Consider the following 143,439-nt stretch of genomic DNA (forward strand, 5'->3'; position numbering starts at 1 on the left):
AAGAGATTGGCAGGCATCGTGTAGTCACTCCTAGCCTATTATTGAGCAAAATCTCAAGTATTTGTCCTGTTTTTGCTCCTAAATCATTTAAGTTTTCTCATCCTTGAACATAGGAAAGCCGTTTTCCTCCTTTCTGCTTAGGAACATCAAAGGTGGAAAGAAACTCATAGTTCACCTGCTCCAGCATATTCCAGGGTGTGTTCTAAGTAAGTTCAGGTCCAATAGGACCTAAGTAAGTTCAGGTCCACTCTATTAAAAAAAAAAGTCATATTTAAATACAGATATTCTAGCACTTTTCTTGGGTTGTAGTTCACACCAGGAACATACTTCCCAGTGGCCTGGTTTGGTTTGTAGGATCTCTGGTCTTCTGCATGGATGGACACCTTGGGTCCTGGATTCTCGAAAGCAAAAGGGAGTTGTAGACCACTCTCAGAGGGGACCAGCCATGGACCCCTTAAAATTGTTTGCAAACTTGAGTCAGTGTTGTGTAGATGTGTGTGTTTTGTATGTGCACCCGTATGTGCACCCATGTGCCCTTGAGCATGTTTCCTGAGACAGTGTCCATAGCTTTCATCTTACATGTGTGACCAAAAATATGGATAAGAACCACTGCTTTGAAGGGACACTAATTGGTGTGCTTTCCTGAGCCAAACTTCTTTTTTTTTTAATTTTTTAATTTTTAATTTTTAATTTTTTTTGAGCCAAACTTCCAACTCGAACATTTTATCTGCCACAATTGATTGCCATCCAGCTAATATGAAAAAACAAGAAGCTTCACAGACGAAGAGTCTTGCTGATTACTTAGGAAGGTCATTTTTTCATTTTCTAGATATGAAAACTCTTACTAAGGACCAGAGAAGGAAAATATAAGTTTGCTTAGATCAGGCAACTGACCGAGAAGCAACTGTGTCTTTCCTGTCTCCCTCCCTCCCTCCCTCCCTCCCTCCCTCCCTCCCTCCCTCCCTTCCTTCCTTCCTTCCTTCCTTCCTTCCTTCCTTCCTTCCTTCCTTCCATACCTCACCAATCCACTTATGATCTATCTCCCTAAACACTGCTACACATTAGTAGAGGACCAAGCATTGTGTTGTTACACATTTCCCCATTAAGTGATGTAGCAACCCGGGTGTTGGATATGACATTCCAAATTTTTTTACCTTCCAGGTAACGAAATTAAGGCTTAGAATTTACGAAACTTGCCCAAGGTTGCCCAGCCGGCTGGTGGCAGAGCTGGGATGGTTAAGACCGCGTTTTCCACCGCTCATCAGTGTGGCTGCTTTGTGTCACCTCTGCCCCAGGTGACAAGCCGGCTGTCTGCGACCGAGCCTCCCCGGCGGCGCCCGGGACCGCGGGGCTCACCTGCGGCTCCGCGGGGGCCCCCGGGCGTCGGACCCCGCCCCCTGGCGGCAGGTGGGCGCGGCGCAGCGCGGCGCATGCTAATGAGCCCGCGGCGCGGCGCGCTGATTGGCTGGCGGGGCCCCGCGGCTTTCCCGGGGCGGGGCGAGGCGGGGCGGGGGCCGGGTCCGGCTGGAGGGGCGCCTCCCGCCTCCCGCCTCCCGCCTCCCGCCTCCCGCCTCCCGCCTCCCGCCTCCCGCCTCCCGCCTCCCGCCTCCCGCCGCCGCCCCGCGCTCCGGGCCGCCCTCCTCCCCCGGGGACGCCGCGGCGCGTGCGGGGCTGGCGGCCGCCTTCGCCGGGGGCTTCCCCTGCTGCCGGCCGCGGGCGTCCTGGCTCCGACTGGGCGCGGGGTCCAGGATGACGATCCGACACCAAGGCCAGCAGTACAGGCCGAGGATGGCATTTCTGCAGAAGGTGAGCGCGGTCGGGGGGCCTGGGCCCGGGGTGCGCGGTGCGCGGTGCGCGGGGCCCCAACTCCGGGAAGTGTGCGCGGAGATGCTGGGGAGGCGCGGGGCGCGGGGCCGGGAGTGGAGGGCACCCCTGGGGGCCGGTAGTGCTGCTCGCTGTCATTAAATGACTTATTTGCTCCGTGTGTGCGTGTGTGCACGCTCGCGTGTGTTGTAAAGACTGATGGTTAGATGTCCACGGCACCTGTTTGTAGCGGAGACTCTGAAGCCAGGGGCGATGGTCCGCTGGCCGCTGCAAGACAACCTGTTACTCTGGAGAGGAGGGCGCCAGAAGGCGGCTCGGCCGAGGCTGTGTCAGGTGTGAGAGAGGATCCTGGCATTACCATAGGGCTCCCAGATGTCGAATTAACATTTTTGCCATTTCTCTAACCCCCAAGAGTGTGTGTGTGTGTGTGTGTGTGTGTGTGTGTGTGGTGTGTACCCAGAGACCGCACAAAGATGGTGTGATTTGTAGGATAAAGGGACACCTTGCTCTCAGCACCCCTAGATGCCTCGTTCAGGTGTGTGTATTGGTGGATCTCGGGTCTGTCTGTGCGGGCAGCAGAACTCAGAGCCTCTCCCTTCCATTGCAAAGGCTTTCTCAGAGCAAGTGGCGCGGCACAGGGTATCCTTCCGGGGGGTGCTTGGGATGTGGCATGTATCTCGTGGGGTGATGCGTTGGGTTCGAACTGGACTTTTGAGATGACTGGTGTCGGGGGGATGGACAAAGGTTAGGTCCCAGATCTCTTGCTCACTCTTCATTCCATCTACAGCCATATTTCACAGTGCAGCGGACGCCTTTTGAGGCTTATCTTGTTGAGTAGAATTAGCTGAATGCTTTGTGACAGTTAAGAGCCCTGCCTTGAGCCCTTGGAGCTTGGCAAACTGCTGTAGTTGGTGACTGTCCTGATTTGGCCAGGGCTTTCAATGCTAAAACCTGCACAGTCCCAGGCACCCCCTGGATGGATACCCTGTGGACACAGTGGGTCACACACGGTCTACCTGCTTCAAGAAGCTTGTGAAGTATTCCAGGTAGTAGAGGTGTGAGGATTGTCCATAAAGCAGAGAGGTGGAGTGTTGTCTCACTCAGAACCCTCTGAGCCTATATTGCAGACCCCTTTATAGTTCCTAAAAGCAGGAGAAACCATCTGTGTCTGTTATCCGAGAGCCATAAATCATCTTCCAGGATCTTTCCAGCACTGCCTTCTTCTCCCAGACAGCGGGGCAGCCCTGGCTTGTGGAGAGGCTCAGAGAGCAAGTCTGGAGACATTCTGTGTTCTGAATCTCGACACTCTTTTCCATCGTGACTGTTATCTGGGAGATTTTCGTCTCTTTACCTGGCCTTCTGACTGGTGTCGTGGTTTCCAGCCTCCCTCCACTACCCACCCCACCCCTAGCCTGCCTACCTCTACAATATGCTTCATAAACACATTGATTTTCTTTCCTAAACGAATGCCGATCTCCTCAACCTAAACCCTTCCACTGGCTTCTCATGTTCGCAGGATAAAGTGTAACCTGCTCAGCTCAGCCACTCGGGATCCTGCTTCCACTCATCTCTCCATCTCTTTACCTTCCACGGGCCTTCTACGCCTGCTCTCCAGGAAAATAAAACAAAGCAGCCACAGTACATGGAATCTGGCCTCGACAGCCTCCCTACCTTTCTAGGAACCCTGTGCCCTTTCATACATACCCAGGCTCCTCTCCTGGGAACACTCTTTTCCCCCTTCTCACCTGCCAACTTCCCACTCCTCCTCTGGGAAGGCTGGTTCTCCCCAGCCCCTGGAGCAGAGCCACTTCCTTCTCTGCCCCACAGACCCTGCCCACACATCCAGGATGGCTTTTTCCCTTTGCCTTGTGGGGAGGGACCTGCCTGTTGTGTATTCTGGGGCCCCCAGTCAGTCACAGAGCTCCTTAGAGCTGTACTCAGGAGCCCTGCTCTGGGAGGCGGGGGTCCTTGACAATGAGCCAGCTGAACTAGATGTCCAGCTTTCTGGAGAAGGACCCAGACCAAAGGAATGTGGACATGGGTGCCAGGTCATTCACCGCTCAAGGAATAGTCATTGAAATATTCAGCGAGTATTTATAAAGTGTGCTGTGTCCCCATAGCGGGGACGTATATGCATTATCCCATCTGGTCCACAAGACAAACATTATCATCACCATTTACAGAAGAGGAAATTAAAGGTCAGAGAGGTGACTTGCCCCAGCCATATAGCCACTAAGTGATGGAACCAGGAAAAATACAGAACTGCTAGTCATCTGTTGCCAAATGTGATACTATGCTATGGGCTTGGGGTGGAGTGGGGCTGTGGGAAAGCCTGATTTAAGTGCATAGGGGATGTGTTGCCGAGAACCCAAGGATAAATGGGGTTTCTAGGCAGAGAAAGAGAAGGATGTTCTAGGCAGAGGGAATGGCATGTACTGTGTGAGAGTGTGTGTGTGTGACACACGATGGGCCACTCCCTATGGCTGTAGCATGCGTGGGCTCCTGTCCTAGTGCTGGCCTGTCCCCTCTGTGATTTCCAGATCACCATCCCAGCCAGTGCCGGTTGCTGCTGCTCTTGGGACACACCATGGCATTGACTCTCTTGGTGCCATGTGGAGAAGAAGCCTTCGGTTAGATGCCATGCTTTCTGGTGTGGCTCCTGACATCTGCCTTTGCTCGGGAAGGGAGTGCGGAAACAGAAATATTAGGATGTGTGGGCAGAGTATGGTATCTTTTTGTTTGTGTCATTTCATTCAACATGTGTACATAATCGTGCACTGATGTGCTAGGCGCTGTGCCAGATGCCAGAGACACTGTAGGGATTAAGACATGGCCCCTTCCTCCCAGAAAGACAGATGCATAAATAAGGAGAGACGTGTTACCAAGGTCATGGTAGACCTTGTGAGAGGAGATATATATATACACACACACACAAAGATATGCATATACGTATCATACAAAGTGGGGGACGGTCAGTTCTGCCTGGGGTGGGGGGGATCAGGACAGGTGTCATGAGGGGGTTGTAACTGAGTTGAGGTATGAGAAAATGAGTTTTCTTTGCCAGGAGGATGGGAAGATGAGCGACTGTTCAAGGAGATACAAAATGCAGATGCGTGAAACAGCACTCTGGTGTGGGAGAGATGTCAGGGCCTGGGGTGGCAAGAGTTGATGGATGTTAGGAGCCCAGACCTGGGAGCTTTGGACGTCGTGCTGAGGAGTTGGATGCTTTCTGCATTTGGGGAGAAGCTGTTTGATGTTTTAAAATGAGTCAGTTTATGTGCTTGAAGGATGATTGTGATTCGAGGGTCCGGGTGCTCCTCTATGCTGGCTGCACTTAACGGTATGTTGATATCAAGTCCCCATCCTTAGGGTTTCTGATTTGCTTACCAGGTAATCGAATAATTAAGCGCAATGGAACCCAACCATTGGAGTTTTTTTTTTTTTTTTTTTTTTTTTTTTTAAAAAAAAAGCTTCCAGGCGATTTGACTGTACAGCCGAAGTGAGAGGTCCTGGGACTGTTTGGCAACATTTGGAGACATTTGGGGTTGTCACATCTGGAGACGAGGGTGCTACTGGCATCCAGTGGGTAAAGGTAGGGGGGCTGCTCGCCGTCCCTCAATGCCCGGGACAGCTGGCACTACAACGAAGAATGGCCTGGACCCCAAATGTCAGTAGTGCTGTGGTTGGGGACCCTGAGCTGGGGGTCACACAGGAGGCTGGAGATGTGCCTGTCGAAAGGCAGAAGCCAGACAGGCAGAGCCTGACGGTCCAGAGGGGAGCTTCGATGGTCCCACGAGGCAGGATTTAGTGGGCAGGTAAGACTCATCTCAGGAAAAAAGCAGAGTCCGTGGAAGTTGGCTGCTATTGTCTGGGGCTATCTAGAATGCTTCCCGGGCCTCGACCAAGATGGGAAGAGGAGGATTTGGGGGACGACCACTGAGTACTGATGAGGGTATGGGGTTCAGGAGGGTGCATGCAACCGCGGGGTGAGGTGGCAGGGGGGCAGCTGTCCTGTGTGTGGCCAGGCTTGTTAGCAGGAGCACCTTCTCTCTGTTAGCAAAACAACTCTGTGGTTCTGGGTCACTCCGCCTATCTTTGTGTAGAGAGAAGGACTGATTATTATCATCCCCCTGGGAGCCTTCTCCGGCTGGAAGGAAAATTCTAGCCCAGAGATCTTGCACAGTGAGTGACAGCTCCTTAATGTGAGGAGCAGCGTGGGCGTGCAGGGTGGGCTGTCGGGGCCATCAGAGCCATCGTGTCTGCTCCTCTGTGATATTGGGGTTCCCTGGCACGCCTGCAGTCACATCGCAGCACGTTGGCTTCTGAGAGAGGAGATGTGGGGCCGGCACCCTCTTCCTGCCACTGTCCCCCAACACGGGGTCATGGGTGGCCTGGTTGTGCGGCATTTATCCGTGCCGGGGAATGAGAGTTGGCTGAGTCTGGTTGGGAGTGGGCTTGACATTTGCGGGTGGGGAAGGCCGGCCTCTTCCTCATCTCCCGGGGACGCCCACGGGACACCAGGGGGAGGTGTGACAGTTGGCAGCTATTTGGAGTAGAAAGGCCATGGCTTCTCGCCGGCTCTCTGGAGAACTTGGAAATGGTTGGGATTCTCTCCTCTCTGCGATGGGCAAAGGGGTTTTTCTCTTGGGCTGGATGATAGAACACAGAGTCTACTCTTTTTTTTCGGGCCACCATGACAAACTATGGGGGGCCCTGTGGCTTAAACAACAGGTATTTCTTTCCTCACAGCTCTGGAGGCTGGAAACCCAACACCAGATGTGGGCAAGGTTGGTTTCCTCTGAGGCCTCTCTCCTTGGCTTGCAGGCAGCCGCCTTCTCCCCGTGTCCTCACCCGACCTTCCCTCCGTGTGCGTCTGCGTCCTAATTTCCTCTTCTCATAAGCACACAGCCCTATTGGATTAGGATCCACCTGATGACCTCATTTTACCTTAATTACCACTCACATTCTGAGGTACTGGGGATTATGGGTTCAACATGTAAGTTTTGAGGGACACAGTTCAGCCCATACCAGTGAGAGGCTCTCACTGTTTCCTTGGGTGACTGGGGAGACCCCTCAGAGGACTTTATGTGAGGAAAGTTCTAAGGAAACTTGAGTGGAATTGCACTGGGCTGAACGCCCTCAAAATGTCCTCGAGGTTCATGTAACGCTCCCTCCTCCCACCGGCCCTTTTTTTCTGTGAAGGGTGACACACCTGCTGCAAAGAAATGTGACTCCCCTCATTGTGTTTTTAAAATAACTCTCATTATTCCTCCCCTGAAGATTATTTTCAAACTCTTTATAACTAGATTTTTAAAAAAATGTGACAAGAAAGAATCCAATCCACTGACTTTCTATCCGAGGAACTCAGATTTCCAACTCATAAGGCAATTTCTATTTCTTCAATATCTGGGCCCCCTGTTTCTATGAAACATTGTTGTTTCATCCAAAAAGTTTTTGAATAAATATGGGATTTCATCTGGCAGCTAATGTGGGAATAGAGGAGGCCTGAGTCCTTGTGTCAGAAAATCGGGCACTTCCTGGAGTGGCCTATACATCCGAGGCTCATGGTTAGTTGAGAACTGCAGAAGGAGTGACCCCCATAACCTGTAGCTCCTCAGGGCCCCATGTCCAGGGAAGTGCTGGCCTTGCCGCTTTGTTCCCTTGCTGTGGCAGGCTCTCCGCTGACCCTGTGGCCAAGACTGTGTCAGGCCCTGGCACTGCAGAAGGCCGAGGATGGCAGCTCTGAATGGACCCGAAATGGATAGTTTCTGTTCCAGAACAATCTGTGAGCCAGGAAAGTGGGCAGATGGACATGCACTCATTCTTGCTCCCCAGCATGACCGTTCCCCTCCACTGCAGCTGGGTCAATCTCTCTATCATTCTTTTTAACATTGTGTTTTATTATGGTAAGAACACTTATTGTGCGAATCTACCCCTTAAATTCTGAAGTGTACAAGCCATATTGCACAGCAGATCTCTAGAGCTTATTCACCTTGGTTAGCTGAAATGTGATGCTTATTGGTTGGCAACTCCCGTTTCCCTTCCCGCAGCCCCTGGCACCACCATCCTACTCTTTGATTCTATGAATTTAGGTGCCCCACGTAAGTGGGATCATGCAGTCCTTCTGTGACTGGCTTATGGCACTTGGCAAAATGTTCTCTGGGTTCATCCTTATTGTCGCACACTTATTGTCACAGAGTTTCCTTCTTTTTAAAAGGCTGACTCGTGTTCCATTGTATGCCTGTGCCACATTTTCCTTATTCATTTGTTGACGGACATTTAGGCCGTTGGCATGCCTTGGCGTTCATGAGCCCTGCTGCCGTCAATACGGCAGTGCTCGTATCTCTCTGAGATCCTGATTTCAAGTCTTTGCCATATACACCCAGAAGTGGGATTGCTGGTAATCCTGTTTTTGATTTTTGGAGGAACCTTCATACTGTTTCCCAAGCAGCTGCACCGTCTTGCGTTGCCACCGACAATGCCTGAGGGTGCCAAGATCAATCTCTTCATTTTTCTGCCTAGAGGACCCCGGGGCCTTCTCAGGCCATCCCTCCCTTGGATAGGAGCCCCTTCCTCACCCCCGAGGGAGATCCTGTTCACCCTCCATGCACATTTTTTGGAGATCTTCTCAGCCATCCTTCTCATCTCTTGGCTTCTATTCCAGTTGGCACCTTCCTGGTGATTCGGTGCCTAATTCAGCCTGCACTTGCTATCTGCTGAATAGTCTGTGCATAGCACCATACTAAGAGCTTTAAAAGCTTCATGTTGGTTAATCTTTAAGACATCCCTCTGATGATAGAGGTACTATTGTCATCCTCTTTACAGAGAAATGAGTCTTAGTGAAATTTCAGTGATTTACCTAGCTTATACCTTGAGTAGGGATTTGAACTAGGCTTTTTCTGCACCCAGATCTCTAGCATTTATCTTAGTTAACTTTTTATTTTCATATAAATGTCCTCCCAGCCCTCTATGGACCTCTTTTACCTTGTTGTATCACCCCCCATAGTGCTGCACACTTAATAAAGCTCAATAAATACCTGTATTTGAATGGCGAGGAGAATAGAGTTTTTGTTCCCAGGCATCTAAAGAGGGAGAAGTGCTTGCTCATGACCTGGTGGGGGGTGGGGGGGTGTGAGGGGGAGGAGGAGAGGCAGAGGGTGAGGGAGAAGCAGACTCCTTGCTGAGCAGGGAGCCCAGTGGATGTGGGGCTCGATCCCAGGACCCCAGGATCATGACCCGAGCAGAAAGCAGAGCGGCAACCGACTGAGCCACCCAGGAGCCTTGATAAAGTATTCATCTTTATGCTCATGTATCTTTATGAGTATAAAACATATCTGTCCCTATAAGGTATTTTTACACAATTAATGGGATTCTAAGAGATTACAAAAGTGTGTCAATTACTTGGGCACAGACTATTGGTGTCCCGTTTTATGGTAGAGAAAGGATATGTAGAGAGGTTAAGTGAAATCCCACAGTTAGTAGAAAAAGGAAACCCTACAGAGCTGTGAGAACCGTGGGTTTCTTTTCTTTGTACCACAGCCCCTGTGCAAAGTCTAAAAGGACTGGTAATTGTAAAGGGCTGTACGGAGTGGGAGAGTCTTATTTCATTTAAAAGCAGGAGAATAATGATGATATAACTGAGTTAGTTACATTGAGGGGAAGCAGGTGAGTCAGTGACCTGTTTTGGTTTGGGTGGAGGCTAGAGAATGGACAGGTTGGGTTTGGGGTACGGCCCTCCGGGTGGATACATCTAGCTGTATGCAGGAGAGGGTTTCTGGATAGAGAAGGACAGGGAAGATTTTCGTTCCTATTTGCCCATTGGTAATCTGTGCTTCTGCTCCTGCTGTCCCCGGAGCCTGGAATGCCCTGGTCCCCCCCCCCCCCCCCCTCCATTCTGGTGCCTGATTCCTATTCATCTTTTGAAGATTTGCTGCTGGAGTCCCCACTCCTGACCCCCCTCCTGGCACTGTAGTGTTCTTCACGATACCATGATCTCACCTTTGTCATTGTACTTCCCATGTTGGTCCATCATCACATCCTCACACCAGACAGTGAGCTCCTTGGGCTTGGGGACTGCATTGCCTTATCTATGGTTTTCCAGAGTCAGTTATGACTGGCTGGTTGTTGAATGACTGGCTGACCATCGCAAGCACCCAGCAGGCTGGGGGAATGTGTGGTTTCTTCACGGGTGAGGGGTTTCCTGGGGGAGTGTGAAGCTTGAAACCTCTGATACATGAGGTCCTGTCAGTGTCCATTGTAAACATTGACAGGAAATACATCTGGGTTTATCTTTTTTTTTTTAAACTGTGCCAACCCAGTCTGTCTTTCTTTCTTTCTTTCTTTCTTTCTTTCTTTCTTTCTTTCTTTCTTTCTTTCTTTCTTTCTTTTTTCTTTCTTTCTGATTTATTCATGAGAGACACACAGAGAGAGGTAGAGACATAGGCAGAGAGAGAAACAGGCTCCTCGCAGGGAACCTGATGCGGGACTCAATCATGCCCTGACCTGAAGGCAGATGCTCAACCACTAAGCAGTTTGTTTTGGCATCCCCCCATCCGGTTTGTTTTAAAATATCCTTCCATTGATTTCACTTCCATTTAATTTTCTCAGGTGGAAAACATTTTTTTTTCTTAATAAAATTAAAAAAAATACAGAGCATCAGGGCCATCCTCGTGGATGTCCTCCTGGAGTTCACTCTTCCTTGGACAGGTCACCGATTCTCTTTGCTTCACCCCTCCCTCTGATACTCATGACTAATCCATAGCTCTGACCCCTGTCTCTTTCCCTTGGGACATTCGGTTTCCTGTCACCTGCCTGACCCGGTGGTGGCTCTCTCAGTCGGCATTCCAAAAGCAGAAGCTTTTGCTTTCAGAAAGTGCTCCTTCCTTTGCACTTCCTACATTTTCTATTTTGGTGACTGGCGGCTCTGATCACAGGAGTGCCACCCTCACTGAACAAGTCAATCACTTGCAAGTACAGTTCACTCGAGTTAACTAGAGCTCCAAGAGCAGTGCCCTCCTATCTCCCCTGCCCTGGCCTTCGTGTATATATTAATTCATGCATCAGCTGCCTAGTGAGTACAACCTACGTGTCCAGCAGTGTGCCAGCACGCACAATAACAGCATCGGACAACAGCAGACAGGACACCTGTTCTTAAAGAGCTTACTTTCTAGGGACAAGGGAGACGCACAGTAAGCAAGGTAATCAGTAGGTAGAGAATTTCCTATGTTAGAAGGTGGGTGCTATGGAGAAAGCGAATAGGGGAACAGGAATACTACAGGTGGAGTTCCAGGTTGTAGCGTTAAGTACGATGGTCAGGGTGTTAGCAGAAGAAGGTGGTGAGTGAGTTAGCTACGTAGGGAAGAATGGTCCAGGCGTAAGGAATAGCCAGAGCAAAGGCCCTGGGGCAGGAGGCTGGGTATGTGCTTGGCATGGTCAGGGAACAGCAAGGTGGCCAGGGTGGCTTGGATCGGAGGGAGCTGGGGTGGGGGGCAGTGGTAGGAGAAGAGTCAGGGAGGAAGAAGTCCCAACCATGCAGACCAGTAGGGGAGCTTTCCCATTGCCTCTGAGTGGAAATGGCCATTGCAAGGTTTCGAGCAGAGGAGTGACACGTTCTAAAATAATTGAAAGACTCTCTTTGGCTGCTCTCCTGAGAAGGGGCAGAGGTGGTGGGGGTGGTTGTGGTGGGGGGAGCCCCACTATTTCTTGCTGGAACCATTGCAGTAGCTTCGCATGGATCTCCCCGCTTTTCTGCACCTTCTTCAAACATCAAACTTCTTCATACTTCAGCAATTCTCTCTGTCTCGGGCCACATTTCCTGAGCATGGGCTGAATTATGCTACTGCCCAGCAGTCGCTGCTGGAGCAAAATTCACGCTCTGGGATGGCATTCGAGGCCCATGGTGATCTGGTCCCTACCTGTTGTTCCTGTTTCGTCTGCCCCTGATGTCTGCGCCGCTCTCTCCCTGGATGTTGGCTCCTGTGTCTTCTCACTTTCTGTCCAGCAAAATCCTCATTGGCTGAGTCTCACTTTCCCCTCTGGGCCCGTGAGTAGCTCTACATTGGAGCACACATCTCTGAGCCCCCCACACCCAGTGAGGGTGTTTGTGTCTGGGAGGCACACGCTGAATCTGGTTGTGTTGTGGTTCCTCAGTGTCCATCTAGGTTGCAAGCTCCTGGTGGTAAGCTCCCTGTATTCATCTTTGCACCTTTTTCTCCCTCCATGCTGCAGAAAGGGGCCTTGCTTGGCTTTTGAAACAGTTCTGGTCAGCCAGTGGTTTTGGTTCTGTTTTGCAGATTGAAGCTTTAGTGAAGGATATGCAGAACCCGGAGACGGGGGTCAGAATGCAGAACCAGAAGGTTCTGGTCACCAGTGTCCCTCACGCCATGACAGGTAATGTATCTTGGGACATAGTCTTGGCCTGGAACTGTCCACATGCAGAGGTTGCCAGTCTATAGCTGGAGGTCCAAGTTTAGCCTATGGCATGCATCTGTACATCAAGTGTTATTGGAACACATCCACATCCTTATTTTTAAAAAGATTTTATTTACTTTGAGAGAGAGAGAGAGAGAGAGAGAGAGCGCGCACAAGTGTGCGTGCATGTGCAGAGGGGAGTGGCAGAGGGAGAAGGAAAAGCAGACTACCTGCTGAGCAGGGATCCCAATGGGGGTCTCCATCCCAGGACCCTGGGATCATGACCTGAGCTGAAGGCAGATGCTTTACCCACTGAGCCACCCAGGTGCCCCCCACATCCCCACATCCCTATTTATATATTATCTTTGGCTGCTTTTGTACTACAATGACAGACTCAGGTAGTTGTGCAGAGACTGAATTGTGGCCCACAGAACTGGAAAAACTTACAGCCTTTTACAGGGTAAGTTTGCTGATTTCTGGACCACAGCCTCCTTCTGGGGAAGGGGTCAAAAGGAAAAGGAGAAAAGGAATCAGGAGGTCACTTTGTGAAGCCATCCCTCCCAGGAGGTCATTTAAAAAGCTTTTACAGTCACTTTCTGTTTGCCCTGTTTTAATTAAATCAGGTGGCGTTTAAAAAAAAAAAAAAAGTACATCTGGCAGAAAAATATTGGTCTCTGCTCTACCCTTTTCTTATTCCTATTGACACCTTTAGCTACCCCATGCTGATGGCACCAGGGTCTCTTTTCTCTGGATGTGGGATAAAGGAACATCATTTGAGGATGTCCACAGAAGGGATCTGAATCGCAGAATAAGAATGAATTTTTATTAATATGTTGTATGTGTTTTATGATTCTGGTTTTTCAGTGGAGAGTATGTTTCCTAATGAGACAGTTGTCCTCAGAAACAGATTTTCAAAGCACCAGCCTGGGACTCGCCACTCTGCACCACTCCTTGTGACCCTGCACTCTCTCCCCTACCATGACCTATTTTTCACTCAGGGTGCCCTGGTCTTGGCAGAGGCAAGCTGGCTAACAGTGTCCCATTTCCTTCTGTCTGCTTGGAAGGAGCGCCCATGCCAGCAAAGTGTTGCTCAGGGTTCCTGGAGTGCAAGCAACAGAAAATCAACCCAGCTGGTTGGAACAAAAGAGCCATTGATGGAATGGGACAGAGTAGCTCACAGAAGGAAAAGGAACTCTGATGAGCCACACTTGGGAAAGGCTAGGAACCAGAGTAGCACATGGTATCCAAAGAGCAGGGATTGATGGGCAGACTTCTCAAGGTGGCTCTGCTTTCCCCCAGCGTTTAAGATGTCCCTGGGGCAGTTCTTCCTAAAGGCATCCCTGCCCCTGCCTCCACTCCGCTCCTGGTTGTCATTCATTCTGGCCTGAATTCTCTGCTGGATTGGGAAGCCCTTCAAGGGGAACTATCTCGTCTTGCTCATCTGGGTAACTCCAGGGCTTAGCATAGCTCTTGGTCAGGGTGGAGGTTTAACAGAAATTTATTTAATGCAGGAGTCAGTGCTCCTCGAGCACTGTGCAATAAGTCCTGGACGTTGAGTCAGGTGCCCTGGGGTTGAACCCTACAGGTACCTTTTTAAAGCTGTGTAGCCTTTGTCTTAATCATCTCACTTTATTTATTATTTTTAAAATATTTTATTTCTTTATTTGAGAGAAAGCTCACGCACACTCCCACACACACAAGCAGGAGAGCAGCAGAGTGAGAGGGAAAAGCAGAATCCTCACTGAGCAGGGAGCCCAATGTGGGGCTCAAATGGTCCCAGGACCCTGGGCTCATGACCTGAGTTGAAGGCAGATGCTTCACAGACTGAGCCACGCAGGTGCCCCTTAATCTTCTCATTTTAAAAGCAGGAATAGCAATCCCTGTCTAAGAGAATGATTGCGGGAATTAAGTGAGGTAGTCCTGTGCACACCGTCGGCCAGCATGGATGCTTGATGTGTGGTGATAGCTAGCAGTTTCCCACACTGTGTCACTTAAGACCCACGATAAAGTTTGGGGTAGATGTGACCATCTGCATTTTGCAGCTGGGGCCATGGACGAGCAGAGGGGTTCAGCAACCTGTCCCTGTCACTAAACTTGCACATGGCTGAGCTTGGATCTGACCCCAGCAATGTGACTCAGGTGTCCATCCCCTTATCCTTGGTCAGCGCACATAAGCTACTTTCTTTCCTTGCACACGGGGCACCCTTGGCTCCTGGGTCTGGGCGAGGTGGCCCACCCTGCTGTGTTTCGTGTGGCTGAATTTCGGCTGCCACTGGAACAGGACTCAGGGAGAAGCCTTGGGTCCTGCGTCAGCATTAATGCACACAAATTGGGTAATCAGCATCTAACTCCTCGGATGGCAGGTGACCCAGACCTCTGGGGATGAAGGTGGCTGACGTGGGAGCCTGCTGCGCTCTTAGCATACACCATGTGGTGCAGATGCTGGTGGCCCTGTAATCTTATTTGGTCTATTTTAGGAAGCAGTCACGTGGATGAGAAAACCCTTGGCTCCTTGGTGGAGAGCGCTAATCAGTCTGCTGTCTGCCTGAGTCTCTCTCTCTCTCAGTCTGCATACCTCTGAGTGGCATTCAAGGAGACCTGGGGTGGAAAGTCTAAAACATCCAGTCCTAGGAGTTTAAGGAGGATTTTAGATGGAGAATTTTGCTTTAGAAAAGCCAACAAGGGGTGAATAAAACAAAAAGCAGCAGAGGAGATCCCACTGAAAGGAATAATGGTGGTAGACAGACAATTTGTGCCTCATGGCACAGAGAGGAAAGTAAGAATCGCATGTTGTTCACCCTTAGCTGTGGGCAGGTAATTAAGCCTGGAGAGTGAGTGGGTCTTATAAGGGCCTTCTCTGGAGGGGCCCAGAAGACATGCCCCTTCATGACCACTGAGGAGAGAAGTATCATTTGGAATAGTCTAGCCACAAGGACAATGGCAATGGTGTCTCAGACCCGGATCCTCCTTCTCAGTATGTTCTGTGGGTCAGTCCCTGTGTAGGCAGGGACCCAATGTGACCTTGTAAAGCAGGCTGAAGTTGCTGGAAAATATAGCCATTGGTATTTGCAAGATGGCATCTGAATTGGGGTAGTTGGTTCCAGGGCATCTTGTCTTTCTTTGGAGATGCTACTGGGCTCCTTCTACAAGGAGCCTGTTCTGCTTATGGGGCTGCAGGGCCCAGGGTGAGGAGGAAGCACATGGTTTCCTTGGGGTCCTATAACAGTTTTAGATTATTGGTGGAACTTGGCTTGCTTTGGCCCTTAGATAAAGCTGAATCCTTGGGGGGCAGGTGGGAGGGGTGCTTGTGTCCTGATCTCTCCTGATCTCATCCCTGTCTGCCTCTCCTGCTTCCCCCATGCCCCCACCAGTCCTCACTCTGCATTGTTCCCAGGCCAGCCTCTAAGACTTGCAGACTCCCAAGTGGAGTCCACATCCCATTGTCCAAAGTTGTAAGTCAACCCATAGTGTTACCAAATATGTCCCATCCTTCTGCTTTGACCAAAATACCTTCACAGTGACCTGACAGGTCAGGTCTGAATTTAGAATGTTCTGACTCCTCAGAGTTCTGCCTGGGAACTTGGGAGCGTAGGAGAACCATCCCCTCACTCTTAGCTCATTCCCACTTTTCCTCCCATCTCTTGCTCTGACTTACCCTTGTGTGACCAGACTCCATCTGGAGCCCCACAGACAGCATGCCTTGGGTCTGTTTTTTTTTCAGTGTTAAGACTTAGGCTATTTACTTTTTATCTGTTGAGTGACAGTCAATGCACCAATTGTAAGGTAAGAAAAGAAGTACTACAAGAGAGGTAAAGATTGAGGGTGTGTGTGGGAGGTTAAACTAGCAGACTGGCTGAAGTCAGATCTTGGATGACCCTGAATCATGGCTGCAGGGTTTGGAGTGAACATAGTAGGGAGCAGTGGAGAGGAGTCCCTGAAAGTTGTAAGCAGAAGAGGGATGAGATCGCAGCTGAGCCCCGCAGAGACTCAGGCAACAGCATGGAGGAGGGTGTAGAGGTCAGGGGATGTGCTCGAAAGCTCTGACGATGGCCAAATACTTCTGGTTTGCAGGAAGTGATGTTCTACAGTGGATCTCCCAGCGGCTTTGGATCTCCAATCTGGGTGAGAGCTCCTCAGGCACTCGGTCAACAAGGATGGCCATGTGTGCAGCGCCACCAATGAATCTCTGGAGGGTAGAGACGAAATGGAGGCTTAACCTTTGTCTCTGAGAAATGGACATTGGAGAGACGAGGCATTCATGTGCAAAACAACCAGATCAAAAGTGAAGGCATGATAATGGGGGTGGAGGGATTGTTGTTTAATACAACAATATTGAGAGCACGTAAATAATAGATAATTGGAGAAGAATCCGCCAAGACAGAATTCTTGGAGGGGGTGATGCACACATATAGCTGATTTCGAAAGAAGGTTATGCTTGGGAATTGCGGAGGGGAGCCCGACGGTCTGTCTTCCCAGAGGGGACACTAGCCAGAGCAGTGGTGTAGAGATGGAATGAATGAGACAGGGAGTGGGAACGAGGGGAAATTGGGAGACATGACTTCAGCTGGGTGTGCAGGGCAGGGGAGGAGTAGGACTATAGCTGGCATGTTTGCAAATTCCAAGTTGTTTTTTTTTTTTTTTTAAAGATTTATTTATATATTTGAGAGAGAGAAAGAGCGTGCGCTCACATGGGCACGGGTGGGGGAAGGGCAGACTGAGAGGGAGAGTCCTAAGCAGAGTCTACACTGAGCCAGATGCGGGGCTCGATCCCAGGACCCCAAGATCCTGACCTGAGCTGAAGTTACAAGTCAGCTGCTTAATCAACTGGGCCCACCCAGGCGCCCCTGCAAATTCCAAGTTTTATCTGGGAGACAAGTCATAGGAAGCCATGGGGGATTTTTGAACATGGCAGTATGTATGATAATCATATGTAAGCGACGATGTCTGCAGCAATTTGAGGGGTGGATTGGAACAGAGAGACTCTAAGGAACAGACTTCCCACTAGAAAAAAGACTTGGTACAACAAGGCATAAAAAAATGAGACTTGTCAATGATAGAGGGAGTGAGACATGATGTAAGAAGGAGGGTTGGGGAGAAAGTCTTCTCAGCTTTGAAGGCTGAGATATGGGATGGGATGTGGGTTGGGTCCTTGGGCCGGAGGACTGGAGGTGGAATTCTTTCTCAGTGATCTATGAAAAGACACCTGCTTCATTGGGGCTTCTGAGAAAGAACCAGGAAGGTTTTCCTTTAACTGACACAAATCCAGAAATAAGACTGTGTTTTCAAGCACACTGGAGGTGGGTGGGAATTAAAGGGAGGTGTAGAGGAGTTGGGGGCAATAGGGGTGGGATCTGGGCCTGGGATGCAAGGAGAATTGAGCTTGGGATAGAAGCTGGCAATAAACATGGCTTCCTCTTTCCTTTTTTCTTTGAGTGAGGAACTTTCTGTTGATCAGAGACGTTCTTTCCCTGCGCCTCGGGACTTCTCTAGACCCAAAGGGCCCAAAGAAGCTTCTCCATATACCTACAGTGGACCACCTGTGACACTGGCTCCCCTAGACTTATGAGTTGTCATTCTGGGGATTGGGCTGAGGAATCTTCTTCTTACCATCCCTCCCCAGCTGATATTTGCCTATGGCCAAGTTCAGGAACCACTGTCCTCACTCCTTGGATGAAGTGCCATTAGGATGGAAGCACCTCTCCTGGAGTTTGGAGAACTGTGTGGGGGTTGGGCAGTGAGCTTCCACCTTCTGTATCTGCTCTTAACTTCCATGTGTCTTCTCAGAGGCACAGAACTTGGGGAACTTTATTGTCAAGTATGGCTACATTTATCCCCTGCAAGATCCCAGAAATCTCGTTCTCAAGCCTGACAACAGCCTCTACCGATTTCAGGTGGGTTTTGGTCTTGACCTTGGTGTTATATGGGAATAACCTTACCTGAGAAGGTAATTGTGTGGTTTCATATCATCACAGATCAGAACTTTAGAAAGAGTGGGAGGGGGCTAAGGTAGTTTCATCTCAAGCCACAGGACTGGGGGCTCAGGGGACAGTCACAGCCTAGTGTTTAAGCATGGTTTCCTGGTTTCTTTTGTAGACACCATATTTCTGGCCCACCCAGCAGTGGCCTGCTGAAGATACAGACTATGGTAAAACTCTACCTCCCCATGCCTTTGGTAGTGCTTAATACGCTACTTATTTACTCACTGCATTTTGGTGACATTTGTCTTGCTGTCATCATGACCTTTATGTCAGTTCACATCTGTATTGGGAGTGTTCCCAGGGAAGGGAGCAGGGGTCTGCTGAGACTTCTCCCCACCAAGCCAACCACAGCAGCCTCATGCAGATGCAGTTTTAAAATATGATGATGATGGAAAATGTCGTTGCTTTCTTTTTCAGCCATCTATCTGGCCAAGCGAAATATAAAAAAGAAAGGGATTTTAGAAGAATATGAAAAGGTACAGAGATGCTTTCAAGTATAAGCTATTATAGTTGGAATAAAGCCTTGAGTTGTTTTTTCCTCTTCCCCCTTTGTGATATCACATATACCCTCATTGTCCATCCATCCATCCATCCATCCATCCATCCATCCATCCACCCTTGATCCATCTGTCCACTCACTGTCTATCCATCCATCATCCATACATTATCTATCCATCCACCATCCACCCATACACCATCCACTATCCATCCACCATCCATCCACCAACTCTCCATCTATCCACCATCCATCCACCATCAGTCCATCCATCTATCCTCCATTCATCCATCCAGTATCCATCAACCCACCATCCATCCATCCATTTGTTTGGAAGCAGCTTGCTGAAGTAAATTCTTCCCCATGTCAAGCTTCAGTTTCTCCTGCTATAACAGAAACCCTTGTCTCAGTGTCTACTGGACACACAATAGCTACTACCTTCCTTTTGCTGTCCTAAAACAATGAGACAATTAATATGCATGATAATGGATAGTATGTGATGAACAGATTTGAACTTGAGTGTGTGATGAGAAAACAATAGTGTAGCTTTTGTTTTAGGCCAGACGAGTTAGATTTCTCAAAGAACACGCCCTTGCCCTCAAAAGGCTAGATTTCTGGGCAGACAGCAACAATATTGCTGTGTTTTTATTCTTTACAAACATGCTTTTAGAAATGCCAGCATCATGCCAATCTTAGGACTTGTCTGTGCATTTGTGATGCTCTGTCATTGAATATTGAGTTTCTGCATTTTCTCCCACTGTATTCTCCCTTTCCTAATAAGATTTGGGATATATTTATTTAAAAAACTTCAAGCCAGGGTTTGGCTTCTGTTGGCAAGGCTTTCTGAGAATTTGGTGCTACCCTTTGAATGAATGCCTTTGCAAAGCCAGGATGGGAGATCATTTGGCTGGGGTGAGGCTGTAGCAGGGCCAGGGGCATGCCATCATTGACTTAAAGCTTTCTACCCTCTGCACACAGCATATGTCATGGGGCTCAGTGTTCTTTTTGTTTCCCATTTCTAGGAAAATTACAATTTCTTGAACAAAAAAATTAACTACAAATGGGATTTTGTCATTATGCAGGCCAAAGAGCAATACAGGTAAGTGAAAGGTCACGTTTGTCCACTAGTCATCCTTCCTTCCTCCCTTCCTTCTTTGTTTCCTTTTGTTAAAATAAATCTTTACTGGGAACTTCTGTGTCAGACTTTAGGCTAGGCATGGGGAACATGGAGGCACAATCTGGGGTCAGGTGGATGAGCAAACAGGCTGCAATGCTACACTAAGATGGGGGCCTCACACTGGGGTTTCCAGAAGGAGCGGGGGAAACCACATCAAAGCAGATGGAAGTCTTCAGAATCTGGAGTCAGGGGAATGGCCACTTGAGGCAGCTCTGCATAGCTGGAGCAGAGAGCCTAGAGCCTGGAACTGACGGATGTGAGACCTGAGATGTCAGCAGGAGCAGCTCGTGGGAGGGTTTTGTGCTAAGGGCCACGGGAAGCCATAAAGAGATTTTAAGTGGATTCGCACGGTAGAACCACCCACTGCTGCTCTCATTTGCCTGCTGTCCACTTCAGAACTGGAGCCGGAAGTCCTTATGAGGGCTTTGCCTTGTCTAGGAGAGCCAGACGTAAATGTTGAAGACAGTGAATCAGGCAGGATGAGATCAGAGGTCAGGCTGTTACAACAAATAGCCCCCAGGTCCCAGGAGCACAAAACCATAGTGCTTGTGTTACATGCCCACTGTGGGTTAGCTGGGGCCCTGACATGCTTTGTGCCCCCTCCAGGACCCATGCTGAAGGAGCAGCACCATCCAGGCTTTGCCTGTTGCTGGAGCAGAGGAGACAGAGCCTGTGTGGGTCACAAGTGATGCATGTCACTTCTGCTCATAATTCCTTAACCAAAGCAGCTCCTATCATTGTGCCCAACCTCAAAGGAGTTTGGATGGGGAGGTACAGTCCTATCGTGTGCCTGTAATACAGAGGAGTCAGGAATATCTGGGGACCAATGCCAGATATTACCAAACTGGATAAGTCAAGCTGGCCTGGCCTCACTCACTCTGGCAAGTCCATTTTCTGGAAAGGTCTACCTTTGCTGGTGCATAGTTGAGCTGGACAGTGGGCTCTCATCAGGCAGCCTTAGTATTGGAGTAGTTGGAGATTAGTTAGGTCTCTCTAGAGAAACAATAGGATATATATGTATGTATGTATATCAAGAGTTGTACGCTAAGGCATTGGCTCACACAATTACAGGGGCTGAGAAGTCGCAAGACCTATGGTTGGCAGGCTGGGGACCCAAAGAGCTGGTGGCGTAGGTTTGTCTGAAGGCTGGCAGCCTGGAGGTCCAGGAGCTGATGTTTTAGTTGAGTCCCAAGGCAGGAACAGACTGCTGTGTCAGCCCAAGGGCATCAGGTGGGAAGAATTCCCTGTCATTTGAGGGAGGATCAACCTCCCCCTTTCATTCCATTCAGGCCTTCAACTTAACATATCCTCACTTGAAAACACCCTCAGGGACACATCCAGAATAATATTTGACCAAATACCTGGGTGTCCCGTGACCTAGTAGTTGACACATAAAATTAGCCATCACAAAAGGTGAGCGCTATTATGCAGGTGTGCCAGTTTGGGAAACACACAAATTCCAATGGCAGATGGCTTTATTGCCTGGAAGGGAAAATATCTGTTTTGAGGCTTTAGATTCAGGTAGAGGAGCATTACTGAGAGACCTGGTGTGGGCCTTTCACCACTGACATGTTTCTGCCTGGGTATGTCTGAGACAGAGCGCTGCAGGGAGTGCTCTAACTTCCCATCACTTGTATTTGTTCCTAAGGCTTCTTTTGGTGAAGTCTGTGTACTGTCTCCTTTGCTGTTGATGAGAGGGAAGTGCTCACAGTAATTCTGGTCATCCTTCACATCCACAAATAGCGAAACTGAGGCTTAGAAAGTTTAAACAGTCCTCGGCAAAGTCACTCTGTGAGGTAATGGTCAAACCTGGGCTAGTATTACTTTGAGTTTCTGCTGGATTCCACACTGGGCTGCAACCCCCTTATTCTTCCCCAGCTCTCTGCTCTAAGTAGGATAGCCCAGGGATCCTGAGTCCTGTAGACCTTGACATATGCCTTTCAGGATACTCTAGCTCTCTGGCAGCTCGGGACTATTCTCAATGGCTCCCACAGGCCCCACCAGTTGGGCCTTGGCCTCAGCCTAGATAAAGCTGTCTTTTCCATGTCACAGGACGTCCCCTCCTCCATCACTTCTAGATGCCTTGGGATGAGCAATTCATAAAAGGCTCTGTCCTTCTGAGATACTGGCTTTCCCCACTAATTCCATTGCTTGACTCAGAGGCTGCCTCCGATTCCAGATTTCGTGTCTCCAGTGGCTAATTTTGTGTGTCAACTTGTCTAGGCCATGGTACCTAGATAGCTGGGCCACCACCAGTCTAAGATGACACTGTGAAAGTATTTTTTTTTTTTTTTTAGATTTTAAAAATTCGTGAGCAATCTTTATACCACTGTAGGGCTCAAATGCACAATGCCGAGATCAGGAGTCTCATACTCCACCTACTGAGCCACACAGGTGTCCTGTCAAGGTATTTTTTAGGTGAGATTAACATTTACATCAGTAGACTTTGAGTAAAGGAGATTACCTCCGTAGTGTGTGTGTGTAGGCCTTATATAATCAGTTGAAGGCCTTAAGAAAAAAAGACAGGTTTTCTGAGGAAGGAGGCGTTCTGCTTCCAGATTGCCTTTGGACTCAAGTTGCAACATCAACCCTTCCCTGCATCCTGCCTGCTGGTGTGTCGTTCATAATTTAGACTTGCCAGCCTCCTCAATAGTGTGCTATTCCTTAAAATAAATTATCTACCTATCTGTCTATCTATCTACTCTCCTACTCTTTCTGTTTTTCTGCAGAAGCCTGATCAATACAAACACAGGGTCTCAATAAAATTAGGTTGGCCATGTAGGTTCACTCCTGAGGTAGCCATTTTGTTATACTGAGCCTTTCCACATAGACCTCTTTTCTGAATCCCGGATTCAGTATCTAGCTACTCACTCAACATCTCATGTTGAAGTCACGGCTCAAACTTAACTTGTTCATATTTGAATATTTCTCTCCCTCATACCCCAAACCTCTTCCTCTGGTGTTACCCACATCAGTGGAAGGAGCCCCATTTACCTCCCGTCCCCAAGGCCCCATAACCAGTGTCTAGTCATCCAGTCCTATTGCCGACTCCTGGCAAAACTTCTGCCCACCTGCTCCCACCTCCCTGCCCTGGTTGAAACAACTTCACCATGAAACAACCAGGCCATGGCCGTGTCTTCCCAACTGGTCTCTCTGCTCCAATTTGCATTTTTGAAACACAAATAGGGTCCTCTTATCCTTCAGAGAGAGATCTCTCAGTTCAAATGTCTACTCAAAAGAGACTTTTCTAATTAGTTGTTAGGGAACACACATCGTCCTAAGACTCAGTGGCTCAAAACAGCAACAATTTCTTTATTATCTAAACAGGTTTCTGTCGATCTGGAATTTGGGAAGAGCTTGGCTGGGCAGGCCTGGGTCTGAGTCTTGTAAGTGGCTGCAGTCCAAGGCTGGAGCTGGAGGCCTGCAGCCACTGGCTGGGCATTTCTTGCCCTCATCTTGGGGCCTCTGGACCTCTCCAGGTGGCTTGGGCTTCCTCCCAGCATGGTGGCACCAGGGAAGTCATGTTGCTTACAGGTGGTTGGAAGCCTCAAGGGCAAGTATTCCAGTGGGAGGATGGCAGCTATCCCGCCCTTTAAGGCCCAGCCCCCCAAATCATAGAGCGCCATTTCTGACATTACTGTGTTGGTTGAACCAGCCACAAAAAACCCACCTGGTTTCCCGGAGGGGAGGACATGAACCCTCCTCTCAAAGGAAGGAACATCAAAGAATTGTAGACATATATATTTTTTAATATTTTATTTATTCATGAAAGACACAGAGAGGCAGAGACATAGGCAGAGGGAAAAGCAGGCTCCCTGCAGGGAGCCTGATGCAGGACCCAACCCTAGGACTCTGGGATCATGCCCTGAGCCAAAGGCAGATGCTCAACCACTGAGCCACCCAGGCACCCTCATCTGATTACCACTCAAAGGCCCCATCTCCAGACACCATCGCATTGGAGGTTAGGGCTTCAATATATGTTCTGAGGGGCACACAAAAATTTAGTCTATAACAGTCTATTTGGTGCACCAATGTACTCTCAGCACTTTTTTAAAAAAGATTTTATTTTATTATTTATTTGACGGCGGGGGCGGGGTCGTGGGGGAAGAGAGAGAGAGCCCAAGCAGAGGGAACAACAGAAGGAGAGGGAGAGGGAGAAGCAGACTCCCCACTGAGCAGGAAGTCTGATGCGGGGCTCAATCCCAGGACCCTGAAATCATGACCTGAGCCAAAGTCAGCCACTTAACCTACTGAGCCACCCAGGCACCCCATACTCTCAGTACTTTGAACATAGGGGGAGATCAGTGAATACATGAACAAATGATTTATTGATTGATTGATTAAGCAATACTGTTGCTAAAAGAAAAAAAAAGATCATAATATGACAACCTAAGATTCTTTCTTGTTTACTGGTTCTTTCGGATTCCATTCATCACGACTCTCCTCCAAGTACATCTGTCCCAGCAGAGCCAAAGAGCAAAGCCAGAAAGGACCATTATTGTCAATTAGCCACTGACTATTTACAAGGCTCTCCAGCATGATGGAAACGCTGCAGTGCCTTAGGCCATCTGTGGCCCATCCTCCTGAGGACGTGGGGTAGTTAACCTGGTGGAAAATCCAGTTAGGTTGGCAAGGGGAAGTTGAAGTGACAGTGTTTATATTTAATTTCCAGAGGAGGTTGGCAAAACACCCCAGTGGAATGGCACTCTCCACCCATCTGGCTCTCTAGATGTGCTGACGTTATTCACAATACATTAGCTGGCAAATAAATCTGCCGTCTTGTGGAGGGCATGTGCGTCATCCCACGTTGCCTGGGAAAGCAAGCCTCACCGTGTGAGTGCAGGTCGCTGTGGAAATGGTGCTGAATGGGACCTGTGGCCCGATAATTACCGTTGCCCGGCTTCCGTGGGAGGAAAGCATGGCATTGTTTCCTCTCCATAATGAGGAGAGGGGGAGATGGAGATAAGGGAAAATAAATAGCCTTTTACAATAATAAGTTGGGTTTGGAAAAACCCTGACTTGTCATGAACTCTTTGAAAGGACAGAGTGGACCCAACAGGGAGGGAGACACACAGATCCCTGAGGCCCAGCATTTTCCCCATCAGCAAGCTCTGGCAATGCCTGCTGCCTGCTTGTCCAGACGTTGACTGTGTTGTCTATCAAGGCAGGGAGAAATTAAGCTGGGTAGTCAGGTGTCAGCCCAGAATGTCATCCACACTCGCCCTGGTGGTGAAGGTGGTGGCGGTCTGACTCTGGGGCCAGTCACCGCGTAGCGTGGCAGCTCTCAGGCAGAGCTGGACTCTGGGACCAGATGCCTGTTCGGATTCCACCCTGCCCCTTGCTGACAGTGTGACCCTCTGCAGGGCATTCAGTGTCCCTTTGCTTCAGTCCTTGGAGCTGCGAAGTCAGGGGGGCAAGGTCACTGGGGGCATTGAGTTAATACTCGTGTGATATTAGTGTTGACGATGATGATGATGATGATGATGATGATGATGGCAAACGCAGATTATTTGGAGAGGTGGGGAGAGTGGACTGGGTCATCAGAAGTGGGGTACCTCACTGAGCAAAAGGTGCAAAGTCTTACTGGCCTGTATGTGGCTTTTGGCTTCTCAGGACTGGAAAGGAAAGAAATAAAGCAGACAGGTATGCGCTGGATTGCCAGGAGAAGGCATATTGGCTGGTCCACCGATGCCCTGTGAGTATTATTATCCTTCCTGGTTTCACCCATTTTATGCCTCCCCATCTCCATCCTGTACTCTCATTATCCCTTTTCTGGCTCATTTCCTGCTGTGGCTGGAACTGAAGGAACAGGAGTGGTTGCTCAGCATTGGGTAAGCGTCTAAGTGCCTCTTGGTGGAAGAGGAAAGACTGCCTGATGGAATGAGCTTGTGGCTCATCTGGTGGTGGTGGGTCTAAACAAAGTTACCTATGGGAGGAACCCAAATGAGCTTGCCTTTTATGAGGGGTAGATTATGATTTTGACTTTTTTTTTTTTTTGCCATGATACCTTGGAAAAGGGACACAAGAAGAAAAAACTAGTACCCAGGTTCTACAGAAAATGCTGTAGAGAACTGGAAGTCTGCATAGCCCAGGCTATGCCTTGCATCTCTTGTTCCCTCTTCCTTTTCCAGATCCATCCCCAGCAGTTGAGATGGGAGGAAGTGTGTGCTGTGCCTCACTGCTCAGAGCACAATGCATCTATAGCTCAGGGACTCTAGGGACCCAGAGAGACAAGCTGGGCATAAGTGATGTAGCTTGCTACGGCTCATTACCGGGAATGGTCACCTGCTGGGGTTACCTCTGCTGTCTCACTTTCCTCCTGTGGCAGATCCAGGTGCTGCCTTTGGGTCACTGGAGGTGGGAGATGTGAAAGGGAATCTGGAAAGTGAAGAGGTCAAAGCAGATGTGCTTCCTCTTCCTCCTTTAGCCTTCCCGCCTGCCTGCTTACCGAATTCTCAGGCCAGAAAGTGAACTGGGTCAGCCATGGTGCCAAAGCTTCTGGAATTTAGAACTTTGACCTCATCACATTTTGGCCATTTTGCTTATTTCCTTTCTACATTCAAAACAGATACACATACACTGTTCCATCTGTGGGGGCATTGGTTTGCACAGCTCGTTGCTGAGGTTAAGGTCCTGGAGTTGGTTGATCCCCAAGAAGCTTGTTTGGTTTTGCTTTGTGTCAGGATTCGTCCTCTAGACAAATCGGTTAGCTGATGCCCGATAGAGGTCACCAGGGCTCGGTGAAGGAGTCCACAGCTGGGATGACAGGGTACTGGAGGAACAACTTACATATACGCCCCTCCCTGTTGTAGCTCAGGAGTGAGATCTTTGTATGAGAAGGGTGCTGTCATTGCTCAGCCTTCTTTCTGTCACCTGTTCCTGAAAGGGGAGCCTGGGTGAGATAGGGGCACATGGCAGGGAAGCCTCTCATTTGGCAAGATGCCCTGGTGCCTGTGGCACTCGTGATGGAGGGGATCCTGCTCCTTGCAGGGTGGAGAACAGATCCCCTATTATGTGCAGAGACTCCATGGGGTGGAAGGGCCAGTGTGACTGTGTCCCTTGCAAAGTGACATAGACCGACTGTGCACAGGACCTGCCTCGGATCTCTCTCCTCCCCTCTGTCCCTGTAGCCAGCCAGGAGGCCTGTAGGGAACAAAGTGAAAAGCAGATGATCTGAGTTCTCCCAATTTCTCCTGGGGCAAGCTCTCAGTGCCCACACCAGGCAAATGGCGCAGAGTGGCCCCTCACAGTATGATGCAGAAGTCCCTAAACTTGACAATGTGACTCTATGGTTACTGCTTCCACTATCACCTGCCTTGTTTCCACCCCCCACCCCCACCACACTGCTCCCACTTTCTCCCACCTCCATCGCCATCACTGTCACTGGTCCATGATTATGATCATCATCACCATCATCACCACAGCAGACCTGAACTGAGCACATAACTATGTGCTGGGCACTGTGCTAGGCTTCACCTGCATTCGTCCTCTTGTTTCATCTTTGCAGCCCCTCATGAAAGGTGATATTAGTCCCATTCTGCTGATAGGGAAGCTGAGGCTCAGGCATATTGCCAGAGTTGCACAGCTACTGAGTGTCCAAGGATCTGAGCCCGCAGACTGCGGAGCACCGTCTCCTGGTCCCTGTGCCCTTTTGCCTCCCACCACAACGTTACATGATGTCTTAGCTCATTGAAGGCCTTTTTGGAACCTTCCCAGTCATTAGAGCATCGTGTGAGTCACTGCTGCTCTAACAAACATGATGCCAGGGTGCAAAGGTGCCCAGTCCGTGCTTGAGAGCACTGGGGAGCCAAGTTCACAGGGAGGTTCTGAAGTACCTGGAGCTGTCGTAAAACCCTGTGGACACAAAACTATTTTCACGTCCAGTCCTTGCCAGGGCTGCACCCCTAAATCAAACTGGACCATCAGCCAGAGATGAGGCTGGGGTGCATCTGGGTCCTGCTTTCCCTGACTTTCTCAGAACACTGTCAGCCTCTTGGTGGAGCGTTCTGCTTGAAGAGCGTCCTGTCTGAAGTCTGTCTCAGCCTAGAAATTGAGCAGTCTCACTGACAAACCCACGAAGCCCAGGAGTTTAGGGGCTGTCAGACTGTCTCCAGGAGACCAAACAAACTGTCAGTTCAGTGGGAAAAAAGCCAGCCAGGCAAACAAAGCTTTTGACTCCGTGGAGTGTAAAGCCGCCAGTATGTGGACCATCTATAACCAACTGTCATAGAATGGGACATGGATTGCTGTGTCTCAGCGGTCCCCCTCTTCACTTGTCTGTTCATTGATCTGTGAAACCTTCATGGGCCCCAACTTGGTGCCAGCTCAGTTTGGTGCTGGGCATAAAACAACAGCTAAATGTCATCGAGCACCTGATACATGCCCGCATTAAGCTCTTGGTGTGGATGATCCCATTTACCTGATGATGCTGCTGTCAAGTAGGGAGTATCCCCATCCCTGCCACTCAGATGGGGGGTGATCCAGGCTCAGAGAGAGTCAGTAGGTTGCACAGCGCTGGGATGTGAATCCACATCTGTCTGATGTGCTGCCGCTGTAGGATGTGAGGTCCACCCCTCCCAGCTTGGGGGGCACAAGATCTAAATTGCCATAGCAGGTGAGCAGCATCTCCTGGAGGTAAGGCCTAAGTGCTGAGGGGGCTCAGCGAGGGGTGCTTGACTCAGGAAGTGCTGGTGGCGGGGTGGTGGTGGTGGTGGTGTGGTGCCGGATGCTGTATCAGAGAGCTCATCATGGGCAGAGACCAAGACCCGATGTGGGTGGTGGTGGCTGAGGATTGTGACCCAACCCCTGCCCTGAGCCCAAATGCTGCCTGTGACTCAGCATCCATATGCTGGGGGCAGGTTAGAAGGGGAGAACAGTGAAGGAAAACGATGTTCCTCTCCCATGTTTTACCCAAAAGAAACAGAGTGCAGATGTAGGCAGGATGCAAACAACAGTTAATTGCGTAAATCAACAGAGGGTGAATGGTTCCTTTAGAGAAGTCATTTTGGGGCCTTCTGTGCATCTTTGCTGCACCATCTGGGACTTCTGGGTCTCCCAAGGATAGGGTCCACTGACGTGCGGACCATGGGTATATGGAGGATGTGGTCCAGGGACAGAGGCAGTGTGTGCTCCAAATGACACGGTCACTTGTCCGAATATCAAGCTAACTGGCCATCACATCAACCACAAACCCCGACACTCACCAGAGCAGAAGGTGTCTGCCTTCCATTTCTTGTCGAGGTTGGGCTGAATGTCCAAAAAAGAGAAACAACAAAATAAATTTGAATAGATAAAAAGACAGATAGAAGCATTTAAATCTTTACATATGAGCTTATATCCACATAAAGGAACATAATGAAGCTATTAAAATTGTATTTTTTAAAATATTTTGTTTTATTTATTCATGAGAAACAGAGAGAGAGAGAGAGAGAGAGAGAGAGAGAGAGAGGCAGAGGGAGAAGCAGGTTCCATGCAGGGAGCCCGATGTGGGACTTGATCCTGGGTCTCCAGAGTCATGCCCTGGGCTGAAGGTGGCGCTAAACCGCTCAGCCACCCGGGCTGCCCTAAAATTGTATTTTTAGAAGGCCAATTATTGATGTAGGAAAATGGTCTGACATTTAATGTTATATCATAAAGGCAGACGGAAAACCCACATACTCTGATTCAAATGAAAAAAAATCCGAAAAAAAAAAAAAAAAAAAAAAAAGAAAAAAAATCCGACATCTATTTTGTGGGTGCCCACGCTGTGCCAGGTGCTCACTCAGCAGTGGGGATACCTGGACACTGAACCACGACAGACGATGAGCCTGTGCCCTCAAGGAGCTTACAGTCTGACGGAGAGCTGGGGACAGAAGCGATTGCACACACGAGTGCATACTATACAGAAGGGCAGGACGCTGGAAGGGGGCAGGGGTCCCGTGTCAGCGCGGGGTCTGGGAGCACCTCTCTAGGGAACTCATGTTCCAGCCAACATCTCCCAGTGCAGCCCCGTCTCTGTCTCTTTCCCCTCCTTCATCTTGTTCATGTAGCTATTTGGTATTTTATCTCTTGCTTTCTGTCCCAGGCACCAGAAGGGGCTGAACTAATATGTTAGGGAAAAGAGTGATGATGGAGAACAGAAGAGGAGAAGGGACAGGAGGGACATGGTGGAGTGTCCCCAAGCAGTGTCCCTCAGCACCAAGCCTGGTGTTGCCCTGGGGATGTCGCCTCCTCATGGAGCAGTTGTTGGGCGTACAGGTTCTTTCCTCACCTGAATTATGATGCATTTAGGAAGTTGCCTCTTTGACTTATGCCCAAGGGACATTCTCAGGGCATCACAGCCTGGCACTCACAGGGAGAGGGGTGGCTGTCTTTGTGGGCTTTCTGCGTGTGGCACTGGGGCTGGATGGGCCTGCTGGCGGCCCACAGCAGGGATTGCTCTGGTCTCCTGCACACCGCAGGCAGCTCTGGCGAGTACCCTCCTGTGTGCCAGAAACTGCAGCGCCAGTGGCTCTGCAAGTGGCAGGGGAACAAAAACTTGATTCTACTTGATGAATAAATGAATGAATCAGTGGAGCCTGGGAGTCTTCCAAACCAGCAAAGGTGGAAAGGCAACCCCCCTGGGGAGTTTTGACGGCAGGGCACCGGGATGGGGCCACAGCTCAGTTGGGAGCAACTGAGATGCTCGAAGGAGGCAGGAGATGGGGAGACGGGCTGCCAGGAGGGCACGTGTGGCCGTCTGCACAGTGCAGGGCAGCCAGGAGGGGCTGGCACTGGACAGGCTGGCAGGATCCTAAAGCCCACGGGGCGGCCACAGCTCTGAGAGTCAAGGCCGTCTGGTCTGCGCGGCGGAGGGCAGCCCTGTGCTGATTACGGTTGTGCAGGTGCACCAGGGAGCACTGGGGCAGCCGAATTTATATCAGAACATGGGGCAAGTTTGAAGGAAAGATTTGGAGAACTAACACAAGACTTGAGCAGACAAGTGCACTGAAGCTGCTGAGGTTGTAGGGGTGCCAGGAGCATGGTGGGCATGTGTGTGTGTGTGTGCGCGTGCGCGTGTGTAAGTGTGTCTTTGGGGGTAGTTCTTTGTACCAGATGGAGAAGACAGTTCCTAGAACTCACTTTAGGGATGTGCACGGATTCTCATGTCCCCCTGCCCCCACCTCCATGCTGGGTTAGATCCTGTTGAAGGCTGGCTTGGACTTCCACATTGTCCCTCATAGCACTTGTCACAGCTGTAATTTATCATTTGTGGGATAAGTTGCCGAGTGGCTGCCTTGCCCACATGACTGGAAGTGCCTCGAGATGCCAGCTGGGGATGCCTTGAAGTGTCACATTCCCCACAAGCTCCCCAGGCTGAGCACAATGTCAGCCATGGGAGTGCCTGATAACATATTTGGTGATGGAGGTCCACATGTGACGACTGAGGTGAGGACAGCCACTCCCTTCCCCTGTCTTTCCCCACCGATTTTTCTACTGCTTTCTTTTGTCTCTTCCTTGCCTTGGCTGTGTGCCCAATATCTGCCCCCTGTGGTAGCCTGCTGAGCTAAGTAGGCGGATTGAGCAAGTAAAATAGAGGATGCCCAGTTAGGTTTGAATTTCAGACAAGCAGCAAATGATTAATGTCGCAATATTTTTATGCTTATTGTATATTTATATTAAAAACATATGGAATGTATTTTTATGTATCAAAATTGTCATTTGTCTGAACTTCAAACTTCTCTGGGCATCCTATATTTTATTTGGCAACCGTACCTCTGAGCTAAACACGTGATTGATGTTATTGAGGTTGAATCTGTTGGGGGGAAAGCTCAGTGGCCTCCTGCCTCTGCGTCAGGGTCATAGGCCGGGTTGATCATATGTGTTGGGAACTTGATGGTTGCCTACATCAAACTAACAGAGAAGGAAGTGAAAGACTCAGCTTGCTAGTCAAGGAATTGGGGAGACCAAGCAAGGTTGGCTGGAAAGTTGGTTGTCTGACAGAGAAGGGGACTGGTAAAGCCTGAGGGGCCCCACTTTGGCCCCGGCCTTTACATACACGATCCTAAAATGAACATAAGCCATTGCTCAGTAATTGCTTAGAGCTTTGCACATCAACTTGTTAAATCCTCAACAAGAACTTGACATGTAGGAGAGATCACCTCCATTTCTCAGGAGGGGTAGCGAATGTAGTGAGAGGTGGTTTCCAAAATCTTCATCACAGCTAGGAAGTGGCAGTTCCAGCATTGGAAACCAAAGGTGCTGACTGAAGCCTGGATTCTCCAAAGCACCGCACTGTAGGGTGGGGAAGGAGCACTTCCAGAGGAGTTGGGAGTCCTTTGTACTAATCCCAGTGAAGTCTTACTGAGTTTGAGTTTTATCCATCCATCCATCCATCCATCCATCCATCCATCCATCCATCTATCCATCCATCCATCCATTCACCCACCCATCCTTTCCATCCATCCATTCATCCATTTATCCATCCATACATCCATCCATTCATCCATTTATCCATCCATACATCCATCCATTCATCCATCCATCCATCCATCCATCCATCCATCCATCCATCCATCCATTCACTCACTCCTACACACACCTATCCATCCCACTGTATTGGGTTTTAGGGATGCCACGGTGGTGGAACAGCCCCATGAAGCTTACTAGCTCATCCAGAGGGTCTTTGAATAACTGTAGTTCCCCATGGGCTAAGCCACAAGCCCTTCTTAGCTCAGGCTTATAATTGGTAGTTTGACCAAGGCCTAGAGTTAATCAGAAACTGGAGAGTCTTCCAGTGGTGGTTCTTACATTGTTTTTCTTCCTTTTAGCCGGGAATGAACAACGTACTAGACTATGGCCTGGACCGAGTGACCAATCCGAATGAAGTTCAGGTAAACCAGGTAGGTCTCTGCTGCAAACTTTGGGCAGGGCCTATGTCACGTTCCTAGGCTGGGAAGGTGTCCACACGATTATTGTCTATTTGTGCCTGTTGGGGCAATGATGTCTCCCCTTTGGGACTGCCAGAAAGATATCTTGTGACACCAAAGTCAGGAAGGGGAAAGGCCATGATAAAAGTCTTGCATGATGAGAGATGAGAGAATGTAGAGTGCAGGTCAGAGCAAATGGGACCTAGGTGGTTGATATTCAGACTTTTTTGAGGCAGTTCCCCCTTTGATGAAATCTGATGTCTGATGAAAGTTATGAACCTGTCTGATGAAAGTTATGAACCCATTCCTCCCAGAGATGCCCAGACAGACGTTTTGCACACAATCTCAGCCAGTTCCCTGACATTCTGGAGACTGTAGGCCCCAGGCTCAAAATCTTATACCGACTTTGGGTTTAAACCTTAATCTACATAACTAGAATGTCACACTTCCTTTTGCATCTCAGTAGGGTGAGGCCTTTGCAAAGATTCTCTTATGCTTTTAGTTTTAAAGGATCCTGTCCCCAAAGAGGCCACTATTTATGATGGATGGCCATTTTCCTATGATAATTTTTTATTTAAAGGAATGCAGTGCATAAGCTGTTGAAACAGTGGGCATCCAGGGTAGGGCTTCTCAATCATGGCACTATTATTTTTGGCTAGATAATTCCTTGGGGAGGGGGTTTCCCTCATGTTGGATGTTTAGCAGCATCGCTGGACTCTACCCACTGGATGCCAGTAACTCTATGCCTTTCCCCACCGGCCTCCTAGTCCTGACAGTCACAAATGTCCCAGACATTGTCCAGTGTGCCCCGAGGACCAAGATTGCCCTGATTGAGAACCATGGAGCCTAAAACTCACTTAAACTAGTCTTAGAAGTTTCATTGTGTTCTGTCTAATATTGTCCATGGGCAGCAAGGGGTCAGGGACATTTTAACCTTGTGTCATCTGTAGCCTAAAGGCTTGAGTGGAAGGTGGGAAGAATATGCCAGAGAGGAGGAAGAAGGAAGTCCACTGGGACCTGGAACTCCAGATGGCTGTGGGGAACCCAACCAGTGCATGAGGCAGAGACATGCTTGGGGTTAGGGATGGAGTCCATGTGGAGAGGAGACATCAAGGCCCTATAGGGCATCCCCTGGGCATTGCTAGGTCTCTTGTCCACAACTCAAAGTGACCCTTCCTTCGATACACATATGGCCCTGTCAGCCTGTCAGTCTTTTCCATGTTCCTGTCGTCAAATGACAGATAATTGCTGAGGCCTTGTAGGCTTGGTTGCTATGGAAACAGAATCATCAAGGAAAATACTGAACCCGGGTAGAAGATCTACTTTTTTTTAAAACGAATAGCTGGCAGTTCTGGAAGCCTCTGTGGTGTGGAGGAGGGGAGGGTACAGGTGGAAAGCACATTACTCCATGCTGACCCTAGCCGACTGGGGATTTGGCTTACCTGTGTATGTGAGAGAGAGAGAGAGAGAGAGAGAGAGAGAGAGTGTGTGTGTGTGTGTGTGTGTGTGTGTGTAGCAGGGAGTTTTAACTCCAGCTCTGGGAGGACAGCTGAGGAGTGGAGACGCTCCATTCTCTGGAGCTCCATTCTCTCCATTCTGTGCTCCTTGGGGTGTAACTTCCAAGGCCAGACCCCTCCTCAGGGAGAGAACATCTTCAGGCTCATGGCAGTCAGGCCCAGAGAAGAGCACACCTCCTGGCTTTCACGGCCCACTTCTTGCCAGATGCTGGTGATGCTGTGAGCTCAGAGTTGGAGCACAGACAGTGTGTGAGGCTGAGGGCTGTCTCTAGCCATGGCCAAGTTTGCCATGGGAGTGTTTTCACTTCATTTACCCTTCTTCTCTCTCTCTCTCTCTCTCTCTCTCCCACCAGCTCTCTTTCTCCCGTCTGCCCTTTGGCTGCTCTGGAGTACTCAGAAGAATAAGGAACCATAATTCTCATGCGAGTGGGGCCTCTCCTGCTCAGTCAGCCCCAGCGTGTGTCAGGCCCAGCCACTGGGGGGATGGAGGCTGGTGCCATGTTTGATCTGTTGGCAACGCTTCCTACCATCTGACTAAGTGTCCCCTGTCTTCCCTGGTTTATCTGCCCTGAGGGGAGAGGGTGGAGGGAATGGGAAGTGTCTCCATGAGGCCTTGGGCATGCAGAGGTTCTGGATTTTTGTCTCATTCCAGAGAGGAGCACTCATTGCTGGTTTGAAGAGAGAGGCCATCTCTGAGAAGTAGTAACTTCTTGAAAAGATGCCTGTTCTCCTTAAAGGGAGGCAGATAACCCAAAATAAGTGAACACCATCAAGCATAAGAAAGACGACTATTAGGTTGACAGGTGTCCTAGGACTTTGGGTGACCCGATTCCTCAGGCTGATGGCCATTGGTTAGTGTGGGAGGAACTGGCCGTGGTCCCAGGGCTGCACCCAGAGAGCATGTCCTCTCTCAGTTCCCATACCCTGGGGGACACTCAGCCCCCCTTCTTCCCTTTATTTCAGTGAAAAGACAGAACAGGGAGGCTGGGCATTAGCCTAGCCATGGGCATTGGTATACCCAGGGCTGGCCCTTCCTCCCCTGACCCTGACAGGGGGACAGTGGTCATTTTGTGATGAGGGCCAGTGTGGTGTGCTGAAGAGAGGTTTGACATCAGGTTAAGTCCCAGCTCAGCCACTCCCTGGACATGTGGTCTTGGACAAGCTCTTGAGTTAGTCAAAGCCTTAAGGTTCCTTGCCCATAAAATGGGAATAACAGTAGCCCCTTCTTCAGAGGATTAAATTAGATCATTTATGTGAAGTGTCTAGAATGGTATCAGACATGTAGAGGCGCTCCACAGGCAGTAGCTGTCATTATCCTAACTGTCGATGTGTGTGAGAGAGGTCATTTATGGGACCTGATTTTGGGGGGCTGTCCTTAGGCCAGTTTCCTCTTCTGTCCTCCCACTGTCTTATATTTCCATTGGGTTGGAAGTGGAGGGAGGAAGATACGCACCAGTTCAGCTTCCCTGTCTAGTCCACAGAACAGCTGCTGAGAACAGACGTGCACGTTAGTCTTTGGATAAAAGATGGAAATATGGCTCCATGGAATTCAATAGTTTGTTCTTTAGAGCCCTCAGCCTGGCTCTCAGTGAGAGAAAGTTCCTCACCACTACCACATACTCTTACCAACTGAGGACAAACAGTTCTCTTCTTGTGACTGGCGCTGGCTGGAAGGGACAGCTCCCACGGCGCCCAGGTCCCCATGTGTGCCCAGCATGGGGCTGAGGGCTTCGCACCTGGTCACAGCTCAGTTCAGACCCACAACTTTCTGAGCGAATGAGTATTACTAGCATCCGGATCTCGCAGTTGAGGAGAGGGCCAAGAGAGGAAGCAACTCATCCAAGACACGCGGCTCAGAGACAGAGAAGCTGGGATTTGCACTTCAGCCTTTCCTGCCTCATGTGTTCTACTGTCCAGTAGGTGGCTTCTGGAAGCTTTGCTGAACATCATTAAATTCTTACAGTGGCTTGGGAAGAGAGGTAGTATTGTTCTGTGTTTCACGTGATGAAATGGAAACAGACAGGTTCCATGTGGGTCTTTCCCAGTTCTGTGGCTCTTCCTCTTCTCTGATCCCACCACTATTCCTCCTCCCCGCCCCCCCCACACCCTTCCAGTCTGCACCCAGGGTCGGTGTCATGAGTGGGTGACCCACGCACTGGGCCGCAGCTCCACACCCTCCACACCCAGGTCAGGTCCTTTATTTGGCTTAATATTTTCTTGTCACCGCCTTGAAGTTCTTTTTTTTTTTTTTTTTTTTTAAGATTTTATTTATTTATTTATTTATTTATTTATTTATTTGAGACAGACACAGAGAGAGAGAGAGAGAGGCAGAAACACAGGCAGAGGGAGAAGCAGGCTCCATGCAGGGAGCCTGATGTGGGACTCGATCCCGGGTCTCCAGGATCACACCCTGGGCTGAAGGCAGGTGCTAAACCGCTGAGCCACCAGGGCTGCCCCGCCTTGAAGTTCTTAATGCTTTCTTTGGACAAGGGGTCCCACATGTGCATTTTGCACGGGGCCCTGCAAATTCTGCAGGCTCTCCTGCCTCCATCTGATCAGGAAGTCCATGGCAGGACAGACTGCTTCAGGTGACTGCGACCTCAAATTCTTGTCTCTTTGGACAGGTCACTGCCTCCAATCTCTTGTCTGCTCTGCATTAATGACTTCAGTTCCCAGACTTCCCGGTTTCTGACTTTTGACCCTCTCTCTGCTCTCAATGCCCTTGTTCCCCGAGTTCCCCTGGTTGTCCCCATCTCCTGTGTCACTCTGTGGCTTGCCTGGCCCCTCACCTCTGTTTCTGTATATATTCCTGCCTGGCTGTCTGATCCCAGGGTCCTTGCTTGTGCCTCCTGCTTGCTTCCATGCTCCTGTCTGCAGTAGCCCCAGGGCCTCTCAGGGCATGTCGTGACTGACTCCTCCTGCCCTGTGACAGCTGTCTGCAGGCCACACCCGGGGTTTGAGGCCTACAAGCCAGCCATAGAGCTGTGTAAACGGGCTCTAGATGTGTCCCTATTTGGGTCACTCCAGAAGAGAAAAAGAACAAGTTAGAATTCCAAGAATGTGTAGCATTCGAAGCTTCCTTAGGCAGAGTATCTTACCGTAGCAAAGTGTGTCACTTGGATGAGGAGTAAAAGAATGAATTCCCTCCAGGAGGGCCAACTGTTGAGAAAGTAAGGGGTTTTGTGCATGGATTACTGGGAAAAAAAATGTTTATTTCTTATGCTGTCATGAAGTGGTTTTCTTTAAATTGCTTAGAAATGTGCATGCATGCACATGTACACGCTTGTGTGCATGTGTATGTATGTATGTGTGTGTGTGTGTGTTTAATAACTTCACTTGAATATTTAGTTTTATGGCCTTTGGCTGAGTAATCATAACATGGACAGGTTTATGAGATTTAGCAAATAAAAATACTGGCTTCTCAGCTGAATTTGAATTTCAGATAAACACCAAATAACTTCTTTGGTATTAAAGTATGTCCCAAATATTGCATAGGCATCCTGTGTTTTATTTTATAATTATGGCCAACACCCCACTGTACCTACTCTCAGCAATAGTGTGTGAACCCTACTCAGTAGCCACTGTAGGTTGAGCCCTTGCTCTATGCTAGTCACCTCTATGTGTTATCTCATTTAATGCCCTCCCCCTTTGCTATCGCCTTTTACAAATAAGGAAAGAGGCTTTGAAAATTTGCAAAACTCATCGAGAGTCAGATAGCTGATAAGTGACAGAACCAGGAATTTGACCTGGGTCCCAGTCTGAAAGTCCATGCTCTTTCCTAAGCCTTACCTCCCTTCCCCAATCACATTCTCTCTCTGTCTTCTAGAAAAGTCCAAGACCCTCTTCTGCACCATCCCAATGTCCATACTCCCTTAACAGGACAGAGATAACCCTGTATGTCCATCTAGAGGAAGCTGATTCCATGGAAAGCTATTTTTAAAGCTAGAAATAACCAGTAAAATGCATGTGGGAAATCCAAGGTAAGGGCAGGGAAGCCTCTGACTCAACCAGACCCATTCCTTTGACTCCCAGAGGGTGGCTGGTAATCGCAGGAATCAGAGAACAGTCAGTGAACCGCACCACCAATGCAGAAGCCCTAACGGGGTAATGCAATCAAATGAAGTGAATTAAAATATGAAATAATGAGATAATGGCCCCAGAAACATATTAGAGCTAAAAGGCAGGCCATGCCAGGTAGAAGAGAGATGGGAGTGTGTGTATGTTATTATGGTTGACTTGCAGGGCCAGCTCCCCACGGAGCCCAGAGAACATCAGGCAGTCTGAGAATCTGGCTCATTTAATCTCTGTTGATCTTCTCAGGAGCCCCCTGCTCTCAGGAGGTTTGATCTTGTGTCCCAGGCCCTTGTTTATGACTCTGGCGGTTGAACACAGGCCTGGTATGATTGTGATCTTTACCATCATTAGTGTTTTTTTCTTCCTTAGCTTTATTGTTGACATACAACATCTATAAATTTAAGGGGTACGATGCGATGATTAAAACTATATATATTGCAAAATGATTACCACAATAAGGTTGGGTAACACGTCCATCCCGTCACATAATTGATTTTTTTTTTTTGAGTATGTGGTGATGGCATCTAAGATCTATTCTCTTCAACAACTGTCAAATATATAAAACAGTATTATCAGAGTCACTGTGCCCCAGATCTTGTTTCTCTGAGAGCTGGGAGTTTGTTTTCCTGTCATTAGTGTTGATTAAAGAGTTTCCTGTCTTTCTGTTTCATCTCGCGATCAGGGCTTTAGCTGTCTTTTTGTTTTAATTTTTAATGAAATTGCTGGACAGAGTCATTCTGTGGTGCAGCCCCCGTGGCTTCAAGGTCAAGAGGAAACTGGTGAAGAGTAGGCTGTTTTCTGAGTCTCATGGATCACTCCTCAGCTTTGTGAAGGGAAGATCTAGGTTTAAATCCTGGCTAAACCCGTTATTGGCCAGGAGGTATTGAGAAAGTCGCCTGTAACATCTCAGCAGCTCAGTATCCTCAGCTGAAAATCAGAATATAAAACCTCCCTCCCTTAAACTTTGTAAGGCGTCGGAGAGGTGTAAATTGCTTTGCACTGTTAAGTGATTACTATTCTAGGCAAAGATCCGGCTTCTGCTTTTTTTTTTTAATAATAAATTTATTTTTTATTGGTGTTTAATTTGCCAACATACAGAATAACACGGCTTCTGCTTTGAACAGAGGGGGAAGACCAGTAGATAGGATTCTTAATCCACTTTAGCACATTCTAACAAGAGAGTCTGAATGTATTAGATTTGAGTGCAAAGCCACTCTGGCCCCTGGGTCCTTTTTTTCCTGAAATGTGTCTTCTAAAACAGTGTCTTGTGTTAAAAGATAATGGGAACAGATAATCAGCAATGATCCATATTTTGGATCCAAAATATGGATCATTGTGGTAGTGTCTTCAACTTTTTAGGTGGAAAAAGTTCAATTCTACTAAGCTTAGACTAATCTCCATTTTTCTAGGCCTCCAAGCACATGGCAGCTGTCATTTATCTGATTTTTTTTTTTTTTTGAGCATCTACTCTGCACCAGAAATTATGCTAGAGGCAGGCATGGTGGCCCTGCTTTTAGTGGTAGCTGGTGGGTGATACATATATGAAACAAAATGACACAAATATTTAATCACAGCTGTGGTAAGGGCTATGCAGGAAGAAGTCAGGGTGTGTGTGAATCCAAAACAGAGAGACCCGCCTTTTAGTTTTCTGAGATAACTTTCCCTACTCCCCCACCCAGGAAAAAGGATTTCCTGTGAAAAGCAATTACATAAAAGCAATCTAATAAAGCAAAATGAAACCCTGCATGGATTAGAAAGGAGAGATACGTATGTGACATTCCAGATTAGACCCTCCTCTATTCCTTGTCAGTGGGCTCATAGGCCAATACTTAACTTTGCTAACTGGCTAAGGGAAATCGTGTCCTCCTCGGGCTTCTGATTCTATTCCCAGCGAAGATCTGGTTGTGTTAAGCTGCTTGGATTCTGGAAGCCAGGAACGAAGATGATCAATTTAAAGTGTAACAGTCAGCACCAAGTAGCCCCTGGACACAACCAAACCTGAAAAAACCAAGACTGGCATCACCAGCTGTGCCCAACTTCCAGGAGTTGCATGAAGCAGAGAAGTGATGCTAAGGACGCATGTCTGATTATAGAGGGATTTAGGAGGAGGCAGGTCTGAGTGGTATCTAGGAGGTTCTAAGAGCCTATACATGGAGTCTCTCTTGGGAGCCAGCCTTTCTCTGCTATATCGCAAAAAAATCCAGAGAGGATGCCCTACAGCTCACTCCAGGCACGAATCTGCTTTGGCTGCTTCAACAAGAGGATGGGGCCCACCTGATATGATCTACATCAAAACAGCTCCACTCTGGGACTTAGCTTTCAGTGGTTGCAGGTCTCAAGTTTTTCAATCGTGTGCTTTATATTTGGCAATGTGGTTGCCTTCTCCCCCCAACACTTGTATTGGTCAAGTTGTTATGAATGCCTGAGGAATGGATCTCTCCTGGGAGAAAAGAAACAAACATTCCAACTGCATACTTGTTTCCCCATATTTATGTCTCATTCCATTTAGGGTAGGCACTGTGGTAGATTGGGACCAATCCCAAACATAGTCTTGAATTCATCTTGGCTTTTGGGAGAACAGCGTGCAGTTATAGTAGTAAATCATATGCGTTCCCTCATCAGAGCCTTGGTCGAACTAATTCTCCAGTGGTTGTCTAGAACAGGGTGAAGGCAGTGGTCATGGGGAAATCCTGTCTTTTAAGTAAGAAAAGGTGAAACCATTTTTTTCATGGGCAAGGATTTTTATTTCTCAAATGGGTATTTGAACCATAATGAATTAATGGCATCTGTTTAATGGTTTTTGCTTCTTTGTTTTACAGAAACAAACAATCACTGCTGTCAGAAAAGAGGTAATTAGTTTCCCAGTCCCAGGGAAGTTTGATTTTCAGTCCTCTAACAAATTATATGTACTTTGGCTTTATGCTCTGCCCTCAGTAGTGAAATGAAAAACCACGTGTAATGTTCAAACAATTATTTCTGGATTAATGAACGGCGCAGAATGACAAAGCATCTTTTGTAAGATCTAAATGGATCAGTGCTGAGGCTCAGGATATGAAACACCATCAGAAGAGCCCAGATCTGAGGGATGTGGGGTAGATGCCACAGGGTCTGCTTGCCCACCCCAGCCCCTCCTCCCACAATTATGGGGCAAGTTTAGAATCTCTCTGAAGAGGCATACTGCTTATTTTGGCAAATTTTGTGTCCAGGGTGCAAGACAGAGCTCTTGAAGGTGTTGGCTATTGAGGTTAGACCTGCTGTGTCAGCCAGAGGCATCTGAGGGAAAAGCCAAGCATCCATCCCCACGTCTCGATTTAATGCTCCTTAGAACCTTTTGTTTTTCCAATTGGTACCTCTTCCTGAACTGATACATGATGGGCTGTGGAGGCTCCTAATTTAGAGTTTGGGGTCACCCCTCTACTGTGGGTCTCTGCCCTGTTAGTACCACCATGAGTGGCTTAAGGGGATGGAAGGGCAGATAAGTGGCTTCTGGTTCTGGGGGCCATGTGTGAGTGCCAGTGCTAGTGACACTCAAGGGTGGGGAAATTGGGCATCCTCTAACCACTGTGTCTCTTCCAGATCATGTATTACCAACAGGCCTTAATGAGGTCCACGGTGAAGTCTTCTGTGTCCCTTGGAGGGTAGGTCCCTAATTTGTTGGTCTTGCTGAGGTTGGAGCACGAGGTGGGCAAGAGGAGAACTTTCTGCTTTAAGGAGAACTTGAGCGGTCATGAGCTGACCTATCCTAAGGAACTCTGAGGGACAAAACCGGTCTTCTCAGGATTACGTTCCTAACTCTCAGTCTTCGTGTGTCCAGGGCTCATCTTGGGTTAGCCAAAGTTAGGGTTGGGTCAGGTTTTGTACAAGACTTATTGTTCTTGGAAGCCACTACTGTGTGGATGAAGAAGGTGGGCAGAATTGAAAGTTCATAGACTGGACCCTCTGGGGGATCCACACTAGCCTGTATTCCTGTCGCTACCCACTCAAATTTATTAGAGATATGTGAGTTATGTTTACTGGTTCAATGTCTACTTAAATGTCCGTTGTTAATTTCTGATTTAAAATCTACTTACGAAAAAAAAAATCTACTTAGGATAAATCAGAAATTTACATTTGACTTATGGAACATCCAGAAGGGGACCTTGAGCCAGTCCCCCAGAGGACATTATTGGGGAGATACAAAAGGGTGTAGTGCCCCCCAGAGGGTTTAGGACCACCTTGCTAACTCAAAGATTTTCCTGCATACATGAAAATGGACTTGACTTCTTTCTGGAGAGGCACAACATGGCTAATGATTGATTTTGATTTTGCGAGACCCAAGCAGTGGTACCAATCAAGATGGAAGATGTTGTATTTTGTCCAGTGCCTTTCTTCCAATGTGGCGAGGGGTCAGGCTCTTATAGAAAAAAACGAACAAATCCTTCACATATCTTCTTACATCTTCCCAAATCCCTGCTTTGTATACATACCACCTGCCTGAGAAAATGTGCCCTGACCCCACCCGCAGATTTCCACAGCTCCTGTCTGCAGCTGCTGAGCTCCATCCGTCACAGATGAGAGTGTACCGGTTTACTCAATAGTCACTCACTTTGGGTCGTAACAATCATCATTGTTTTAGGAGAAAGTAAAAACCCTCTACTGTGATGTACCAGAAACCCACTTTAACGAAACCAAACAGAAAGCACATGGAAGGAGATACAAAGGTTGTTGGATACTTCTGACACCCACTCTCCAATTTCTGTTTGTTTTAGGGACTCATTATGAGGATTTAACATCACTGGTGTTAGGACTTGTGGGCCAGTTTTCTTTTTTCTTCCCTTCTGTTGCCCCACTCTAAAGGCCTTGCTGAGAATTGAGAGGGTCTTGGGAGAAATGAAGCCAAGGGGCCTGAGTTTTGCACAGAACTGTAAACCTAATGTTCTGGGATATCTCCAGGGCATGGGTTCTGTTCTATCAAAATCTCCTGGCTGTGGGCAGATGGCAGAGCAGGTGTCTCATGTGTATACCATGGGTGCAGTCCCCCCACCCAAGGGCCAGAGGCACAGCAGGCTTTTCCACACTGCCCGTGCCCCAGGAATGTGCTGCCTAGGCAGGTCTAACTCACATAGAAGAAATTAGCTCTTGCTCATATTTGTGAATGTGGGATTCACACCTCAGTGAGACCATAGGCTTTGAGTGATGAATCTAGGTTCCCAAATTTAGGCATCATCCTGACCAAGTGGGGAACGTGATGTGGCAACAGAATCTCAGAGAGACCATGGCAACCTCATGCTTCCAAGATGGCACCACTAGGACACTGGTTTGAACACATGCAAACTGACCGGCTTTGAACTTTGAAGACTCATGATAAAATATCAAGAGGCCTTGTTTTAATGACATCAGTACAGTAGAGAAACTGCAAAGGGATTGGACGGGAAGACGATGTGTCATCTCATGAGTAGATCAGGGACAGATCCTGTCAAATACCTGCCAATCCCGAAGGCTATTAGAGCATGTTTCTAAGAAGGCAGCAATAAGTATGCAACTAAATCGATAAAGAGACGGGAGGACAGGCTGGTCAATCAACCTGAGTATTGATTTCGCCTCTTGGGTGTTGAACTTCTAGGAAATCATTTTCCATTTGCTTTTCAGGATTGTCAAATACAGCGAGCAGTTTTTGTCCAATGACGCCATCATGTCAGGCTGCCTCCCTAGCAATCCTTGGATAACAGATGACACCCAGTTCTGGGACTTAAACGCTAAATTGTATGTATTTGATATATTGGTGTTTTGTGTGTGTGTGTGTGTGTTTTTAAAATAGCCTTTTGAGTTATAATTCAAGTGCCATACAATTCATCCAATTGAAAGTGTGCAATTCGGTGGTTTCTACTATATTCCTGGAGTCGTGCCACGATTACCACAGTTAATTTTAAAACATTTTCATCACCCAAATAAGAACCCCCTTCACTTCCCCAAAACCCCTTCAGCCCTAGGCAACCATAAAACTACGTTCTGTTTCTGTGCATTTGATGAGTTTGGACATTTCACATAAATGGAATGATAAACTATGTGGTCTTTTGTGATTAGCTTTTATTTATTTATTTATTTTTTTACTGAAAATAATGCTTTCAGAGTTTATCTGTATGGTGCAGTGTATTAGTACTCCATCCTTATAAATGTGTGAGTGATAGTCACTGTAAGGAGATACACTTTTTTTTTTAAGATCCATTCATCAGTTGGTGGACATCGTCTCTGTCCTTTAGCTATTATGAACAATGCTGCTGCGAACATTTGTGTACAGATTTTTGTGTGGACGTATGTTTTCATTTCTCTTAGGCATGTACCTAGCGGTAGAAATTCTGGGTCAGCTGGTAACTCTCTACTAGTAATATATTGTTTTTGAACAGAAAACGATCATCTTTATGGCTTTGCAGTTTTGATATCTAATTAGAGAAAAAAATAAGTTCCTGGAGGCCAGGGCCCTACACCTGCCTTGGCAATTATACCACTCACTCCTTTGCTCTGTTTGTGGATTATAAAGAATCGTGGCTCCTGACTGGGCCTATGTAAGCCTGTTGTTTGTAGGAGGCAAAAAGGTAGAAATGCAGAAGGAGAAGCATAAGCTGATGAAGGAAGAAGAGAAGGTGTAATAGTCACATCAGAGGGAAAGATAGGGCAGGAGGGGAGGAAGGAAGTGGCTGGTCAGCGTGGGTAAGACAGGTGGGGTGATGCGAAGGATTGAGACCATCAGGTGAATACCACAGTTCAGGTCCCCACCAAGGTCATTACCACGTAAGGCACAAGGAACGTGCAGGTAGCACAGATCCAGCCAGGTGAACAAGCAGAGCTTCCCCGTAGCTTGGGGAATCCTTCCACCTCCTGGCCTGCTGAGGGCAGCTGATGGGTTAAGGAGGGTGCTCATGTGAGTGTGGGGTCTACTAGTGTCACCTGCAGGGCCCAAGATTCTAGAGCCACCTTCCGGAGAGGCCTCCCTCCCACGCTGGGAGCTCTAGTTATTAGGGTGTTCCAGTTCCCAGTGTGTCAGGGAAGAGAAGTGACCGGAATCGCCTTGTGTGCAAGGATGTGCATTATTCAGCTCTCTCTGGAGGAGAAGACAGGGCTGCCTGGCCAGAGAAAGGGTTTTCTTGGGAGAGCTTGGGATGGAGACGCGGTTAGCTGCTGAATTTTAAATGAAATGGAGAATACGGTATTGAAGCTTGAAGCAGAGATGTGCTGGGGAAAAGAACAGGGGTGATGTATTGTGTAGGAGCCATCCATCAGAGGGTTCTAGAGGGGTGATGCCGAATGGAGGCCCCACTGAACAGAGGAAGCCTTGTTCTGAATGGTTTAGATCTTCAAGCCGTATTCAAATCACCTGGGAGGCTTAAAAACAACAAACAAACAAAAATCAACATCCAGCCCTCACCCCCAAAGCCTCTTATTTGGCCCAGGCTCCCTTCTTATCCTCACCAATGGTTTTTAAAAGCTCGCATTGACTTTAATGAATAGCCGGGACTCACAACACTGGTTTAGAGCATTGGCTCCCAGTATGGCCCCTGGACCAGTAGCTGCAGCATCATCAGGGAGCTTGTTAGAAATGCAGATTCTGGGCCCCACCGACCCCTGTGAACCAGAAACTCAAGGGATAGCACCCAGCAGTCTGTGTTATTATGAGCACATGTCTGCTTCTTATGTGAGCCTTGGTCTTCTCAGCAATACATGGGGATGACAATGGACAGCTCACAGGTCATCGCTTAAAGACCTTGCGATGTTTGTAAAACACAGTGCCTCACAGGCGGTGACAGACTGGTGGCTCTTCATGTTAGTACAATATTTGTACTGTTTTCACGTTGCTATAGAAGGCACAAACTTGCTTGGCCGCCTTTAGATCCCATGAGCATGAATTGTAGCCGGTCCCGGCTCTAGCTGCCACCTTAGTGGGAGGTGTGGTGTCGTGGACTTGGAAACCTGTGTTTCCAAGGGGCTCTGTTGGGTTCTGGAGAATTTCATAAGGAATAGGAGAAAAGCTAACTCTTTTTCTCATTTTCTGGAATGTTAGACCTCAGCCAGCTGTGCTCAAATGTCCTACCTGGGAGCAGCAAGACCTTTCCAAATGTGGAAGTGCTGGGGGATTTGTATCTTGGAGGAGGCCCTGGGAGAGGGTGTATCGGTGACAGTAGGGTCTGCCTGGGGTTGGGGGCCTGAGGGCAGGTACAGGACGAATCATTGGCTCCTACTAGATGCCCATGTAGTCCCGTGGTGAAGGGACATGGGGCAGGGTGGCAGTGGCCAGAACACCCATCACCAGTGCTGCTCTGGAATCCTCTTCTGGTCTGATGTGGCAACCGACCCTCCGCTGGCCAGTCTCCATAGGCCTTGGAGGCGGCATCTGTGTTCCTTTGCCCTGAAGTAGAAAGGAGTGGGCCCGAGTGTGAGGCTGTTTGCTGTGGGCATCCTTCTCACCTCCGGGGTACCAGTTTTCCAGATGAGCCCAGGGGACTTACCTGAGGCTGCATTTTCCTAGCAAGTGATTACTTGGATTGTTCATTTGTGCAGGGATTGGGGTGGGGGAGGATTGGGTTGAGCCCCGGGCTGTGGGACTCCTGAGCTTGGTGGGGGCCCCTCCCCTGCATTGAGTGTCTGGTGCATTCATAAATCATCATCCTTGCAGGGTGGAAGTCCCAACCAAGATGCGGGTGGAACGATGGGCTTTCAACTTCAGCGAATTGATCCGAGACCCCAAGGGCCGACAGAGCTTTCAGTACTTTCTCAAGAAAGAATTCAGTGGTGGGTCTTTGATTTTTTTAAATACAATTTTTACTTTTAGAAACACCCCTGCAAGTGTCAGGCATAGGGTTTCGAGGATTTCTCAGTAGAGGCCCCATAGTTGGGGGATGGCGTGGGGCCAGGGTACTGCATCTGCTGACAAAATCCACGTAGCATTACCCACATCTTCGAGGGCTTTGTCCCCTCTGGCTCTTCTCACTTTCTCATGCTGATTCTGGGGTCACCAGTCCAAGAGTCCTGCACCCCCTGCAGCTGAGTACAGCTCCTCAGGGAACCCCCGGCCAGAAGGGAAGCCAAAAAGCAAATTTTCTCTGTCTGGCAGCCTGGTTTCCTTCAGCTCACTGCTTCTCTGACCAGGCTGAGCATTTGAGTCACCTGGGGGTATTTTAAAAACACATCCACCCAGATCCCATCTCCAGATGCCTCTTTTTTATTGGTTTGGGGTGGGAGCTCGGCAGGTTTGAAAACTCCCCAGGTGATTCTAATATGTGGCTGCGCTGGAGAACCACCATCTCAGCTTCCGCTTTGCTTCCTTTGGGGCATCAGGAGCGGGACAGGCGGGGCCCTGTTTTATACTCCATCTCCAAGTGGCTCAGCATGGCAGGGAGGCACTTGCAACTCCTTAAATACACTGCCCCTGAGAAAACATCTGGGAAAATTAAAGGTCAGATTAGGTTCGATTTCAATAGGCCAAGCGTTCAGTTGGGCTTCTCCAGCCTTTGCTGAAAGAAGTGTTTTTATGGGATCCGTTCATTTGCTTACTGGATCCCTGACCCTGCAGAGCATCCTATTTGAACCTCCATTCTCAGCCACTTGCTCCCAGGACCCATTTGTCTATGGGGTTGCGCCTGAAACTAATCCCAGGGGACATGCCATTAGCCTGCTTGACTGTCTGATGCAGCACATTACAATATGGATTCCTGACAATCCTTCTCTCTAATCAAGCCTAATTGCCGTGATAAAATAAAACCCAGACTAGATGATGGGAAAGGCAAGTGCTTTTAGCTGCCCCCCCCCACCCCAAGCAACTGGCGAATAAGAGGATAGAGTGCCATCTAGCGGCAGCATGGCAAACTGCACCCTGAGCTTTCCCACCCTCACTTGGTAATAGTGAGAATCTGTTGAAAAGATTTCCTTGTGTTATTAAAATAGCACTTCTGGTGATCTCCTCAAGAGATTCCCGAGGCTTCAGGGGTAAACAGGGGAGATGAATCGTGAGTTTTCTCATTTAAATCACGTTTTTAAGAAATCGGGATCTACTTCGCATACCATAAATACGCGTACCATGTAATTCACGTGCCATCATCCTTTTAGAGTGTACAGTTCAGTGGGTTTTTATTTATTTTTTAAAAAGGTTTTATTTATATATTTACGAGACACACAGAGAGAGGCAGAGACATAGCAGAGGGAGAAGTAGGCTGCCTGCAGGGAGCTCGATGTGGGGCTCAATCCCAGGACCCCAGGATCACACCCTGGGCTGAAGGCAGACGCTCAAAACACTGAGCCACCCGGAGGTCCCCAGTTCAGTGGTTTTTAGTATAGTCACAAAGTTGCACAACTGTCATCACTATTTATTTGTAGGACATTTTTACCACCTCACAAAGAAACCCCGAACCCGTTAAAAGCCATTCCCATTCCTCTCTCTTCCTCTGCCCCCTCCCTTCTTCCCCCTTCCTCACCATTTAGGTGACCTCGAATTTCCTGTCTATCTTCATGGATATGCCTCTTATGGACATTTCATATAAATGGGATCATACCTTATGTGGCTTTTTGTCTTCTTTCACACAACATAGTGTTTTCAGGGTTCATTCCTGTTACATCATTTAATGGCCCTTCATTCCTTTTTATGACCAAATAATATTCCATAGTATGGAGAGGCCACCTTTCGTTTATCCATTCATCATTTGGTGGCCCTTTGGGCTGTTGTGAATAATGCTGCTATGCACACTCATGCACACGTTTTTCATGTGCTCACTTAATTTTTTATGGTAATAAAATATTCATCACATAAAATTTATCATTCTAACCGTTTTTAAATGTATGGTTCAGTGGCATTCCGCACATTCACGTTGTTGTGTACCCATCACCACCATCTACCTCCAGAACTGTTTATTTTCTCCAACTGAAACTCTGTCCCCGTGAAACACTAGCTCCCCATTCGCTGTCCCCCCCAGCTCCTGGTGACCACTGTTCTACTTTCTGTGTCTATGAATTACTCTATTTTTAGGTACCTCATGTAAGAGGAATCATACTTCTTTTTTGTCCTTTTGTACGGGCTTATTTCACTCATTTCACTAATGTCTTCAAGGGTCATCCCTATTGTAACCTATGTTAGAATTTTATTCCTTTGTAAGGCTGAATCACATCCCATTGTATGGTTTTGGCTATCCATTCATCTGCTGATGGACATTTTTGCTTCCACCTTTGGCTATGGTAAATAATTGCTCATTTAATTTTAACCTTAAGCATTTGCTTTTTTTTTTTTTTTTTTTTTGCCATGAGTAAGGTGGTCTCCATCGCACTTGTTGTGAGAGTGATTGGCTGTCACTTAAAAGCATCACTGGCTTGTCCACTCCTGCCTGTGATCTCAATCCTAAGAGCACCCTGATATTCATGTTGAAGAGGAAGGATCACTATAGTTATGGGACAGACATCAACTAGTTTAGAATTATGCCGCTTTTTCCATTCCGATGCACCTGGGAACTTTCCAGAGAATGGTGTGAATGGAGAGGAGGGGGAGCTCCTGTCTCTTTCCCCACCCCACAGCATACTGTGATTTACACACATGCACGTGCACACACGCACATACAACACACACCTACCCACATGCACACCCATGTGTAATATGCACACACAAGCACACGTGCACACACAGCCACTTGCTGCCCCACTGCTGTGATCATCTGTATTTTCTTAGGCACAGATGATCACCTGGGTTGCTTGGACCCAAGTACTCGCACTCCTTGTGGGTGCCGTGGGGAAGTGAAGGCTCGAGAGGAGACTGGCTTTCCTTCCGGGCCCAGAGGAGCCGAGTCTATGAGGCTCAGGTGAGCCTCCTCTGGGTCCCCCAGTGGCCAGGCCTTCCCTGAGAGTCCATCATTGCTGGAGCAGCCACTCTGTAAGGACCTTTGGCTGGAATATGCCACACGGGGGGGCTGTGAAAGCGGGGGTCTCTACACACAAAGGAAGCAGAAGTCATGTGCAGCTGCTGAGCATGAGCGAGGTGAACGGGGGCTTTATGAAGAAAGCCTGTGGGGGAGCAAGCAGGACGTGGGTACAAGCCTATCCTATGCTAGCTTGTTCAAGCAGTGTTTGCTACAGTCACATTCCAGGACAGTCCTAGGGCGTTGATAGGACCTCTGACCCCAGGAGAGGCCCGCGTGGCTGCAAACGTGGTGGGCGCCAGGCTGGTTCATTTCAGAGACCACGTGCGGGGCAATGGCAGGTGAACAATGTTCTCCCAGGCTCTGGAAGCAAGACTCGGCTCCTCCTCTCAAGGGGTGTTTTGTCCAGACTCGCAGCGTGGCCTGGGCGTGTTCTGCAGAGGGGAGATGCTCCCTGGGGCATGGGGACTGAATCTGCCCCTGCTGACCCATCTCTCTTCTTTCCTCTTTTCTTCTCCCACCTTGGTTCCTGCCTGGCTTTTGTCTGCGTGGACCCCTGCTCCCCGTGCAGGAGAGAATCTGGGATTCTGGGAAGCCTGTGAAGATCTGAAGTACGGAGATCAGTCCAAGGTCAAGGAGAAAGCAGAGGAGATTTACAAGTGAGGACTAGCCAGATTGTTGGGAGAGCCTCCCTGCGCCCCCCCCTCCCCGCCCCGCTGGCCACCCATCACCTCGGGTGGAAGGGGAGGGACCACATTCCTGGTGTGGGCTCAGGCTCTGCAGCTGCCAGTGCTATAGATAGATGCATCCCCACTGAGGCTTGGGGCTTCCTTGGGAGAAAGGCTGGGGAGGTGCGTGGCGTCCCTGCCCCGTTCCCAGGGGAATGTGCTCAGGAGTTAGAGCAAGCTGCCCAGAGTCATAATGCACTGCTTTGTTTTTGACTAAATCCCCTTAGATGTCCTGGGAGGGGTGTGTATGCGCGTGTGTGCGGGTTTGAGAGAGAGGAGAGAGACAACAGGTGGAAGAGGAAAGCCTCCTATCCTCAGCCAGCTTGGAGAAGTGAAGACCATGAGGTCAGGGAATGTCCCCAAGTCTCTGGGATGGGGCCCCCAGCTTGGAGTACAAATGTGGGCTCATCTCTTCTTTTGCATGTAATGGCTCTGGGCCCTGCTAGCTCAGCACAGCAGTGAGTCTGTTCTGCTCCAGGCCTGCTTCTCCCCAAAATTGCCCTCCATGTTACCCAAGAACCCAGGGTTCTAGTTCAGAGGGCCAGGCCCGCCTCTTCTGGAGAGGAAGAGGAGGTGGGCCGAGACCTGGGCCTGCTGAGCTGCAGAGCTGTTGAGATGTGCGCCCACCCCCCCGCGGCCCCCCCCTCCGGCTGAGCTGGGCGGGCCTCTCTGCCAGTCCTTCTCTCTGCCTTGGTCGTAGTGGACACCAGCCTTGGGCTCTGAGTGCCCAGCATGTTCAGTTCATATACACGTAGCAGTGGTTTTCAGAGCCTAAGCGGTGTGCCAGGCTGTGTGCTGGGCTGGGACCGGCCCCCGCCGGCCACCAGACTGTAGCTTCAGTTGGGGCAGCAGGCCAGATGGCCCCTCCGCCCTGAGTACTTGTCCCTTTGGATGTCTGGTGTCCTTCCGACAGGCTCAGAATGGGCTACTGCAACTTCCCGAAAGGTTCCTCATATTTGGGGGCATCTTGCACTTTCTCAGAAATGTCCCCACCTCCTCCCACAGGGGGGACTGTGCACATGGAGAGAAGAGGGAGTGCGGGTGGGATTCTCCTTCCAGGAAGGTCCCCTGATGTCCTTGCTCAGAACAGTGGCACCTGACCGACTCACACCCCACGACACACAACTCCTAACTCCAAAAATCAGCTGTAAAAAACCTTGCTGCCTCCACCTAACAGCTAGCTTCCTTTTTCCCTAGGCTCCTCTATTACAGTGTCTTAGTCTAAATTCCAAAATTTTGATCTCTAGCTTCAGGGTGTGGCAAAACATTCATGGATTTCTAACTCTGAAACAAGTCAAAACTGGAAATGCTGGAGAGCCAGGTGGCTGAGTTTGGGTTCTCGTTGGGGCCATCCGCCCTCTGCTGGGACTGTGGCTGCCTCCTGACTCAGCATAGGAGATCCTTTCCCTTTCCCTTTCCCTTTCCCTTTCCCTTTCCCTTTCCCTTTCCCTTTCCCTTTCCCTTTCCCTTTCCCTTTCCCTTTTCTTTCTTAAGATTTTATTTATTTATTCGTGAGACACACAGAGAGAGGCAGAGACATAGGCAGAGAGAGAGAAGCAGGCTTCATGCAGGGAGCCTGATGTGGGACTCGATCCCAGGACCGTGGGATCATGACCTGAGCTGAAGGAAGACGCTCAGTCACTGAGCCACCCAGGTGTCCCGAGATTCATTTTTAAATACATCTAGAGAGCCTGGCTGGCTCAGCGGAGCATCGGACTCTTGGTCTCAGGGCAGTGAGCTTGAGCCCCATGTTGGGTGTAGAGATGACTTGAAAAAAGGATTTTAAATACTTCTAGACTGGGCCAAAGGAGAGCAGAGGCCCTGGAACCCCTGTTTGGGGAAGTCTCGGCCTGGTTCTAGGTGGGCCCCAAGTCAATAAGGCAAAAGGCATTAAATAGGAAATTGGATTCTGTCTTCCAGTGGCTGGCCTTGCTGCACCAACTGTTTGCTCTCCTAGGGGTTGGGAACACTGAAGTTAAATACGCACCTGCTGAATACTGGTGTTGACATTTTCTTGCTTCTAAGAAATGTCCCTTGACAACCTGTTGAGACTCTTTACTGTCCCCTTAAGAAGGACTGCTGTCATTCCCAGTGACCTGCTTCATTCTGGGTGACCCGAGTCATGTCGATCCTTCCCTCCCAAGCAGCTGTAAACTTTCATTAGCTGACTTGGTTGAGCTACTGGCTAACATATTCCTCCCTGCTCCAGGCTCTTCTTGGCCCCAGGGGCGAGACGGTGGATAAACATAGATGGCAAAACCATGGACATCACAGTCAAGGGGCTGAGGCATCCCCACCGCTACGTGCTAGATGCCGCGCAAACCCACATCTACATGCTCATGAAGAAGGTAGGTGGGGTCTGTGCGGATGGCGATCTGGGGCCAGGATGCCCTTCCCTTCTCAGGTACCTGGAAAAGTCTTTACCTATGGGAGCAAAGGGAGATGCTGTGTGGCTTCTGCTCTGCTGGTGTTGGGGTACAGTGTTGTCAACAGTCTCTTCCACCCATCCACTGGCCCGGAACCTCCCCGAGGCTGCAGTCTTGGTGGCTGGGTGGGAATGGGGGGACACTTACAGATGCTATGTGCATCCTTCTGGGCTGTCACTCTGCGGTAATGGTACAGGCATTCATGCCCTGGTGATGAGAGTGTTGCCACAATAGCTGTTATTTAGTGGGGGCTTGGGAGGTGCTGTCACAGTGCAAAGCATGGAACTTTGTATCAAGGACAACCCATGGGGCAGGACTTGCTTCTCCAAGGCCTAGATAATCCAGGGTCTCCTCAGAGGTGAAGTCAAGAGCCAAACTGTGTCCGCCTGCATCCGAAGGCACCTCTTAGTCTCTAGCATAGAATGGTGGCAGTTCTGGAGGCCCTGACCCTAAGCAAGTATCACAGGTTGGGGGTGGGGAGGAGTTTAGTATCTGAAAGAGACTGATTTGGTGTGATGATGGTAAAACCCTGTGGGAATTCAGGTGGCCTTCCTGGGTTATTTTTTTTAAGATTTTATTTATTTATTCATGAGAGACACACAGAGAGGCAGAGACACAGGGAGAGGGAGAAGCAGGCTCCCTGCAGGGAGCCCCATGTGGGACTTGATCCCAGGACCTGCGATCATGCCCTGAGCTGAAGGCAGACCCTCAACTGTTGAGCCATGCAGGCATCCTGCCTTCCTGGGTTATTAATGAAAAGTGAACATGGTGGGAATTTTTAGGAAACTGTTAAAAAAAAAAAAAAAGAACCTGAGACACATATTAGTCACTTTCTTAAGAAATTAGAATTTGGGGCTTGGTGTTGGCCTAAGAGAGGTTTGTTTCTTACTTGATGTCATAAGAAGACTTTCTTCAGAGGTACCTGGATGGCTCAGTCTATTGGGCAGCTGACTCTTGATTTTGGGTCAGGTCATGACCTTAGGGAAGTGGGAACGAGCCCCCCATCGGGCTCCTTGCTCAGTGGGGCGTCTGCTTGAGATTCTTTCTCCCTGCTTACATGCATACACATACACTCTCTCTCATAAATAAATAAGTCTTAAAAAAATAAGACTTTCTTCACTTGCTTTAACTTCACATTACTGCAGTTATTCTTATGGCAAAGTATCTCTAGAAACTTTCATTTAAAAAAAAAGAAACCTTCATTTATTTATATGATGGTGGTTTGTTTGAGTGGCAAATTTTTATTAGCTTCCCTTAATTATATTTCTTTTTTTTAGTCTTTTATGTATATTGTGTTATAAAGAGATATTTTTACTTTGCTTTTCTTTTTTGAAGATTTTATTTATTTGAGAGAGAGAGAGAGAGAGAACGTGAGCTGGGGGAGGGGTAGAGGAGGAAGAGGGAGAAGCAGATTCCTCACTATGGAGGGAGCCCAACACGGGGCTCCATCCCAGGACCCCAAGATCACAACGTGAGCCAAGGGCAGATGCCTAACCTACTGAGCCACCCAGGCACCCCTTCTTTGCTTCTAAAATATGTAATAGTTTAGAATTTTCATGAAGGTGAACCACTTTTCTCCACTTATTTTCCATCAGTGGGGTTTATCTGTTTAGCTTACAAGAAGACTCTCACTTCCTTAATAATGGTCTTCCTTTGGGTATTTTGACATACATTTTGATTCTTAAAAATGTGGTTTTATACAGCCTTTTTCAGAGACACCCATGGAAGCCAGATTCTAGCCAGAGCAAAACGGAGTCATGCATAACTTAAGAACAACACATACACTTAGTGGACTGTGTGTCCCTATTGGCTGTGTCCTATGGCAATAAACTCAACATGACGCGGTGATCTATAATCTCCACTCCCAGACTCTTTCCTGGTCCTCATAACTTTTACTGCTACCACTTAGTCTTTAAAATGGTACCGTTTGGGATCCCTGGGTGGCACAGTGGTTTGGCGCCTGCCTTTGGCCCAGGGCGCGATCCTGGAGACCCGGGATCGAATCCCACGTCGGGCTCCCGGTGCATGGAGCCTGCTTCTCCCTCTGCCTGTGTCTCTGCTTCTCTCTCTCTCTGTGACTATCATAAATAAATAAAAATTTAAAAAAAAATTTTAAAAAAATGGTATCGTTTTGATAAATTTGAAAAACTCAGTCCCTGGATTATTGCTGTGGGCCTCATCCCATGTTTGTTATAACGAGAGTTTTGAGTTGGTTTGGAAGTGACAAGCATTCATGAAGTGACTTCTCTGATTCTGCCAACGTCCAGGAAATAGCCATACAAGAGAAATCAGACTCTTGGTCTTTTAAAAAAATTATTTTTATTATTTTCTTGCTTTTATATCCAAATTCAGGGCAGAAGGGGGTGTTTGTGGGCTTCGAAGTGGGCTCCATGCTCATGGCTGCTTATTTTCCTTGGAAGGAGATACTGGGTGGGAGAGGTAAGGTACAGGTGGCCTGTCATCTCACGCTTGCCTCCCAGAAGGTGGATGTTAGCACAGGGCGTTACAGACCACAGTGCAGCCAAAGTGTGTCAGAATCGGCGGGAGGCTTGTTTTAAGACTCCAATGGCCCCATCCTTGGGATTTCTGATTTCATAGGATCGGGTGGGCCCAAAGATATGTGCTTCTAGCAAGTTGCCGGGTACAATTGATGCCGCTGGTCCGGGGACCACACTTGAGGACCGTTGCTTTAGACACACGTCTGAATGCCTTTCACACAGGATGCAGATTCCCTTAACTTTGTCATCTCACTGCCCGGGGAGGGCTTGGAAACAGCAAGCATATTCGTTTGATTTGACACTTCCCCTCTCTTAATTACTGTTTTTCTCTTGTTCCCCCTAGGATTCTTATGCTCGCTATTTAAAATCTCCGATCTATAAAGAAATGCTGGCGAAAGCTATTGAACCTCAGGGAACCACCAAAAGAAGGCAAGTAGAGTGGTCTCTAATTGCTGGTTGCCTGCTGTTTTGTTTACAGGGAAGTGAGGGTCTTTTTCAGCCAAATGGCCGTGATTGAGATATTTGCTTGATGAAAATATTGGGGACTGGGAAGGATTTCTTAAGGGTATGATTGCCTTGTTGGCTTCAGAATGCCCTGAAATCATTCTAGCAAGATTTCCTTAGTAATTAACTCCAGTAAATTTGGTTTCCCTGACACTGGTTCGAGAAAGTTCTGATTATCAGACCCATCATTGCCCTTGCACAAATGGAAGCCTCTCATCGGTTTGTTAATTGCTACGCTTGCCCACCTTGAAACTAATTTGTGGGAATTAAGTTAGCCATGTCCTCGGATCCTTGGAAAGTCCCAAGACCTTAGAGAACATAGCCGACTACACCCCCAGAAAAACAGCAGACTAATGGGGGAAATGAACAGGGGCATTCTAAGCATCCTTGTTGACGCCAGGGCCCCCCTTTTTGTGAATCCCCTGTTAACTGGTTCGTGTGCATCTTCCCCATTGGAGAGGTGGGTCATCCCGTCTAGCAGAACCCGTGGGCAAAGGATAAAATGTTCCGAGGGGCAGTTTGAACTCATTCTGGGGAGGGGGAAGGGCGAGAAAACTCTGTAGGGACTGAAGATTCAAAAGAGGAGCCTAGTGACAGCTTGAACAAAGACACGGGACTTTGGCAGAGGCTTTCCCAGAGCCAGCGCGTGGCCTGTCCCCCCATGGTTGGTAAATGTTCCCCTGTTTGCCGGCTCAGCCCACGCTGGGCTCTTTTCCAGCGACTCCAACTCAATTCAAAAGAGGGGTGGTTGGACCGGAGCCTTTATCAAAGGAGCTTAGAAAAAACAACCCAACTTGGTTTCATTCTTGAGGATAATGGCCCTGTTATAAAAAGGAGAGAAAGGAAGTCTCTGTGGTGCTATTCTTCTAGGTTTACAGGGAAGGAAGGGAGTTCAGTGTCCCTGGGGGCTTGAAAGCTTCTCCTTTGAGCCACAGAAGGGAGTATAATCTCTCCAGAAGTTCTGCCAGAAAGTAGTGGGGAAGGGAGGACAATCTCGTATTTCTCTCTCCAGATATTTTGTAAGTTGGGGCAGACCTGATAAATCAGCTGGGATCTTTTCTGGAGCACCCCGAGGTGGGACGGGGGCTTGGGTGCTGGGGTGGCATGAGGGCCTCGGTGCACCACTGGCTTGGGAGTGGGGACTTGTGGGTGTGGTGGTGTCCCTGTGAGTGAGAATACCTGTGTGAAGGCTCCTGTACCGAGGGAAGCTCAGCCTGTACATATGTGGGGGTTGCGGTGGGTGTGAGTTTGTCCCATGGCTCTTGAGCGTCAGACGACGTATGAAACTTAATTTCTCTGGAACCAGTTAAATCGAGCTCCATGCTTCCCCTTGGCAGGGCTGGTGGGAGACCCAAGTTCAGGCCTGACTTACTGGTAGGAGAGCCCTCATCTTCTTCCCTAGGGCAGATACAAGAATCCTCTGGGCCTTTGTAGTCCAGAGATTTGGGGAGGTCTTGGGTTTTAAGTCCGCCCTTGCTGCTGAAATGCTTGTTTTCCAGGCATTGCAGCTCCCCATTACCTTCATCACTCAGACACCCAGAACTTTCACCTGGTCCCCAAGACAATGGTAGACAGAGTTGGGTCCCCGGAACCCATGCTTGACTTCTTTTGAGGTCTTGACTCATCCAGCGCACGCACAGTACCACCAGCCCACCGACCCTCTCCAGGCCTCTTCCCCCTTGCTTTGCTGGCCCAGCCTCTCCCTCTTGGGAGCCCAGCTCTTTTCTTCCTTCCCAGATCCCTGGCTTTTGAAAACAAATGCTCCAACTGCTCCCTGAGGCCAGAACCCTTGGAGCCCCCTTCTTTCAGGAAGAGCCCACTGGGAAGTTCAGCTGACACATTGATTTCTAACCCTTGTAGAAGGCAGGTTATCACCGCCACAGCAGCCCTCCTTGTGCCTAGTGTAAAATCCAAGGGCAGCCGGTACTCATCTGGTCCGTCCAACAATGGGGGAGAAAGAGCTAAGGTGGAACATGACTCTGAGGGCCCCCCTTGGGGCTCACCAGGAAAATGAGGAAAAAGCCCAGATTCTGGTCCTGCAGCTCCGTCTCCCATCAGGTGGTACAGAGGCCCTGCTGGGTGGGCCACTTGCCTTTCCACCAACCGCCACCCTGTCCTTCCTTCTAGCTCCGGCCTCCCATTTATGCGGCGCCACCTGCGTTCCAGCCCGAGCCCCGTCATCCTGAGGCAGCTGGAAGAAGAAGCCAAGGCTCGAGAAGCAGCCAACACAGTGGATATCACCCAGGTCATGAGCAAGCTGGACCGTAGGAGCCAACTCAAAAGAGAGCTACCTCCTAAATAGATCTGTGATCTTGTGGGGGGTGGGGTGGGGGATGGTGTGAGCAAAGAAAGGCAGGATCAGAGCCTAGAGAATGCTGTTCCCCATTAGTGAGGTAGTGGGGCAGCCAGGTTCATCCCATACTCCCCCGACCTCCTTCATGGTGGACTTCCTAATGCCAGGGCAACTAGAGCTAGGCCCCCCAACCCCCCAGCTCCAGTTCACCAAGGGCCAGGATTGCCAGCGGTGGGGTGAGGTCACCTGTCTCACTTGCTGAGGGGGTTCTTGCAGCGGGAGCATAGAGAAAACAGGATGCTTCATGAGCCACCATTTGCTTTGGAAAATGAAGGAGGAGGCCCCTCTACTCCCACAAGGCATAGTGTTTTTTCAGGTACATCGTTTCAGATAGCTTAATGAACCTCCTCACCCCATCTCCCCAATTTAGACTCTGCTTCTAAAGGAGTCTGAGATCCCTCCCAGGGACTAGCTGCAGGGTCCCCAGGACTCCCCTCCTATACCTTCCTGGAAAGGCCCTGCTAAGACATCCCTGGTGAGCTTGCTCTTGGTCACAGTTAGGGAGGGTTGGTGAGCTCTCTCCTTCCTTTTTTTCTACCCGTCCCCTGATACCTACCAGGGGAATATGTAGCTGGTAGGGATGAAGGACTCAGGCTAGAAGCCTCCAGAACAGTCAAGGGGAAACAGCTTTCTGAGGAGCTTCATTGTGGGTAAAGGAAAGGTGCTAGTATCTTCATTCGTGGGAAGAGAGATGGTAAATACCTGGATGTTTTCAAGATGAATTAGGGTCAAAGATAATACTCCTTGGGATATTTTCTTTCTTTCTTTTATTTTTCATTAAAGATTTTATTCATTTGTTCATGAGAGACACAGAGAGAGAGGCAGAGACACAGTCAGAGGGAGAAGCAGGCTCCCCACAGGGAGCCCAATGTGGGACTCGATCCCAAGACCCCGGGATCATGCCCTGAGCCAAAGGCAGATGCTCAACCACTGAGCCACCCAGGTGTCCTTCTTTTGGATATTTTCTAGATGCTGGTGCTTCCGTCCTGTGTAGCTCTAGACTAGGTCAGTCCTTGGTCAGGGTGGAAGGGGAGAACAGATCAAACTCTGACCTCAGGAGGAATACAAGGTAATTCTTGAAGTTAGTTAGCCTCACCTCATACACCTGTGTAAGAACATAAAGGAGATAGAGTAAGTCAGTGAGCCAGGAACCGACATAGCACAGCAAAAAGACTCATATGACACATTTTACTGAGTATCTATTATGTGCCAGGCATTGGTGACTACAGTGGGCATGGTCTCCATCTCATAGAGCTTATAGTCTAGGACTGACAAAAAATAATGAAGCCGACTGTATCACTACCTTTGCTGACAACCACAAAACTAGAGCGGCATCCAGTAGTCAGGGTCTGTTGCTCATAGGTTTAGAGTCATCTGTGCGGCTCTGTTGATCTTGGAGCTCATTCCCATCCCTGGAGGAATGGTCTGTGGTAGCCTAAGCTGGGATGAGTGGAATGATTCTTCTCTACTTCTCATGTCTCTTGTCCTCTGACAGCCTGGCCTCAACATGATCTGGCATGATCGATGCTGATGGTGGAATTGCAAGGGAGTGAGTGGAAATGCATAGAGTCTTGAGGTGTAGGCTTAGAATTGGTGCACAGTCTTCCACCTCATGTTCTTGGCCAAATCAAGTTACAAAGCCAGCCTAGAACCAAGGGGTGAGGAAGTAGACTCTAGGGAGAGTCTTTAGGGAGATAAATTGTAAAGTCTTGTTGCAAAAGACGTGAAGACAGGAAGGATGAAGAATTGAAGCCATCATTGCAATCAACAACAACACACTTATGTGGTCAAACCTGTACAAGGTGTTATAAAGGAAATGGATACGATGCTGTGATAGGAAAAAGGAGGGTTGTGTACACTAAGATGGCCTCTCCAAGGTGGTAACATATAAGAGGGTGAGAAAAAAATGGGCCATAGGAAGCATGTGGGCAGGCAGGGAGAACTTTCCAGGCAGAGGGGACTGTCTGCATGTGTAAAGGCCCATTGTGGGGAAGCAGCTTGGAGTGAATGCAAAGCTAGGCAAAGGGAGCCTCATGGGCAAAGGAGGCATGGCACAGCGTGAGCTTAGAGAGGTGGGCAAGACCAGGTCATTGGGGACTTTTTAGGTCATCACAAGGAGTTTGTGGCTCTTGGTTTTATGTTAGCAAAATGATCCCATTATTCTCTCCATTTTCCCCAGTCGTAGACTAGTTTACACTCTGGAAGAGCAATCAGAGGTATGCTTTGGTCATCTCTCTTTTGAAGAATGTTGGAGTCTTTCAACTCAGGGAGGGCACCCCAAGCAGAAGTTTCTGGTAATGGCCATTGTGTACTGAGTGACGTGAGGCAGGGCCATGTCTCATCGCTTGGAGCCTAACACCTGAGGTAGTGAGTTCTGCAGAAGCGTATATCACGTGAAGGAAGGAAGGAAGGAAGGAAGGGAGGGAGGGAGGGAGGGAGGGAGGGAGGGAAAGGAAAGGAAAGAGCCCTGGATTTGGAGAAGGCTAGTGGTAGGTGGCCTGTGGTCTTCACCAAGTCACTTACTGTCTCTGCTTCCTGATTCATGAAGTGAGGGGTTGAGACCGGATCCATACTTCTTGAAACAGACTTTGTGAATTCCAGGAGGGTACCGAGCCTGGGGCTTCCATTTTACTTGAAGATTTAAAATGAGATGAAACTTAGGTGATTTTAAATTTTCTTGCATTAAAATAATCATGAATGTATTATGAATTAGAATGCAAAATGTACATGAATTTTTTAAGCTAAAAATTGAGACATCAAAGACATTTCGTGCTTGGCTGTGGCAGGTTTAGGCTTTGCCCTCAGACTCCTGGGAGAGTATGTTTACCAGGCTCTCCTGCTGTTTGTCCTACTTTACTGGGGAAGCTAGAGAAGCATGAAATCAGAAGTGCATATTCACTACCCTTTCTAGTTACCTCATAGGAGTGGAGAGCACATGCCCGGTGCAATAGTGGTGAGGATGGCGGGGTATCAAATGCATCGTGAATTCTTCAAGTTACAGACTGCATCAAGTTCATCTTTGACTCAACCATCTGCCATCGGCCTCCTCATGTGTGAGATGTGTCTGCTTGACAGGTCTCTCACCTTCCAGCAGATGACCAGGGGCACATAGGGACACCACACATATCAATGGAAACATTCCCAATGTCAGATACACAAGGATCCCACACTCTAATGAGAGGCACAAGCGTGTAAAGTTGGCTGTCGTGCTTGATGGGATAAATAAGTGTCAATAAGTATTGTGACACTACCCCTCTGAAGGAAGGTGGGAGATGAATGGCTTTAGTCCCGGAGAGTGACATTTATGTCCTCTGAGTGTTCTCTAAACACCTGCTCTGTGCTATGTCCTCTGAGTGTTCCCTAAACACCCAGTGAAGGGTGCCATGGCCGATACAAAAATGGACGAGAGGTTCTTCACCCTCAAGGGGCTGACAAGGGTGCGTGGGTGCAAAGATGCAAGGTGAGACAGAATGGGATGGAGGCTGGGGTGGTGTACAGCACATCAGAAGAGCACAGAGACGGGACAGGATCGTGAGGCCTGGAGGACGGAGGACGAATCCTCCAGAATCTCTCATGTTTGGCAGCAAAGGAGCCACAGGTCCCTACCCAGCTTTGAGGTTTCCTAAGTGTCCGCTGCTGGGCTCCAGCAGGTGGAGGCTGCTCCTGCTAGCTTGCTCTGTGTGGCACACGTAACAGGAGCCCCGCAAGGTCTGTTTGACTCTCAAAGATTCAAACAGTATCTTGGAATCTTTGAGAATCAAACAGTATTTTGAAAATAGTGTTTGTTGGGACAGCATTATTGCTCTATTTAATGATTATGGTATTCTCTGCTGTCTGTGTCCTTAGACACCATCGTAATTCCTTAATGCCAGGTTTTAAACTGCTTGAGTTTCTCTGTTTGTGGTGGGGTATAGATTATGCTAGAATATAAACTATGTGGTAAAGTACCAGGATTTACTCTGTAGAATTTCTTTTTCAAGCTTGACTTTTAGAGAGAGGACTGTTCTTTTTTTTTTTTTTAAGATTTTATTTATTTATTCATGAGAGACACACAGAGAGAGAGAGACAGTGTTAGACATAGGCAGAGGGAGAAGCAGGCTCCACGCAGGGAGCCCGATGTGGGACTCGATCCTGGGACTCCAGGATCATGCCCCGGGCTGAAGGCAGATGCTCAACTGCTGAGCCACCCAGGCGTCCTGAGAAAGGACTGTTCTTGTGAGGATTGTGATAGTATAAAGGCTAGGGACAATAGGTAGAGTACATTGGATAATGTCTGGCATATAATGGTTCAATAAATGCTAGCTACTATTATCAGTGTCATAACCATTATCACTGTCACCGTCCTCATCATCATCACCATCCTCTTCCTCATATCACTGTCATCACCATCACTATCAACATCATCATCACCACCACCACCACCACCACCACCATAACCATCGCTATCACCACCACTACCACCATCATCACCACCTTCATCATCATCATCACTGCCACCATCACTACCATAACCATCATCACCATTGTCATCATCATCACCATAACCATCATCACCACCACCATTACACCATCACCACCATCACCATCACCACCATTACCACCATAATCATCATCACCATCATCACCATCATCACCACCATCCCTAGCAGCATATGGTCTCAGAGTAAGCTTGGGCTTTCTGCATCTGTCAACATCGTCCCATACAGTGATTCATTATTCTTTGTTATTCTTTATTATTTAGGGCATTTCCTGAAGTGTGTTTACAACTTTGTTTCCCTAAACCATCTTACTTCTCTGCTCTCTCAGAGTCTTGCAGTGTGGCCCTCCGCACTCTCCAGAGACCAGGATATATTTGAAGGGAGGAGAGTGGGGCATTGGTGTCATATCTGCTGTCTATGAGAGGGCTGACCAGCAACCGTACAATGACTGGTCCATCCTCTGGTTCCAGCTTCATGGCTACAGTAAGGGGAAGGTCTTGTGTGAGGCTGTGCCAAACCAGATAGTAGGTAGGAGGAATGATGGGTTCACCCTTGTAGATTGTTCTCCATGGAGCCAGTTTGCTTATGGGCTTTTCGAGGCAATGGGGAAAGGGAAAGGAAGGAGGGACCATAGGGACCGCTGTGTACACTGCATGATGAACCTGAACGTGGCTCACAGGATGGGGGAGTCCAGGAGGCCACAAGGTCTCCTTCAAATTCTCAGCCAGTTTCTAGACAAAGTGAATCGCATCTCTTTGCACCACCTGCTTTGCACTCCATTGAAAGGCCTGTGATTGTGTTTTCATGTCACTGTGTACCCACTGCATTTCATGCTCCTCTCCCCGTTCTGTTCGCTCCTTGCATAATAAAACAGCAGCACAAGACCAAACGAACCAAGCTCTCAGAGCTTCACCGTGTCTCTGCGTGTCACATTTCTTTGCCATGTGCCTTGCATGCCACTGCTTCGCTGCCTCACACCAATGGTGGGCATGGCATGTGCTGGAGGGACTAGGTCTCTTTGGGAGGGGCCAGAGTCACGGAGGGATGGGGTAAAAGGTGTCCTGCTACAGGTATCCAGGGCCAATGGCGCTAATGGCTATTTGCCCAGAAGGGACCTTCCCGGACCAGGTAAGTCAAGCAGGACAGTCGCTACTTCCTTACCTGTCTTGTCATTCATCCTGGAAAAGAAGGTGCTGGAGGAGGTGAGGGGTGAGCAGAGGACACAGAATTGGGTGGGTGCGGGGGGCGGTAATGGAGAGGCCCGTCCTGTCATAAACTCTACCATCTTGGTCAAGTTGTCATCTCCACGAACCTCAGTTTTCTTATCCGTAAAGTGGGAGTGATCACGAGTTTATTACAGGTTCTGAGAAAGTAGGATTCATGGTTGGGTGTCCTCAGTCAATTTATTGAGGGAGGAGAGCCTTGATGCCACTCCATCTCTCTTAACAAAGCCTATTTCCTAGTTTTGTTGTTTCAGTCTACTGTGCAGGACCCCAGGTCCTATCTGAGCCCCGCAGGCAATGGGATGGCCATCAGGATCAGTTGACGAAGCAGGGGCTGTGGGGTTACCCACTCCTGGGATTGAATTCTCATCTAGTTGCTGTGTTAGCTGTCTATTGCTGTGTAACAAAGTAGCCCGGACACAGATGCTTGTTAGCTCACAGTTGGCCAGAGGAGGCTGGGCTGGGTCCTCTGCTCATGGTCTCACACTCAAGGTCATGCCAGGCTGCTGTGTTCCTATTGGGGGGCTCTTGGGAAGGGTCTGTTCCAAGCTCATTGAGGTTGATGGTGAGGTTCAGTGTCTCATTGTAAGGCTGAAGGCCCCAGTGTTTTTTTGCTGGCTTTTAGCTGACGGCTGTACTCAGCCCCTAGAAGCCGCCCTAGTCCCTCTCATGTGTCCCCCTTCCACTTTCAAAGCCAGTAACAGAGAATTTCTCCTTCGTTGAATTCCTGTCATGCCTCAGACCTCTCTGACGTCTGTCTCTGGCCTCTAGACTCAGATCTGAAGGGTTCGTGTGATGAGGTCAGGCTCACTCAGATAATCCTTTGTTAATGTCACCTATGCCATATCACGTAGCCTGACTTTGGAGTGACTGTCATGTGACGTTTATGGTCTGCACCCACACTGGAAGACAGGGACGGGAATGTAGGGACCACCTTAGCATCCTACATAGCACAGTCCCTGTTGGTTGTGAGAGCCTCGGGAGGGTGATGAACCCCTCTGGACCTCAATTTTCTGTTCTCTAAAATGAGGGCATTACAGACACATACATCTACTAGCACATCGTAGATGCTTCCTGTGTTATAGGGCCGGACTCTTTTCACCAAACCATCGTCTCCTGACCCCTTAATTAGAGCAAGCTTTTATCATTATTCTCTCTCTCTCTTTTTTAAGATGTTATTTATTTTAGGCAGAGATGAGAGAGTGAGCAGGGGAAGGGCAGAGGGAGAGGGAGAAGCAGACTCCCCACTGAGCGTGGAGTCCAACATGGGGCTCGATCCTAGGACCCTGAGATCATGACCTGAGCTGAAACCGGGAGTTGGATGCTCCACCGACTGCACCACCGACTGCGTCCTTCCCCTTTATGGTCATGCTTGTCTGTGTTATGCAGACTGTGTCCAAGGTGAAGACCCTCATCTCCATAGAAGGACAGTGTTAGAGGCATACTGTGGGGCTCCTCAAACTCATTGGGCAGATAACAAAACCGTGACCTTGGGTGTCTGTTAGAAGATGCCGTCCCTCAGTTGCAGTCCCTGAGTCCCCGTGGGTGGGTCTGACTGGGGCTGGGATCTGCACCTGCAGCAGACACCCGGGGTGATTGTGAGGTGGGCTGAGGTGCAGGCCGCCTTGGGACATGCAGCCCGAGAGCCCGGCTTCAAAGCCTGCCTCGCCGTCCCCAGTGGCCTGTCCTTGGGGCTCACTTTTTGAAGCATTAGTTTCCTCATCTATAAAATGGGGATAATGAGAGTTGGTCACCTTACCAAGTGGCTCTGGGAAGTAAATGCAGTGATCCAAGAAAAGTGCTCAGCCCAGAGCCTCTTATTTGCTGATTCTCACTACATATTAACAACGATGAGTCTGTCAACCCTGGGGCCCCAGGTCTGGGCCTTGGCTCTGGTTTGTTGGCCTGTGGCTGCCAGAGCAGAGGAACAGAATTAGCGGCTCCCAGCTGCTGTTTCAGGATGGGATTGAGCTTGAACTTCGGGGAGCTGGTGGGGGAGAATGGAGACCACCCCCGGTGCCCCGTGGCAAAGCCTTCAGTGGCCTCCTGGCCTTTCTTTTCCTCCAAAAGCTGTCTTTGGATGTGCCTGGCACACTCGGGGTGACCTGGAAATCAGGCCACACCCCAAGGAAACCAGCTGCCTCCAGCTCAGTGCCCTGAGCTGCCCTCCTTTGGCCCCAGGACGATGCCCAGGCCCCAGGGGCAGGCAGGCTTCCCTAAGCGGGGCATCTGTGGGGCTGTGCCAGTTCCGGAGAGGGTTTGTTGTTCCCTGAAGTCCTTTCTGGTTCTCTCTCAGAGACAGCGTTGGCCTAACTGTCCCAGAGGGTCCCCTTCCCCACCAGGACCAGCACATCCTGGCTAGACTTTGGTGTGGGCACAACAAACTGGGCCGATGGGCCCTTAGAGGCCCGTCTGTGGAGGGTAGAGAGGTGGCAGCAGAGAGCCTCCCTGCAAATTCCAATTTTAACTTTGTCGGCTCAGACAAAGCTCTCTCGGGCTTCCTCGCTGAACACCTGCCTGGTCTGGCACTCCGGCCCCTCTGCTCCTTGACTCTGGGGCCTCGGGAGCCGGGGAGGCTGAGATCCCCCCCACTCCACCGACGTGTCCTGGTTCCACACTCAGTCTTTCTGGCCCCCCTGCTTTGCTGTGGGAGGCGTGGAAAGTGCCAGAGCGTGGCCACCCCAAGTGTGGCCAGGTTGACAGGGGTCGGGGCCCAGGACAAGGTGGGCGGTCTCAAGCCAGCGGGGCCCCAGCCGGGGCTCCTCGTACCACCTCCACTGCTCCGTCACAGGGTTTAGATGCCTCCAGTCCCCAGGCTGGGAGCCCAGGATAGGGAAGGGATGGCGTGGGGGGTGGCGGGTGCTGAGCACAGTTCACTGGGGCAGGAGTTGAGGGGAACTGGAGGCCAGCCTGGCCACACCTGGTGCCCCAGGCCCCGAAGACAGTCTGCGATGCGGCCGCCCGACTCCGGGCACCGTGGCGGGGGTCAGGGACGGGCAGCCCCTGGGCAGGAGGCCTCGTGCGGCTGTGCCACCGCGGCGGGTGGCTCTGGGCGCCCTCCCCGGCCCCCCGCTCCGGGCATGGGGAGGAGCTGAGGGAGCAGGGCCCCCGGGCCCACGCCACTCACTCTGGCTCTCTTTCCTCCCTGCAGCCGGGCCAGCACACCGCGCCCAGCCCTCACCTGGCCGTGTACACCGGGACCTGCGTGCCCCCCTCTCCTTCCAGCCCCTTCTCCCCGTCCTGCCGCTCCCCGCGCAGGCCCTTCCCCTCACCCGGCCGCTTCATCCGCAGGCCCAGCAGCGCCATCTGCCCCTCGCCCATCCGGGTGGCCCTGGAGAGCTCGGAGCCCAAGGGGGAGGCCAGCGGGCCGGGGGCCTGCGCGGGGCCAGCCGACGCTGACTCCCGGGGGGCCTCGGCCGAGCGCCCCTGGCCCCGGCCCCAGCCCAAGGCCCCGGCCAAGGCCCGCGCGGCCCTGACCTTCGGCAGGCTGCTGAGACGGGGCTGCTTAGCTTCCCCCGTCTTTGCCAGGCTCTCGCCCAAGTGCCCCCCGGTGTCCCACGGGAAGGTGCAGCCCCTGGGGGATGTGGGCCAGCAGCTGCCACGACAGAAAGCCAGGAGAGTAGCGAAGTAAGAACCAGAAGGGACTGTGCTGTGTGCGCGTGTGTGGGTGTGTGCACGTGTATCTCCGTGCATGGTGCACATACCTGTGCAGTGTGCACATGTGCCTGGAGGTCTATGCACACTTGCCTGCGTGAGCACGCATATGTGTGCATACGCCTGTGTGTGCACATGTGTGCACATGTCTGTGGGGCGGTGTGTTTGCACATTTGCCTGTGTGTGAGCATGCATGCATGTACATATGCCTGGGTATTTGTGTATATGTTTGCACACTTCACTGTGTGTGAACGTGCACAGTGAAGTGCACATATGTCTGTGGGCATGTGAGTGTGCATGTGTATGCATGTATGTTTGTGGCGGGGACCAGGGCTGTGTGGCTTGAACATGGTCTGGAACTGGGGGCTGGTGGGTTGGGTAACAGGGATTCTAGCCTAGTAGACACTAAAACAAGCTGTAAGATAGTTTCTAGGAACTCAGCATTGCCCTCCCCTGCTTCCTGAGAAAGAAGAGGAACAGGTGTCTCTCTTTTTCATCCTGTTCCCCCTTCTGTTCAGCACACACCCTGCCCCATCCCCCAAACGTTACTCTAATGAATCCACCGCACTTCTAAAGGGCAAGAAAGGCCAGTGGCAGCCCTGGGAACCACAGGTGTGGGGGCTCCAGTCCCCTCCCCTGTCTGAGGTGCCCTCGCCTCACCCACCCTCCTCCTGCATGTACCTGCGGACTCCCAGAGGGGCTTGCTGGGATCCCTGGTTCTACAGTCACTCCTGTGAAAACCACAGTGCGTCTCTTCTGAGAGGTGGCCCCTCTCTGCTCCATTGTGGGTGGCGTTGCAAGCCTGATTTCTGAGAACCCCAAGTGCCCTGAGGCAGCTTACCGGATGCAGAAAACTCCCAGGGGTACTCCATAGCTCCTGGACCAGTGACAGAAAGGAAAGTTGTGGACAAGGCAAAACTGTGAATTAGGCCCCACCTATGATGGTTTGGGGAAGACAGTTGGGGGTATCCCGGCACCAATCAACATGCGCCTGTGTTTGGCCTTGGCTGGTGTTGGAGAAAGAAAGCTCCACGCAGAGGTCTCAGGTTGCCATGGATACCGGAGCATCCCTGGCCTCCTCTGCCTGGCCAGTGTGCTTGGGAGACAGCAGGAGGCAGAGGTTATTAGTTCTCTGTTGCCCACGTTGTCAGGAGGAGGAGGGGGGGCAGGAAGGCGGCCAAGGATTGAGGGTGAGCATGTCTATCGATTCTTCCCAACTAACCTTATTCAGGGAATGTTCTAGCTTTGCAGCCGCTGCCATGCCACACACACACACACACACACACACACACACACACACACACATGGGCTTGGGGCTTTTAACAGGTTCTTTGCTCAGGGGTACCACTTCATCAGAAGGCAGTCTAACTAGATTGAGGATTAAACTGCAGGCATGTCCTAATGGGACATCCCGAACTCATTAAAACCATAAAAAATTCAAGCCCCTCAAAAATGAAAATAAAACATCTTTCAAATCAGCCTCAATTCAGCAGAAAAATGTGAGTCCCTTTCTACCACCAATAAAAGAAATCCACCGAGCCATTTGCTGCACACAGAGTTTTTTTGGCAACTACACCTGCATGCCACTCTTCTCCAAGGATGTCAGGGTATGTTGAGGATTTGCTTTCCTTTTGAGCACTTGCTTTCCTTTTGTGCCTGAAGCTTTTTTCAGATCAAAATGGATGTGCCTACGCAGAGTGGGACCTGTCTGATGGACTCAGAGGACACCGGGACAGGAGAATCGGGTGACCAGGGCATAGAAAAGGAGGTCATCTGCCCCTGGGAGAGCCTGGCAGAGGGGAAAGCTAGCTGAGCCAGGGGCCGTGGACCAAGAAGACGCTTCCAGCAGACCCCGCCAGATGGGGCCATGGGCATGCTTGTTCTGGAACCAAAGTGCATTACGATCACCTTTGGGGGCCAGAGAGACAAGATGGGATGGATTATGGGGAAGTGTGTGCTGACTGGGGTCCCAATGGCCAATTCTTACCCTTCCTCCTCACCTTCCCTCCCTTGGGCAGAAGAAAGGCATGCGGACCAGAGGACTCTACTTGCTGCCTTAAAACCGATTAAAAAAAAAAAAAAAGGTTAACTTGTAAGAGTCTTTTGGATTGGAATGTTAGTGTGTGTCTGGTTTTATTAGTTAGTTATGAGCTATTATTTACGAATTAAACTCATTTCTTGTTTGGTTCTAGGGACAAAGGCACACTAAGTCACTTTCAAGAACTCCCTTCCTGTCTAAATTGGTTTGTGCATGTTACTTTTATCAACAGAGCACCCCAGAGTGTGGCATCATTCAGGAAGGGGGTTATGGGGAAAGGCGTCTTTCTAGAATGCCGGGTGTGTTCAGATCCACCAAGAAGTAGAAACAAGATGGGATTAGATGGGCAAGGGATATTTGGGGGGAAGGATAAAGAGTGGGAGCTGGAGCTGGAGGGGGTGAGGGCTGTCAGACCCTGTGCCAGGCTGGCCTCCGGGGAAGGGGCAGCGGGCAAGGGAGAGTCTCAGATGGCAGCACAGTTCCAGGAAAGTTTTGACCAAGCCACTAGGGTGTCCCTGAGGCAAAGTCACCATAGGAGGAGTTCCTATGTCTGGCAAGAATGGTTCTCCCTTAGCACCTCCACCATGCAAGGTCACTGGTTGGGACCCGGGGGGAAGCCTGGCCACCACATGGACACACTGGTGGCCATCAGTCCATATGCTCCCCGAAGCAGGAGATCTGAGCACGCATGTTCATGGCCGCTGCATGCAGTCTGGTAGGTACCTCTGGATGCATCCCCAGATGGGCCTTGGTACATCCCCGCCTCCTCTCCCATACTTCACCGAGCGAGTATTTATTGGGCCCTAATACGTGCCAGGCACTGTGCTAGGCCCTGGGGATGTAGCCGTGGATCAGACTCCTTGCCTCTTGGAATTCGTCTAGAGTGGTGCTTCTCAAGGAGGGGCAACTTTGACATGTTTTTGGGTGTCAGGACTGATGCGGGGAATGCTCCTGACATCCAGGGGGTAAACACCAGGGATGCTGCTAAAATTCTACAAAGCACAGGATAGTCCCCTACCCCGCCACAATGAAATGATCTCGTTCAAAATATCAAGTGCCACTGTTGAGAAGTTACAGGTTCTGCCCATGCTGCTGAGCATGTGCCCCTTGTCGTTGGTTTCTGCCCAAAGCCCTGGAGTGATTGCTACCTGCAGAGGTCCTGCTGGGGTTATAACTGGATGGAACAATGTGTTGAGATTAAGGGCCACGTGGTAAAAAACATTTTTTAAAAATTGCATGGAAAGTTCTCATAGGAAAAGAAAGATTCAGGTGGGTCTCCTGACCACTTATTATGCTCCTCCCCTTAATCCTCAGCTTCATCAGATTTCGTTTAATAGGTAAGAATCCCTCTTATCTTGCTCTTAACGTTGAACAATTTACCTTATTTAGCCCATAAATACTGCAGCTACTGAGTCATCCATCCTGATTCTTCTAGAGATGAATGGTGGCCAGGTGAATGGCCAAAACCTGGGCTTGCTGACCATGCAGGGAAGCACAGATGACTTAATACTGAAAGAGCATCTCATTTTACATCCCACAGAATCCACTCCTTTGGGCTCACAGAGTCACTCATTTAGGGGTAAGGAAACTTCTGGAGAGCGCACAGAATGGGCTGGATCTTTCTTGGAAGGTGATCTTTCTGGATCATTCTTGGTAGGTCAATTCATTTGATTTCTTTATTTACCAAGCTGGTCTAAAATTAGATTACAGGCAAAACAATCCATACCTTAGTCTACCAGTAGCCAGTGAGCCCAGACTTGTACCCTACGGCTATGGGGTTCCACTCTTAAGCCCCCAGGGCCCTAAAGAGAAACCAAGCCCACATGGATCTTCAGCACCAACTACTGCAGGCTGCAGGATTCACTGATTGGGTTCGGTGAGGTCCAGCCTATGGAGCAGTAACCCCAGAAGAGATCCCAGAAGGAAGGATGTGGTTCAGACATGAAGGAGTTTCTGACTTGGTCACATAATTGCCCAAAGGCAGGAGGCAGTCTATGGTGAGTGGATTCCAGGGAAGAGAGGTGATCTAAGGGCCATTTTTTTTTTTTTAAATCTTGTTTCTCCACTCATCCCCTAGTCACTGTCATGATTACTCTCCCCACCTTGTGTGGACATCTGCCAGGACCTTGAAAGATCGTGATGCCCAGGCCATACCCAGTTCAATCAAGTCAGAGTGCTTGGAGGTGAAACCCTGGCATCAAGACTTTTATTTTCTAGTTTTTAAAGATTTTATTTATTTATTTATTCATGAGAGACACACAGAGAGAGGCAGAGACATAGGCAGAGGGAGAAGGAGGCTCCCTGTAGGGAGCCCAATGTGGGACTCGATCCCAGGACCCCAGGATTACAACCTGAGCCAAAGGCAGACACTCAACCACTGAGCCACCCAGGTGCCCCACATCAAGATTTTTAAAGAGACTTTCCCAGATGACTCCGATGTCCAGACAAGGTTGAGAACCACTGGACTGGGGGAGTGATTGAAGCTGCCTCCCCGTCCTCAAGTCCATCCATGTTCACACTCAGAGAGACAACAGGAAAGGAAAAAGCGGTGGGGCCTTTAGTTCACAACCTAGAAGTAGTAGGTGCCATTTCCACTCACATCCCATTGGTCGGTACTTGTTCACATGGCCACACCTAGCCGGAAGGATGCTGGAAGGTGCAGCCTCCGGTTAGGCCAGCTTGTGTGCAGTTAACCTTCTGGAAGTTCCAATAGTAGGAAGGAAGATGGAGATGACGGATGTTGGTCTTTTCCACACTGTAACTATGACACAATCTCGGTGGGGGAAAGAATGGTGGAGAAGAAGAGAATGGGGAAGGTGGGGCAAGAGAAGCTGGGAGTGGCTGATTCGTTTGCGTTTGGCCAAGTATTTGGTCAATATGTATAAAATGCTGCTCTGTGCATTTCCGTGGCCGGGCGGCCTTGCCGTCATTCAGAATGAATACGTGCTGGGTGCCGAACACCGGGAGAGGCGCTAGGCGTGCGGCCGATGCCCTCATGGATCTCTGCCCTTGCTCAGAGGCAAGCTGGGGAAGTCAGATCTGTGGGTCACCAGTAGACACAGGACCATGGGCTACGTGGGTCCTGCAATACCCCTGACCAGTGTGGGGCAGCTCCTTGATTCCTTCATCTGCGAGCTGGGAGCTGATAACTGGACCTTCACAAGGTTATCTGAAGATACATAAAATGAAATGATTCGTGGAAAACGTTTTGCCCGTCCAGAACTTTATAGGGTGCAAGAAGGAACCAGCTTTATGCACCACCCCTCCGCACCCACGTCTCCCTGTAAACATACACCGTGAGTTATTTTGATTTTCCAACCCTGAATGAAAGCTCTGGTGAGTCCCATAACTTTTCTGGTCGCTTTCGGATAATAAATCCTCCAAGCACTATCGGTGATAAGCCCCATCTCAGTAGCTCTGTCCCCCCGCAGTTCAGATGTTAGTGTAATGAGCTCAGAACTTCATCCAAAGCTAAAGCTCCTTCCCTCCTCCGGCTTGGACTGAGGCAGGCTGGGGAAGGGTGTCAGCTTCTCTCTTTCCTACCTACCTCTGCTTCCCCCCCCCCACTCATCATGTGACCTGTGGCTCCTGGAGGGGGAGGGCTGGAGAGCCATGACGTTCTCAACTGATGGACCAAAAGCATCAGTCACGGTGCTTGCTGGGATTCCCCTGCGGGCTCTTCCCTAGCTGGGGTCCTCCTGGATTCTTGGGGTCTTTTGGCCTCAGCCTCCTCAGTCTGAGGGGGACCATGGGGCTCCTCCAGACAGTTGCATGAGGAATTCATCCCATGGTCCACATCTCAGCTGTGGTCACATCCCCAGTTGCTGGGGCAAGGTTCAGATGACCACGCACCAGCTCCCTTCAGACCGGGCACCCTTGCCCCGGCCGGGCAGCCCTGCTCTTTTTCTCTCCTTTTTGTTGCGTGGCATTTCCTGATCTCAGCTTTCTTCTGGTTCTTTCCCTCTTACTCTAGCTGCACAAATCAAGCCCCCCCCCCCCAGCCGAGTGACTTGTAAACCTCCTTTCTTAGCTTAAGAGAGAGCAAAGCACCCTCTGCCCCGGTGAGTGGGTTTGCAAGAATGACTTTCGGATCACCACCTGTGCTGCTCCTGCCCACCTGTCTGGCCCTTCATTCGGACCTGGTTGGCCAGTGGTTGGCACCTATTGTTTTCTTCTTGGCCTTTGGGGCCATGGCAGAAAGGGAGACAGAAAGAATCCTATTTTAATTTTCCATTACAGTTGTCACATTTTCACGAGTGTGCTCATTTTCTTTGTCTTAAAAATCCACGGGTGTGTCTTTGGGAGTCCCAAGGCGGTTGTCCTTTTGCCTTCAGGAGAGGGACCCTTGGTGGCCTATTTGAGGCTGTGAATTCTTTGAAGCTGAGAGGAGATAGTCCTGCCCCTTGCTTCTTTGCTAGGGAGGAAAAGAAGAAGCATCTTTAAGGAGCCTATACCTGGGCGCAGAGAAGGTGAGCGGGGCGGGTGAGAGGACACGGGATCTCCACTCACTTCTGCCTCAGACGCCCGGCCCTCTGCTCTGAGCACCATCTCCTCACACTTCACCAGAAGAGGGAGTCCACGGCTCACAGATCCCCAAAGAGAGGTGGCTGGGATTTCCCCTCAAGAATCCAGAGCCCAGCATTGGAAAAGTGAGAGGGGCCTCAGAGACAGGTACAGATGCGGGGTGCGGCTGGGGTTGGCAAGGGTGGGGTCTGGACCTCCCCTCTCAGCTTTGTCCTCTTGTCCCCAGCCCCAGAGCCCCTAGAGCTAGTGGAGGTGGGGACCTGGCGAGAGAAGCCTCTCACTGCTCTTGGCCGTGGGGCCCCAGCGGGGTTCTCCTGGCTGCTGTGCTCTGGTGGGGACAGGGGCTGTTGCTACTGGCTTAGGGTGAGGGCTGAGACTCTGCAGAAAAACTCCTACAGAAAGAGACTCCCTCTCTTGCCCTCAGACCTCTGATAAAAATTCCACTTTTTTTTTAGTTTTATTTATTCATGAGACACACACACACACACACACACACACACACACACACACACAGAGGCAGAGACACAGGCAGAGGGAGAAGCAGGCTCCATGTAGGGAGCCCGAAGTGGGACTCGATCCCGGGACTCCAGGACCACACCCTCGGCCAAAGGCAGGCGCTGAACCACTGAGCCACCCAGGCATCTCCAAAATTCCCCTTTTTGAGGTCCTTCTGTGTGCAAAGCTCTGGCCCCCAGGACCAGGAGCTGACAGGGCCTCATTCAGGGTCCGTATCCTGGTGCTAAACCCCTCTGTTTAGCAGGTGTGGCTGGAGGCCTGAGGAGTCAGAGGGGCCAGAGCTCAGTGATATTTAGGGCAAATACATGGTATCAGAAAACAAGCTTTTTAACTTCTCTGCTGATGAGAGGGGCCTGCGTGTGGCCTTATGACAGGGGATTGAGTCATCTTGAGCAGGGGTTCATGTGCTTCATCGAGTCATCTCGAGCAGGGGTTCATCTGCTTCTCAAACAGTAGAACAAAGGTATTCAAAGGTGCTTGTGAGTAGGAGGGGTAGAGTAGGGATAGCCGGGCTCAGGTGCAGGTGCTGGTCGGTCAGCGTCATCGTGTCCAAGGAGGGGAGGAATCCTGCCGCGTGCAGAGAGGTGTGTGTGCTCACCTGTGTGGGACCACGTGTGTACCCCCCTGGGCTGTGGGTGCAGGGAGCATCTGTGTGGTGCATGCATGGGATGCTGTGGATGTGGGGCTGCAGAGGCTACACTACACACTCACACTACACTCACCCCAGCACAGAGGTCGCTTGGCGGTGAACTTGGAGACCATGGTACACGTGGAAAGCACCACAGGAATGTCCTCGAGAGCTGGGTGTTCATGAAGGACGCCTCTGTCTCCCTGATACAAACATACAGGGAGATGGGGGCACAGTGTGTTAGACGAGGGGGCTGGGGTGCAGTGAGGTTCAGCCTGACAGGACAGAAGTCATACTCTGGATGATGTGGTCATCCATGTCAATGTGGTCCCAGCACATTGACAGTGGGTCTCTTCTGGGGACCTTCAAAAGAAATCCTTCTTCATTGTCCATCTCCCAGCTGGTCCCAGAAGCCACCAAGCTGTCCTGTCCTGAAGCTTTCCATCTAAGGGAGTCAGGGATCTGTGAGCCCCAGCTCACAGGCTGACATTTAAAGACTCACCCTGTGAGTTCCTGCTTGAATTTAATCCTCACTACAGCGCTGTTGGGGGACAGCCCCACTGCCCTTATTTGGAGATGTGATCTCCCACTAACAACTGGTAGGAACACTTCTATTGCTGTCTAGGGAACTTGATTTTCTCTGTGTGTGAGTCTGTGTATTATATTTACATTTTGGAATTAAAAATATGTCTAGAATGAACTCCTGTTTACATTGTTCCCTAATTACTATTGATGCTTTAAAAAAATCAAGGCATCAGTCAGCAAATATTTTCAGTATTTCAGTTATTAAATATTTTAGACCTTGCAGGTTACCTTTGGTTTCTGTCACATATTCTTCTTTAAAAAAAAAAAAAAACATAAAAAAAGTAAAATCTGGGGCACCTGGATGACTCAGTTGGTTGAGTGTCTGACTTTTGATCTCATTTCAGGGTCTTGATCTCAGTGTCATGAGTTCAGGCCCTGTGTGTTGTGCTCCATACTGGATGTGGAGCCTACTTAAAAAAATTAAAAAAAAAAAAAAAACAACAACCGGGGATCCCTGGGTCGCTCAGCGGTTTGGCGCCTGCCTTTGGCCCAGGGTGTGATCCTGGAGCCCCTGGATCGAGTCCCACGTCGGGCTCCCTGCATGGAGCCTGCTTCTCCCTCTGCCTATGTCTCTGCCTCTCTCTCTCTCTCTATCATGAATAAATAAATAAAATCTTTAAAAAAAAATAAAACTCTTCCTATACCTGACAAAGGGTTAATATCCAGAATGTATAAAGAACTCCTACAGCTCAACAACAAAAATACTTACAAATTGATTAAAATATGAGCAAAGGATTTGAATAGACATTTCTCCAAAGAAGATTTGTAGATACAGATATGAAAAGATGCTTCAATATCACAAATATGTAGGTAAATGAAATTAAGGCCACATTGAGTTACCACTTCACATCATTTAGGATGGCTACTGTTAAATAACTCCCGAAACAACAAATGTTGCAAGGTATGGAGCAACTGGAGCCCTTGTGCACTGCTGGTGGGAACATACAATGGTGCAGCCACTATGGAAAACAGTATGATGGTCCTCAAAAAGTTAAAACCAGAATCACCATATGATCCAGCATCCCCACTTCTGGGTATATACCCCAAAGAACTGAAAGCAGCGACTCCAACATATATTTGCACACTCACGTTCATAGCAGTGTTAGTCACAGTAGCCAAAAGACGGGAGCAATGCAAGTGCCCATCAATAGACGAATGGATGAACAAAATGTATTATATCTACACAATGAAATATTGTTCATCTGTATCAAAGAAGGACATTCTGACGCCTGCTACAACATGAATCGACCTTGAAAACATTGTGCTAAGTGAAATAAGCCAGATTGTATGATTCCACTTATATGAGGTCCCTAGCTAGAGTAGCCAAAGTAAAAAAAAAAAAACCAGAAAGCAGAATGGTGGTTTCCAGGGGATGGAGGAAGAGGGGATGGGAAGCTATTGTATAATAAATAATGTCCCATTACTCAACAATCATGGTTTAGCAGAGCTTTGGTTTGGAAGCTGAGAAAGTTGTAGAGACGGATGGTGGTAACAGGTGCATAACAATGTGAATGTACTTCCGGCCACTAACCCGTACATTTAAGAATGGTTACAGTGGTAAGGTTTATGTCATGTGTATTGTACCACAATAAAAAAATATAAACAGTGTTCCTACCACGAGGGCCATATAAAAACAGGCTGCTGACTGGATTTAGCTCAAGGGTCAAAGCTTGCCAACCTTTGTTCTATGTTATGAGTTTCATTATGGTTTTTTTGGAAAATGAGTCATTGTGATTGTTAGTATTGTGTATTATAGTCAATGCTTACTTATCTTCGGCTCCACGTTTACCCAGCTCTGTGGTCACCTCTGCCCCTAGTACCCTACTTCTTCCTTCCCAGGTCCAGTTTTCTTTGTACTGAAGGGCATCTTTAGTGATTCTCTCATTGACAGCTTGGAGAAACACATGGAGTTTTCTGCTTGAAAATATGCCCTATTATTTTTCTCCTCATTACCATTAAATGATTGTTTGCCCCAATAAAGAAGGATAGGTTGAGGGGGCGCCTGGCTGACTCAGTTAGTGGATCATGTGGTTCTTGGTCTCATGAGTTGAGCCCCACACTGGGCAAAGAGCTTGCTTTAAAAAAATTAACAGAATGACAAGTTAAGAGTAATTTCCCCTCTGCATTTCAGATATTTATGTCATCATCTGCTGCCCTGTCTTGCTGCTGCTGAAACATCCAATTGCTGCCATTTAATAGATTTTCTTTTCTACTTTGCTTCCAAGCAATGGGTCTTTGTCTTGGGCATTCTGCAGATTTCCTGTAGTGCCTCTAGTATGGACGTGCTCTTGGGTATCCTGCTCTGGTGGTGCTTCCTCAGTCTGAGGACTCAGCTCTGGCTTTCAGTCTCAAAATTCTCACCCATTGTCTGTTTGAATGTTTCTCCCTCCTCCCCATTCTCTCAGTCTCTCTTTTGGCAGCTCCTACTCTTTGTTATATGTTGAACAGAAGTCTCTCCTTTTTTCTGAGTCTCCTTTTCCTCTGCTGTGCAGACCTTCTGGGATCCCAGCTTGATGGAGGGGTCTTAGGTTGGGTCCTCCAAGTCTCTGGGCCCCCAGCAGATCCCTGCTGCTCTCTCTCAGAGTTTTTTTTTTTTTTATAATTGCTATCTTCATTTGGTATGATTTCCACATTTTGTAATGGAAGGGAGTCCGTGTTAGCTCAGTTGTCCTGTTGCTGGAACTGGAAGTCCATCCAGTGCCTTCTTTTTGCCACAACACAGCCACACAGCCATCTGTCTCTCTTTTCCTCCTATTATTATACACATATATTTCATATATATACTATTCCAGTTGTCCAATTATAGTATTTCCCTCTTCACTGTATCTCCATTTTAATAGGGACCTCTGGTTCAAGGAAATGGATCTCCAAACCTAGAGTTATAGGCACCAAAATAAGCTGTGGATATAATTTGGGGGCCGGGAGATTTACACTCAGAGAATGCTGATGAGGCTGACTCTGGCTGTGGCCCTGCCATGACCTGTTTCTTCACTCTCCACCGTAAACACACAAATGAGTCAATATTCCATCCATCCATCCATCCATCCATCCATCCATCCATCCATCCATCTGATGGGATCCACTTGGACCTGTTGATGTGGTATGAAGCTTAACTTAAGTTGAAAACATCTAAACAGGGCAGCCCCGGTGGCTCAGAGGTTTAGTGCCACTTTCCGCCTAGGGTGTGATCCTGGGCACCCGGGATGGAGTCCCATGTCAGGCTCCCTGCATGGAGCCTGCTTCTCCCTCTGCCTGTGTCTCTGCCTTTCTCTCTCTGTGTGTCTGTCATGAATAAATAAATAAAATCTTTAAAAAAAGTGAAAACATCTAAACAAATAGCAGACACAGAAGAAAAAAACATACCTAAACTTTTTTTTTCCCCTGACTTAAACGATGACTCTCAAAAACATACCCTCCAAAAATCCTCTCTCTGGGATGTTTACAGTTAGAGGAGAGATGGACCTCTTGCACATGGATGAGAAATCACGTTAAACAAAACCTCATCAAAACTTTCTATTCCTTTCATTCTTTTTGCTGGTTTTCCCTACTTGTCTCATTACTTCCCACCATTTGCTTTTCCTTGAAATCCTAACCCCTCTTACTATGAGGATGATATATAAACCCTCAACTCTAGCTGTTCAAGGAGAACAGAATATTTTTTAAAAATATTTATTTATTTATTTTAGAGAGAGACAGAGAGTGCACACACATGTGAGCCAGTGTTGGGGGAGGGACAGAGAGAAAGAGAGGGAGAAGGAGAGAGGCAGACTCCCAACTGAGCATGGAGCCTGATGTGGGGCTCGATTTTACCACCCTGAGAAGGACATCTTTGTCCTGAGATGGTAGATGGGAAAGTGATGAATATAAGTTGGGGGAAAAGGGGGAAAAGCTTTTTTTCTCCTAACATTTCCATCCATCCATTCTTATATCCATCCACCCATCCATCCATCCATCCATCCATCCATCCATCCATCCATCCAAGTTTCAAGTGTCTACTAGACACTTGGTACATTGTCATGACTAAATCTAGGTCCTGCTCTCAAGGATTCATAGTCAGATTGGGAAGCATACTTTTAAACTAAGAATTAGAGTACACTGAATTGGCAGGGGGTGCAGAGCATGGGAGCTAGGATCACACTGCCTGGTGTACACTGCTCTCATCTGCCTCAGGTCAGATACGGGTTCTACTCTCTCCTAGCCGAGTGATCATAAGCATCTTATTAAAGCCCTCCAAACCTCAGTCCTCTCAACCATAAAATTAAAATCAGGGTAATACCTGCCTTGTACAAGGGTGCGAAGATTATGAGCTAATTTGTGTAAAAAGCTCAGATCAGTGCTTGATGAATATTTGCTATTTTTATATACGAGGTGGTACTGAAGCAAAAAAGAACCTCTAGAAAGTCTTATTGGCCCCAGAATGTGGCTCTGTGTATGTGTTGGGCTAGCTTGTGGAAAGTTTTAGTTCCCGCGAGGAGCATGTAGTAGGAGAGGCCAGGAACGTACAAAAATAATCTCAGAACGCTCACCTCCAATAAAATGCAACAGAACATGGTGGGACGTTATCCATATGAAACAAGAAGGCACAGAATGAAGGAGACATCCCCCTCAGTAAGAGGCCGACATAAAATATCTCCTGGGATCCAGTTCCTGGAGATCCAAGGAGCAAGGAAAGAGCAGAACATATTTCAGCCAGCAGGAGAACACGCCTCCACACCCCAAGAGGACAACAAGCTTTGTACCCAGTAGGGCCCAAGCACCTGACCCACATCAGTAACTTCTAGTGTGTGTGTTAATTAGACATTAGAACAACCTAGATTGCTGAGTTCTCTGCTTTCCTGTAGAACTCCAGCTCTGGTCCTTCCCTCTGCTAATCCTCAATGTTCTCTCATTCTCCTTTGGCTTCAAGGGAAGGAGAGTTTGAAGCGTTGTAGTAACATGGGACTCCTGGGATTTTTGGCTGAGCCTCTGAACTACTGGAGGGCATGCCTCTGTCACTATGTCATGGTTGTCATTGAGTTTTATTTGTACGGCTCATTACTCTCATCCCAATAAATGTCAACAATGGGAACTCTAAAAGGCAAGAGTCATGACCACAGCCTCATCTTTGTCCAGAGCTCAAGGCAGCACCACACTCAGTTTGGGGCGTGGGGTATTGAAGATGTTGGATCATCTATGAAGATAAAATTCTCCTGATTATTCAGCAAATGCCCACATATATCACTCTGTAAATTAAGGCTCATATTGTGAATTGATGGCCTTTTTACTACTTTTTTTTACATCTCTAGTATTTTTGTTGAAACAGGATGAAAAGTCAATGACCTCATAGGAGTTACTGGCCTGAGATTTTTAGTGTCTTTTTCCCCTCCCCAAAAAAATCCCTACTGGTAACTTTACTGAAATATTAGTCATACTGGATTAGGGTGGGCCCTGAAGCCAATGACTGGAATCCTTCTAATAAGAGAAGATGACGCGTGGGGACACAGGCCGCCATGTGAAGTCAGGCACAGATGGGGCTGATGTGGCTCTAAGCCTAGGATTGCTGAGAGTTGCTGGGGCCACCAGAGGCTGGGAGGAGCAAGGAAGGAGGCTCCCTTACATCCTCCAGAGGGGGCTGGGCCCTGCCAACACCTTGGATTCTGGCCTCCAGAACCGGGAGAGAATAAATTCTTTAAGCCACCCAGTTTATGGCACTTTGTTACAGGAGCTCTAGGAAACGAACACATTATGCTTGTAACATGGCTAGATGATTCTATACACGAATACGAAGTTGTTTCCAATTTTTCACAACGACAATGTTGTCACGAATACCGGGTGCATTCCTGTCTGTGTGTATCTCCAACCAAGTACCTCCCCAGAACAGAAATGGAAAAGAGGAAATCGCTTGACTGGAAGTTCAAGTTCTGTGTTACAGACCAACCCACCACATCACCTTGCCTTTTTAGAAGTCTATACTGATTCAGATTTCTACCGACACGAATGTACATGGGCAATCATCTCCTGACAGAGCTGATATTGACCCTGTGATCCTGTCCGTGCTGGTGTTTGCTTGGCCTTGAGGGAATGGGGAGGCGAGCACATTCTTCTCAGCTAGAGCCTGAGAACACCAGGTCCCTGCACCCCCTTAACCCTGAGAGGATGGGACAGTGGGGATGACCACAGAGACCTGGGATGTGTGCCTCCCTGCCTGTCCTTGGGGACATCCCAGCCTTGCTGGGGCCTTGGTGTTTGTTTGATCATCAGTGCCTGGTATGCAGGTTAATGGGACCTTTGTGTTCTTGTGTTCTTTCTTTCTTTCTTTCTTTCTTTCTTTCTTTCTTTCTTTCTTTCTTTCTTTCTTCTTTCTTTCTTTCTTTCTTTCTTTCTTTCTTTCTTTCTGTTTTTGATTTTTAATTTATTTATAAGAGAGAGAGCACAGGCAGGGGGAAATGTAGAGGCAGAGGGAGGAGCAGGGAGCCTGATGTGGGGCTCCATCCTAGGACCCTTGAGATCATGACCTGCGCCAAAGGCAGACACTTGACAGACTGAGCCACCCAGGTGCCCCCTTTGTGTTGTTTCAATATGTGACTTATCTCCCTAAGGGATGGTGACATCTTCAGGGTTCCACTTCAGTCATCTTTGTGTGGATGCGAAAGACAGAGAGGAGCCTGGGGTCCTGGAGGGGAGAGAAGCGAGCAGGTGTCTTCAGCATCCTAGTTAAGGCTGTGTCCTTGAGGCTACCAGTGCCCCCATGTCTTCCCCAGTAAGGTTTATGTCTGGAGACATAAACATGACCAGCCCCTGCCCTCCCCTTATCAGGTCTCAGGATGTCAGCTACCAGGTAGGCTGTCCACGCCATCAGCCCCCTTGCCCCCAAATGACTCAGGTCTCTCAGGCGCACCCTGGACCCTCATTGTTGGGAGTCCCATCCTGGAGAGGCTGGCTCTAGGCTTGTTGAACTAGAAGAGCAGGTTCTGCCGATGACTGCTTAAAATTCACGTTGCCATAGCAGCGTGGCATTAGGCCACGGGTGATCCCGCTGCACAGAGCTTTGATCTCAGGGAAAGCAGAGTTTCTTTTTTGCTCTTAAGCTGGTTCCGAGGGGACATTGCCTTGGGGTCAAGCTTTGGCTTTGCTCCTGGGCCTGGGGATTGTCCCAGAAGCAGAAAGCTGGGGACAGGAAGACAGAGCATGAGGCTCTCAGAAGTCAGCTAAGCTCTGAGACTGAGATTCTGGTCTGGGGGAGTTAGCCCGAAACCCTCAGGGCAAGAGATCTCTGTTCTGAAGAGAGAGCAGCTGGGCAGGTCTGGACTGAGGGGATGCACATGCCTTGCTTGACTTGAGAGGAAAGCACAAAAGTGAATGATTTGCTTGTGTTTTTCATAGCAGAGCTGAGGAATAGATAGATAGATGGGGTTTTCATAGGTGAGTTTAGGAAGGGGACTGCGCTTGGGTGACAGCAATGAGGTTGGAAAGAACAGTCCAAGATGCTGAGCAGACCTGGAGCGTGACATGGGGGAAAGGACAGGGCGAAGTCAGAGATGGCTGAGATGTGGAACCCAGGGCATGAGACAGTGGAGCTGCCATGGGAAGGGACCAGAAAACCAGGTGGGAGAATAGACTCATGACATTTGAAGATGCCGAATGGATTCCTGGGAGAGGAGATAGGGAGGGAGAGGTCGCTTGTGTGACCTCCCTTATAAGACATAATGAAAATACAGAAGGCCTGGGAGTAAGGGGAGGGGATATTGATGAGCAGGGTAGAGAGAGAGAAGAACAAAAACATAAAAGGAGAACCTGGAGGAGTGGGGGTGAGGATGGCAAGAGGCATGGGTAGGGTTGCCCAGCGGCTGTGAGGACCCACTGGAGGCTGCAGAACCTGAGTGTCCCCCGAGGGTGCCCAGGACAGTTGGGATGGTTTGTGACTGTTCCACGTCACAGAGTTTCCATAGGCAGATGGTTCAGCCCCACTTCTAACTTATGTGTCCTTCAGTTTCTTCTCCCTGTAGGCTGACTGTACATATTTGACCTCGTAAGTCACATTTTTGGTGACTTTCAACCCTTTCTCCTTTTTTTCCAAGACATAGTTGAAATTCCCTGGTAATAGCACTCCTCTGTAGTGTGGAGGAAAACATGCTTTATCCTTGAAAAACTTTTTCTTGCACATTTCTCCCTACCTCCTCCACCCATCCCATGTGATGAGGGGCATACAAGGAATAATATTAGTTTTCCATCCCTTGTACATATTTATGATCATTTATGTTCCATCTATATAGCTCAGTGATTCCTAAACTTTGCACCATTAATGGCTTTTTGTTTATATTCCAATCCACGCACATTTTTCAGGTTTGAAGGGAATTAAGAAAGGGTGATGCTTTAGCATTTTTCCATTTTATTGATTAAAAATTACATAGTTCCCAATCAACCTTTCTGATCCTTAGCTCTTCTGATATTTTCAGGTTGCTGCAAGAATTCTCACACTGCTGGAAATTGGTGTGAGAGATGGAAGGACCGGGGATAAAACTAGAGGGTAACCCAGATCGTGAGTACCATTCTAAATATGAGATTTTTCTGTGAATACAGTGGAAAGCCATCAAATCAGGAAGGATAGGGTACAATTTTCATGTTTGAAATTTCTCTCTAGCAGCAATGTGGAAGGAAAATGAACCGAACTGAACTAAGGAAGTGGCAACGAGGACGAAGAAAAACAGAAAGATTTGAGAGATGTGTAGGCGGTAGAATCAACAGGACTTGGGGGATCACTGGGATACCAGGGTAAGGATAAGAAAACAGTGTCTGGTGGAACTGGATTAGGGTCAGAAATGTGACAAAGTAAGGTCACATGGCTTTCCAAAGATGCTGTCTACACAGAGGCAGAGCACTATATGATGGAAGGAATATATGTCTTCAGGGACATTTATTAGCCAGGGTATAAATTCACTTATTCAAGTATCAATGCCATAAACATTGATTGAACATTGGATATATAGGAAACCATCCCTTCCCTTGAGAAATTGAATGTCTCCTTGGGCAGACAGACATATCAATAAACAAATGTCATTACTACCTACTGTAGTAACAAGATCTACAAAGTTCATCTTGGTAGATTTCTCTTAAGTTATATTTGTTGCATATATGACACTTTCTCAAAAACTTTACTAAATATTTCAGCTGTCTCTATGCCAGTATCATGATATTTTACTAATTACGGTAATTTTATATCATCTTAATCATTCTCTTTCTTAAAAAAAAAAAGATTTATTTAGGGATGGTTGGGTGGTTCAGTGGTTGAGCATCTCCCTTGGGCTCAGGGTGTGATCCCTGGTCCAGAGATCGAGTCCCACGTTGGGCTCCCCACAGGGAGCCTGCTTCTCCCTCTTCTATGTCTCTGCCTCTCTCTCTGTATCTCTTATGAATAAATAAATAAAAATTTTAAAAAGATTTATTTATTTATTTTAGAAAGGGAGAGAGTCTGTACAAGCTGGGAGAGGGGCAGAGGGAGAGAGAGAATTTCCCACAGACTCCCTGCTAAGTGCAGAGTTCAACTCGGGGCTCAAACTCAGGACCCTAAGATTATGACCTGAGCCAAAATCAAGAGTTGGATCCTTAACCAACTGAGTTACCCAGGTGCCCCTTATTCTCTTAATTTCTTTTTTTTTTAATGATTGATTTATTTATTTTAGAAAGAGAGCAAAAGGAGAATCTCAAACAGACTTCCTGCTGAGCACGGAGCCCATGTGGGGCTCTATCTTACAACCCTGAGATCATGACCTGAACCGAAATCAAGAGTCGGCTACTTAACCAACTGAGCCTATTTGGTATCTCTGTTCTCTTTGCTAATAATGCAATAAGAGTTGAGACTGGAATTGGAAAAGGAGGAGGGAAAAGTATTGCTTGTAGGAAATACAATTGTAAATACAGAAAACTCAAAAGAATCACCTAAAATTAATTAAATCAATGAAGAATTTAGTAAGAGGATTAGATAAAAGACACTAATTCAAAATTCAGTGACTTTCTGGTTTACTGGTGAGGCAGGTTTATTATTTGTGTAAAATTTTTCTTTCCTTCCCTCTTCTTGCAATGACCTCCCCAGAGTCAGTATATACTTCCTACCCTGTGAACCATGTGATTTGCTTTGACCTATAGGAATGTGGGAGAAAGTGACAACGTGCCAACTCCTAGCTGAGGTCCTAAGGAGTGCAGCAAGTTTCCAACACGCTCTCTGAGATCTTCTGCTCTCTAGTCTGAGAAGAGCATGTCCCAGGTGACCCAGGCTTTTTCGGATCATGTCCAGAAATTAAGACCAGAACTCAGACAAAGCCTAGAGCCCAGTCTAGCTCACCTAATTCTGGAAGAGATCAGATAAACTGCACCTACAGAGTATGAAATACATGTTTGCAGGAGCAAGCATCTGAAACACAATATGTACTAAAACACCCCAAGCACTCTGAGTTATCACACATGGGGAATGGTTAAGTGAATCATGGTACTTCAACGATGCAGCCATTAAAATTATTTTTATGAATGGCATTTAGTGATGTAAGAAAATGCTTATACTATGATAAGGAAAATAGCAGAATATAAAATTGACTATACGATAAGCTTTTAGCAATAGAAAAATGCAATTAAAAGCTAAATTGTGGGGATCCCTGGGTGGCGCAGCGGTTTAGCGTCTGCCTTTGGCCCAGGGCGCGATCCTGGAGACCCAGGATCGAATCCCACGTCAGGCTCCTGGTGCATGTAGCCTGCTTCTCCCTCTGCCCCCCTCTCTCTCTCTCTCTCTCTCTCTCTGTGTGTGACTATCATAAATAAAAAAAACAAATTAAAAAAAAAAAGCTAAATTGTGTGAGGAAGTTTTTTGGAGGCTTATCTGAAAAGCATGCATTATTTTTCCCACTTAGAACAGTGGTTGCCAATTGTCAGTCATGGGTTGATTTTGGTTCACAGTCATATCTGGCACAGTGTTTTAAAAATAAAAATTCATCTTCAATATTTTAAAATTGAGCTATTTTACATATAAATTCCAATTTCCATGTCCCCTGGAAAATAACGTGTCCTCTTGAGGATCTGGAAGCAATATTTTCCCATGGTCACTTCCAATGTGAGCTGAGTAGCTGCTCCCCAGATAGGAAACGTGCTCTCCCATGATTTTTTTCTTACATGGTACCTCGTTTACATTACCCGCTTTGCCCCTGTAGGCGTTTGCTTGTGCAATCGCTCATTACACACTGAATTTAATCCTTGGGTTTTGTCAGAGCATCAAAAGCTATTTCCCTCAACCACACCACTTGGGCTTCTTGCCATCAGCTTATGGAATTCGTTACTATCATCTTCACAGGAAGCCATTGAGGATGTGGTTCTCTACAATCCATAGGAAAAAATCTTGTCTGCACTTAATGCCAGAAAATACTTCTTCTCCCTGGTCATGATTTCTTTTTTTTTAATCTCATAGATGCCCTGAGTCATATGATCAATCATGGCTCTCTCAGTGCTGGCTTCTGGGAAGATTAGAGCCAAATCCTTCATAAAGTACAGTGTATCAGAGCCATATGATACACACTGCATGTATAGAAAAAGAATGGAAGGAGATGCATTAAAGCATCAAGAGCAATGTTGTAGGTGGGTTTCCTAAAAGCAGACCCTGAGATGAGGATTCAAATGCAAATGATTTATTATGGAAGTGCTTCTAGGAGAAACCAGTCAGCCAGTGGGGAAAGCAGGACAGGGAAGGGGAAGAAGTCAAGTAAGGATGGGTTATAGAACAATGGAGAGTAACCTCAGTATCTTCTTGTGGGGGAATTCTGAAACGTAAGCCATGCCTCACAGGATTTCATGCTTCTTTCTATATGGTTTTCCCGGGCACTTCTACCTCTCTGTAAATTTGTCAAAGTCCACCAATTTAAATATTAATTTCATTCAAAAAACATCTTCACAGAAACATGGAGAATAACTGACCAAATATTTAGGCACCATGGCCCAGCTGAGTTGACACATAAAACTAACCACCACACGAGGACAAGTTCTCGTTTCTGACTTGGTGGTTGGCCGATTGCATACTCTTTTCTAGCTGGCACTTTTTGCTTGTGTTTGTCTTCCAATCAGATCACAAGCACTGTAAGGGCTTGATTCCCCACAGCACCAAGCACAGTGACTGCCGTCCATGATAAGAAATACATTTTACATGACACAGCAGACACTGTTGGTGCTCTGTATAGATTTCTTTGGTCTATTCCAAGGTCATCACAGGCAGTTCCTCTGCATTCTGACAGCTGTTCTATCTCTTTGACAGAAGGTGTCCTCTGACCATAAGGTCATACATGGTCTATGTGTGGGGCATCCTGAAAGCGCTACGGAGCTAATGCCCAGGCGAAACCCTAACTGATGGAGGATGGATGTTTGTGGACCAATGCTTCAGCATCCATATCTCAGGGGGATGACTCTGAGGCATTTCCACAGGGTCTCTTAAACATTCCCCAGAAGATTGAGTTCCAGTGGCTCATAGTGGTAGCTCAGTCATTAATGGTGTGCTTCACTGGCTTCTTCTTTCCTATCTCATTTACTCCATCACCTCACAGTACTTTCTGGAATCATACCCTCTTCCCCAAGTAAACTACTTGCCCCAAATCCTTGTCTCAGGCTCTCTTTGGAGGCAAGAAGGTGGTAATGATACACTGTGATCTGGTACACTCATATCTGAAACAAAAGTTTCCAGAAACAATGCTTACCCCAATACATCGAATGACTGTGATATTTTCTTTTCCCCTCTATTGTGCTAGACATGATCCACTAAAGTGACTTGATGACTCACTCATGGGTCTCAGTCTGCAGTTTGAAAACCACCATCCCAGAGGGTGGACATATGAAAGAGAACTGGGTCTTGGTCATAAAGGCAATTTAATAGTCTAACCCTTCCTTGGGGGGTGCACAGGGAGCAGCTGACGTCAGCTTTGGGGGCCTCTCACAGCCTGTGGACGTCTCCTTTTCATTACATTTCAAACCAGTGCTTCTGTCAAGGGGCTACTTCATTGGCCTCTGCTGACCATCCTGGCACACATCCAAATCGAAACAATGTCCCCCTTTTCTCTGAATTGTCCTTCGGGTCACCTCAGAGAAGACCAGAGCTGGGAGTGAGGGTGGGGAGAGCAATCAGGAAGGAGGAGGAGGAGAAAGAGAAGGAAGAGGAGGGGTGGATGTAGATTTTCAAAGGTCAGCTTGAGTATGGTTAGCGAACGCTTGGAGATTTATTCCAAGTGCCTTTCCTGACTGGAAAAACAACAATAAAAGGAAAAAAAAAAAAAAAACCCAAGCCCACAAGTGGGGTAGGAGTTGAAGAACACTTTAATTCATAAGGAAAAGCGCTTGAATAATTGATGCAGCCGCCATGCCAAAGATAATTTCAGCCCTCTCTCTATCTCACAAAGACATTTAGCATTGATTGAGATCAAAGTATCTAGAACCCCCGCTGCTAGGCTGAAAGGCAAAACTCACAGCGGCCTTTCTCCGCTCTGATAATGTCGTCTTTATGTAGTTAATAAACTGCGCACTTCAGTCAAACTATATCATTACAGAAGACTTAGGGAGCTAATAATTTAAAAGCAAAGAATTGCCTCTGTTCTTCACTTTGAACTAAACAACATTCTGTTGAATGAGGAGAACATCAAAGTCTTGTCACTATTACCAGTGTGGATTGAGCAGAAGGCCGCACAGAGTGGGTACTTCAGTCATCAAGAGAAAGAGAGAGAGAGAGAAGAGAGAGAGAGAGAGAGAGAGAAAGATGAAAGATACTGGCTTATCAATCCAAAGGCAGTACCAGGTGTTTTATTATTATATTTTTTTAGTATGTGAGCATCAGGTGGTTTGCTTATTGATGAGCGTCCTTGTTAAATGGATGTACGTGAACCAGCAGACTGTTCATTTTCTTACCTTGGCCCCATTCTGAACCTCGTCTCAGCTACCTTTGTGTCCACCTTCAGCCTGCCTATCCCTCTCGCCACTTCCTGGTCCCCCCAGTTCTGCTTTCCAGCTTTTGTGCTTCATCTTTGTGAAGGGCAGGAAAGTCCTGTCTCCCTCTCTTGCTGGTTTATTGGTCACTGAATGGCTTGCCGGCCTCTACTCTACCTCCAAGACTCCACTGACTTGCTGGAGGAGGGCATCCTTGTGCACATGTATTTGAGGAGATGCAACCATTTGGAGTAGGGGTTTTCTGGGACTGAGAATGCCATTCCACCAGTGCACACACACACACCCTACCTGGTTCTGTTGGCACCTAAGACCTTCCACTTGACCTCCTTCACGCCCACTACTGGAAGAGTGCCTTAGGATGGATTTGAAAGAAGGGGTACTTGTGGAGGTGATTTATTTATTGAAGAGGTTCTTAGGAGAAGTACCTTTGAGGAAGTGATGGAGGCAGGATAGAGGAAGATATAGCTCAGCTGAAGTGTGGTCTTAGCTTGTCCCACAGGGTACTACATGGCTTGAATAACACCACAGGTTGTCCCTCCTTGAGGTGAGGGGCTGGCCTTTGTATCCTAGATCAATCAGCTCGTTGGCTGCAGGCTGCCCCGGGGTGAGGGTGGGGGCAGGTTAACATTCTAGGTACTTTCCAGGGATGGAGCTCCCATAGGCCAAGGGCAAGTCCTCAGATCCCGGTGCAGCTGTGAGCCCTTTGCAGTCAAGATGGACAGCAGCTGGAGGCAGGTGCGTGGCTTGGCAAAGGAGTCCTGGGCAGCGTGTAGGGAAGGTAATTCGGATTAATGTTCAGAAGACTTTAGAAAATGTACATCTCATATAATCTGGCAGTTTATGTCTTGGTTTTAATCCCGAGGAAAATACGGATTTGTAAGAAGCTGTGCTGTTGTCACCACCACCACCTTCATTATCCTTCCTTGAACATGACTTTGCTGGGCGCCTTACATGTTATCTCATTCACTTCTTTCAGTGCTTCCATGAGGTACTGCCAATGATTTCACATCGGGACACGGTGGCTTGGAGAGGTTTTTACTCTCGCCTGGAGAAGGGGGTGTGCCCCTGGGATGTTCACTTTGATGTTACTTACAGTAATAAGAATTTGGAAATAACGTATTTCTCCAACACTGGCAGCAAGGGAGGTGAATAACTATGCCTCCTTACCGTGGCATAGTACGCAATCAAAATGCCATAATGACACAGGGATGGGTCCCTAATGCATTGTTTTGTTTTGTTTTTTTAAATATTATTTATTTATTCATTCATGAGAGACTCAGAGAGAGAAAGAGGCAGAGACACAGGCAGAGGGAGAAACAGGCTCCATGCAGTGAACCTGCTATGGGACTCGATCCCAGGACCGCAGGATCACGACCTGAGCCGAAGGCAGACGCTCAACCACTGAGCCCCCCAGGCATCCCCCTAATGCGTTATTAAGTGGAAAAGCTAGGCCACAACGCAGCATCTTACTGATATGTGTGTGTGTATACAGTATTTTTAAAACATTAAGGGATACTTTTGTATTTGCATTTCCTTTTACCCTTTGCTGAACCTCCTCCCTACCCACTATCCTTGGCATTAAAGTTCAGCCCTTTGGTGCTTATTGCCTCAGGGAAGGGATGTGAATAGAAAGCAGTAGAAGAGGAAAGTCATCAAGGGGCTTTGGCAACAGAGGCAGGGTGGATAAACTTTCCCCTGGCCTCACCCCAGAAAGAGATCCCCTGGGTTTGAGAGGGGTGGGGAGTAGAGGTGAGGGGGAGAAGGATGGCAAGAGTTGCTGAGAGCTTAGATGCTAAAGGATTCCTGAGAAAATGTTGGGAGCCCTGTCTATCACTTGGCTGGGATGCCGGAGGCTGCAAGGAGGTGGAGGATGCTTCAAAGGCTCTGAGAACCAAGAGATCTGAGGCCAATTCCTGAGAGGCCTTTGACCCCTGAGAGGGAGTATTGTGGGGAGAGGGTCCTGTGATGAGACTCCAGGCAGTTTCTGTGACACACCGGGGCTCGTCCCTGCGCTGCAGGGGACCCATGAGGCAGAGGCACTTGACCTGCGGGGCTTGGAGAAGGGAGTGAGGGGCTGTAGGCTGAGAATGGTCTGGATGGACGCCTGGATCCATGGACCGGATCCCCTTACCCCTGACTCTCTCTGCTCTGGATCCTCCTCGCCTTCTTCAGCCACCATGGGAATTTGGAGAAAACTCCAGGGAAAGGAGACAGGTTCAACTAGCAAGACTGAGCTCCTGCCTGCAGTGCAGCTCAGGCTCCTAACAGAAATTAAGTTGAGCTAGAGGAAATAAAGATTTATTTCTTGCCCACCTGAAGCTGTGGGCTGGGATTTATGCTCACTGACACACAGGAAAGGAGTCGAAGAGCACATTGCAAAATTATGATTCAGTGATTATTGTTGAGTGATTTCTGCTTTCTTTTTGGCGCTTTCCTCTGCGTGGGTTTTTTTTTTTTTTTCCATAGAACATTCATTAATTTTGAAATTAGGTGACAAAAAGGGATTTCAGATCCTTCCACGACAACCACAATAGCTCACCTCTACTAAGGAAGGAAGCTCAATATGCTGGGCATTGGGCTGGCCACTTTTCTTTTTTTCAGGAAGTCATTAGTATTTTATTTTTTATTGAGGTATAATTGACATACAACCTTCCAATGAGTTTCAGATGTACAACACAACGATTCGACATCCTTATATGGAAAGAAATGGTCCGACCACCAAGTGGCTGGCCACTTTATGTTATTCCGTTCATTTATTCCGTTCATTTCTTGCGACTGCCCTACGGGGTAGGTACTATGGTGATCACATTTTACAGATAAGAAATTTGAGGCTCTGAGAAGTCAAGCAACTGACTTCAAATGACAGAAATGTGTTAACAGTGCAGGTCTATCTGGCTTCCAAGTCTTGTGCTCTTTCCATCATGCCCCATTGTCTATCAGGGGAACTTTTTCTGCTAAACACGAAATTAGCCAAAGCATCTGGGATGGGTTTAGGGATTCCAAGTGAGCACAGGTGCTGAGCAGAGCTGGCCTTGCCAATAAACAGAAGAGTCCATACAAAGGGCTGACCAGCATGGGGCCCGAGGACACAGCTGTCTGTACAGTGTGAAAGGAAAACTTGCCATGATGAATTATATTGATGTAACAATGAAAGAATCGTTTTTGAAAGAAATGAACTGTTATTAAAACACAAAGGCACATGAATCGCATCAACATTGATCTGCTCAGTGTAATTTCTGAACTAGGCAGTATTTTTTTTAAGATACGTTCTCATTGAAGTTTGACATAAATAGAGAAGCTCACACAGAGACCCGGTATACAGCTTGATGAATTTTCTCAAAGTGAGCATGCCCATGTGGCCAGCTCCCAGATCAAGAAACAAGCATTTCGAGAACCCCAGAAGATCCCCTTCATGCCCTCTGCCAGCTACCTCTCCCCCCCATGAACAACCACCCTGACTTCTAACATTTTAGATTAGTGTTGCCTGTTTTTGAACTTTATGTAGATTGAATTTTCTGAACATTATATAAGTGGATTGTACAGTATATTTGTGAGATTTATCCATAGTGTTTATGTAAAATTTGTGCATGTTATTGACATATAGCATTTCACAGTCCATATTAATTTTGAGTGACTATATTTAATGTATGCAAATAGATCCAGTTGAATTCACCCATTCTTCTGCTGATGGCAGGTGCTTCTGAGGAGCCCCCCTGAGTAGCCAGGAATAATTAAGAAGTTACTCATAAGGGAGGTATAAAGGGTTTGTGGGGAAGGAGGAGCACATGGGGACTCCAAAGAGAATTTGGTCTTCATTCAGGCAGTAATTACTGAGTTCCTTCAAAGTGTCAGGCTCTGGATGTGGTGCTGTGAACACAGGGATAAATAAATATCATTCTTTTCTTTGAAAAACTCAGTCTAGCTGGAAGATAGTTGTGTATATAACTAGCGGTGACAGTGCGTGATAACAGACAAACACCCCTGTTGTTTGCCTACACAACAACTATTTTCCATTACTCCTTTGTTCATAGAGCCATGAGTCTTTTTTTTTTTTTTTTTCATGTCACCACGTTCTGGAGATAGGTATGTCCCTTCCAGTCCCAAGGGATAAACCATGACTGGACCAAGCCAAGTGTAATCCCCACTTCTAGGGACTGTTTAGGGGTCGGCATGTGACTAGATCTGGCCAATGAGATCTGGACTCCTCCCTCCTGACTTGAGAATAGTTGTGCATAGACATGGCATTTGGAAAGGAGGCAGTTATACTGGGACAACACCAAGGATGAAAACCCAAATGCTGAGTTCTGCAATATGAAAAGAGAAAAGTGCCAGATTCCCAGAGATTCTTGTTGAACTGCTGTGCCAACCCCAGAACAGTCCTTGCCCCAGACTTCCTGTTAGGGGAGATAATCAGATCCCTTCAGCCTCTGTCAGGACTCTGTAGCTGGGAGCAGGCTTTTCCCAGGGGATACATGTGTGTAGATTGCTGCAGGAGTGTGGGGGAGAGACGTGGGTGTTGACATGGAAAGCACCATGGAAGGTCTGGGGAGAGCAAATTTCTCCCCAGATGAGTCATGGAGGATAAACAGGCATGTTAGAGAAGGAAGGGGGATGGGAGAGAAACAATCCCACTTAGAGGAAAGGGTCTGAGCAGGATCATAAAAGCCTTTGAGGGACAGGTTAGAAATCTGGCAAAACTCAATCCCAGGATGCACCAAAGACAGGTGGGAGCCTAGAAATTCAGGGTGAGGTGAGGCTGTGTAAGGGTCTTCTGTGCAATTTCACCTTGAGGTGAACTCATTGCCTAAGCCTACTTTCATTTTGGCAGAAGTTCTGGGTTTCTTCAAGCTCTGATTTTAATATTCACTAGTTAAGATTGATTAAGAATCTTCAAACAGGATGCTTATTATTAATGGCAAGGTCTTGTCCTGAGTTAACGTGCCTCTAGAAAGGCAGGTTACAGGTACTGAAAGTTTAACTACTTGGGTAGTGCCTGAGTCAGAATCCATGCCCTGCTCGTAGAGAATCTTCTCTACAGAAAGCTCCAAATGCCTTGTGTGACTTATGTTTGCAATATGGCATGATCTGGGACACACATTTGCATATTTGGAGGTACACGGGAAGTCTAGCAATATGAAATACCTTTTGAGGAGTCACACAGCTAATTAGAAGAACAGACAAGGGGTGCCTGGGTGACTCAGTTGGTTAAGCATCTGCCTCCGGCTCAGGTCATGATCCTGCGGTCCTGGGATCGAGCCCCACGTCAGGCTCCCTGCTCAGGGAGAAGGAGTGTCTGCTTCTCCTTCTCCCTCTGCCCCTCTCTCCTTGTTTGTGCTCTCTCTCTGTCTCTCAAATAAACAAAGAGAATCTTTAAAAGAAGGAAGAGGAGGAGGAGGAGGAGAAGGAGGACAGACCAGACGACTTCCACATCTTCTGGTTCCTCTGCACCAAGTGCCATCTAATTTATCACCATCCCGAGCAGGTGGAAGAGGCTCCAGGAGTGGTGGATACATCATTGACTCAAGGCTTCCAGCCTCCACCCCTTCTACTGGTTATCTATTGCTTTGGAACAAAGTATGGCACAACTTAGTGTCTTAAAACACCAGAATCATCTATTTTGCCTGTAAATGTGCAATTTGGACAGGACTTGGAAGGAATAGCTCATTGTTGCTGCATGCAGCCTCAGCTGGAGTAATGCAATGGGGATGGTGGCTGAAGGGTGCCCTTTAGAAATGGCTCACCCATAGGGCTGGCAAGTTGGTGCTGGCTATTGTTTGGATACTGAGCCTCAGCCATCTCTCTGGGCCTCAGTGCTGTCCATAGGGGCCTCTCCACAGGCTGCTTGGGCTTCCTCATAGTATGGTGGTCATGTTCGAAGACAGAGCATCCCAAAAGAGAAAGGCAGGAATGCATGACATTTTTTTAGGACTTAACCTTGGATGTCACATAGCGTCACTTCTGATGTACTCTATTGGACAGGCAGCCATCAGACCCACCCAGGCTCAGGGAGGAGGGGAAGCACCACGGTCCTAAAAGAGCTTATAGGAAAGAAGATATTATTGCAGCCATTTTTACAAAGTGCAATCTGCCATGATCCTTTACCAGAGGCTCCAGAATTACTCCACAAGTTCATAAACTTTATCTTTCATAAGGATAAAGATGTCCTAGGGAAAAGCGGAGAAAAACATAGCTGTAGCCTGGGGCACAACAGGTAACTCAGCCCAGGGGCCAGATGCCATTTCTGTGTTCTTTGTATCCCTCCTTCCCTCTGGACGTAGAACCCTCCCTGTCCTTTTGCAAACTATCATAATCCTGGCCTGGCCAATCAGAATATTTACCCCATTTTTCTAGCCATAATTATTGGTTCTGGGGTAGTTATCTGACCCAAGCCAGGCCAATGGGAGTGAGCCATGGAACCTCAGCCAAAGCTACTGAGAAGTCATTGGCTCTAAGTACGGGTAAGCTTAGAGCTCCTTCCTGGGCTGCATCTTTTCTAAGGTTCCACGTGTAAGAGACTGTCGAGGAATGAAACCAAAATCCGGAAGGCAAAGCTGAGAGGTGAAGAGTGAGAAGGATTTCTGATCACATTGTTTGCAGACTTGGTTTTGACTATTTGCAATGGCGCATCTGCCTCTGGAGTTTTTGTTTATACAGTTGACCCTTGAACAACACAGATTTGAATTGTGCGAGTCCACTTGTATGTGGATTTTTTTTTCACAGTAAATGTATTTTCTCTTCCTTATGATTTTCTTTCTTTCTTTCTTTTTTTTTAAGATTGTTTATTTATTCCCGAGAGACCACAGAGAGAAGCAGAGGCATAGACAGAGGGAGAAACAGGTTCCCTGCCTGGAGCCTGATGTGGGACTTGATCCCAGGACCCCAGGATCAGGCCCTGAGCCAAAGGCAGACACTCAGCCAGTGAGCCACCCAGGTGCCCCTTTATGATTTTCTTAACATTTTCTTTTTCTAACTTACTATATTGTAAGAATATAGTATATAATACAACAGATGAAATATATACTAACTGACTGTTTACTTTGTTCCTGCCAATAGTAGGTTATTAATAATTAAGTTTTTGGGGAGTCAAAGTTCATACTCAGATTTTTTGACAGTTCAAGGGATTGGGAACCCCTAACTCCCACGTTGTTGAAGGATCACTGTGTACACCAATCAATTTTCTTTGGGGCATAAGCCAGGTTGAATTGAGTTTCTGGCACATGCAGCCAAAAGTGTTCTAATTAATGTAGTGAGCTTCCTACATAAATATTAACACAGAGAAATTGAGTTAGAAGTTTGCAATATTCTCCTTGGAAAAATGATTCAGAGTCCCAAGGACATAAAGTCACCATGTAAAATATACGCTCCTCCAGAATGGACAGATTAGAGGTGAGGCTGACCTCAAAGAAACGGTCTTATGGCTAGGTAAGGCTTGCATGGCTAAGGAAATATCAGACATGCTGGGTTGGTTCTGCTGTGTGTCTGACACCTGCTTCTGGTCGCTGTTAGTGTGATATGGGACTCTGGGCAGGATAGTATATATTCATTAATCTAATAGAGTTCCCATCCATCCATTCATCTATTCATCCATCCCTCTCTACATTTGCCCTTTAATTAAATACATATTGATTGAGTTTAAGTAATTGGCACAAGGCTTTCAGAGAGGGAGGACTTGAAGTGCTCCATCAAGGTCAAATTAGCAAGACTTTCTGTGCCTGGTGGCTGGAGCTCAGCCAGATGCCCTCTTTTTTCATCAGATCAAAATCAGAAAATCTAAGTTAGGTACTTGCTCATTTCCCTTTAGTGCTCCTACTTGATGATTCAAACAACTTTCAAATGGATAACTCAGAATGTGATCTGGTCCAATTCTCACGCCTGGGATGGGAAAACCCAACTTGGGGAGTGAGAGGGATTTATGCCAAGACTTGACATCTACTCCAGGCCGGTGACGCCATCACTCCACGGTGGCTGGAGGGTCAGGAGGGGACTGACCACACAGTTCTGGGGCCCTAGGGCCAGCAGAGAATCAGAGGCAGCTGGTGTGATGGGCACAGTGGATGGGACCCACACGGGCAAGGAGAGTGGGAAAAGAGCTAGGAGCCACAGAAAAGCTGCCCCTGTGGTTTTCCCCCCACAGATTAAGCGTGTCTGCGTAGACTGCCCTGCAGGATGGGATTTCTACACGTTGGCCCCAGGACCATGGGAAGGGCCTGCCCCGGGCGGGCTCACAGAGGGTGCCGGGCTGCTCTGCCCCCCGACTTCTCTCCTCCACAACGGAAATTGCGGACTTGTTCCTGCTTTGCTCTGGACCAGGGATTATGGAGCTTAAACTTGCTCCTTCAAGCCATGTTCAAGTTTTTGACTTAAAAGGGAAATGTTTCATTTTAGGCCAAATGCATCCCCCCCCTTCCCCCTTCTTGGAAAGAGAACAAAGCAATTCAAATCAGAAAACAGAGGGAACTCCGTGCGCACTGTCCACAGGGACCCGGCTCCCAACTGGATCCGACGGAATTTGATTGAAGTACAACTGAACCCCTCTGCGTTTGTTCAAATGTCATTTAAATAGAAACGTTTCAAATCTCTGCCAAGTAACTGCCCAGGGGGTGGCGTGGAACGGAGTCGGGGCCCTCTCGGCTCTGCAGGCTGCTGGGGCAGGAGACCATGGGGCGGGACCCAGGCCAGGGGGGACTCAGCCTTGCTCACAGTGGGGTGGGGGAAGCAGTGGGAAGAGAGAGGAGCTGGGAAGAGGAAGGGGGGAAGGGGGTGGGGGTGGACACCCTGGGCAGTTTTTACTATACAGGTACACAGCACAAATGAGACACCAGATGCCTGCATCTTGGCATCTTATTTATTTATTCATTTATTTATTTATTTTTGAAAGATGTAGACAAATCTAAGGCCTGGAAGGATCTGTGATCAGGAGAGCCTTGAGCCTTCAAGGTTTGGCTGGTCACCCCTTTAGTGTCATGAGGATTTTAATGTCAGTACACCATGCAGGGGCTGTTTTTAGCTGGTCAGTTTGGAAAGGAGACACCATCTCTGGCTTGCCTGGGTTTTGTCAAGGCAAGTGGATAGGATCTGGCTTGGGGGTGGGGGTGGTGCTGAGGGTGTGGGTCTCCATTTCCTGACCCAATGTGGTAAAGGCAGCCAGGGAAGTCAGGGGCTTGATGCTCTTGGTACCCAACCCCAAGAGTCTGTAAGCAGAGTCACAGTGAGCCCTGGTGATGCCCAATAGGGAGGATTCTGGATATCTTATCCTCCCCTCAACTGTAATGGGTACCTTTTTATGTTTTGTATTTTCTAGTTCTGGGTAAAATCTTATGATGGAAGAAATCTGCTACTAATAGCACTGTCTGAGAACCACAGAAGTAGATATTTAGAATGGCCCCTTGTTCTGATAGTCTGATAGTCTATGAGATCAAAACTGGGAAAAGATTAGAGTGGGGTCAATCCTTCACTCCTAGGGACCCATTAACATGGGAAGGAATGAATTTACTCATCGTGACCTTTCTTCCCAGGACAGTAGGCTTACCTGGCTGTTGGTTAAAAAACATTGTTGATATCAGGATAGATAAGCGACTCATTCAACATGTGTGACTCATATCAAATCTTCAAGACACAATTATGTCTGATGCCTGTGTTTTTCCTTCAGTCTTTGTTTATGGAAAGGCTATAAAAGAGGGCTTCCCACATTTCTCAGGATGAGGACAACTTTACATATCAAAAGGCTGCTGCTGACCCTCAACTAGTAGTGGTTGGATTTTCCTTATGTGTAGACAGAAAATATCTAATGAAATAAATCCACTCTAAATTTAATAGTTCTTTGAAATGAGCTTGCATTTTATCACTACATCTACTTATATTTGAAAAGTCATTGCACATATATGTGTTAGACATTATTTATTCATTCTAGATATAATGCTCAGTATCAAGATGATTTGAGAGTATTCACAGTTACTTCAGTGTTCAAGGATTGGTAAACATACATACACACAAACTTGCTGTTGTATATAGATGAAGCATGGCAAATAGTTGAGTCTATGTTTCCTATCACTCCATCATTCCATTTCTTTTTCCTGCTGAATCTGAAATCCAGCCTCAGAACCCTTCTTAACACAGTGCTGTAAGAAATTCCTTTCTATGGAAGTTGGCACATGAGGTCACACATACACTCATTTCCTTCCTCTGAGATAGACTGCAAGGTTTTAGAGGGTAGGGGTCTAGAAAGATGCTTATTTGGCATTGTTCTGAGCCTAAACACAATAATGAAAAACTTCTAGAACTTGGAAAAGATTCACATGGGTCTGGATTAATCAGGCTGGTCAGTGACTTATGCAGATAGATTTAGGGGACTCAGAGAAAGTGCAGTATTGGTGATCCTACAAGATGAGCCTTCCCTCTGAATTGAAATTATTAACTTAAAGATGTATGAGAAGAGCAGTCTAAGAGTCACTAAAGTTAGTTCTCCCTGTCTTATAGACCTTTTTGTTCTCTTATCTTAGAGAACCTCTTAAAGCAGCAGGGTACTCAAAAGGATACATTTCCTTTCATCACTATGTTCAGCAAGAAGTAGCTCTGAGGAGTCCCTTTCTATGAGGATCACCAATGGAGATGGTCGTTCCTGCACTGAGAAAGGACCCCAAGGTATGAAGGAGCTGCTCACTGTAACTCAGCCAAACACAGAAATCACAGACCTTTAGAACTGAAAGAGACCCAAGACTGATCTCTTTATAGATCAGAAAACTGATCCCCACATTGATGGTCCACATATAATTAATTGCAGCCTTAATAAATTAATTATCTAATTGGGCACAATGAGGCTTTTATAACTTTGCTCAAATTTCAGTGACCTCAGTTAAAAATCACAGAAGATATACCATTTAATTTCAAGATGGTCTGCCAAACCCCAAATCAAATTCGTTGTGCATCTCCACATTCTTGGTGATAAATTACACTTGGTAGAAATTAGTTCATTTCTTTGAAGTGGCCATGGAATAATGGATAGGCAGACGTAAAATGCTCCCACATTGGGGTGACTTGGACAGAAACCCTGTGTCATTCAGCTGTTATCACAGAATCATGGCCATATCAGCTTTCATTAGCTTGTGTAGGACCACTACTCTGTAGGACAGATATTGTCCTCTTCCATATATTAAGTAAGTTCCCTTATCTGACCATACCTTTTCTTCCACTCCCTTTTCAGATATTAAAAGCCATGGGATCAAAATCCCAGCTGGCTTTCTTGGAAGAATTGGCTAGCCAATCCTAAAATTCATATAGAAATGAAGGGACCCAGGTGGCGCCCAGGTGGCTCAGTTGGTTAAGCGCCCAACTCTTGATTTTGGCTCAGGTCATGCTCTCAGGGTCCTGGGATGGAGCCCTATGTTGGCCTGTGTGGTCAGCAGGGACTCTGCTTGAGGATTCTATCTGTCGCCCTCCCTCTATCCTCCCCTGCTTGCACGCATGCTCTCTTTCAAATAAATAAATAAATAAATCTTAAAAAAAAAAAAAAGAAAAGAAATGCAAGAGATCCAGAATAGCCAAACAATCTCAAAAAAGAATGAAATTGGGGGACTCTCTCTTGATTTCAAAACATACCACAAAACTATAGTAATCAATCCCGGTGTAAGGATGTACCTATGGATAAATGGAATAGAATTGAGAATCTAGAAATAAACCCATGCATTTGTGATCAGTTGACTTTGAACACACATGGTGAGACAATTCAATGAGGGAAAGAATAATCTTGTCAACAAATGGTTCTGGGACAACTGTGAATCCACATGCAAAAGAATGAAGTTGGGCCCCTACCTCATACCATATACACAAATTGCCTCAGAATAGTCAAAGACCTAAGTGTGAGAGCTAAAACTTTTAGAAGAAAACATCAGTGAAAATCTTCATGACCTTGGATTAGGCAACAGTTTCTTAGATATGACACCAAAGGCACAAGCAACCAAAAAAATGATAAATTGGACTTTATCAACTTTCAGTACTTCAGAAGTGCCTGGCTGGTTCAGTTGGTTAGGTGTCTGACTCATAGTTTCAGCCCAGGTCGTGATCTCAGCATTCTGGGATGGAGCTCCATGTCTGGCTCCATGCTCAGTGTGAAATCTGCTTGAGATTAAAAAAAAAAAAAATTAAATGCTTCAAAGGACACTATCAAAAAAGTGAAAAGACAACCCACAGAATGGGAGAAAGTATTTGCAAATCATATATCTGATACGATCTAGTGTTCAGAGCTCTTGCAACTCCAAAATAAAAAGGCAAATAACTCAATTAAAAAATGGACGAAGGATTTGAATGACCATTTTACCAAAGAAGACACATGAATGGCCAATAAGCAGATAATGCTCAACATCATTAATCATCAGAGAAATGCAAGTAAAAGCCACAATAAGATATGACTTCATACTCACTGGGATGGTTATAATCAAAAAGACAGACAATAGCAAATGTTGGTGAAGATGTGGAGAGATGTTGCTGGTGGGAATGTAAAGTGGTGCAGCCACTTTGGAAAAGTTTGGTAATTCCCCCAAAAGTCCAATATGGAGTTACCATAAGATTCAGCAATTCACTTTTAAGTATACACCCAAGAGACTTGAAAACAAATATCTACACAAAAATTGATGTGTGAATGTCTACAGCAGGATTATTCATAAATGCCAAAAGGTGCAAACATCCCAAATACCCATCAACTGATGAAAAATATTCCTATGCAGAAATATTTTTCTACCGTAAAATGAAACAAAGTGCTGATGTATATGTTACAACATGGAGGAATTTTGAAAACATTATGCTGAGTGAAACAAGCCAGACACACAGGCCACATATTATATGATTCCATTTATATGAATGTCCAAAATAGGCAATCCATAGAGACAGAAAATATATTAGTGGTTTTTGAAGGCTGAGAGTTGGGGATGGGGAGGGAGTGACTGGTAATGGGTACAGGATTTCTTCTAGAGGTGATGAAAATATTCTGGAATTACATAGTGGTGAAGGTTGGAGAACTTTGGGAATACACCAAATCCCACAGAACTGTGTGCTTTTAATGAGTGAGTTTAATAGTATGTGAATTATATTTCAGTTTTTAAAAAAAGGCCATGGGGATGAATTTGGGAAATGGATTAGGAGAGTCAAGGGGGAAAGCAAGAGCTAAGTGGCATCAAGACTCATTTCTCTTGTCCATGCTAGCATTTTTCATGATCATCAAATGTGAGTGGGGCATGGAAGAGGTCACTTGTGTGTAGTGACAGTGGCCCAAACTAGGTGACCAGGATGTGCATATTTTGGTCTTGTTTCTTCCATTGCTTAGTGATTTTAATCTGGTCATTGGATATTTGCTGATTTTCTCTTATGCATGTTGGTGGTTTGGCACAGAAGAAAGAACATGAGACTCATAGCCAGAGAATCTTGGTTCTTCCCTTAGCTCACTGAAGGATCCTGGGCAGGTTATTTGGCCCACCATCAACCTGAATTTCCTCATCTACAACATGGTTTGATGGGAAGACTCATTGTCAAGTTCCAGGCACCTGGTCTATATCCATTCAAAATTAGTGCCTTGCTTTCCCTTCTCATCTTCCCAGAGTGGTGAGACCTTGTATCTATACATGAGAGAATAGGAGTAGGGGAAGGATGGGTGAAGAGGAAAATTGTACCCTCATGTGCCCTCACTGAGGCTCTAACAGGGAAAGAATCTGTTCACAGCCAAACCTGTCAGGTCTAGATTTCATCTGAGGGCAACTTCCCAGGAGCTCTATGAGAATTCAGCTGAACCAAAAGGCTCAGGGCTGGATGAATTTCCCAACCAGCAAACCACCATAAACCAGGTTAACTATGATGAGTTTCTGGAAACCTGAGCCTCTGTTGCTTCCTCTCCTCTCCACTGGAAAAATTCAGATTGCTTACCAGGTTCCTAGATACTTGCCCCACTGTACTGGCTGCTGTGATGTCACTGGGCTTCCTTAGTGACGTCCCTGCCACCCCCTCCTTACCATCAGAGAGAGCCCTCAGCAGAGGCGGAAACTGAGTCAGAGGGTCCTTTCCAGAAGTCAACCCCTTCTCTTCACCCTCCTTCCATAAACTCTGACCCGCAGCTGGTTTTCGTTCTCCTTCTCTCTCAAGCTGTGAAGAATATCTCTTCCTAACACTTGTCAAAAATTAGAGCGAGACCTGCTTTCAAATGTTCTGTCTGTACTTGCCGGCCAGGAAGGCAGGTTTGTCTCTAAAGAATTTGCATTTACAATTCCAAATATGCACTTGTGCTAAGACGAAAGAATGTCTCCTCGCTTTCAAGCTGGGTTTGGCGTGACCTCTAGGTTTTAATATTTTCAACAAAGTGTCGTTTGACAATCCAGTCTTCTCCAGAGGAGAAGAGTGAATGTCCCTTCATACACACATACCGACTGGATTGAGAGGCAGATGGGAAGCCTTCGCCCAGAGCCATCTACTTTATTTTAGCATTTGCTGTCACTCTTTATTTAATTTTTGAAAATCTCTGCAGAAACATTGTTGTTTTCATTTCTCAGTTTTAGCTTCTTTTTTGGTTAAGACGGTCAACACAAGCTTTCTTAAGAAGACACAAAAGCATCCAGCCAGGTGGGGTTTCCCATCTGTCTCTCCATCTCTCCCATCCAACCCAGCACCCCATGTGGTCTCTTCCCAGCTCCAACAGGGGGGAACCTGGTGACATCCTCCAGGTCTTAATTGTGTCTGAGGGCAGCATCCTGGGAATCCTGCAAGAACCCCACAGACTGTACTCTTCTAGGGCTGCGCCCAAAGGGTGATAAGCAGTCCTGCACCAAAGGCCAGCTCAGAGTGTGTGCTTCTGGGACAGGTGCAGCTGGGCAGGAGGCCAGGAAGAAGTTGTCTCATGCTTCAGAAGTCCTCTTTATGGGTCCTGGTCTTTAGCTTTGTACCCCTTCTCCCCTCTAAGCCCCAAAGGCCCCATCTTGACAAATACGTGGTAGCCACTCCATGGCTCAGCCCGTAGATCAACTTGTCACAATAATCAGTGCTAACCCAGGCCACGTCACCTTGCCCTGTTTTGCTTAGAAGTCGGTGGAACAGCAGGATCTCTCACGACAGCTTCATTCAACACTCCAACAGGCCTGTGGGCACAGGATGGGGCAGGTTGACACAGATGCTGGCCTCCCTGGTGCGCAAGCAGGTGTCTGATAACCTCTCTCAGACCACCCTCACCATGAAGACCGCCCTTGTGTTTTGGGGCAAGAGGCCAGTCTTTGGAGAAACTTTCAGACACCCACACACAAGCTGCCCAGGGCCCCAGGGCTGGCTGGGGTGTGAGGACCAGAGCCCACACTGAGAAAGCACATAGGAATATTGTGCAAGGTCTCTCTGATTAACGTGGCCACCCTCCACCTGTCAATACTACCAGGAAACGGGCTCACGTCCATGGTCACAAAGCCAGGAAGTCATCAAGCTGCAGCCTGGCTGGAGGCCCTCTGAGCTCTGGGCCCATGCATGTATCACTGCACCACCTGTAACAACAGACGTAACCCCTCGGAGGCCAGGAGATGTCCAGCCGTCAGCGTGTGCTCTCAACTTGTAAAAGTCTTTGCACGTTTCCCTCTAGTATCTCTTTATCTTCTCCCAGGAGATCTCAGACAGAGTGGTCCAGGGAGATGCCACACCTGGCACTGGTCTCTGCCCCGGAGGGACTCCACCAGCCATGGTGCAGCCAGCTCCCACCAGCATGTGGGCAGCTACCCTCTCCTGAGGTGGCCCCTGGGCTTAGAAAGGCCTTCATTTGCACCCTGAACGTACGGGGCTCACTGTACCAGGGAGGAATGTCATCGAATGGGTCCCTCAGAGCACCGGGAAAGGCTGCCCGGCCCTGGGTGTGCGGTGCTTCTGGACAGTTCCCATCTGCGTGTCCCCCACAGTAGGGGTGACGGAAGATGTTCGAAAATTCTTACACATTACATTTTATCTAAAAAAAAAAAAAAAAGAAAAGAAAAGAAAAGAAAAAAGAAAAAAAAGAAAAGAAAAAACCTACTATATTGGGCAGCCCCGGTGGCATAGCGGTTTAGTGCCGCCTGCAGCCCAGGGCGTGATCCTGGAGACCCTGGATCGAGTCCCATGTCGGGCTCTCTGCATTTAGCCTGCTTCTCCCTCTGCCTGTGTCTCTGCCTCTCTCTCTCTCTCTCTCTGCATCTCTCTGAATAAATAAAATCTTTAAAAAAAAAGTTCATGGAAAATTACATTCTACTTCACCACGTATCTGTTTCTTTTTTTGTCTTTCTTTTAAAAAATTGTAGTACAATGCATATAACACAAAATTTACCATTGTAACCATTCTTAGGTATACAGTTCAGTGGTAGTGAATTCATTCACATCGTTGCGCAAATATCACCACTGGCCATCTCCAGAACTTTTTCATCCTCCCAAACTGAATCTCTGCCCCCAGTAAACAGTAACTCCCCATCTTGCCTCCCCCAGCCCCTGACAACCACAATTTTAGTTTCTGTCTTTCCGAATTTGGCTACTCTAAGTACCACATATAAGTGGAACTGCTTCACTTTGCATAATGTCCTCAAGGTTCATCCGTGTTGCGGCATGTGTCAAAATCTCCCTCTTTTTAAAGGCTGAAGAATATTCCATTTGATAAACAAATGAAAATATATGAATAAAACATATATATGTTTACATATACATACAGATAAAATATAAAAAACAAATTATTCACTTCATAAGGTCTGTGGGGACCAGATAGTACATATTTTAAGTCTTATGGGCCACATGGTCTCTGTTGTAATCACAAAGCTGCCTAGCTGTGTGGTAGTAGTATAGGCAGCATAGACATAAATGAATGGAGGCATCTGTGTTCCAATAAAGCTTTATTTACACAAGTAGGCAGTGGGTTGGATTAGCCTGAGGGTAGTAGTTTGTAGTTCCCGGGTCTGGGGGTCAATAGGGTACATAAATAAGAGCATAGACTTTGGTGTCAGTGGGGTGACTTAGTTCATACAAGAAACCATTTTACTTCCCAGGGCTCACATGTTCAGCTGGGCCAAGACCCAGCTGGTAGGCCCCGCCCAGAACTACCCTCAACACTGATCTTCGGGTCCTGTGTCTGAGTCAGTAACCCCCGGCCAAACTCCTTCTCCCCAGATGACTGATACTCCCTCAGATGACTTGGATCCCTCTCAGTACTGCCACCCAAAGTTTGCCAAGTATGTTTATGAGTGACTGAACGACAGTTGTATACAAGAAGGTTTTCCCCCAGCAGGTTCTTGGTCCTTCCACAGACCAGGATGGAGATAGACACTGGGGGATTGGGTGTTGCAACCCCAGGTGCCAGGAGAACCAGAGTCCAGCCCTGGCCCAAACAAGAGCTCTCTGTCTCTCTGCCCCAGTAAAATCTTTGTAGTTGCTTACAAAGTATCTGTGTTCATTTTCCCTTTTGGAAGGAATTTTACCTGGGATGCTTGGCACTTTCCCTTGGGATCCTAGAGATGCTGTCTCTAAACTGAGAATGCCAAGCTGTTCTGATGTCTTCCACTAATGTCTCAGGAGTGGAACATATGAGCCTGGGCACCAGGCAAACTGTGCAACCTTGAAAACAAGATTTCCAAGTGGAGACTTTCTTTTCTGCCTTCTGTAGAGCCTGAAGACATTTTTAAAAACAGCTTTATTGAGGTATACTCAACATATAAGCTGCACCTGAAGTGTACAACTTGGCAAATCTTGACAAATATACATACCCATGAACCCATCACCACAACCAAGAGAGTGAACATATTTCTCTCCCCCTAGAGTTTCCTCATGTTCCTTGTTAACCATTCCCTTCCCTTCCTGCACTCACCATTCCCCTAAGTAACCACTGATCTGCTTTCTGTCATAGATAAGTTAGCATTTTCTAGTTTTATATAAACAAATTCATATAATATGCACTCCTTTATTGGTTCACTTCTTTTACTAAACATAATTGTTTCAAGAATAATCCATATCATGGAGTGATTAATAGTTCATTCTTTTTTGTTGCAGATAGGATTCCACTGGATGCATATACCGAAGTTTGTTTGTTCATTCCCTATTGATGGGCACTTGGGTTATTTCCAGTAAATTGGGTCAAATTGGTTGATAGTGTTATCCATATCTACTATATCTTTGTTGATTTTCCATCTGTGTGATTTATCAATTATCAAGAGAGGAGTGTTCAAATTTCAAATTACAAATGTAATTAGTCTGTCAATTTGTTATATTCTCCTTGCATTTCTATTCAGTTTTGCCTTATGTATTTTGAAACTCTGTTATTAGGAACATAAATATTCAGGATTGTTATGTCCTTTTGATTAATTGATCCCTTTATCATCATGAAATGAGCTTGTTTACCCTTGGTCTAGAGCCTACAGGCCATCATTTTGGTTGCTTAAAACTTGGTTTCACCAATTAAGACTGTGGGGACAAGGGTGAGTCCAATCCAGTGTGGGAGGCCAACTCACACACTTGCTTAGCCTACTCTGATGGGCAATGCACCATCTCCAGTTTCTTTCCCATTTTTCTCCACTGAGAGGGGCCAAATGGAAGCTAGATTAAGGGTGAGGTAGGGTTAGGGCTGGGGGTCCAGGTCTTAGAATATCTTGGCTTATCACTGGGCATACTCCCCAATGTGGTGACATATGAAGACCCAGGGTGGCAAGGAGGTCATGGTAACCTTGTCTAGACTCTGAATTTATTTTTAAGAGACAGTTTTGTTGGAACCAAGGCTCAGACTATTCAACGTGTTTTCAGATGGTGCTAAAAGGATCTACTGTACAGGGGTAATGTCCTAGGTTTATAATTTCCTGACTAATTCCACCATAAACTTAATTGCCTTTTTTTTGGCTTTGAAGCCTTAAGACTCTTGTTGGCACAGGGCTCTCTTGTACACACACACACCCTGAGTCCTGGCAGGAGATCATGATTGAATATCCAAGTGCCAGGGCTCCTTGACTCATTCTCCAAATGGTTACTTCTGCCTGGCCCAGGAGCTGGACTCTCCCTCTTCAGGAGGTGATGTCAGGAAGAAGACACTTTGCCAGCAACACGCTGGAGCATTTGGAAGCAAATGCCCAGGAGTTGCTGCTTCCAAGCCCTGTCCTGAGTCCTATCCCGAGCACTAGGGATTCCAGCTCATCTTGTCTGCCTATGCCCACCCCTTGACAATGCAGGAGCTCTACGCACTCTGCCAGATGCTTTAGTTATGTTGTCCTTGATCTCATTCCATTCCCAGTATAACCCCTGGGAGCCAGGTCATAGTGGACCCATTCTACAGAGGGAGACACTGAGGCTTGGGTGAAAGTCAAGGAGCTGTGTGAGGATACATGGCTAGAAGGTGTGATTCTAAACACCAGCTTTCCATTATGCCACACAAATCTGTATTAATTTCCTAGGGCCACCTTAATAAGTTACCACAAACTTGGTGGCCTAAAACAATAGGAACTTATTCTTTCTACAGTTCTGGAGAAGTCCAAAATGAAGGTGTTGGCAGTGTGAGTTTTTTCTGGAGGCTGTGAGGGAGAATCTGTTCCATGCTTCTCTCCAAACTCCTGGCGGCTGCTGGCCACCCTTGGTGTTGGCTGGCATGTGGGTGCCTTGCTTCAATCTATGCTTGTCTTCACATGACCACTTCTTCTTCCTCCTCCTCCTCCTGCTTCTCCTCCTCCTCCTCCCTCCTCCTCTTCCTCCTCTTCTTCTTTTCTTTTTTTAAAAAAGATTTTACTTATTTATTTATTTGAGAGAGAGAGAGAGAGAGAGAGAACATGAGCAGGAGTGAGAGGGTAGGGGCAGAGGGAGAGGAAGAAGCAGATTCCCTCCTGAGCAGGTAGCCTGACACCGAGCTTGATCCCAGGACCTCAGAATCATGATCTGAGCTGAAAGCAGATGCTTAACCGACCAAGCCACCCAGGAACCTTGACTTTCTTCTTCTGATAACAAGGAAGTAAGTTGGAGAGTTGGAAGCACTGTAGGAGGATTCAACTAAAATAATCTAAGGAGGATTTGGAATCAGGAACTTCTAGGCTGGATTGTGGGCTACAGTCTTTCTTTCTTTCTTTCTCTCTCTTTTTTAAAAGGTTTTATTTATTTATTCATGAGAGACAGAAAAGCAGGCAGAGGGAGCAGCAGGATCCATGCAGGGAGCCTGATGTGAGACTTGATCTCGGGACTCCAGGATCACGCCCTGGGCTGAAGGCAGGGGCTAAAGTGCTGAGCCACCCAGGGATCCCCGGCTACAGGCTTTCTACACCTGAGCTTCCTCATCTGTAAAATGGGGATAGTAATGGTACACACTTCATGGGGTCTTTGTAAAAGTTAAATATATGTAGGCTTATTTACATTTATATATAAGTACAGTGCTCAGCCCCATGCCTGGCACCAAGGAGGAGCCTAATTAATATTTGTTATGAAAAAATACACTTGATAACATGGCCCCCATCTCATTGTGAATAAAACCCAAAGGCTTTGCTGTGGTCGACAAGACCTTCCATGATACAGGCCCAATTCCTTCTGATCTCACCTCTGACCCCTGGCCCTTCTGTTCTCTGCATTTCTGCTGTCCTGACCTTGTGGTTGCTTCTTGGTCTGCCCAGGGCCCTTTCACTTGAGTTCTTTCTGCCTGGTTTGATTCTGGTCTCTCTTTAAAGGCCATCTGCTTTGAGACCTTCTCTGGAGTTCCTATTTAAAATACTGCCCCATAAAAATACAGAAATTAAAAAAAAACATTCTATTCTGGTCTTCTCAGGATCTCCCTTCCCAGCACTTCTGGCTTTGTGGGAAGCTTTATTTTTTTCTTAACACTTATTAACTGATACATGCTGTATTTATTTCTTTGATTATTTATTTCTGTCTTCCTCCACCAGAGTGCAAGCTTCTTAGGTCTGTTTTGTTCATTACTGAATCCCTAGTGCTCATGATAGTGACCAGTGGATAGTAGTTCTCAATAATTATCTGTTCCATGTGTGGTGAATGAATAAATGAAAGCTGGCCGGTTCACCCCAGTTGGCAGTGTGATGCATGTGTACAACCCTGCCCCATTAACCATCTTTCGAAGAGGGAAACGAGAGTGAGCATCTACCACACATGTCAGTGCCTCAATGCATTTTACATCTACTGTTATGGTGAGGAAACAGGCTCAGAGAGGTTAAGTCAGTTGTCTGAGATCACATAGTTCATGAGGGCAGAAGTGGAATGCAAATCTGTGTCTGCCTGGCCCCATGCCTGCCTGTTTTCAACCACCCCAAGCTGATGTCTCCTTCAGCTCTGGCTTCTAGGGGAGGAAAATATGGGCAAAGTTGGAATTTGGCCCCATCGGGGGGCTCCATGGGAAACTCTCCAACCTCGACTCCCAGAAGAGGGTTCTGGCCTCTGGAATTCTTGGCAGGAGGCACGAGATGTGCCTGGATCCCCCTGTCAGTGACCTTGAAGAAGTATCTTCAGAAACTCTTTTGATCTGAAATCCCCTGCAGCTCCCAGCCACCCACATCTTAAATCAGCAGACCCTTCTCATATTTGACATTCTTTCCTGGAGTTCCTGACCCCAGCATTCTCTGCACCGCGCTCTTGTGCGTTCCCACCTCTGCACTTCCTGGTACACTGGGGAAAGGAGGGGGGCAGGGCGGGAGCGACCGGAAGACTTCATCCACACAGCTGGGGACAGGAGACTCTGTCTGGCTCCTCTGTAGCTTTTTCTCAGAAAGCTCATCTCTAGGAAAGCCTCTAGAAGCTTCTGGAAGAGGTTGAGGTCCTTCAAAGGATGCCTGGAGTGGAGTCAGGGGCCACAGACCTGTGGCTCAGCTCATGCTAGTCCAGCCTCAGAAGAGTTGCCCACTATATAGACCAGCATACTTGTCTTCCCTCTGTGGGTGGGTCTGTGGTCAGACAATGGGACCCCTGCACCCTGGATCTCCCAGTCCACCCACCATTGCACCCTGTTCCTCCATGTTCCGTCTCCATTAGAACCAAGTGAAAATCAGCTTGTGGAACCCACATATGGCTTGTTCCTGACTCTAGGCAGGCCTGGAGAAAGCGTTAGAGCCCACAGTCCTACAAGACTGGCTCCACTTTCTTTCAGATGCCAATTGCAAGTTCAGATTATCATCTGTGCTTCTGACCGGAAGTTCCAAACCCCCATCCCCACCCCTTGGGTTTGATTAATTTTCTGGAGCCTCTGGAAGAACTCAGAGAAACATTTTACTCATGAGATCACTGGTTTATCACAAAGGGTAGAACTCAGGAACAGCCGGATAGGAGAGGTGTGTAGGGCCAGAGGATGGGGAAAGGGCTTGGAGCTCCCAAGCCTTCACCAGATGTGCCATTCTCCCTCAAATCCCCAAGTATTCACCAACCTGGAAGCTCTTGGAACCCAGGCTCTTTGCGGGTTTTATGGAGGCTTCATTACTTAAGTATGACTGATTAAATCGTTGGCCATTGGCACTTAATTCAACCTCCAGCCCCTCTCTCCATTCCCCAGAGGGACTGTAAGTTCCAACCCTCTAATCACTGGTTGGTTCTCCCAGCAGACAGCCCCTATCCTGGGGTTAGATCCAAAGTCATCTCATTAACATAACAAATCTCACCTTTATTGCTCTCATCACTTAGGAAATTCCAAGGGTTTTGTGGGGAGCTCTGGTGCCAGAAACAGGACCAAGACCACATATATATTTCTTATTATAAATCACAACCTCACAAGGCCCCAACTCAGATCTCTCTAAACTATATTCCATGCAGAAGCCAAGGGCCTCTCTAGGCCACAGATGTGATGACAACCCTCATTCCCTGGGCTTTTGGAGCTCTTGGGGTCCCACCTCACTTTTCTTCCAGCCTCAAGGGCCACTCTGGCCTTCTTCTGTGGCTTGGGTTCTTCTTTCTTCCTCTAGGATTTTGTCCATGGTGCTCCCCTGTGTATGGGGCTAGATAGCATTCCCTTCAAAACACATGTCCCCTCAGAGACTCAGAATGTGACTGTATTGGAAATAGGGTTGTTGCAGACATCATTTAAATGAGATCACACTGGGGTAAGTAGGGTGGGCTCTCGATCCAATATGATTAGTGTCCTTACAAAAAGAGGCATAGAAACACATGGGGAGAAGCCATGTGAGGCAGAGATTGGAATGACACAGATAGAATCCAAGGAATGCCAAGGATTGCCTACAACCATGCGAAGTTAGGACAAGGCAAGGGCCCTGCTGACTCCTTCATTTTGGACTTCTGAACTCCAAAACCATGAAAGAATGAATTTCTTTTGTTCCAAGTTTCTGGTTTATGGTACTTTGATATGGTGGACCTAGGAAATTAATACTCACTGTCATGGACACTTACTCTCCATCCCCCCAATCTCACGTTCACTCCATCTCCTGGTGACCACCCACTTCCTACAGATCCTTTACCCTCACTACATCAGACCTCACTTTCTAATCTCTCCAAACCCAGTGGGGTCCTCCCAAAACATGCTATATTTTTTCACATTGTACCGATTTCCCTGTGGTTTCTTGAGGGCAAGGATCTGGAGTATGGCTCTCTGAGCCATTCCCAGCACATCGAAGCAGATTCCCCAGAACATCTGCCAAGACATTGCCTCTGAATGGGTGCTACGGTTGTGCTTGCTGTGGACCCATGTACTTTCTCAGATCTCCTTGCCTGTCTCCATCTTCCCTGCTCTGGTTTGGTTCCTATCCTCGCTAGGGCGCTCTTCCTCTTCCAGACTTAGATGGAAACTCACACCTCCAGGTGTTGAATCTGGAGGGGCCGCCAAGGGGCCAGATGGCACAGCCGGTGGAATCAGCTCCTCATGGAGGGAAATTTGACCAACAGGACATAGGAAGAAGTGGGTCAGATAAACCCTCTTTCTTTCTCCTTTGGGGGGAACGCCTCTGGAGTGCCTTCTCTCCTTGCAGCTCTTCTGGAGAAATGCTGTGTGCCCAGCGAGTACGCCTGCTGAGTGAGCTCGTGGCAAATAGTAGCCAGTGTGATGAGGCAAGGCTGGGCATTGCTTCTGCCCTCATTGCCTTCGCCCTTCATCCTCACTGTCCCCGGGCTTTCATCTTCACTTCAGGCCTTGTTTCTCGGAGGGCCCAGCCGAAAACAGTGGTCAAATAAAATTAGGCAATATTACCTGCTGTATCCTGTTCCCCACTTTGAGAGTCACGGTGCGTGTACGCATATCAAAGACTCTGAGCAATTCTGCAGTAAATGAAACAAAACATAACTGTTTACCTTACAAACGAACATTTCTCGAACACTTACTCTCTGGTTCTCAGCATTTTACATACATTAACTTGTTAAAATTCCCACTGCAACCCTCCGAGGTAGGTATTATTCCATTTTACAAACAGGAAAACAGACACAGAGCATTTAAGGAGCTTGGCAAAAATAGCATAGTTAGCACGTAGAGAAGCCTGGTTTCTAATCCAGGAAGCCTGGCTCCAGAGGGTGTGCACATAATCATAACGCGATATATATACTCTTGCTTTAACTCAGAATGGCCCTTATTTTTTCACGATGATTTTTTTTAAAATCATATCACCCATTAACATCAACGGAGCTGGTTCTACTGGAAGCAGTTTGCTCTAAGTTTATCTTGATTTCCTGCAGAGATGTCGTGCAAACAGCAGTGATCCTTCCGCCCTTATCTGCTCAGAGCCCTAGCCCAACCTCCTTATGAGCTTGCAACTTTGCACTACAATAAATATTTGTAGGAAGGGAGGGAAGGAAGGAGAAAAGGAAGGAAAGGTTGTTCTTATAAAAAAAAAAGCCAAGTTCTCTTCCTAAGAGTGGGAACACTGGACAGAAATTCAGTGGCACTTCTGATTCTTGGCTATGGCCTCCACATTGAAAGAAAGAGTCTTCGACTACATACATAATCATCCACTGCTCTACTTCTTTGTGGCTTCTAAACTCAGAGGTGGCTAAGAAGAAAACCAGAAGGGGCTGCTGTGATGATGAGACACAGTATCCCCATTTCTGGTACTAAAGCTGCCATGTACAGTCGCATAGGTTGTGCACTGCACAACTGTAGGGGTTGCCATTCACATGATTTTGCGTTGCACAGTTGCCCTGAGAGGGAACCACACTATGTAACAACCACAATGCTGAAGTTTGGGTGGGGTGGAGTCAAGGTAATTGCAGGACTATAACCATTACAAACACAATCTGGCTTATCTGAGTGGCTCAGGGTGTAGTCCATGCCATATCACAAAGCACCAGGAAGTTCTGACACTGGCGCCTGGAAGCCTGCCCTGTCTGAGGCGAGGCCTGAGTTCTAGCGGGAGTGTGCAGTGGCATCACCCTGACAACCTGGCATTGAGTACCCACTTCCTCCCAGTGTTCTGTAGAGGTCTGACTTGCCTCTGTCAACATTTTGCCCAGGCTCATTCTCCGTTGGGGAGGGGGGAGGCTGGCTTGTGCATTGTAGGATGGTTAGCAGCATCCCTGTTCTCTATCCCCTGTTGTAACAACCCAAGCTGTCCCCGGACAGTGTCAAATGTCCCCTGGGGAACAAAATTGCCAGGGTTGGGAAGCAATACTCCAGAGGTCTAATATGGTAGCCGCTAGCCACATGTGGCTCTTGAGCACTTGAAATGTAACGCGTCCAAACTGAGATGTACTCAGAGTATAAAATACACACCAGACTTCAAAGAATACAAGGCAAACAAACAGAGTAAAACACACCAGTGATAATTTTAAAGCATTGATTACATGTTAAAATAAGAATATCCTGGGCGTGCCTGGGTGGCTCAGTCAGTTGAGCGTCTGAGTTTGACTCAGGTCATGATCCTGGCGTCCTGGGAATGAGCCCTGAGTTGACCTCCACGCTCAACAGTGGGAGGTCTACTTGTCCCTCTCTCCCTGCTCCCCCCACCCCGCCCCGCTCCGGCTTTCTCTCATTCTCTCTCAAATAAATAAATAAAATCTTTTTTTTTTTAATGAGAATATTCTGGATATTTGGGGCTAATTAAAATATAGTATTCATTTCACCTGCTTTCTTTTTACTTTTGAAAAGTGTGACCCTTAGAAAACTTAAAATTATGTGTGAGTCTATAATTATGTCTCTCTTGGGGAGTGCTGGGTTAGCTTGTCCCTTCTTTAGGTGACATTATGAAGTTGGTTTGCCCGGCTGGCCTCTGTCTTAGATGGCCCCACCGCTCTCTACTCCTGGAGGAACTGCTGCTGCATCTGAGCATCTAAAGACCATGCTCAGGCCCACCCGCTTATAAATGCCCCAGGCCTGAAGCTTCACCCTATTAAACCCCACCGGCCAAGAGGAAAGACCCAGTAACCTGCTCCTCTGTGCTGGCTGGTCACGCAGGGCTCCCCTACCCCACAATGCAACTGCGTTTTTGCATCAGCCCTTCATGTGCTCCTTCTGTTTTTGGTCTTCTAGAACCATCCCGTTCATTTCTTAATGCTTGTTGGTGACTCTCATTCCTTCGTCCTGCACTTTTCCAATTGCATGGCTCTGAACCTATTGATCCCTCCGTAGGAAGCTTCAGTGGCAGCCTCCTGACACCCTGAGGAAGCCCAGGCTCCTTTGCCGGGTTTTCAAGGCCTATTGCAAACTGGCCACAGTCCACTTCTTAGAACTTCATGTTCCAAACACATGGGTATGTCTCCCTGCATGTTCTCCTCACTTGGCACTATCCCCTCCCTACTTCTATGTGTCAAAACCTGTTGATCCCTTAAGACCTTTTGAAATCCCTCCTCCTCTGAGAAGCCCTCAGCATTGACACGATGCGTGAGTCACCTTTCGAATCTTCTGAACAGGTCTGCACCAAGGACTTGGGAACAATGATCTGATGGTCTGGGGGAAACTCTGGTGTGCAACGGTTCTTAACTGAACATAATCACTCCTCTTTTCGTGTGTTTAGATCTTTACTCATGGACTCTGTAGATTCCTTGGACGTGCCTCATTGGGGTACACTCACTAGAATAACTGGAGACAACGTTCCAACATCAGGGCTCCCTCTCACACCGGAGATGTATGGTGATCATAGTGCTGCAACTTGCTATTTCCTAAAACAAAACCCCAACACTGTGTGAGGCACACCTGGGGATTCATAAATGTTTAGGGATAGATATCATGGGGATGAGACCCCCATTCAGAAGAACAAATCCAACAGGAGTGTTCAGGCGGGCAAGAACCTTGGAAGGATTGGGGGAGACACCCTGGAGACACCTGTCCCCCATACCCATGTGTGACCCGCCCCACTCTGATGTCCCTCTGTGACAGAGGGAAATGCGGGAGGGGGTGTTGCTGGCAGTGGTGTCCCCTACTCTTTGGCAGAACATTGGAGCCTCAATCTCTCTGGCTATCTTCTGGCTCAGTGATTTCCTGGGAAGTGGCCTCCTCCCTTTTCCAGTCACCATCTAGCTCAATATTTGAACTGGCAAATTAAGGCAATTCACCAGAATGGCAGGCTTCATTTCTCCGCATCAAAAGGTGCCGGGCCCTGGGGTTGTAAACTCTGATTCAGAGACAGCCTGCCCAGGAGGATGGTCCTTCCTGAATAATACACTCCGTGTCCAGCCAACCTGCCTGGGTTATTCCAGCCCTGCATTTGCATCACAGAAAAGCCATCCTTTGTCCCTTTGGCTGTAAATGGCCCTGTCCCCTCCTTCCTGGCAACCTGGCCGGGCTCTGAGTCGCTTCATGAAAGAGCTGACGCTTTGCCATCCAAGTTGGCTCTTTTTGCTTTGTCCTCAGAGCAGGATGAGAGAAAGAGACCAGGGTCCTCGCAGGCCACCTTCTCAGGGACCAGTCCCGCCAGGCCAGACAGGAAACCCTGCTAAATAGCCATGTCCCCCTGGCCCTCCAAGGGATGGGCTTGGTTCCGGGGTTTTCGGGGGTTTTCGGGGGCCTGTGCTTGGAGCAGCCAGTAGGTGTCTCTGTTACACACTGTTCAAGTCCCGTCTTTCTTGCAGGACTGGCACCACACATCAGATGCAGAAAGGCCTCCCTCCCTCCCTGCCCAGGGATGCTCTGGGGCTTCCTCAGGCTCTGGCTTCTTGAGAGGAAGCACGGTGGAGGGGGCGCGTTGTAGGGACCAGGAGGAGGCTGGGAAGGAAAGACAAAGTGCTAAGAGGTGGAGCAACGGGAAACAGTGCAGGCTTGTGCAGTGGGGAAGGGGTCCTACAGGGCTGGGGGCATCTCGTCCCTCAGTCCAGGTGGGTAAGAAGGAGGGAGGGAGGAGAGACCCCTGGGCGTGGTGACAGTATCACAGAGAAGCCCCAGAGGAAGGGCTGTGTGTGCATCTAACTCTTCCAAGCTGTGTGGCTTTAGGTAAGTGATGCAACCTCTCTGTTTCCATGGATTCATCTGTAAACTGAAAATAGAATACCTCCTAGGGTTGTTGAGGCGAGAGCCCACATGGAGAGTGTCTGCTACATCGCCAACACTCAGTAAGGCTCTGCGATCTCTTATTAAGCAGACCAGGCAGGCAGGAGAAGCTGGTGCCAACTTGCCGGCCCTTCCACCACTTACCTGCTCCTCCTCCCATTAAAGATAGGAAGGGGAGGCCAAAGAAAAGGGGCAGTGGACAGGAATGCTCCTTTCCCTGCCACCGTACACAGGTCTGGTACCCAGCAGGTGATTGGGTGACATCTTTGCGGTGAGAAAGTCCACCTGGAGGAGAGAAGCGGCTGGAAGGCGGCTCTATTCTAAGTAGTAGGACCTGCAGAGAGGCATCGGAGGGGTCCCCGCAGGACTGGTGCATGACTGTCAGGGTGGAACTACCATTGTAGTGGCCTTAGGGGACCAGGAAAGCCCCAAGGTTGTGAAGTGGCAAATGACTGCTCACCTCCAAAGAAGGAAAAGTGAGCAAATAAGCCCCGTTAGCCGATGGCCAGCAGCCAAACCTTTCCTGGGAAGATGCTAGAACAGATCACCGACTATCTTAGGGAGCACGGGGCTGGGCTGGCTTAGTGACTGGGGTGGAGCAGGGGTCCTAGTGTTTGGATCCAAGTTCTCTTAGTGGTTACGTGGCCCTCGGGCAAGTGAATTCACGCGCTCTGGTTGCCTCATGAGGATGTCATAGGGTCCAAGGAGTTCCCCCGTGCAATGAGCTACAGGAATGGTGACTATTTCTGTGAGACAAGATGAAATAACCAAGTGATGTCGTGAAGAATACGTTCCCCTGGGCCAGCTTGGCGTTAATTTAGCTTCACTTTAAGGGGAAAACATAACAGGTTGGGATAACTAGATGGGTCCAACCATTCTGCTAAACCAAGGCTCGGACAAAAGTAACTCAGCCAACACCGTGAGCTCACTAAGCACTTTAAGTCATGTGCTTTTACTTATATATTTATTTATAAGAACTATTTATTTGGGCCAGCCCGGGTGGCCCAGCAGTTTAGCGCCGCCTTCAGCCCAGGGTGTGATCCTGGGGACCCGGGATCGAGTCCCACGTGGGGCTCCCTGCATGGAGCCTGCTTCTCCTTCTGCCTGGGTCTCTGCACCTCTCTCTGTGTGTCATGAATAAATAAAATCTTTTAAAAAATTTTAAAAAAGCTATTTATTTGAAAGAGAGAGCATCAGAGTGTGTGTGCATGTGAAGCTGGGAGGGGCGGAGGGAGAGGGAGGAGAGACTCTCAAGCAGACTCCCCGCTGAGCATGGAGCCCCTGTTGGGCTCCACCCCAGGACCCCCAGATCATGACCTGAGCCAAAACCAGGACTCAGACACTCAACGGACTGAACCACCCGGGCGCCCCTAAGTCAGGTGTTTTCAAAATTATGATTGCTCTTCACCCTGATGTTAAGATTTAATCTATAGCAGCATTTCTAGAAATGCTTCTCAAGGGAATAGAAAAATTATCTCACGGATACTTCAACTGGGGGGATGCGGAAGTAAAAGAAAAACTACATAGGGGTTTTTTGTTGTTGTTGTTGTTCTGTTTTTAATCGGAGGACTTCTCAGATCCTTTGTTATGCCTAGGCACGTTGGGACTCTCCTGGCTGTCTACTTCACAATAGGGAAAAGCATTTCTCAAAGGAGCTAACAATGCTTTTGTTTTCTTGGGCCATCTCGTGGAGCTAGTATTCGTGAGATCTCGTTTGGGTTGCGGGTGTGTACACATTACATATAAAGTCTTTTGATCTGGGATGTCTGTGCAGCAGTCGAGTATGAAGAAGTAGCTGTGGGGTTGTGCTATATGATCAGTCTACCAGGAAGCACATCACAGGGCCCCATGTGTCACTTAATCCACGCTGAGTAACGTGTATATATATATTTAACAAGAAGGATCCACACCAAGTGACAGCACTTATATCCGCATGGCGGGATTACAAGTTACTTTTATTTCTTTCTTACGCTTATCTGCATTTTGTAAGTGTTCTGCAAGGAACACATGTGTCTCCGGCCAGAGGGAAGAGCCATTCTTTATTGGGTAATCAGTGCTGTGGCATCTATTTGCAAGAGTGCGGCTCCTCTGGGGATTAACTGCGGGGGCCCATCTTCACTAATGACTTAAACAAAAGAAGGGAGGTTGTGCTCATCAAATCCTCACATGATACTAAATTTGGTGGGGTGGCTCACACTCAGAAAGCCAAGAATAAAATTCAAAACAACCGTGACAAATTGAAAACACGGCTCTAAAAAACCAGATGAAATTCAATAGTACAATTATAAGGTGATAGATTTAGGGCTAAAAGCAGCCACCATATGTCGAGGATAAAGACAGGACCGGCTTCCAGCCGGTCTCGACTACCAGGTGAGCCCCTGCAAGGTGTTTGGTCCTGAGCTACGATTTGGGGCCAGACACAGACAGGTTTAGGAGAAAAAGGTCTCGTGGGGATTATTGTCCACAAGCTTAGGAAAAATGAGCAAGATCGTCCCTGCAATCCTATTTTCTATATGCGAAATCCTAACAGAGTGGTCTGGGGTGCAGTCTAGCTCTTGGTTCACAAAAGGGAAAGGTCTTTGAGATCAGGACAACCCTCCCACTCTAGAACTGTGCCCTCACTACATCAGGATGTCATCTCTTCCTTGCCAGGGTAGGGGAACATTTAAATGTCACATCTACATGTAAGAGCATATGTGGTGTTCTCACCATAGCATCTTTGCTGCATGCATTTTTGCCGCATTAACTCATTGGCTGAAGGGCCCTCTTGCTGTAAAAGAGAAAACTACGACGAATGAAAGATGGACATTCATTTAAAAAGGACCCAATGAAACATAAAAAAAAAAAACGAATAATGAATAAAATTAAAAAGACTTTATTGCAAAATGCAAAATATTTGAATACGTTTCAAGTGTGTGTAGACTCATGGCAAAACTGTACAAATAATGGATTGTGTTTTGTGTCCTTATCTCCAAAGTTTTCGTTCATAGTATTATACTTTTCTTTTTTTCTGCTTCTTGATGGGTCTCCTCAATTTGTTTTTTGCTAAACTTCCTTCCTTCATTAAGAGAAGGATCAGCTTCCTAATGCAAGATGCAACGGAACTTTATACTATGTTGTGAAAGCGTGTTGCCTCCTACACTGCTGTTTGTTCTTGGCGTATTGGCACATGTCTGTTGGAAGCTGTTCCAAAGTTCTATGGGAAACGTGGGTTCAGAGTCCTGCTCTGCTGCATAGACCATCACGAGGGCTGAGATGTATATAATATGAAAATGAGAGTAGCGTGGCAAGGAGAAATGAAACCAAACTGCCCACCGGTGGATGAAACCAACTGTCAAACCGGTTACTTTTTTTTTTTTTTAATCATTTATGGCAAAATTGCCTTATGGCCAATTAGTTAAGAGACGAAAACGCTTGTGGCAAAGATGCTTTTGGCAAAATTACCTAGAACTGCAGAAGAGACACCGTGGGACCTGAGGCGGGGAAGCAGAAAAGTTAGAACTTCTGGGATATTTTGTTGGTTTATGGGGACAATCAAATAGAATAGTTGCAATCTGAACCATCTCCAGAAAGCCCGTCCCGGAAAATCCAGGGCATCTGGTCGTAGTCAACAGAGCGCCTTGCCTTCTTCAAAGCCGCTGGATTCCGTACACATGAAAGGCCCGTGACGTGTCCCGGCCCCCAAGTCATCCCCCATCACGGGGCCGCGTTAGTCAGCTCCTCATTAGACTGCTGGGTTGAGTCTGTGTCACCCCTCCTGGAAGGGCTGGGAGAGGCTGGAGGGTGTCCTGGCAGGAGCCACAGAAATGATCAAAGCAGTGGAAACGGGGCTCTGTGAAGCAAGGTTAAAGGAATTGGAACTATTTCGCCTGGAAAAAGCCAGGGACAATCTGAAAAACCCAACTCCAGAAACGAACTACACAAACCCCATGTCAGCCTTGACTCTCCTGCCCTCTGCAGCTTTCCTCCGAAGGGGCGACGGGCCGCCCTCGCGATCGCTCACAGAGACGGTGCACTTGTCATGCTCTGGGCTTTCTGCTGAAGAGCTTTGCATGCTTATCTTGTGTCCTTGGAACCACGGTCCTGCGATGGCCCTGCCTTCGGATGAGGCCTGGCAGGAAAGTTACGGGAGGCGTTTGAGTTCAGGGCGCTGGTGAACCGCGGCCGTGGGCTTCGCGCTCAGCCAGGCCGTCGGGTGCCGAGTCAGACTACTTTCCAACAGCAAATCTTCTGGATGGTGCCATTTACGAGAGCATCCTCGTCTCCCGTTGGACAGCAGGAAGCTTGTAAGGTAATTGCTAACGATTGCTAATAAAACTTGTCAAATGACTAAGGCACTAAGCTGTCGGCAGATGTGGTTTCGACAAATGCGTCTTATACAACAGAACACAACCACCTCCCCCTCGATGTGAGTCCCCTTCTGAAGTCCTATGTTGAAGTCCTCATCTCCCAGACCTCAGCTGGTGACTGGGTTCGGAAAGGGGGTCTTTAGAGAGGGAATGAAGGTAAAACGTGATCCTTAGGATGGGCTCCAATCCCACATGACTGGTGTCCTCTGAGAAGAAGAGATTAGGGCCTGGATACACTCACGGTGCAAGGACCATGTGAGGACCTGGGGAGAGGATGACCATCTGCAAACCAAGGAGAGGGGCTTCCCAGGAAACCAACCCTGTCCACACCTGGATCGTGGACTTCTCGCCTCCAGAAATGTGAGCACATAAATTTCTGTTGTTTGCACTCTGAGCCTGTGGTCCTCTGTCGTGGAAGTGCAAGCAAAGCTAACAGACACGTCGGGAAATCCTTCAACCCTTCAGAAGAGAAAGGCGAGTCTTGGAGGGGACTCGTAACTTGCTCACCGTCACGCAGGGCACTAGAGGCAGAAAGAGATCTGAGCCCCTTTCTTAGGACCTGGAATCCTGTGTTCCTTTCAAGTACCTACCAGGACCAGGTGGGAAGAAAAAAAAGAAAACCCACCAAATATTGGAGGTCAAACCTCAGCTGCTATAGGCTGTATTTTGATTCCACATCTCAGCAAGCGCGGGCCTTCCCACCCTCAACGTGGATTTGCAAAGAGTTTTAATAGTGAGGTGAACCGGGGAGGAGGGTGTGGGGCGACCATGCTGACTGCAAAACAAACAGGCAGAGGACCTGGCAAGGTGCTCTTAAAACGCAAGTCTGAAAAAGCTTTGCCGGCCCCTCGGGGGGATAATAAAATGGATCAGAGTGTGGAAACACAAATCCAGGCCATCTTGAACTCTAGTGAAGTTCTTGCAGATCAAAGAACACGCTGGCTATCATCCTGCCAGGGAAAATGTGGAATGAGGCCTTCATAATTAGACCTCTGCTTAAGTGCCGGGGAATGATTACCACTGAATAAATAAAAATAGAGGATTAAGCTCCACGGGCCCCAGCGTGGGGTCCCTTGGCCAGGTGGGAGATGAGGCTTGCAGGGGAGACCTGGGGGGCTCCGAGGGGTGCCCAAAGACAATTGGGATCTGGCTTCCCCGAAAGGAACCTGGTTTCTGGGTGGGGAAGTAGCATTGGAGGGAGTTGGGGGATTTGTGCATGGAACCTGGGCCAGAGCCACTGAGTCCTCCAATTCCCACCCCGGGCACGGCTTACACATGACATCACGATGGCCACCGCCTATGACACATGCTGTGGCTACCAAGTGCTTTATATCTGTTTTATTTTGAGGCAATACCAACATTCCAAGATAGCCTTATTTTACAGCAGAAGAAACAGAAGCACAGGGAGGTCAAGTAACCAACTCAAGTCTTAAACCCTGGTCCACCCTATTCCAAGCCCCACTCATCCTCCACTGTCTCCAAATCACTGGGTTTTCTTCCAACTCCCTGCCTTCTGTTTGCTTTTCAGTCTTCCAGCATTCGGCGTGGTGCTCTGTACCAAGTTTTGGGGGCCCAATTCGTTGGATCAACTGACAGCCATGGTGAAACACAGACCAAAGGATCCCTCCTCTCCCCGTTGGACCACAGTATTATTGAGAGTTTCTCCAAGGATCTGTGATGACACACCGTTCCTCAAAGAAAGCTTCTGCGCTCAGATAGGAATGGGAACTATACGTATTACGGGGTCCTCTCTGAGAACCACAAAGCACACTGGCACATGAGAGTCATGCACAGAGATGCCTCTGTCCCCCTGTGTCCTCAGGGCCCAGCCCAGCACCTGACTCCAAAGGAGCTCAGTAAATACTTATTTGCTGAATATGAGGGAATGAATGAATGGCCATTGTACGGAAACCCGTCACTTGGTTTAACACCGCACCTTGGCCTGCTTGGGCTGCCGTAACAAGATGTCATAAACTGAGCAGCTTAAAACTCAGAAATCAATATGCTCACAGTTCTGGAGGCTGGAAGTCTAAGATCATGGTGCCGGTAGGGCCGGCGTCTTGTGAGGTCTTACCTCTTGGGTTGAAGACAACTGCCTTCCATCTAGGGCCTCACCTGACCTTTCCTTAGTGTGTGTGTTGTGAGAGACAGAGAGAGAATGAGAGAGAGATCCTCTCTGGTATCTCTTCTTATTTTATTTTATTTTTTTTATGGTATCTCTTCTTAGAAAGACACTAATCCTATCAGATCAGGACCCTAACCTTATCACCACGTTTAACCTCGATTACTTCCTTAGAGGCTCCATCTCCAAATACAGCTACCTTGGGGTCAGGGACCTCAATGTATGAATTTGGGGTGGACATGAATATTTAGTCCATAACACCCAGGATCTCAATATTACCTATCTAGAAAATTCCTTTTTGGTGTATGACACCATAGTCTGGTATTAGAGAACGTATATATTTCCAGAAAGGCCGGTAGCCATGAAGGCTGTCTGATGGGAGACCTCGATGACTGTGTACTGGAGTGGCCCCCACTGAGCCGGGTTCTGGCACGTGTCTCAGTCTCGGTGGCGGATGTGGAGACAGAGAGGTGGACGGGCGTGGGCTTTAGCGAGGACGTTCGCTTATGTTGTGGAAGCTGTTTGGGGTGTTGGGGGATAGAAGCAAACAATGGCTGTGAGACCGGCTTGGCTGGGAGGTCACAGGCCAAGTTCAGGGGCATTCCTGGGTCAAACTTGAGGTAGTATTTTGGCAAGAGCAGTTTCTGCCTGAAGCTGAGGTGGGCGTGAGGCCTAGAGAGCGTCTTAGACCATTTGAACTGCTCTCACAAAAATACCACAGACGGGGGCTAAAACAACAAACAGTTATTTCTCAGAGTTCTGGAGGCTGGTACATCCGAGATCAAAGTGCTGGCAGGTTCAGTGTCTGGTGAGGGCCTGCTTCCTGGTTCATAGACACCGTCTTCTGGCTGTGTGCCCACCTGGGGGTGGAGTGGAGAAGAACTCTCAGCAGTCTTTTCTTATAAGGGCACTAACCCCATCACGAGGACCCCACCTTTGTGACCTAATTACCTCCCCAAGACGCACTTCCAAATGCCATCCCATTAGGTCTTAGGACTACAGACATGTAGCCTCTAACGCCGAGGTCGGAAAAGATCCTGTTTTGTTTTCCCTTAGAAATTGAGAGCAGAGAAAGAATGAGACAGAGAGACTGCAGGTTGCCCATGCTCAGCCTGGCATAGAGGGAGGTATAAAATGACCTGATCAAGACGTGTTCCCCCTCCACCCCCCCCCCCCCCAGAGATGAAGGCAGGAGGGCAGCAAAGAATCTAATGAGAAGGAGGGGGCATCAGTCAGTACCTGCCACCAGTGTGCCCAGCCCGTGGAGGGACGGTGGGTCTCTGCGCCAACAGACAGACATGAGGGCAGAGGAGCTGGACCGGTTGGCAGGATGAGGGCCCAGCGCCGGGTCAACCGGGTGGACGATGCAGGTGCCTCTGAGCTACAAGGGGCACCTTGGGGGCTTGTGTATCTGGGCTGCTGCTCCCTGGGGTGGGGCAGCCCCAAGACACCTCCCCTCTGAAAGTCCTGAGGGTTCCCATCCTGCTTCGGTGAGGTTGACTTCCCAAGGCCTGTCCTCTCCTCAGAACTTCATCCACCGAGGGAACCTCTGTAAGTTCCCTTCATCAGGGGCAGGCGGTTCCATGATGCTGATGGGATCAAGAGAGGTTAGAGCCCCTCGGCCAGGAAGCCGTAAGGTCTGGCTCCACGGGGAGGAGGAAAACACACCGGGCCTCCTTGTCTCCAGAGCTGGAGCCGGGTCCTGTTGGGCCCACGGCCTCACGGCAGTCACTTTGGAATATCTTTGTTCCATTCATGGGCCTCTAATGGAATCAAGACCAGGCTATTTATATTTACAGATGGTGCAAACTTTAGAGGAACATCAAATGCACCAGATGTTGTTAGGACAGAGGAAAATTAGTGAACTTGGCTGATAGAAATCAAAGAGCCCCCCGGAGAAGGCTTTCTGGGCCCGAGATGCACGAGGCTCTGAAGAGGCAGATGATAAGAAATGTGGGGATGTGAGACCCACTGGATTTAGTGCTGCTTCTGCAACCCGGGGAGGAGAGTTTCTTCGAGCTTGTTTTGCTGGGGGAAAAAAATGCAGTCATTGTCTGTTCCCATTGTTCCTTCCGAGCCTACGAGGGGGACCCGAGCAGCAGGCGGTTCATCTCCAATTATTTTCAGCCAAGGGAAAAAACAGATGGTAAATAGCACTGAAAAAAATTTTTTTTAGAATTAATATTAATAAAAGATGTGTTGGAGGCTCTGACTGAATCCTGGGGAACCAAAGCCCGCCCTGTGTGCGGGGTGGGGGGGAAGGAGGTGGAGGTAGCGGGGAGCCCGGGAGGTGGGGGGGGGACGTGGCTGCAGAGTCAGAACAGGCAACCTCTCCCCAAGTGAATGCTAAGGTGCCAGGGTGTTGGGTGTGGTGTGGGTGGCGGGGCACCCTTGGGCGCCCAGCATCTGGAGGGGGCTGGAGCCTGGACGCCACGAAGCGCCTGTCGAGGCTCTGAGCTCCGTGGGGGAGGAGGGCGGGGGGCCTAGGCAGAGGGTTGCCTGCCTGGCCCTCGCGAGGCACACTGGCGCCACTGGACCCCCTTCCCGCCGGGTGTGGCCCAGATGGCTCTTTTGTGCAGCTGCAGCACACAGAGGAGGCGGGCGGGTGTCCTCACCTCCCTGGCCAGTGCTGGCCTCTGTCCCCGGGCCCGCGCAGCCAGCTCCAATGTCCATCTGTCAGCAAGTGTCCACCAGCTGTCCAGCTGTCCTCAGAGAGTTTGGATTCCACGTTCGAGCGAAGAAGGGGGTGGGAGCTACATTGCTGTCTCCTTCAGGATTTGTAGACTTTGCAGGGGAGACACGAGTGACACGCTGTAGGATGCACGTGCAGGGCAGGGTAGGGGGAAGCGGGTTCCTGGGGACACTCATTTATTCAACAAAAGTTTTTGAGCACTCATCAGGTGCTTGGGATTGTGCTAGGCCCTAGAGAAACACTTGGGGAACACGCAGGTGGGGTCCCTGCCCTCTGGGAGCTTACATCCAGCAAGAGGGAAGCAGTAGTCAACTGCGTACACAAGAGTACGTGAGACACTGTTAATTTAAGTCAACACATGTAAAATGACAAATGGTGACGGTGCTGTGAAAAAAATAACTGGAATGTCATAGGAGCTACACAGGGGCATCTATGTAGTAGTTGTTTACCAGGGTCTCAGAGTCTTCTCCTAGCTTCTGCCTCCTTGGGGGCATGAGGATGGAGAGGAAGCTGAGAACAGAGTATGTGCCACGATCGCAAACTAAAGACATTAGCGTGAAAAAAACAAACAAATCCTACCTTCCAAGACAGAAACCCCCATGTGGGACCACCCCATTGCCATGTCTATCTGCTCTTGTTTCCTTGTTTTGGCCTCTACAAAGCTCAAGGTGAGAGCATGGTTGACTACAGTTGTATTGGAAGTCATGAGATGTGTCTAACGAAGGACTCTTGCCCCAGCTTTGGGTTTTCATTCTTTGTCCTGTGTTCTTTCTGTTTCATTTCCTTCATCTGATATTTTATTCATAAAAATTTTTTAATCTGTATTTTATCTTCTTCTATATGTGTGGCTTTTTTGTACGTTGTTTGAAATCCTTTCTGAAACCCAGTGGAGAGTATATAAACAAGACGGGAGGGACATTGATAAGGTTCAGTTGAGACCTAAAAGTCATCCTTGCTTTCTGTGATTCTTGATGGAGCAGAGACAGAAGCAGCAGGAAAAACATTGCTATAATGAACATTATTGGGACAATCGATGACACTGGAAGGCAGACTGTAGATTAGATCAAAAAGCATTGTCTTCATGGAAATTTCCACTGAATGGGGAAAAAATAAAAGAGGAAGAGAAACCAGGAGAGACTCTGGACTCTGGGAAACAAACCAAGGGCCACTGGAGGGGTGGTGGGGGGTGGGGTGATGGGCGTCAAGGTGGGCCCGTGATGTGATAAACACCGGGTGTTATACCATATGTGGGTAAATCGAATTTAAATAAAAAAAAAAAAAGAAATTTCCTGAGTTTGGTAATTCACTATGGTTATATAAAAGAAGGTTTATTCTTGCTCTTAGGAAATGCACACTAAAACGGGATACAAGGGTATGATATCTGCAACCTACCCTCAAATGGTCCAGATGAGGGGAGAAACAAGTATATATATTTCTATACACATATATATCACTTATATACTTATATGTACGCATAGACACATAAAATAAGAGGGAGAAGAGGGATTACAAAATATTACAATCTCACATTTGAAAAATGAAAGCACTTGCACTTCCAAAGGGAATTTGCTTCACAGTTTTAATTACAGCGGTTGGCCTCCTGAAAGGGAATCTCAAAAAACAACTCTATGTCCCTTCAATGCTTCCTCTTCTTGCTTCCTGTCTCAGTCCACCCCCCCCAAACAAAAACAAAAACCTCTCCTCCCCCCCAGAATGCTACAAGAAGACTGAATTTTAGAACAGTTCTGGAAAGAACTATTTCTGGATAATCAGACACGGTGTGCATTTGCCTCTGGCGTTGGTGGAGATCTAAAACTCCCATCTGGGTCGTCAGCAAGTGCTTATGCTTTTAAGCATCTTCTTTCAGAGGCTTTTCTTAATCCACTGGAGAAACACCTCAACATTTCTCATCCACCCCTGACTTTTTGTCATTTGTGATGCAACCACTTTGGGCTTCAGAAGAGAGAGCGTTGCCAGCAAAGGTTAATCAGACTTTCTAGAATCAGAAATAAGTACTTTCCATTGGCTCGGCTGCAGCCTCTGCCTGGCTGGAAGTCCCCTCCAGCCCAGCCCCACCTCACATCTCACTCGAACTCTTGTTAAGGTGACCTTGGTGGAAAGCTCTGGAAGACTGGCGAGCACCAACCTGTAATCGTTGTTCAAGAAAACACAGGCAGGGTGCTCCAGACCTCCTTTCCATCCTGCGCTCCCTTTCCTGAGGCATCAAGATTGCAAGGAAATAGCCCCTTTAAGAGGAGTCTTTAGTTCTGGCAACATTGTCATCCTCCTCCAAGAAACCACAGTCTTCAGATCACAGAGCAAACGCCTTCCCCCCATCTCTGGTGCCTTCAGGGCTGGTTCCCAGTTGAAGGACTTAGGGCTGCATCTGCCAGTGGGATGGGCCACACCTGTCTCCTTAGCAAAGGCTTGGGGCCTTTCTATTTATCCGCCTTCCTCTTACCACTGACCTTCTCCCCTTCTACAGATGTCCTGCTTGTCTGCACCTGCCTGCACCTGCCAGGTGAGCAGTAGGCGGGATCTCCTGTTCTCTGGTTCTTCTCTCTCTCCACATCCCGAGTCACAGAAAAGGCTATCAGGCCTGCCTGTTTAGTCCAAAACCAACTCCTGAGTGATTGGGGGTCAATGAGGAGTCACGTCCTCCAAGTCGTAGGTCTCCAGGCAGGAGGGGGGAGAGAAAATGTGGTGGTTGCGGGAAGACCATTCCTGAATTAAAGGGTGCTGTGGGCCTAGAGAAGTGATATGACTTTCCTCGCGGCACCAAGAGTGGCAGTTTACCCCCATCGCCCATTATTTTGCTTTTTTCCAGCTCTCTTCTTCAAACCCTCTCATTCACCCAGATCAAAGGGGTTTTCAGACTCTGACTCTTTCATCCTGGCAATCACTGCGTGAGGCAGCAGATGATGACAGTGATTAGCTTGGGATCGGGGAAGCCAAGCCCTGGCCATCCCTGGGACACGTCGCCTTGGCCTTGGCCAACCTGCAGGTGCTCCTGGGAAGCCAGGCTGGAGCAGGGCTTCTGGGACAGGTGGAGGCATTGGGAGTGGGCAGGGTGGGCCAACCTGCAGCCAGGTGCAGCAATGGTCATGGGCCAAAGTCAAAACTGAGAAGTGATATCCTTTATCTTAAACTCTGTTGTACCTCCTGACACAGCCTCTGGCTCTGCTTCCTCCCCTTCCCACCCACCTCTGACCCACTGAGGCTGCTTTTAGACTGCCCATGCCTCTGGGCCAGCAGAAGGGACCAGAAGCTCAGGTTCAAGTCCTGTCTTAAGCACCTGCTGACTGGGCTCACTTTGATGTCTCTGGGCAGTCAAGGTATCTGACCCTCCTAAGGCAGTCCATCTTTGACCTGGACTATCTTATTCCTCTCTTATTCTTAAACAAGTTTGTATTTACTTTCCCTAAAGCCCTTCTGCTCTCTGCCTACAACTGAGGTTGACTTGAGCAAACAAGTGGCTGCGGCACCCCTTCCAGAGAGGATAGGATGCTTGTGGTTAATGGAGACCTGGTAAAAGTATGTAAAGGCTGAGGGAATGATAACTGGGATGAGGTCAGGGGTGGGGGTGGGGTGGAGAGATATGTTAGAAACATCTGCCTCCCTATCCCATAATAACAACATTGACCAGAACCACAAAAGCAACAAGAGCAGTTATCATCCACAACCTCTATCCCCACACCTTACATCCCGAGTCACAGCTACCTCAAAGAGCCCCCTAAAATGGTCAAGTGACAACATTTTTTCTAAGATTTGTTTATTTGAGAGTGAGAAAGAGAGAGCATGCATGTGACTGGGGGGGGAAGTGCAGAGGGAAGAGAATCTTCAAGCAAGAATCTTCAATCTTGGGATCCCTGGGTGGCGCAGCGGTTTGGCGCCTGCCTTTGGCCCAGGGCGCGATCCTGGAGACCCGGGATCGAATCCCACATCAGGCTCCCAGTGCATGGAGCCTGCTTCTCCCTCTGTCTGTGTCTCTGCCTCTCTCTCTCTCTCTCTCTCTCTCTCTGTGACTATCATAAATAAAAAAAAAAAATTAAAAAAAAAAAAAAAAGAATCTTCAATCTTCCCCACTGAGTGTAGAACCTGATAACGAAGCTCGATCTCACGACCCTGGGATCATGACCTCAGCCAAAACCAAAAGTTGGCCGCTCCACTGACTGAGCCGCCCAGGTGTCCCAAGGGTCAACATTTCATCCATAAAGTGAAAATACATATGTGTGTATGACAGTATGTGCCATGCCCTGTCCTGGGCATTGGGTAAAAGGGTGTGTCAGGCGGGCTGAGCTCTTGGGGAGTTTACGGTTGAGTCACAGCTGATAGTGCCACACATCTGAAGTCACCACACAGATCAGCGAATGCACAGAGTGAAGAGGGCATCTGGCAGGGGAGGGGCTGCTCTGGCTCAGGTAGTCCCAGAGGGTCCCTCTGAGGGGGTGACATTTGGGTTGAGATCGGAAGGGTTGAAGGACCTGCAGAATCTAGGTAGAGGGCACCTCAAGGGCAGATTCCTGGAAGTGGGACAGAGCCTGGCAAGTCAGAGGATCTGAAAGTGGCTTCTTGTGGCTGGGGAGAAACAAGCTCGGGCCAAGGGGGGCTGCACTGAGGGGCCTTGGCAGGTGGTGGAAAGGTGTTGAAGTTGTATTTTATTAGAGGGCTTCTAGCAGGGGGTGGAATGTTCTGATTCCTTTTTTAAAAAATATTTTATTTATTTATTCATGAGAGACACAGAGAAAGAGGCAGAGACACAGGCAGAGGGAGAAGCAGGCTCCCCATGGGGAGCCTGATAAGGAACTTGATCCTGGAACTCCGGGATCACAAGCTGAGCCCAAGGGAGATGCTCCACCGCCGAGCCACCCAGGCATCCCAAATGTTCTGGTTCCTGCTGTAAATAGACGGCACTGGCTGCCCATGAGGGATGGATGGCAGAGGGTTGGGTAGAAGCTGGGAAAACACCAGGAGTCTTGAGGCAGAGACCAGCATCCCTTTCACTGGGGAGAAAACAGTCTGGAGCCTCAGGCTTATGGAAAAATAAATAGTAAGATCCCAGCGCAGGTGCCAACACTTTCCTGAGGCTAGAAGCAGCCGACATGGAAGACGGACGAAGCATATAAAGCCTGGTAGGACGGGGCCCATCGTACTTGGATGTAACATGGTGATAAGGCCACGATAGGCACCGTGCAGACGGCTCAGCACGGACTCCGGGGCCCACCCCAGAGTCACCTCCTGAAGCAACCCCTCGAGTGGCACAAAGACCGCCCTCTGGGCAGACAGATCTTCAAAGGTGACCTTTCTGCAGCAGTGGCATAGAGCAACATCCTTGATTTGTCCCCGGCCTGGGCCCCTAGGTGTAAGGCCTCTGTGAGGTCCTGGCCTGGGTCACTCGGTGAGCTAGTTTGGAAGAGAATTAAACCCCTCCCACAGAGTTTTTGGGGTCAGAACAATGTTAGCTCACACTAGAATTCTGGTAGAATTTACCAGGCACGCTCTGGAGCCCTTCACGCACATTAGCACTTGTCTTACCTCAAACAATCCTGTGAGGGAGGTGCTGTGATCACCTCCATGTCGCAGCAGAGGAAACTGAGGCACAAACTAAGTATCTCCTCCCAGGTCACAGAGAGAGAGAGAGAGAGAGAGAGAGAGAGCGCGCGCAGGGGTCCAGCCAGCATCCGGAGCCACGCTGTCCGACCCCATCCTGCCCTTGAGAAAGCTTCCCTGAGGTGCCAAAGCCTGCAGACCCTCCAAGGCCTAAGCTCCAAAGCAGCAGGTGACGGCAGCCCCAGCCCAGGACACCAACGGGGCATTCGTGCTCAAAAAGCATGCCAACCCTAGAAAAGGAAGAAACTCAAAAGAGAGGAGGAAGCTGTGAATTCTGAGCAACCAGAGTGTGCAACAGGCCCAAACAACCAGCCCCGACGTGGTCAGGAGGGAGCCGGGCCTGCCGTGGCTGGGCCGCAGCCTGGCTTCTCCGGGCAGGGGGAAGGCGGGTCCGAGGGAACCCCCTGGTGCTTGGCGGCTGGCACAGGAACAACCAAGCCCTTCTGTGGGAAAACCAAGGATAACAGAGATTGTCCCCCCCACACACCCCCGTCGCCACAACAAACCTATACTTAAACGTGATTAAATACGTTCTCTGCAAAGGGAATACCCCACAGTTTAGCCAAACGTGGGGGCACCGTCTCTCCCCCTAGCCCTGGTACGGTGGTTTATGTGGCGTACTATGTTCTGAACGGGGACCAAGTCCATTGGGCCAAGTTCCAAACTTTTTTTTTTTTTCCTTTCTAGCAGCCTGGGCCTCCCTTATGCCAAGGAGGAGGCCAGACATGGAGGCCTCATCGCCGAGCCACGCTTACCTCCAGGGGCAGGGGTGGGCAAATGCTCGCCGTGGCCCCGGGTTCTTCTCCGCGTCTCTAACCTGCCCGTCAGACTTCCAGAGCCTCAGAAATACTCAGCCTCCCTTCTCCAGGGAGAGAAGCATCGGGAGGGACACAATCTTCCTTGGGGAGGGAAGAAGAGGATGTCATGTATGTATGTCCCGCCTGTCCTCGTGTCAGGCAATAAAAGGAGTTAGTGGATGACTGGGGAAAACCTGTCCCCTGCCCCGACCCCCAGTACAACTCAGGAGGAGCGACCAAGGTTTCCAAAGTGATCATTTTCCCTCTCCAGGGCAGTGGGAGGAAAGGCAACTTTCTTAATTACACGGACACCCACTCACGTGCATTAATACCCGCGCGCGAGATGATCTGCGTGTGTGTGCGCGCGTGTGTGTTTGCACACCCTCACGCAGCTGCCCTTAGAACCCTGTAATTAGCACCCCGTCAAGGTCCATCTACCTATTAGAGAACAGCAGCCTAGATCCTGGGTGATGGACAAGCCAGAAAAACTTCATTTCCCTCGTTGTAAGAGAGATCTTTTAAGCTCCCGTTTGATCGCCTCACCAGATTAGGTGAGCTCTGAACTGCTTTGGAGAAATGTGTTCCCTTTGCCCCACACCCTCCCCCCGACTCTTCCTCCCCACCCCTCCAGCGATAAGGCATCTGTAAACACTCTCTGAAACCCTTTCTCCAGCCTTCTTGGGTCTGCCACTTTGAAGCAGGACTGCAGGAAGGCCTCCGACGAGATGAGACTGTCTCCCAAACTGATAAAGCGGTGTGAATCCAGCTCAAATCCACTCCCTAATAGGGATTAGTGAACCAGAGGTTTGTTTGGATGGAAGGCTGAGTTGAGAAATGCGAGGTTTGGGTTTAATCAAAAGGAATCCAAACACCAGTCTCTCACCTGCACCCCCATCCCATAGACCGGGGGTGCCCAGCCCTCAGTGGGACTGCTCACACCTCCCGACTTGGAAAGTCCTTCCATCTTTTATGACTGTTCCTCTATGGTGTGGTTGTCAGGCTTCCTCAGGTGCACGGACCACCCAAAGGGCTTGCTAAATGCAGATTCCGGGATTTTGTCACCACAGAGGCTTATTTGTGGAGGCAAATAAGCAAGACCCCAAGGGCTTCTAATGCAGGCAATCAAGACCAGACTCTTAAAAGTAGTTCTAGACCAGCTGACAACAGCAAACACCGCCGATGCAGGCTGTGGGCTGCTGGTGGAAATACTGAACGGCTAGGGTAATGGGCTCCTAGACAGCCCCTCAGTCCTCTTGAGTGCCACCTGCTGCCCCCATGGCCCTTCCCCTCCCCCAGGACCTCCTGGACTCCTCCACAGTTCAGACACTACAGAGTTAACGCCTGACCCGGCAGAAGGTCTCTGAGACCCTACACCTGCTTCTGAGGCCTGGTGTCCGCCCTGACTGGCCAGTCTTATCAGTGCTAAGCAACTTCACTATCTCCCTCCACACAGGGATTGTCTGGTGGGAGCATCTCCAGCTCTGCTTTGCGGCACCCATCCACTGATTGACCCCATTAGGGACATCACTAGCCATGCCCTCCTGCTGGTAGCATCTTCTTCCCCTTCCTGGTTTTCCTTCCAACTGCTCCTTCCTTGGTGCCTCCTGTCCATGTTGCCTCCTTCTCCTGTCCAGCCCTGAGTGATGACCTAAGGGTCTGTGGTCGCTGGTGTGTGGTTACCTCTCTCTGCAACTCCAGGCATATTGCATTGTCGACTGACATCTCCCCATGGATGTAGGAGGAACACCTCAAACTTTACAAAGACAAAGCAGAGCCCCTAAGTCCCTACAGAGTCCCCAGCCTATCCTAGCTCCATAGGTGGCCCTCTCTAAACTAACTTGCTCAAGCCCAAAGTCTAGGAGATTATCCCTGATTCTTATTTTCCTCGTCACCTACATTCAATCCATTGGTTCTGCCAATCTGTCCAGGATCCACCTGATTCTCTCCATTTTTTCCACCACCACCACCACCACCACCACCACAGTCTACTGCCATTGCCCACCTACCATACTAACTTCTCCTCTCTCACTTTTGCCCCTTACAATCCATTCTCTTCTCTGGCCAGGTGGTCTTATTAAAAACAATCAGATCATGTCCTTACCTTGCTTAAAGCTTTCCAGGGGCCTCCTCTTGTGTTTAGAAAGAGACCCAAATTCCCTGTCAGGGCATCCAAAATGCCTGCTGCTGACACCTTGACCTCACTTCATGCCACTCTCCCTCTGGGCCACAAGAGACCAGCCCCTGGCCTTCTTTCTCTTCCTTGGAACATCTCAAGCTTATTCCTGCCTCAGGGCCTTTGCACTAGATTAGCTGTTGACCTGGAAAGTTATTTCCCAGTGGCTGGTTTCTTCTTGTTCTGATCTCAGCTTCAACGGACCTTTACTGACCTTGCAAACTAAAGTAGCTACCCAGCCCCCCTCCATCACCCAATCAGAATTCTCTGCATAGCGCTACTAGCAGATGGTGTAATTGTTTACTGGTTCACTCGGTTGCTTGTTGACTGTCTGCCCAGCTCCCTAATGAGGATGTTGTGCTTTGGGAATTTATATCTGCCTCCCACCCTGCTCTTTTTTTTTTTTTTTTAAAGCAAATTGTCTTCGTCTTCCTTTTTATTGAATATTGTCACTTTTTACTATAGCCTGTACTCCCAGCTCTGCCCTATTGTTGATATGTTCTGAGCCAGGGAAGGGGTAGTCATGCTTGTTAGCATTGTGTACAAAGTAAAAGTTAATACTTCTGAGCAAGGCGGAGATTCTCTAAAAGTGAAAAGATGCCTGTGATCTAACGTGATGCCTTGTAGATGCTCAGTTGTGGATTAACTACATCCAAATTATTTGGAGGGGAGGTCGTCTGAATGGCACAGATGCTTGTGACTTCTTCCCTGGGGGACCTGTTTCTTGGGTGCAGAGTGGCCACTGGGAATTTCTCTTTGTCAAGAAGCAGCTCATGGTGTCCCCACACGTTGCAAATTTGGTAACCGCGAACCTAGCGCCTAGACTTGGGGCCACCCAGTCCAGACTTGCAGAAAGAGACCTCCACTGTCTGCCTCTAGGGCAGGACATCCCAACCTCATCACCGTTGACACTGTGGGATGGCTAATTCTTTGCTGTGAGAGGCTGATCCTTCTACCCCGAGACATCTAGCACCATCTCGGGCCTCAACCCCTTAGGTGCCATGACACCTCTCTTCCAGCTGTGATGACCAAATATGTCTTCAGACATGGCTCAGTTTTCCCAGGGGCGGGGTGTGTGTGTGTGTGTGTGTTGCAAAACCACCCCTGGTGGAGAACCCTTGATCTAGGGCTTGAGCTATGCTCCAGCTAGCTGATAGGAGACCTCTGTGTTCAATGATCTAGAAGATTCAGTCACCCAAAACATACAACAACATATGTGGTCACTCACAGGGCCAACTTCTGGTATTGCTAAACGATTGTGGAAACCAGTGCGTGCATGTGCCAGCTAATTGTGTACGTGGAAGTCAAGAACGGCTTTTAACTAATCAAAAAGAGATATCCTGCTCAAAGCTTATTTGAAGACTGCCATGTTTTAAAACTCAACATGACTTAAAACAGAATCCTATAAGTTCCTTTGCTAAAATACTTTCAGGATATATTAGGTATAACAATAGTTTGCTACATGAAAATGGCTTTGAAAATCTTAAAAGTGTTTTAAAAGAAAAGGGAGGTTTTTTTTTTTTTTTGGCAAGGCATTAAATTGGATGTGAATATGACAGATTTCAAAGACTGTCAAAATAACGAATTTACATCATAAATGCATCGGCTTTCTTTTTAAAGGCTTTTCCCCCACACAGGAAGGCATTTAATGGTGAGCAGGTTCAAAATGTCGCCAACTCCCACTGGTACAAAAGGGAGGCGGTCCCCACCAGAGTCCCCGGGCTTCAGATAATGTCTCTGACTGTTTTCAAGTTAATAAACTGCACTCCTGTCAAATTGCAGATAAATGAAAGAGACAGCACCATTGTTTTCTCCCGCATCTTGCTCAGAAAGATATCTCCCAATATTTCGGGAGGACCAGTATGCCAAAAAATAAACTTGAAATAAAACCATCCCGCCGTGACTTTCTTGGATCAAAGACAATGGAATCTCCACAGAAGCACTTTTCTGAAGTTTGTAGTTCAGATAGCGGCTCATTAAGGAGCTTCTAATGCATTTGATTGTTTCAAAGTTAGCCATCTAAATTTTTAATCATGTGTAGGTGCAAGATAGTCACGGGGTTGCCCCCAAACACTGCAAAGCCTTTATATTCTAAAGAGTCATGTCAATATAATTTTTTTTTCCCTGAATAATCAGCAGGTAGGCTTGGGGAGGGGGTGGCTTCAAACAGCTCTGCTCTTTGATGGAAGGATGGACAGGTTTCTGAAGTTGCCTTTTGAAAGAGAAATAAGTCTGAGCGTTTTTAAATCTGGATTTCTTTCCTTTTGAGGGAGTGAGGCTGCCACTCCCTTTTTTCCTCTCTTTTCCCTCTTTTCCACAGAAACAGACTGCTATTAATAATAAGAGGGGACAATAGGACTTAACTGGGAGCCTAGTCTCTTCAACTGGGTCTCTCAGACAAGAAGCACACTCATTTGTTGGCGTGCTCGGGTTAGATTTTTTCCGATACTAACCACAGAGCGGTTTTTGTTGTTCACTCCCCTTTGGGGACAATCTGTTTTTCTTTCTCAAGAACCTTAATATTTGATTGGGAACATGGAAGTCCAGGGGAGCTGGCTGCACATAGTTCTTTTTTAAAAGACAAAAAAAAAAAGCATTTGATTTTTTTTAAGTATTCTCTGCATCCAACATGGGGTTCAAACCCATGATCCCAAGATTAAGAGTCCCATGCTCTTCTAAGTGAGCCAGCCAGGCACCCCCCCACACAGTTCAGTAGCTCTTCTGTGGTCCCAGGGTATCAGCTGCTTCTTGTTGTTGGGAGTGGAGCTGAACTTGCATGGTCGGAAGATACAGGATAGAAAAGGGCTTGGCAGGACCTTGCTGCCACCATCTTAGGGAAGATGAGGCATAGCTCATCTGGACTGGAAGGATCTTGGGAGGCCATGAGAACCATCTTTTGGCCTTGAGATAGCTCTTAATCCATTCATTATTTATTGAGCATTTTCTCTGTGCCAGGCTCTGCTCTGAATGCTTCCCTTGGATGAGCATATTTGATCGTCACAACAATCCTGTGTGGTGATTCTTTTCTTTTTTTTTTTTAACATTTTTATTTTTATTTTTTTATTTTTATTTTTTTTTAACATTTTTATTTTTTTAAATTTATTTTTATTGGTGTTCAATTTGCCAACGTATAGCATAACACCCAGTGCTCGTCCCATCAAGTGCCCCCCTCAGTGCCCGTCACCCAGTCACCCCCACCCCTCGCCCACCTCCCTTTTTACCCCCCCTAGTTCGTTTCCCAGAGTTAGGAGTCTCTCATGTTCTGTCTCCCTTTCTGATATTTCCCATTCATTTTTTCTCCTTTCCCCTTTATTCCCTTTCACTATTTTTTATATTCCCCAAATGAATGAGACCATATAATGTTTGTCCTTCTCCAACTGACTTATTTCACTCAGCTTAATACCTTCCAGTTCCATCCACGTTGAAGCAAATGGTAGGTATTTGTCGTTTCTAATGGCTGAGTAATATTCCATTGTATACATAAACCACATCTCCTTTATCCATTCATCTTTCGATGGACACCGAGTCCCTTCCACAGTTTGGCTATTGTGGCCATTGCTGCTATAAACATCGGGGTGCAGGTGTCCCGGCGTTTCACTGCAACTGTATCTTTGGGTAAATTCCCAGCAGTGCAATTGCTGGGTCGTAGGGCAGGTCCATTTTTAACTCTTTGAGGAACCTCCACACAGTTTTCCAGAGTGGATGCACCGGTTCACATTCCCACCAACAGTGCAAGAGGGTTCCCCTTTCTCCACATCCTCTCCAACATGTGTTGTTGCCTGCCTTGTTGATTTTCCCCATTCTCACTGGTGTGAGGTGGTATCTCATGTCAATGCTACCCAGGGCAATTTACACATTTAATGCAATCCCTATCAAAATACTATGGACTTTCTTCAGAGAGTCGGAACAAATTATGTTAAGATTTGTGTGGAATCAGAAAAGACCCCGAATAGCCAGGGGAATATTAAAAAAGAAAACCATAGCTGGGGGCATCACAATGCCAGATTTCAGGTTGTACTACAAAGCTGTGATCATCAAGACAGTGTGGTACTGGCACAAAAACAGACACATAGATCAGTGGAACAGAATAGAGAAACCAGAAGTGGACCCTCAACTTTATAGTCAACTAATATTCGATAAAGGAGGAAAGACTATCCACTGGAAAAAAGACAGTCTCTTCAATAAATGGTGCTGGGAAAATTGGACATCCACATGCAGAAGAATGAAACTGGACCATTCTCTTACACCATACACAAAGATAAACTCAAAATGGATGAAAGATCTAAATGTGAGACAAGAATCCATCAAAATCCTAGAGGAGAACACAGGCAACACCCTTTATGAACTTGGCCACAGTAACTTCTTGCAAGATACATCCATGAGGCAAGAGAAACAAAAGCAAAAGTGACCTATTGGGACTTCATCAGGATAAAAAGCTTCTGCACAGCAAAAGAAACAGTCAACAAAACTAAAGACAACCTACAGAATGGGAGAAGGTATTAGCAAATGACCTGTCAGATAAAGGGCTAGTATCCAAGATCTATAAAGAACTTCTTAAACTCAACAGCAAAGAAACAAACAATCCAATCATGAAATGGGCAAAAGACATGAACAGAAATCTCACAGAGGAAGACATACACATGGCCAACAAGCACATTAGAAAATGCTCCACATCACTTGCCATCAGGGAAATACAAATCAAAACCACAATGAGATCCCACCTCACACCAGTGATTCTTTTCTTATCCTCATTTTGCAGGTAAAGACTCAGACGCAGGGCTAGTGGGCTGCAGAGCCAGGACTTGAACTAGGCACTCAAGCTCCAGAGCCCATACTATTAGTATGTTCCTTGTAGCACTATTTCTGTATTTTTTAAAAGATTTTATTTATTTGAGATAGGGAGAGAGAGCGCGAGCACAAGCCGAGTGAGAGAGGACAGAGGTAGAGGGAGAAGCGGACTCCCTGCTGAGCAGGGAGTCTGATGTGGGGCTCCATCCCAGGACCCCGGGATCATGACCAGAGCAGAAGGCAGATGCTTAACCGACTGAGCCACCCGGGTGCCCTTGTAGCACTATTTATAAGGTGAAAAATTTGAAATGACCTAAGTGTCCAGAATAAATAAATAAATAAATAAATAAATAAATAAATAAATACAACCAGAAACATCCTTAAATAATTTGCAGCAGAGCCACACCAAGAATACTCTCTCCTAGGAGCCCCTGGGTGGGGCAGTTGGTTAAGAGTCTGACTCTTGGTTCTGGCTCAGGTCATGATCTCAGAGTTGTGAGACTGAGCCCTGCGTCAGTCTCTGTGCTCAGTGGGGGGAGCTGCTTGAGATGCTATCTCTTCCTCTCCCTCTGGCCCTCCCCATCTCTGCACTAGCACTCTCTTCCTCTCTCTCAAATAAATAAATACATCTTAAAAAAAGAGATTGCCCTTCCCTACATGGGTTACAGCCATTACACACGACATGAGAAACAGCAATCAGTGACCTAGAACATAATTCTTACTAGATAATTAAGATAAGAAAGAAATTTGTGAAAAAAAAAAGAAAGAAATTTGTGCAGTTGTATACATAAAATAAGATTTCATATTTTGGTAAATAATAAGCATTCAGAGAGGAAGAAGGGTATCGTGACTGTATTAGTGGTAACAAATACTTTAAGACTGGTGGCTTAACTATAGAAATTAATTTTCTACCAGTTTTGGAGGCTGGGAAGTCCAAGGTCAAGGTATGGGCTGGTTATTTAGGTTCCTAATGAGGACGCTTTCTCACTGTGTTCTTAAGGGGTCTTTCCTTATTGTGTGCATGTTGTGGGGGGATTGTCTCCTTCTTGTAAGGCCACAATCCTATTGACTTATGATGTCAAGTAACCCTAATTCCCTCTTAAAATCCTCATCTCCAAATACAGTCACAGTGGAGCTTCAACCTATGAAATTTTTTGGGGGGGTGGGGAGGGACACAATCAATCCACAGCAGAGACCAAAATGTAAGAGTAATTATATCCAAGGGATGATCATAGAAGTAGATTTTAGTTCTTTTATTTTCAAAAACGTTTGTAATAAACATAACTTACTTGGTGTAATAAAAAAAAATGTTTATAAACTTCAGGCTTTTGATCAAGATGACTTTAATCCATTCTATGGAGATAACTTCCGAAGCCCTCACCTCTAGCAAATCTGCTGGTCCCACTGCTCCGCGTCTGGGGTTATTTCATGATGACACAGCCTGGCTCTGTGCCCTGGAGTGGCCTGAGAAGGGTCCAGAAGGGAACTTCTCCCATGGCTGGCTCCCGGCAGGCTTGTGTGTGTGGCTGGTGTGGTGGGCCTGGGGAGAGCCTGGCAGGAGCCACACGGTGGCGAGGACCTTGGTAGATGGCATTCTTTTCTGCAGCCGTGTTACTGAGAAGCAGAACCAAAGCATATTAGGTAAGTGGTAACCTGAGAAACAAAGCCCAAACCAAATGTTTGGGGCTTTGTTCAGAAGGACGCCAACGAATTGACAGCGTGAAAGTCTGGGAGGAGAAACTCACCAGACTGGAACAGCTTGAGCTTTGGGGCCAAACCTCGAGGTGTGATTACCACTCAGGAGGCCCTGGATGGGGAGTCCCCACTTACCACTCAGTCTCTGCCACACTCAAGCAGAGAAGTCGAGGCTCGCTCTACCCGACTGACTTAATACAGACAGTAGCAAGGACGAGATGTAGGTTTCCACATTTCTTAAAGTGTTGCTTCCCCAGCTTCAGTCTCTTTCTGGTGCCAGCCCTACAGATGTGGTCTGATCTGCACAAAGGAGCAGGAGGCATGAAAGTGAATTTGGGCATCTGTGTCATTCTTTGTCACTGCAGTGCAAGGCAAGACCCAAGTCAGGAGACTCCTACCCCAGCCCTGTGGGCCAGTGACTGTGTGTGCAATTTCAACCAGGCTGTTTGACTCAACTTTCAAATGGGAATAAGAATATGTGCCTTAGGTGCTCGGATGGCTCAGTTGGTTAAGCATTCGACTCTTGGTTTCAGCTCAATCATGATCTCAGGGTT

The 143,439-nt window shown here is 48.1% G+C and overlaps 1 protein-coding gene and 1 long non-coding RNA gene across 4 annotated transcripts; one reads left to right on the plus strand and one right to left on the minus strand.

The window, feature by feature from the left end:
* Positions 1-1,615: 1,615 nt before the first annotated feature.
* On the plus strand, positions 1,616-70,208 carry RGS9 (regulator of G protein signaling 9). 3 transcript variants are annotated; one of them, XM_072781055.1, is made up of 19 exons: positions 1,616-1,806; positions 12,117-12,213; positions 16,306-16,356; positions 18,019-18,125; positions 18,328-18,379; positions 18,630-18,688; positions 19,731-19,807; positions 25,499-25,580; positions 32,674-32,745; positions 41,183-41,212; positions 41,940-42,001; positions 43,992-44,105; positions 47,011-47,126; positions 50,802-50,889; positions 53,168-53,306; positions 56,226-56,311; positions 58,514-58,631; positions 67,592-68,067; positions 69,757-70,208. In XM_072781055.1, the coding sequence occupies exons 1-19, from the start codon at positions 1,750-1,752 to the stop codon at positions 69,905-69,907; spliced, it is 2,034 nt and encodes a 677-aa protein (XP_072637156.1). In that variant the 5' UTR covers positions 1,616-1,749; the 3' UTR covers positions 69,908-70,208. The 3 variants fall into 3 exon arrangements, with proteins under 3 accessions (XP_072637156.1, XP_072637157.1, XP_072637158.1); XM_072781056.1 differs by having other exon boundaries at positions 32,674-32,736; XM_072781057.1 differs by lacking the exons at positions 67,592-68,067; positions 69,757-70,208 and having other exon boundaries at positions 32,674-32,736; positions 58,514-59,540.
* Positions 59,500-65,237, minus strand: LOC140606935 (uncharacterized). The gene is made up of 3 exons (XR_012009147.1): positions 64,379-65,237; positions 61,263-61,370; positions 59,500-59,844 (listed from the first exon to the last, which is right to left on the minus strand). It is a non-coding gene; the product is annotated as an uncharacterized lncRNA (long non-coding RNA).
* Positions 70,209-143,439: the final 73,231 nt, after the last annotated feature.

The sequence above is a fragment of the Canis lupus genome, chromosome 16 (assembly GCF_048164855.1).
Source record: "Canis lupus baileyi chromosome 16, mCanLup2.hap1, whole genome shotgun sequence".
Classification (NCBI taxonomy): domain Eukaryota; kingdom Metazoa; phylum Chordata; class Mammalia; order Carnivora; family Canidae; genus Canis; species Canis lupus.

Coding starts and splice junctions, on each gene's coding strand:
- RGS9 (XM_072781055.1), top strand. CDS start 1,750: ATGACGATCCGACACCAAGGCCAGCAGTACAGGCCGAGGATGGCATTT. Junction 18,380..18,629: donor TGCTGAAGATACAGACTATG/GTAAAACTCTAC, acceptor TTTCTTTTTCAG/CCATCTATCTGGCCAAGCGA. Junction 47,127..50,801: donor TCTCAAGAAAGAATTCAGTG/GTGGGTCTTTGA, acceptor CTCCCCGTGCAG/GAGAGAATCTGGGATTCTGG.